The sequence below is a fragment of the Eleutherodactylus coqui genome, chromosome 6 (assembly GCF_035609145.1).
Source record: "Eleutherodactylus coqui strain aEleCoq1 chromosome 6, aEleCoq1.hap1, whole genome shotgun sequence".
Taxonomy (NCBI): Eukaryota; Metazoa; Chordata; class Amphibia; order Anura; family Eleutherodactylidae; genus Eleutherodactylus; species Eleutherodactylus coqui.
The window spans coordinates 146,674,473-146,818,651 of record NC_089842.1 but is presented as its reverse complement, the minus strand read 5'-3'; the positions used below and the strand labels follow the sequence as shown (position 1 = coordinate 146,818,651).

The window sequence follows — 144,179 nt, the reverse complement described above, 5'->3', positions numbered from 1 at the left end:
CTGGGGTCCGCCTATACTTTTGCTACAGAAATGTTACAGGGGTCCGCCTATACTATTGCTACAGAAATGTTACGGGGGTTCGCCTATACTTTTGGTACACCAATGTTTCAGGGTTTTGCCTACACTCTTGCTACAGAAATGTAACAGGGGTCTGCCTATACCTTTGCTACAGAATCGTTACTGGGATCTGCCTATACTCTTGCTACAGAAATGTTACTGGGGTTCGCCTATACTTTTGCTACAGAAATGTTACTGGGGTCCGCCTATACTTTTGGTACACCAATGTTTCAGGGGTTCGCCTATACTTCTGCTACAGGAATGTTACTGGGGTCTGCCTATACTCTTGCTACAGAAATTTTACTGGGGTTCGCCTATACTTTTGCTACAGAAATGCTACTGGGGTCCACCTATACTTTTGGTACACCAATGTTTCAGGGGTTCGCCTATACTTTTGCTACAGAAATGTAACTGGGGTCTGCCTATACTTTTGCTACAGAAATGTTACAGGGGTTCACCTATAGTTTTGCTACAGAAATGTTACTGGGGTCCGCCTTTACTGTTACTACAGAAATGTTACTGGGGTCCGCCTATACCTTTGCTGCAGAAATGTTACTGGGGTCCGCCTATACTTTTGCTACAGAAATGTTACTGGGGTCCGCCTATACTTTTGGTATACTAATGTTTCAGGGGTTCGCCTACACTCTACACCGCCTACTGGGGTCCGCCTATACTCTTGGTACACCAATGTTTCAGGGGTTCGCCTATACTTTTGCTACAGAAATGTTACTGGGGTCTGCCTATACTTCTGCTACAGGAATGTTACTGGGGTCTGCCTATACTTTTGCTACAGAAATGTTACTGGGGTCCGCCTATACTATTGCTACAGAAATGTTACAGGGGTCCGCCTATACTTTTGCTACAGAAATGTTACTGGGGTCCGCCTATACTTTTGGTACACCAATGTTTCAGGGGTTTGCCTACACTCTTGCTACAGAAATGTTAGAGGGGTCTGCCTATACCTTTGCTACTGAATCGTTACTGGGATCTGCCTATACTCTTGCTACAGAAATGTTACTGGGGTTCGCCTATACTTTTGCTACAGAAATGTTACTGGGGTCCGCCTATACTTTTGGTACACCAATGTTTCAGGGGTTTGCCTATACTTCTGCTACAGGAATGTTACTGGGGTCTGCCTATACTCTTGCTACAGAAATTTTACTGGGGTTCGCCTATACTTTTGCTACAGAAATGCTACTGGGGTCCACCTATACTTTTGGTACACCAATGTTTCAGGGGTTCGCCTATACTTTTGCTACAGAAATGTTACAAGCTTCTGCCTATACTTCTGCTACAGGAATGTTACTGGGGTCCACCTATACTTTTACTACAGAAATGTTACTGGGTCTGCCTATACTTCTGCTACAGGAATGTTACTGGGGTCCGCCTATACTTTTACTACAGAAATGTTACTGGGGTCCGCCTATACTTTTGGTACACCAATGTTTCTGGGGTTCGTCTACACTCTACACCGCCTAATGGGGTCCGCCTATACTCTTGGTACACCAATGTTTCAGGGGTTCGCCTATACTTTTACTACAGAAATGTTACAGGGGTCTGCCTATACTTCTGCTACAGGAATGATACCGGGGTCTGCCCATACTCTTGCTACAAAAATGTTACTGGGGTCTGCCTATACTCTTGGTACACCAATATTTCAGGGGTACGCCTATACTTTTGCTACAGAAATGTTACAGGGGTCTGCCTATACTTCTGCTACAGGAATGTTACTGGGGTCCGCCTATACTTTTACTACAGAAATGTTACTGGGGTCTGCCTATACTCTTGGTACACCAATGTTTCCGGGGTTCGCCTATACTTTTTCTACGGAAATGTTACAGGGGTCTGCCTATACTTCTGCTACAGGAATGTTACTGGGGTCTGTCTATACTTTTGCTACAGAAATGTAACTGGGGTCTGCCTATACTTTTGCTACAGAAATGTTACTGGGGTCCGCCTATACCTTTGCTGCAGAAATGTTACTGGGGTCCGCCTATACTTTTGCTACAGAAATGTTACTGGGGTCCGCCTATACTTTTGGTATACCAATGTTTCAGGGGTTCGCCTACACTCTACACCGCCTACTGGGGTCCGCCTATACTCTTGGTACACCAATGTTTCAGGGGTTCGCCTATACTTTTGCTACAGAAATGTTACTGGGGTCTGCCTATACTTCTGCTACAGGAATGTTACTGGGGTCTGCCTATACTCTTGCTACAGAAATGTTACTGGGGTCCGCCTATACTATTGCTACAGAAATGTTACAGGGGTCCGCCTATACTTTTGCTACAGAAATGTTACTGGGGTCCGCCTATACTTTTGGTACACCAATGTTTCAGGGGTTTGCCTACACTCTTGCTACAGAAATGTTAGAGGGGTCTGCCTATACCTTTGCTACTGAATCGTTACTGGGATCTGCCTATACTCTTGCTACAGAAATGTTACTGGGGTTCGCCTATACTTTTGCTACAGAAATGTTACTGGGGTCCGCCTATACTTTTGGTACACCAATGTTTCAGGGGTTTGCCTATACGTCTGCTACAGGAATGTTACTGGGGTCTGCCTATACTCTTGCTACAGAAATTTTACTGGGGTTCGCCTATACTTTTGCTACAGAAATGCTACTGGGGTCCACCTATACTTTTGGTACACCAATGTTTCAGGGGTTCGCCTATACTTCTGCTACAGGAATGTTACTGGGGACCACCTATACTTTTACTACAGAAATGTTACTGGGTCTGCCTATACTTCTGCTACAGGAATGTTACTGGGGTCCGCCTATACTTTTACTACAGAAATGTTACTGGGGTCCGCCTATACTTTTGGTACACCAATGTTTCTGGGGTTCGTCTACACTCTACACCGCCTAATGGGGTCCGCCTATACTCTTGGTACACCAATGTTTCAGGGGTTCGCCTATACTTTTACTACAGAAATGTTACAGGGGTCTGCCTATACTTCTGCTACAGGAATGATACCGGGGTCTGCCCATACTCTTGCTACAAAAATGTTACTGGGGTCTGCCTATACTCTTGGTACACCAATATTTCAGGGGTACGCCTATACTTTTGCTACAGAAATGTTACAGGGGTCTGCCTATACTTCTGCTACAGGAATGTTACTGGGGTCCGCCTATACTTTTACTACAGAAATGTTACTGGGGTCTGCCTATACTCTTGGTACACCAATGTTTCCGGGGTTCGCCTATACTTTTTCTACGGAAATGTTACAGGGGTCTGCCTATACTTCTGCTACAGAAATGTAACTGGGGTCTGCCTATACTTTTGCTACAGAAATGTTACAGGGGTTCACCTATAGTTTTGCTACAGAAATGTTACTGGGGTCCGCCTTTACTTTTACTACAGAAATGTTACTGGGGTCCGCCTATACCTTTGCTGCAGAAATGTTACTGGGGTCCGCCTATACTTTTGCTACAGAAATGTTACTGGGGTCCGCCTATACTTTTGGTATACCAATGTTTCAGGGGTTCGCCTACACTCTACACCGCCTACTGGGGTCCGCCTATACTCTTGGTACACCAATGTTTCAGGGGTTCGCCTATACTTTTGCTACAGAAATGTTACTGGGGTCTGCCTATACTTCTGCTACAGGAATGTTACTGGGGTCTGCCTATACTCTTGCTACAGAAATGTTACTGGGGTCCGCCTATACTATTGCTACAGAAATGTTACAGGGGTCCGCCTATACTTTTGCTACAGAAATGTTACTGGGGTCCGCCTATACTTTTGGTACACCAATGTTTCAGGGGTTCGCCTATACTTCTGCTACAGGAATGTTACTGGGGTCTGCCTATACTCTTGCTACAGAAATTTTACTGGGGTTCGCCTATACTTTTGCTACAGAAATGCTACTGGGGTCCACCTATACTTTTGGTACACCAATGTTTCAGGGGTTCGCCTATACTTTTGCTACAGAAATGTTACAAGCTTCTGCCTATACTTCTGCTACAGGAATGTTACTGGGGTCCACCTATACTTTTACTACAGAAATGTTACTGGGTCTGCCTATACTTCTGCTACAGGAATGTTACTGGGGTCCGCCTATACTTTTACTACAGAAATGTTACTGGGGTCCGCCTATACTTTTGGTACACCAATGTTTCAGGGGTTTGCCTACACTCTTGCTACAGAAATGTTAGAGGGGTCTGCCTGTACCTTTGCTACAGAATCGTTACTGGGATCTGCCTATACTCTTGCTACAGAAATGTTACTGGGGTCCGCCTATACTCTTGGTACACCAATGTTTCAGGGGTTCACTTATACTTTTGCTACAGAAATGTTACAGGGGTCTGCTTATACTTCTGCTACAGGAATGTTACTGGGGTCTTCCTATACTCTTGCTACAGAAATGGTACAGGGGTTCGCCTATACTTTTGCTACAGAAATGTTACAAGCTTCTGCCTATACTTCTGCTACACGAATGTTACTGGGATCCACCTATACTTTTACTACAGAAATGTTACTGGGATCTGCCTATACTTCTGCTACAGGAATGTTACAGGGGTCTGCCTATACTTCTGCTACAGGAATGTTACTGGGGTCCACCTATACTTTTTCTACAGAAATGTTACTGGGGTCCGCCTATACTTTTGCTACAGAAATGTTACTGGGGTGTGCCTATACTTTTGGTACACCAATGTTTCAGGGGTTCGCCTATACTTTTGCTACAGAAATGTTACTGGGGTCCGCCTATACTTTTGGTACAGAAATGTTACTGGGGTCCGCCTATACTTTTGCTACAGAAATGTTACTGGGGTGTGCCTATACTTTTGGTACACCAATGTTTCAGGGGTTCGCCTATACTTCTGCTACAGGAATGTTACTGGGGTCCGCCTATACTTTTTCTACAGAAATGTTACTGGGGTCCGCCTATACTTTTTCTACAGAAATGTTACTGGGGTCCGCCTATACTTTTGGTACACCAATGTTTCAGGGGTTTGCCTACACTCTTGCTACAGAAATGTTAGAGGGGTCTGCCTATATTTCTGCTATAGAAATGTTACTGGGGTCTGCCTATACTTTTGCTACAGAAATGTTACAGGGGTTCACCTATACTTTTGCTACAGAAATGTTATTGGGGTCCGCCTATAATTTTATTACAGAAATGTTACTGGGGTCCGCCTATACTTTTGCTACAGAAATGTTACTGGGGTTCGCCTATACTCTTGCTACAGAAATGTTACTGGGGTCTGCCTATACATTTGCTGCAGAAATGTAACAGGGGTTCGGCTATACTTTTGGTACAGAAATGTTACAAGGGTCTGCCTATACTTTTACTACAGAAATGTTACTGGGATCTGCCTATACTTTTGCTACAGAAATGTTACTGGGGTCCGCCTATACTTTTACTACAGAAATGTTACTGGGGTCCGCCTATACTCTTGCTACAGAAATGTTACGGGGGGCTGCCTATACTGTGGGTGTACAAAGACTTCCCATTGCGGTGTTTTACCTATCTGGCACAATTACACTGACTGACTAGGGCAGAAATGTGGGCCGAGTTCCTGGGCGGGGTGAAACTCTGCCATGTTTGGGCACTCTGATTTCTTCCTGTGTAATACTATCTTTGTGCACTAACAGCATACGCGAGCCCAAGGAACTCAAACACTTCCCCTTGCGGTGTTGAGGTACCTGACACCTACACAGAATGAATAGTGTGTGGACCCATGGATTTCCCATTGCTATGTAACTTGCAGCACCTTGGGTCACACAAGGTGGAGGCTGGGACTGAGCCTGACCCAGGGCCCGCTCACATACTTCCCACAGAGACTATTGCGGGTCCTACCTCAGTCATGGTTTCTTGGCCTTGTTATGCCACTTTCTGCTCCTGCTTGGGGTCAGGGGATCAGCACTGGGCAACATGTATTTTCTCTTGCGTTACCACAGTTATCTGAGGCACTGGTTTGGGCCAAACAAAAGGAGCGTTACTGCATTAATGAGACGTTTACAGCTGCACTAGAATCCGAGTCCGCTTTATGCCCACGATTACTGAGGGTGTGAGCCGAGGTGGAGGTCCTTGGCATGGTGAAACTGCCTTGTTTGGGCGCTCTGATTTCTTTATGTGTAATACTTTCCTTGGGTTCCATGGGCTCGTCTATGCTGTGGGTGCACAAAGACTTCCCCTTGCATTGTATACCTGTCTGGCACAAACATACTAACTGACTAGGGAAGAAATGTGGGCCGAGGCCGAGGCCCTTAGCAGGGTGAAACTCTGCCATGTTTGGGCACTCTGATTTCCTCATGTGTAATACTATGCTTGAGTTCCTTGGGCTCGCCTATGCTGTGAGTGCACAAAGACTTCCCATAGCGGTGTTTTACCTGTCTGACACAAATACACTGACTGACTAGGGCAGAAAAATAGGCCGAGGCCCTTAGCAGGGTGAAACTCTGCCATGTTTGGGCGCTGTGATTTCTTTAGGCGTAATACCATCTTTAAGTTCCTTGGGCTCGCCTATACTGTGGGTGCACAAAGACTTCCCATTGTGGTGTTTTACCGGTCTGGCACAAATACACTGACTGACTAGGGTAGAAATGTGGGCCGAGGTCCTTGGCGAGGTGAAACTCTGCCATAGGCGAGCCCAAGGAACTCAAAGACTTCCCATTGCGGTGTTGAGCTATCTGACACCTACACAGAATGAATTGTGTGGGGACACATGGATTTTCCATTGCTATGTAACTCGCGACACCTTGGGTCACACAAGGTGGAGGCAGGGACCGAGCCTGACCCTGGGCCCGCTCATGTGCTTCCCACACAGAATATTGGTGCATTGTGGAGATGTGTAGAAGTGCTGGCACCTGAGTCCCTTTTATGCCCACATTTGCGGCTCCTGACAATTTTGTGACGGAGGTGGCACGGGATTGGAATGATGATCGTACGTCAATTTATCGTCAATTCTCAACAGCATTCAAACAGGGTCCTTGCCTGGGCCAGCCAACCCTCTGCAGTGTGTGCCTCCAGTTCCTCCTCATCCAGTACGCACTTATAAATTGACATGCGGGTGGTGTGGCTATGAAGCGAGCGTGTGGCATGAGGGCAGCTGAACGCTGCATGGGGAAACTTTTGTGTGCGCTGTGGACGGAGGGTCGTGTGGGGGGGGGGGGGGGGGTTGGACAGCAATGCCCGCATGTAACCCAGGAGAAGAGGCAGCGGTGTCACCCGCACGCAGTGATTGTCCTCGGTTGCAGGTAGTGTGTTGCTTAGCTAAGATGTGCAAGCGCGTGTGCCTTGCTAATGAGGGTTTGTCTGAAGTAAATTGTTAGGGGGGTGACGCCAGACTCTTGCCCCCATTTTGGCTTAATAGTGGGACCTGGGAGCCTCAGATGCAGCCATGCATGCTGCCCCTGCCCTTCCCTATCCATTTCTGTGGTGCTTCCATGACTTTTTGATGTTTTCTGATGTTTCACAAGTCATGACCTATGCGAAGCATCGGTCCCATACAAAAATGCTCGAGTCGCCCATTGACTTCATTGGGGTTCGTTACTCGAAACGAGCTCTCAAGCATTACGAAAAGTTTGACTCGAGCAACGAGCATCCGAGCATTTTGGTGCTCGCTCATCTCTAATAATAACAACGCATCAAGTAAATGATAAAAGTTTATGACATTTTGCCATGGGGCTAAGTCATATGTATGTTGCACCACTGACTTTTTGCTAAAGATCCGTGGTGTCATGATCTCAGAGAATACCATTTTAGGCTCATTAGACATCGTCTCTTTGTACACCAAAGCCACAAAAAGGGTTGGAGACCACTAGTCTGACTTGACAAGTAGGAGTATGAAGTTTGTACTGTCACTTTTGGAGAATGTCTTGCAAAAAATATTTTTTCTGTACGATGTAGTGTTTTAACGCCAAAAACAGGGAACAGCAATGGGGTCCAATGTGGCCCCAACGTATGCGAACATGTTTATGAATCACGTTGAGGAAACACACATATATATCTCCCCATCCTGGACTAAGCTCCATGCATGGTGGAGGTATATAGATGATGTTTGCATCATTTGGGAGGGTACAGAATCAGAATTGCAGGCCTTCCAATGTGAGTTGAAGAGCATTTTTACGGAACTTAAATTTACCCACACGCATTCTAAACAGGTACAGTTCCTTGATGTCTGTGATGGCTCCTTGAAGACAAATCAGTATACAAAGCCCACAGACAGAAATAACTTATTGTGTTAAATAATCATCATCCACCTAACATGCTGAAATCTTTCCCATCGAGTCAGATGTTAAGAGTGAGACGGGTTGTCGATGATGAATATGTGGACAACCGTTTACAACAGATGTGCAAAAGGTTTTGCAAAAGGGGACATCCCAGGAAACCTGTTGAGGACCTTGGTTTGAGAGCCCATTTAAGTGCACATGAGACCCTTTTGACACCTAGAATAGACAAGAAAGAATCAACAAGAATCCCCTTTGTGTCTACATATGGGCCCTTAAGTTGTAGAGTTTTTTTTAACAAATTAGGAAGCACTGGCCCATATTGTCCCTGTGCTACCCTGATTCGAGTTCAAAGTACCACCCATCATGGCCTATCGCAGAGGAATTACCCTCAAGGACAAATTGGTGCATACCATCCAGAGGCTAAGTGATCAAGTTGTGAGGCATATATTTATCCCAGTTAGAAAAGGGAATTTTTCTTGCCTGGGATGTGCGTGCTGTCACATGATTAAGGGTGATAGTTTCTCTCACTCCAGTACAGGTGAGACATATTGCATTAGACAGGTTTTCTTGTACTTCATTAAATGTTATATATATGATTGTTTGTCAATGCGGGCTATTGTATATAGGTGAAACCACCATGAAGGCCAGAAGCCGCATTACAAAACATAAAAGCACTATAAGAATAAGGAAGATTGATGTATTAGTAGCTAGACCCTTTGTAGAGAAGAGCCATTCGGTAAGCGAATTAAGGTTTTGCATTATAGGTCGTATGCCACTGAATGTTAGGGGTGGTGATAGAGAGAAGAAATTGAAACTTTTAGAACTGAAATGGATTTTTGAGCTCGATACTTTATATCCCAATGGCTTGAATCTAGCCAACACCAATGGCTTGAATGTACACCAAGAGTACAACCCAACAGCTTTTTTTTGAGGGTCATTTCCTTGTAGTATAGTGTCACTTTGCAATATATTATTATTATGCTTATGTAAATTGAAATGTTTTTAATCGCGTTTTTGTATTTTATTCATAGGCTGGTCGGGAGTCGACGTTGCGGTATGGGATCTTTTGTCCATCATCTTTATGGAACTCAATTGGAAAAGTAGCAAATGAAGGATGTCTTTGCATAATAATTACAGCCATGGTTGCATGTTTTGTTGTACCATCCCCTTTGAGCAGAGGCGTAACTTTAAGCTCCCGGGCCCCGATGCAAAACTTGTAACAGGGCCCCCAACTATAATGCTTTACTCATAGTACTGGATTACCTATATAGAGAAGAGAGGCCTTATGGGCCCCCTAAGGCTCCTGGACCCGGGTGCAACCGCATCCCCTGCATCCTCTATAGTTACGCCCCTGCCTTTGAGCAATTATGCATTTCATATTCTCTTGATTAATAAAAATACCAATCAACATGCATTATGATGAATTGGTGGTATAATTGAGGTTATTGGATATACACCTGTGGGGTGTTTTAAGGGTCCAGGTCGGTGTTGTATGATGCAAACAATAGTTTTTTATCATATAGCAGCAGGGATATCAGTATACAATAAATGGGGAGATTGGGAGATTAATTATCAGTTCACTCTTAATGCCCAGACTGGGGATATGTTTAGTAATATACCCTACTGAAGTGTGTTCTAACACCATTTCTATCTATGTTTTGAGTTGAGAGAAGTGGCTAATATAATAATGACCCTATAGGCAGATGTATGGTTATATACAGTAGTATAACCTTGTTATGGATTAGGTCATTTTGTACATTATATTAGATTGTCCTCTATGTAGTCAAGTGTAAGTTCCCAGTATTAGGGCGCCCACCCACTGGCGTTTGCGATTTTCGTGCGTGAAAAACGCCGCGTTTTCCCCGCGTTTTTTGCGGCGTTTTTTGCCGCGTTTTCGCTGCGTTTTCGCGGCTTTTCCATTAATTTCCATTGACTTTCATGGGTGCATTAGGAGAAAAATAAGGACACATATGCAACTGACAGTTCCTATGTTAAAAAACGCAACGCAACGCAACGCAAAACGCCAGTGGACAGGAGTACATTCAATTCTAATTGCTCTGCAGAAAAAACGCAAAACGCAAAGAAAAAAAAATCGCCAGTGGGTGGGCGCCCTTAATGGGACACTGTCTGGTGTGTAATGGTTGGTTGTAATCGATCAGAAGCTCCACCTTACAGTATAGTACCTGACATACATGATTATTTGACAGGACATACATTGTATAATGTTGGGGAGCGCTCGTTGAAATGCCATGAATGGTGAGTATGAGGCAGACACCTGCGTGGTGATGCCGTGATAGATATTTGGCTTAGTTAAGAGCTGTGAGCTCCTTTGAGACATCCGGAGCCCCGTGCATGGGCGATGTGTTCCTGTTGAGGTCTTGGGACACTGCGCATTGCCTGAGTACCCCGGTGTTTGCGCAAAACCTTGGGTGTCTCGCGCAGGCGCACTAAGTGAGGGTGGACACCGGTATGCACGAAATGCTGAGGTGTTTGTGCGGGGCTTCGGGTGTCTCGCGCAGGCGCACTAAACGATGCTGGATGCCGGCATGCTCCGGGATACAGCTGGGCTGCAATTAAATTAAATTATCATTTGGGAAAGGTGACATATGGGTTCCCAAACCTGACGCCAATTCTTGATGGCCTATCTGCACATTGGGTAAGAGGAGGTGTGTCTAAATGTTTGTTTGTTATTTGATGTCATTTTCCATATATTGGACTTCAGTGTAAAGGTTTTATGAGCTTGATGAAGACCACAGTCAGTGGTCGAAACGTTGTTTTTGGAGCTATTAAAAACTACATCACTAGATGTGAAGAAGAATCTTTGGATTCCTGAGTGCTCCTCAATGATTTTTGTCTACTACAGTTTGGTGGATTTGCAAGTCTGAATCCATCAGGTAAGCGTGCATTTCCCCAGCTCCCCATTACCTGCTGACATTACTTCTGATATCCCATGTCCATATGACAATAACTACCTCCTGTTGCCAGGGTCTCCAAGATGCAAATTTAAGTAGTTTGTACATAAATTAGATCACATCTAGTATTCAGTCATTTTTCATGTTCCTAGACATCCCCTGCATTATGAAGCTAATCTGGGTGAGTTATTCTTTTTTAGGCTTGCTTAGTAAGCAATCATGTTCCTAAATCTGTAGGATTGGCAGCCTCAGCTTTACTATTTTAACTTGCTGCTATGTATTTTACAGCATTCAAGTTTAGTGTCACTTCAGTCAACTGATTTTCAATATGCACTGCTGTTTTTTAGGTGACTGGTGAAACCTGTTCTAATGGGCCAAATCTAACTTAGAATATTCCCTTAAGCAGTACAATAGTTCAAAAGTAGATAAATACCATGTAAAGAATCTTATTGTATTAGCAGCCCAATAAACTCCAGTGTAAAAGGCCACCACTGAAATCAAAAAAGGTTTCCTGTTGTAGTGATGCCAGTGTATGAATAGGAACTCTAAGCTTTGGTTGTCTGGAAGAGCTTCTGCAAATAGAAAGGATTTTTTTATTATTCATTACCAAAAATTTGGATGCAACAAGAATTTCCAAGAAAAATCCCCAGTTCTTGAGTTATTTCCTGCCATGTTCTCCCCTAGGCAGGTAGAATAAAAATGGTATGTTGCAAAAGTTAATGCATAGTTTTGTTTTGTAATCTCTATATACAGGAATACTACTTCTCAGTTCAACACTTTCAAATATTCTATGGAATGTAGGAAAGATAGAAAACAGCAGTGCTTCTATAGTGTGTGACAAATCTTATTAATTCAAGGTGATACCCTGTTTCCCCGAAAATAAGACGCGTCTTATATTAATTTTTGCTCCCAAATATGTGCTACGTCTTATTTTTAGGGGGTGTCTTATTTCGCCGCAGCAAATCCATCTGTGGCCGCTAATCCCTCAATTGGCCAGCTTTGTGGACAAAATTTCTCAGAAATCTCATCCACATGGGACAGCAAATCTGTCACGGCAAAGCTTGGAGAATCCGGTGTTGTGGTGCGGATTCATCGGCCACAGAGACGGAAAAGCGTGCAGCCAGGTCGCTTCAAAACAAGCGGCTGAGTGCCGTGGGTTTTGAAGCAGCGCTTTCCCGGCTGAAATCTCGCTGTTTATCGCTGTGGCCAAACTGCGAGATTTCCGCTGGAAATACGCTCTGTGAGAACCCAGCCTTAAGAATCACACATAGGTTGCCTGACTCCCACACAGAGCCATAAAAAAATAAGGGCTGTAAAGTAACGTACCTGTCTGCAGACAGAAGTTCCTGTACCACTTGTAAGCAGGGATGGTATTGCAGCTTCCGGCCACCAGGGGGAGCTCATCACAGCAGACGTGAACATCAGGAACAGAACGTACAGTATGGACTTTTCCAGCCAGCAAGGGGAGCTCACAACAGCACACTCGTACAGCACAGCAGGGACAGGATAACAGCAGACTGTCTGCAGATCTACCTATCATCTGGAGGTAGGAGACAACGGGGATGGCAGCAGGGGACAGGCCTCTTGACTTGCCTGCACACTTTACTATGCCTTACTATCGGGGGGTGCATTATATTTGGGACTTCTGCAAATTTCAGGGGGTGCCTTATTTTCGGGGAAACACAGTAGATGCTTTTGAAACCTGTTCCCAGAATAGCCCAAGGGTGACTGACTTTTTAAGTATTAGCGCACTGCCCCAGGGCACATGTCCATAACGGGCCAATAGCACTATTTTGGCCAAATTCGACACTCAGGGGTCCCGATACTTATTGACTTTGGTATACAATACGTTATGGAATAACATTGAAAGCTAAACACAGAAAAGGAACCTTTATAAAGCTGGTCATACATAACAGATTAACATTGTCGATGATCGAATTTGTGTATGAGGTCTCCCATCTGTTCCTTGATCACAGTTATCTGCAGTGAAGACTGGCAGCTGCCCAAGCCCCTCTCCCCATTGAAATAAACATGCACAGTCAGCTGGTTTATTTATGGTGGAGTTAGGCGAAATAGCTGTCGGCAGAACAAATGTTCAGCTGACAGCTATTGCATGTGTGTGGCTAAGCTTAAGTGTGGTATTTATGTTCCAGGCCATATCATTTCTTATGAAGAGGCAAGTAGTAGCCTTGTAATGTATTGGAATGTATTATTTTTTTCTTTTTGGACCTCCATAGAGCCTAACTGCTACACTTAGAAGCAATGTTCTACTTATCTCTTTTTTTTCAATTTATTTTTTATTTTTTGCTAATTCAATGGAAATTAAATAGTTGCTAAAACCAACATCACTGTTCTTACTTGTACTAGTTTATATACTCCATTATTTGACCAAACTGCCCATAACTGTTAGATTTTGAAGGGAGATCTCATCAATTTTTTCAATGGGACCCACTCTGAGGCCTATCAGACACTTGGCCAAGCTGCATATGCATGGTAATAGGAGAGTTGGGATTGCAGTAGACGTGAGATTTTTACTGGTTGACTATGATTGGTTGCAGTTTTGGCTGATACCACAATAAACATTTACAACCATCCATAATCAAATATCAGCAAATGCAGAAAATAAAAAACACCCGTTTTACAGTATAACGTCCAGTCGGCTATTGATAAGTGGACCATAAATAACTTATTTTGGTCTACTATCTGCTAAAAAATACACCAGTACAAACTAAGATTTTGATATTACTTGTTGGAAATTTATAGTTCACACAAAAGAATGTAACCAATAATTAACCTACTGAGGTAGGTTATAACCTACTGACGATTTTGACTGTTTTTCCCAGTTATACAGGGGGTGGAAAAAATATGGAAACACTATACGAAATGCATTTTAATCATTAGCACTAAGCTGCCATTTTGACCCCTGCTTGGCTGAGAGCTTTCCCGCCAAATTTGTGTTTACTTCACCTCTTGCCTTCTCTGGGTGGTTTTCGGAGCCAGCTGGTAACAGCAGCTGAGCGGATCAAACCCCTGACCAATGGAACCTTGTTGCTAGGGCAGATGTTCATTTCTGCCCGGCAGCATCTGTGTCATATTACCTCCACTTAAAATAGGTCTCTACTTGCCTTATTGAAATATGATTTTTAATGTCATGTAACTCAAAGCATGTATTTCGTACGGTGTTTCCATATTTTTGTCCACCCCCTGTATAACTGGGGAAAACAGTCAAAATCGTCAATGTTTCAAATCAATATCTGGCTCATCTGTTGGCAAATGGATTGGCCATAGTTACCCTCTGTCTATTGTCTCTTTAAAACCTGACAGACAGATTTGAAAGACAGGTTTTGAGGTGATTCAGTATTTGGAGGTGAAGCAATCTCATTCCGTGGCAGAGAGTAGATGACAATTTCCATGGATGGACCCATGGTGGTAATAGGAAGTGGGGGAAGCAGTATACATTGCACTTTGGTGGGGTGAATTCCAGTGAAAGACTTTTCTTCAGGTATAGAAAGGTTTGCTGTTTTTCAATCTCTGTATTGTTTACTTGTCATGGCAGTAGTTGGTAAGATAGATTCTGGACGATTGTTACCTTCTTCAAGTAGGTCTACCTCTGGTACAGATGTCTGTGGTATGAATTTAACATTTCTATTAGAGATGAGCGAGCATACTCGCTAAGGGTAATTACTCGATCGAGCATTGCCCTTAGCGAGTACCTGCCCGCTCAGAAGAAAAGGTTCGGCTGCCGGCGACAGGCGGGGAGCGGCGGGGGAGAGCGGGGGGGGGGGGGGGGGGGGAACGGATGGGAAGTCTCACTCTCCCTCCCTCCCCCCTGCTCCCCCCTGCTCACTGCCGCAACTCACCTCTCACCCGCGCCGGCAGCCGAACCTTTTCTTCCTAGCGGGCAGGTACTAGCTAAGGGCAATGCTCGATCGAGTAATTGTCCTTAGCGAGTATGCTCGCTCATCTCTAATTTCTATGGTTTGGCATTGGTACTGTACATTTATAAGACTAACTACTAAAGATAGTGTCAATCTCCACTTGATGGAAGTTTACAGGATTATAAGGGTGAAATGACTGCATCTGCCTCTAGTATATAATCAGAGCATAGCTGAACCAATATGGACCTCCTGATGCAGAAAAATATCATCTGACTACCTAGAAGTCTTTCCTTTTAATGTGTTCACAGCTGATGGTCCAAGCAAGCACTGTGCACCTAGCATCTTGGCATGTAGTGAGATCCAAAAAAAGATCTGGTACCGTGTTAGCCAGTAGAACAAAATGTGATTGTTCCCAGCAAGAGAAACCACGTAATCTTGTAGATATGATACCTTTTAATGGCTAACAAAAATACATGATGTCATAATAGCGAGCTTGCGAACCTCTCGGGTTCTTCTTCAGGCTTATGGATTGGATCTGAAGAGGCATGGATATTTAAACACACTTATAACATACATACTTATGACAAGGCACAGATATGGATGTGATTGGTTTGCACTTAAAAGGAATTCTGCAACAGCAAACAAACTTTTTTTTGTCTAGGCACTGATAGCGGAGTGAAAGTTTTATGGTCCCTAAATTACTGTTGGAGGGGGGGGGGGGGGGGAAGGTCAGCAGGCTAGAATTGCTACAAGAGGCACACTGACATTTTTAGCTAAACACTGATAAGGGAGTGAAAGTTTATGGTCCCTGAATTACTGTTGATGGGGGTCTTATCTGTATAATAAATGTCTCACACTTCCCATTCACGCATAAATCCTGGGGAACCATTTAACCCAGTATTCAGCATGTCAAAGGTTGTTATCAATTTATATTCCCAAATTCTTCTGTGTTGGTTTCTTTAGGCAGAGTCTTTTGGGAATTAGATGTTCCTTCTTGCATCTGGCTAGAAAGAAAATGTCGCTGGTTAGAAAGAAAATGTTGCTGTCCAGTTGTTCCAGTTGGGAATATAAATTGATAACAACCTTTGACACGCTGAATACTGGGTTAAATGGTTTCCCAGGATTTATGCGTGAATGGGAAGTGTGAGACATTTATTATACAGATAAGACCCCCATCAACAGTAATTCAGGGACCATAAACTTTCACTCCCTTATCAGTGTTTAGCTAAAAATGTCAGTGTGCCTCTTGTAGCAATTCCAGCCTGCTGACCCCCCCCACCTCCAACAGTAATTTAGGGACCATAAAACTTTCACTCCGCTATCAGTGCCTAGACAAAAAAAGTTTGTTTGCTGTTGCAGAATTCCTTTTAAGTGCGAACCAATCACATCCATATCTGTGCTGTGTCATAAGTATGCATGTTATAAGTGTGTATAAATATCCATGCCTCTTCAGATCCATAAGCCTGAAGAAGAACCCGAGAGGTTCGCAAGCTCGCTATTATAACATCATGTATTTTTGTTAGCCATTAGAAATGAGCGAACGTACTCGTCCGAGCTTGATACTCGTTCGAGTATTAGCGTGTTCGAGATGCTCGTTACTCGAGACGAGTACCACGCGATGTTCGAGTTACTTTCACTTTCATCTCTGAGACGTTAGCGTGCTTTTCTGGCCAATAGAAAGACAGGGAAGGCATTACAACTTCCCCCTGCGACGTTCAAGCCCTATACCACCCCCCTGCAGTGAGTGGCTGGCGAGATCAGGTGTCACCGGAGTATATAAATCGGCCCCTCCCGCGGCTCGCCACAGATGCATTCTGACATAGTTCAGGGACAGTGCTGCTGGTGCCGGAGCTGCTATAGGGAGAGCGTTAGGAGTTATTTTAGGCTTCAAGAACCCCAACAGTCCTTAGGGCCACATCTAACCGTGTGCAGTAGTGTGGAGGCTGCTTTTTGCAGTGTTGCACTTTTTTTTTTCTTGTATATCGGCCGTGCAGAGCATTGCGTCCTGCAGTAATTTTACATTGTCCAGGGCCAGTAGTGGTGAGGCAGGGACAGAAGACATATTTAGTGTATATAGGCAGTGGGCCTTTCCAAAAACATTTGGGAAAAAAAATGTATTTAGGCTGCCTGTGACCGTCCTCAGTGTACTGGGTCTCTGCTGGGGGTAGTTGTCCTAATTCATACGCAGCCAGCTAAGTGTTACAGCAGGCTTGCGCAAAATTCTTTCCTGCCTCTGTGTTGCCTCTTACATCACCGCTGTATTCCTGTCCACAAGTGTACTGCGTCTCTGCTGGGGGTAGTTGTCCTAATTCATACGCAGCCAGCTAAGTGTTACAGCAGGCTTGCGCAAAATTCTTTCCTGCCTCTGTGTTGCCTCTTACATCACCACTGTATTCCTGTCCACAAGTGTACTGGGTCTCTGCTGGGGGTAGTTGTCCTAATTCATACGCAGCCAGCTAAGTGTTACAGCAGGCTTGCGCAAAATTCTTTCCTGCCTCTGTGTTGCCTCTTACATCACCGCTGTATTCCTGTCCACAAGTGTACTGGGTCTCTGCTGGGGGTAGTTGTCCTAATTCATACGCAGCCAGCTAAGTGCTACAGCAGGCTTGCGCAAAATTCTTTCCTGCCTCTGTGTTGCCTCTTACATCACCGCTGTACTCCTGTCCACAAGTGTACTGGGTCTCTGCTGGGGGTAGTTGTCCTAATTCATACGCAGCCAGCTAAGTGTTACAGCAGGCTTGCGCAAAATTCTTTCCTACCTCTGCTGTGCATTCCGTAAGCGAAGTCAGCCTCCAACCACAGGCCAATAAGCGGTACATTTAATTACAGCGTTCTGTTTCTGCACTACTGGTAATACAGAATGCTGAGGGGTAGGGGTAGGCCTAGAGGACGTGGACGCGGAGGCCCAAGTCAGGGTGTGGGCACAGGCCGAGCCAGTGCGGTGGCCAGGGGTAGAGGCAGGGCCAGACCGAATAATCCACCAACTGTTTCCCAAAGCGCCCCCTCACGCCATGCCACCCTGCAGAGGCCAAGGTGCTCTAAGGTGTGGCAGTTTTTCACAGAGACGCCTGACGACTGACGAACAGTGGTTTGCAACCTTTGTCGCGCCAAGATCAGCTGGGGAGCCACCACCACCAGCATGCGCAGGCATATGATGGCCAAGCACCTCACAAGGTGGGACGAAGGCTGTTCACCGCCTTCGGTTTGCACCACTGCCTCTCCCCCTGTGCCCCAACCTCCCACGGAGATCCAACCCCCCTCTGAGGACACAGGCACGAGTGCCTACCGGCCTGCACCCACACCCTCACCTCCGCTGTCCTCAGCCCTATCCAGCAATGTCTCTCAGCGCAGCGTCCAGACGTCGCTAGCGCAACTGTTTGAGCGCAAGCGCAAGTACGCCACCACGCGCCTGGACGCTCAAGCGTTAAACGTGCACATAGCCAAATTGATCAGCCTGGAGATGCTGCCGTATAGGCTTGTGGAAACGGAGGCTTTCAAAAGCATGATGGCGGCGGCGGCCCCGCGCTACTCGGTTCCCAGTCGCCACTACTTTTCCCGATGTGCCGTCCCAGCCCTGCACAACCACGTCTCCCGCAACATTGTACGCGCCCTCACCAACGCGGTTACTGCCAAGGTCCACTTAACAACGGACACGTGGACAAGCACAGGCGGGCAGGGCCACTATATTTCCCTGACGGCACATTGGGTGAATTTAGTGGAGGCTGGGACAGAGTCAGAGCCTGGGACCGCTCACGTCCTACCCACCCTCAGAATTGCGGGCCCCAGCTCGGTGCTGGTATCTGCGGCGGTGTATGCTTCCTCCACTAAACCACCCTCCTCCTCCTCCTCCAACGCAACCTCTGTCTCGCAATCAAGATGTGTCAGCAGCAGCACGTCGCCAGCAGTCGGTGTCGCGCGGCGTGGCAGCACAGCGGTGGGCAAGCGTCAGCAGGCCGTGCTGAAACTACTCAGCTTAGGAGAGAAGAGGCCCACGGTCCACGAACTGCTGCAGGGTCTGACAGAGCAGACCAACCACTGGCTTTCGCCGCTGAGCCTCCAACCGGGCATGGTCGTGTGTGACAACGGCCGTAACCTGGTGGCGGCTCTGCAGCTCGGCAGCCTCACGCACGTGCCATGCCTGGCCCATGTCTTTAATTTGGTGGTTCAGCGCTTTCTGAAAAGCTACCCACACTTGTCATACCTGCTCGGAAAGGTGCGCCGGGTCAGCGCACATTTCCGCAAGTCCAAGACGGACGCTGCCACCCTGCGGACCCTGCAACATCGTTTAAATCTGCCAGTGCACCGACTGCTGTGCGACGTGCCCACACGGTGGAACTCTACGCTCCACATGTTGGCCAGACTCTATGAGCAGCGTAGAGCTATAGTGGAATACCAACTCCAACATGGGCGGCGTAGTGGGAGTCAGCCTCCTCAATTCTTTTCAGAAGAGTGGGCCTGGTTGGCAGCCATCTGCCAGGTCCTTGGAAACTTTGAGGAGTCTACCCAGATGGTCAGCGGGGATGCTGCAATCATTAGCGTCACCATTCCTCTGCTATGCCTCTTGAGAAGTTCCCTGCAAAGCATAAAGGCAGACGCTTTGCGCTTGGAAACGGAGGCGGGGGAAGACAGTATGTCGCTGGATAGTCAGAGCACCCTCATGTCTATATCTCAGCGCGTTGAGGAGGAGGGGGAAGAGACAGCTTGGCCCACTGCTGAGGGTACCCATGCTGCTTGCCTGTCATCCTTTCAGCGTGTATGGCCTGAGGAGGAGGAGGAGGATCCTGAAAGTGATCTTCCTAGTGAGGACAGCCATGTGTTGCGTACAGGTACCCTGGCACACATGGCTGACTTCATGTTAGGATGCCTTTCTCGAGACCCTCGCGTTACACGCATTCTGGCCACTACGGATTACTGGGTGTACACACTGCTCGACCCACGGTATAAGGAGAACCTTTCCACTCTCATACCCGAAGAGGAAAGGGGTTCGAGAGTGATGCTATACCACAGGACCCTGGCGGACAAACTGATGGTAACATTCCCATCCGACAGCGCTAGTGGCAGAAGGTGCAGTTCCGAGGGCCAGGTAGCAGGGGAGGCGCAGAGATCAGGCAGCATGTACAGCGCAGGCAGGGGAACATTTTCCAAGGCGTTTGCCAGCTTTATGGCTCCCCAGCAAGACTGTGTCACCGCTCCCCAGTCTAGGCTGAGTTGGCGGGAGCACTGTAAAAGGATGGTGAGGGAGTACGTAGCCGATCGCACGACCGTCCTCGGTGACGCCTCTGCCCCCTACAACTACTGGGTGTCGAAGCTGGACACATGGCCTGAACTCGCGCTGTATGCCCTGGAGGTGCTTGCTTGTCCTGTGGCTAGCGTCTTGTCAGAGAGTGTGTTTAGTGTGGCTGGGGGAATCATCATGGATAAGCATACCCACCTGTCAACCGACAGTGCCGTCAGGCTTGCACTCATCAAGATGAACAAAGCCTGGATTTCCCCAGACTTCTCTTCTCCACCAGCGGACAGCAGCGATACCTAAGCAATACGTAGGCTGCACCCGTGGATGGAAGCATCGTTCTCTATCACCATCAAAAACGGGGACCTTTTTGCTTCATCAATCTGTGTATTCTATTCATCCTCCTCCTCCTGCTCCTCCTCCTGAAATCTCACATAATCACGCCGAACGGGCAATTTTTCTTAGGCCCATAAGGCTCAGTCATATAATTTTTGTAAACAATTTTTATACATTTCAATGCTCATTAAAGTGTTGAAACTTTCCCTGAACCAATTTTTATTTTAACTGGGCTGCCTCCAGGCCTAGTTACCAATTAAGCCACATTAACCAAAGCGATTAATGGGTTTCACCTGCCCTCTTGGTTGGGCATGGGCAATTTTTCTCAGGTACATTAGTACTGTTGGTACACCAATGTTTTGGGGCCCTCGCCTACAGTGTAATCCAATTAATTTTTTGCCCACCTGCATTAAAGCTGACGTTACATCAGCTGTGATGGGCAATGCAATGGGATATATTTATGTACCGCCGGTGGCTTCCTGGCACCCACCCATGCTGTGGGTCCACAGGGAGTTGTAACTGCATGTGTCCACTTCTAAAGAACCCCAGTCTGACTGGGGCATGCAGTGTGGGCCGAAGCCCACCTGCATTTAATCGGACGTTACCTCAGCTGTGATGGGCACTGCAATGGGATACATTTATGTACAGCCGGTGGGTTCCAGGGAGCCACCCATGCTGTGGGTGCACACGGAATTCCCATTGCGGAGTTGTACCTGCCTGTGACTATTTATAAAAAAACGTCTGACTCGGGCATGCAGACACCTTGACAGAATGAATAGTGTGTGGCACATAGGTTCCCAATTGCTATGCCCACGTGTGCAGCTCCTGATGGTGGCACAGGATTATATTTCTCATGGCTTCTGTACAGCTTCTGTACAGCATTGTGGGCTATCGCCCCGCCCCTTTTAAAGAGGGTCGCTGCCTAGCCGTGCCAACCCTCTGCAGTGTGTGCCTGCAGTTCCTCCTCATGGCAGATGCACTTATAAATAGACATGAGGGTGGTGTGGCATGAGTGCAGCTGAAGGCTGCGCAGGGACACTTTGGTGTGCGCTGTGGACACTGGGTTGTGCGGGGGGGTTGGGCAGCATGTAACCCAGGAGAAGTGGCAGCGGAGTGTCATGCAGGCAGTGATTGTGCTTTGTTGGAGGTAGTGTGGTGCTTAGCTAAGGTATGCATTGCTAATGAGGGCTTTTCAGAAGTAAAAGTTGTTGGGAGGGGGGGGGCACTATTGCCGTTATTGTGGCTTAATAGTGGGACCTGGGAACTTGAGATGCAGCCCAACATGTAGCCCCTCGCCTACCCTATCCGTTGCTGTGTCGTTCCCATCACTTTCTTGAATTGCCCAGATTTTCACAAATGAAAACCTTAGAGAGCATTGGCGATATACAAAAATGCTCGGGTCGCCCATTGACTTCAATGGGGTTCGTTACTCGAAACGAACCCTCGAGCATCGCGATAATTTCGTCCCGAGTAACGAGCACCCGAGCATTTTGGTGCTCGCTCATCTCTATTAGCCACTAAAAGGTATCATATCTACAAGATTACGTGGTTTCTCTTGCTGGGAACAATCACAGTGAGAGCCAAAGAAATGGTTAGGATGACATGTATGTCATTTCCCATTGTGGAAAGATGTAGAAGATTTTACCATAAACAAGACCAGACACTTAAAATTATACTATATATGTACGATGAGGAGAAAGGTCGACAGACAACTCAATTATTATTTTATTTCGTGGGAACAAAGACAACAAACTAGCAAAAAGTTGTACTTAACAAATCCTAATATTATCACAAACTGCTCGATCCAATCACAGAGCTCACTTGCTGAAGCCAGGGGGAATTCAAAGCCCCGTTTACCAGAGAGAATCCTCTGACAGCGGGGACGGTTATACATCAGCCTGCCGCAGCGCCTGGGTGATCATCACGGGGGACACAGACGCCGGCTGCGAAGTGAGTATTGCATTTTGGTTTTTTTTCCTAGTGTAGCCGAGGCTTATTTTCGAGGAAGGGCTTATATTTCAAGCCCCTACTGAAAATCATGGTAGAGCTTATTATAGGGGTAGGTCTTATTTTTGGGGAAACACGGTATAAAGATGAAGACTATTTCCCCATTCTGATGATTATGAAGTTTGAGAAACTTGCATATACTTAATGTTGTTTCCCTGGAGCTCTTTTTAACAATCATCATCTATAATTACTAGTGTGGTTTTGCTAGTCTTAGAAATGATGTGAGCAACCGCAAAACCTTTTCCAAGCAAGTTAAAAATTAGACTCAAAGACTATTTCAGCATTATTCTGTAAGTTATAATTACTGTGATATATTTTTATTATATTTGTATCACAGATATTTAGACACAAAATCGTGACTTAGTAAATACCGTACATATAACCAAGTCTCCCAGAAATTGACTGCTGCCCCCATTTCCCATTATCCTAAAATCTAATCATTCTTGATTGCCATGTGAAGTTTCAAGGGAGTCAAGTAAATGAGTTTGACATAATGTAGGCAATGTAACAGTATGGCTAATGTGGCAGCCAGGTGTACTAAAACAGGAGCCCCTACATGGTTAAATTATACTATGCTTTATCCCATTTATTAATATCCCTTGTTATAGGTGCAGATGGTTCACTCTGCTTCCTCCGGCTTACATTCCTTTCTAAGCATTGGAGGGTGATACTCAATCCTGTACCTATTCTGCTCTGTGGTCTAATAGGAAAATGCAGTGACTAATGTAAAGATCATTCCATGTTAATAAATACCTCCTACAGGTTCTGGCCAGTTCCCACATCTGGTAAGACCTCGAAGGGGTTGTAAAATGTAAACTGCTAAAATAGAATGTCACTGTATGTAACTGCCGCCTGTGATCATACCCAAGAGACCCATTTAGACGCAATGATTATTTGCTCAAAAGCCATCTTTTGAGCGATAATCGTTGTGTCTAAACGTGCTGCCATTGTGCACAGTCCGTGCACTATTTGTTCATACGTGATTAGATCATCGATGACTGTTATCAGCGCCGCATGCTGATTTTCTCAGCGGGCGGCGCTGATAGTGTACTCTCAGCTGGTATCCCGCTGGCAGTTCTCAGGGGGACACCAGCGGAAAGCTCCAAGTACAATGCAGCTGTTTGCATATACAAAACAGCTGCTTTGTTCCCAGAGATATCACGGGGGTATCCTGCTCTGCCTGCATTAACTCTTAAGTAGCTAATTAGCTACTTAGAGTTATGCAAAGATATCGCTCAAAACTGTCACTCAAACTGTCGTTTGAACAATTTTTGAGCGATTATCTTTCAGTGTAAATGGGCCTTTAAAGTGTATTCCTATATTTCTATGGACTATTAAAAATCTGAATCTGAAAATAAGTAAGTAATTTAATTATCTGATTTGATATTCAAAGGTTTTTGTTGTAAAGAAATGTAGATTCAGTAACTGTACATGAAGAACAAGCGTGTAAGGGAGATACAAAAGATAACCGAACATATTTAAGAAAAATGTCATGCTTGCTAGGCTATATTTAGGAAGATTGCTATTTTTAAGCGTTTCTTGTTCAAGAATCGCCCATTATTTCCAATAGGAGCATGAAAAAATTCCATCTCACTCACAGGGTATGTAATTGGCATGCAAATGCGATGAGTTTTAAAACAATTTTAACCATTGGTAGCACATGTAATTTTTTTCATGTTTGTGAAAAACACGTACAGCAGTGCAATGTCATTTTAACATCAAAATGCATTACAATCGTAGAAAAACTGCTGAAAAAATGAGCACAATGTAGATCAGATTTTCACTGACCTACTTCGGACTCTCTCGTGCAGCATCTCTGGACTGCATTCTTTTATTCCTTCAGTAGCACAGTGAAGATCAGTTGATTATTACATTTGTCATCGATTTTGACCTCTGTTGCAAGCCTGATTGAGTGTAGCAAGGCATCTGCCAAATATATGCTTTCCTGTCTTTGTACGATGCAACCCATCTGTAGCAAGGAGTCCATCATATAGGAAAATGACTCCATGGTCTAGAAATCCAGCACCATCGACATAGCCAGTTGTTCATCTCTAGAATCCTGTTCCATTTCCTTATTCCATGACCATCCACTGGGAGGATGGATGAGATTACTTGTGCTCGCAATTCCTTCACTCTCCCCCCCTGAGGTCTTCAAAGTCTCAGCAGATAGTTGCAAGATCCTGTTTTGCAGTGTCATTTGTCCCTAAATGTATTAGTAGAAAGGAGTAGTAGTCTGTAGAACTGAAAAGTCTTCATAACCTATCAGACGCACATTTGATTTGTGCACCTAGAAGACAGCACACCTCTCATGAGGTGTCAGGTCTGCAGACAGCGGCCTCTGTTCCTCTCAGTAGTGAATCCCCCACAACCACCACTCTGCTTTTCTTCACAACACTTCTTTTTCTCCATCCAAGAGGTTTCTGAGTACTTACTAGACTGTTCTTTGGGGGGGGGGGGGGGGGGGGTAAAACCATTTCTTGATGTACCTCCTCATTGTTCCCCTGCGTGAGAGCCTGGTACCGGTTCCTGACCAGTATGGGTGCTGACTGACTTCTAATCCTCCAGATTCTTTGTGTCACATGCTTCCATTCCTCTGCTTCTGCAGGCACTTTGAAAATTTATTTTCTTTCAACTTTCTGAAGTTACTTCTGCTCTGTCAGGGAAATCATCTTCTTCCTTAATAAGTTTCAATGCAGCTATTCTCTCCTAAAGACTTTGCGCCTTTTGCTCCAAGAGACACAAGCTTGCATTTCTGGCAGATGACGTTTGGCTTTTCCTCTGCTAGGCCTGTAAACATTTAGGACTCTTTTAGACCCGGTGATGGGTGCTGGTCACCATATGGCTACTCTCCTCTTGCATGTTGCACATAGTCAGTAGATGTTCACTTCTAATATTCAAGAATTCTCGTAATAATATTTAACCTATAAGAGTTTACGAAGTGTAAAAATGCACACACCATTAGGCGCATGGTCTGGCGATGTCCTCCAAGCAGCTAGACTTGGCTAAACCTAGTGATCCTCTTCTCCGCAGCGACAATACAGTCTTACCAGAATGTACCAGAAATATGCAAAGTGTCTCCTGGGGCTCTGATCCCTGGTTGATCCCTTGTGTGTCTATGGAAGAATGATAGGACATGTTGTTGCTGAATGAAGTATAAAAGCTATCCATGTGCTATCCATAGCAGGTAGTGGTACCAGTGTGACGTTATTACGTCCAGGTGGCTATGGCTTTTTCTGTCTGCCTCTCACCTGTCACTGCAAAAGGTCCCTGTGACATAGTCTGTTGGACATACCTTACTGGCACCTTCTTCTCCCCTCTGCTGTAACATCTTCTATTGATTGATTGGTTGGTCGACAGATGGGTGTAGTCTGTTTGTTGATGTTTGAGTCTAGACTCTATGTTCTGTTGGTGTTTGCCTGGATCCAGATTGGAATTCATGTTTGGTGTTGTTTGTGCCCCTCTGTCCATAAGTGTGTGGATGCCTGAATCCCCTCAGTCCATAGGTGTGTGGACGACTTCCTACCCTCCGTCCATAGATGTGTGGATGCCTGAATCTCCTCCGTCCATAGGTGTGTGGACGTCTTCCTCCCCTCTGTCCATAGATGTGGGGATGCCTGAATCCATGCCTTTTATGGTGTGTGGTGAGCATGCGACATCTGTGTGTTGAGTACCTATGAGGTTTATCTTACATCTGTCTAATTCTGTCCTCTTTCTTACTTTCCATCTAGGGACAGACTATGCCCTTACGTACGAAATGCAGGGCGGTTCTTGTCAGGACGATTGCCCTGCTTGTAGGCAGGGTCCTCTCCCTCATCAATTGCTAGGGTTAACTTTCCCTTTTATGTTTGTCACTGTGGTCTTTTTTGGACCGTTATGTTTTGATGTGAACCCCTTTATTCATTCATTCGTTCATGCAGGCAAGGTGAATAAGCCCTCCATGAACATAACACTAGGGTGTGGAACACAAGTTGTTGTGTAACCACGGTGGTGAGGAGCGCAGTGGCCAGTGCATGATTGATGGGGTTGGATCTAGTGCCTTGTGAGAACCCTGGTAACTTGTAAAAGGTTGGGAGTAGCCCAATCATGTGAGCTATGAGACAATTCCCTGGAGTCTGCTGTCCAGAAGATTGAATGCCTGGATGGTAGAACCATAGTAGTTGTGGTAGCTTTGGTCATATACCACTGTGTTGGAGAAAGAGAGCCCTCCACCACAAGTACTGTGAATGTTAAATACTGTGCAACGTGTTGGATGTTCATGTAGCCACAAGATGCCTGCTAGTAACTAAGAGACTGTGTGTAACTAAAGTAGCCTGCAATGTTAAAAAGTGACTGAATGTATATGAGAAGCTTGATAGCTTGCAGCAGGCCTATGATTCTGCCTCATGCACATGGCAGGTCCGGAATCCGGCCCTGACCATGGCTGGTGACCCTGCATGCCTGTGTGCGCAGGTGGCCTTCTTCGCGGGCGTCCGAGCGGACCGGTCTTTTTCTGGCTCCTCTGTACTGTGGATGGTCAACGTTGGACATGCGCAGTACAGATTTTTTTCTTTAAAACTCCTGCTTTTCCCGCGGAATCCGCGGTCCGTCCGGAATGACAATTGTGGATGGGCCGCTGGTCGGACAAGACTTGTTCCTACAAAGGCTGGCAAACCGAGACAGGGTTGCCAAAGAACAAACAGCATTTCTACAGTCCTTAAAACTGAGTCACAACATTCTGAAACTGTGTATGGAGTTGAAGTGAAAGCACCACTGATTCCTATAAGGGCTCCTTCACACTAGTGATCGCGATATCGCCGTGAAACAATCGTGGCAAAATCCCAAACTTGTTCATGAGATGTCTGAGCGTCAGCGAAGCTTTTTCTTGCAAAAACATGGCTGCTACTTGCAATTTTCTTGCTGGTTTTTCTTGCAATAGAGAATAGGAGTCTCAAATATTAAAAATGCATCGCATGAAAATAGCAAGTTCGTGTTTTGTAATGCAATAAAAAGGAGGCTCCATAGCGAAACATGGGAGATAAAAAAAAGCAAAACCCAGAAAGATAGGGCAGGCTGTAATTTTTTTTAAATCTTGCAACATCGAATGAGTGAAAACATCGCAAATGTTTTCACTCACTCTTGCATCGCACAATTTTATCGCCAGTGTGAAGACAGCCTTAAAGTGAATGCCAAGCTGCCAATTATAACTTAGTGTCGTTTACCCGATTCTATGCTCCATCTCTTAATCCAGCTGTACATGGGGGTCCCCCACAAGCAGATCATAAGCAGTTTGATAATCACCTGCATGTAGCCTTATTTGATGGCATGTGATATACAGTGTTTAGAGGGGCTGGGGAAGTAACACAACCATAATAAAGGATAAAGATCATGTTATTTCTATTCCCATACTCATTTGACCACATATTCTATAATCAATGGGTCCCTCTATGTGGAGTGGAAGAGGGCATAATATGTATCCCTAAGAGCTTATTCACATGAGCGTATATCGGCCGCCGTTTTCACGGCCGGACGATATACGCTATCATCTGATGCATTGGATTCCAATGCATTAGATCACACAGACGTATTCCCGCGGCGTAAAAGCATCCGGCTGGCCAATATAGCACCGAGCACTTTTACGCCAGGCAGGAAAGATAGTCCTGTAACTATCTTTCTGCCCGGAATATGTTGACCGCTGCATAGACTCCTATGGGAGCCAATGACAGCGGCTGCTTGACGGCTAAACTCCCTCCCCTTTCTCTCCTCCTCTCATCTCCCCTCCGGCTGTTTGCAATGGGAAGGGGTGGCATGGAGGTGGAGCTAAACTATACCCCACCCCCTTCCTTTGCTGGCTGCGGACAAGGGGGGGGGAAGGGGTGGAAGCTTAGCTCCCTCCTACCCCTTCCATTGCAAACAGCCGGAGGGGAGGAGAGAGGGGGTGTCTCTCCCCACCCAACGGGCCTAGGCCGCCTGAACGGGTGCACAAACGTTAGATTTGTTCGTCCATTTACATGTTTTTACGGCACCAGCGGGCACACAAAGAAACGCTTACAGCCGTGTGAAAGAGGCCCAAGGACTATACCATATATTTGTGGCTCTTTGAGAATATGAGCAGACAATTAACAGGGACTTGTTAGCAGGTTCCATGTTTGCAAATTATTGCCCATTGCATTGAACCTGGGTAACCTGCATATTCAATCAATACAAATGCAACCCTGTCTTCATAAAGTGCCAAATTAATACGGCCACAAATAACCCATGCAACACCACCATTTACCAAATATGTAGTATTCAAGTCATGCTTCCTGTAAAAAACATATAGGACTGCTAAATAAAACTGTGTGGCTTTAGTTTGTCCCTGAGATTCTGGTCCTTGTAAACAAGGACCCTTGGCAATTGCCCATCATAGCAGTCTCTAAAATCTCTCCTGAGAACAGGGGTTCTGTTTTTATTGTAATCTCTTTAACACAATTAGCTATGCCACTTGCCATGAAGCTACATTTTATTGTGGTGATTTCTAACTTAGAAATTTATTTATTGTGGTTTTTTAACTTAGTCAATTGGAGATTAATAAAAAGTTTGACTATAAAGAGTTAAAAGCAGTCAAAACTTCAGTCTGGTTTGCAGGTAAAAATGAATACTGTACTTACCTCAGTAGTTGGTTTGCATCTCCTTTGCATGTTATTGTTTGTGTTATGGTCAGTGTACTGGCTGGAATGACACCTATTTGACTTTACTAGAATAACAAGTTTTATAAGCGTTTCTGTTTTATTATCAAACTCTTCTAAGGTTCATGTGGAGGTGGACAGCTGATCAAAGCCCGGCAACATTATTCCAAAGCCTAATCTGCAGATCCCAAAATCCGAAACAGCCAAAACTCTTGAGCTCAATGTCCACGGTTGGATTTGGTTTGCGGAACCCGCGTGAGATCTGCAAGTCAAGCCGCCCATAGGGATGCATTAGTGTCCGCAAAATAATTAAAAGCAAGCGGATGTCATTTTATCACGGCGTGCAGATCGCACATTCCATTTCGGAGTGTGAAATCCCGCACAGAATCCGCCCGTGCCCGCGGCCATGGGACATTTTCTCACCTCTCCGTGTCCAATGCGGGTCACCTCCGTCGCGGCCCAATCTTCTTTCTTCTGCACGGCGGATGCGTCTAGCGCATGCACAGTGCTTTCATTTTTTCAAATCTCCTGCTTTCCTGCAGGGTCTACGGCACATCTGCAGTGTCAGCTATGGGTGTGCCGTGGATCGGACGGCTCCCATTGACTGCAATGGAAGACGTCCGTGTGGAAATCCACAAAAAAAGGAGCATGCTGCATTTTCTCTTCCCGTGCATGCGATCCGCACACCAGGAAAAAGTGACAGCTGCAGGTATTTAATTACCTGCGGGTGCCCAATGTCTATGGACATATTGAATGTCTATGAGCATATTGAACTGTGGATCGTCTGTGCAGGTGACCAGCAATTCAATTTTGCCCATGGACATGAGGCCTAAGAATTCCAATGCACTAATAGTGCTCAGTGTGCATCAGGTACCGCGCTTCCCTGAAAATAAGACACTGTCTTATATTATTTTTTGCCACAAAAGAGGCACGGTGTCTTATTTTCAGTGTGTGTGTGTGTGGGGGGGGGGGGGGGGGGGCAAAATGCAGTGTCCTCCCATTTTGCCATTTCAGCTTCTTTCTGGTGATGGGGCTTGAATACCACATCTCCAGCAAAGCGAGCGCTGTGATTGGCTAATTGAGCACCAGCAGCCAATCACAGCTGGCGCTCGATAAGCCAATCACACCCATTCAGTGATGTCTAATTTAATTTAAATCATATTTTTTCACTGCGTTTCCTATTTTTTGCGTCTTTGCCTCTGTATTGCTATTATTTTATATCAGGCAAATATGAATGCTTGTACCAGTGCAGTACAGAATATCAATGTCTAGAGCAGTGGTGGCAAACCTATGGCACGCGTGTCAGAGGCGTCACACAGAGCCCCCCCTGCTAGCATGCTCCGCTGTCGGCTGCTCACCACGGTAGTGAATACCGGCAGGGGTATCGCAGCCCCCGCCGGCGTTTACTCACCAGTGCTGCTAGCGGCGCTGATCCCAGCGCACACTGTGACCCCCCCTCCCCCTGACGTCTCCTATTAGGTTCCGCGAGAGTAGGGGGAGGCGACATCCGACAGCACACACTGACGTCACAGTGTGCACAGTGCTAGCAGCGGCGCTTCCACCAGGAGGAGGGGGTAAGTATATGGGTCTCAGGGGGCATTATTACTACTGGGGGCCGCTGTGGGATGTCACTATTACTAACTGGGGGCCGCTGTGGGGTGTCACTATTACTACTGGGGGCCGCTGTCGTATGTCAGTATTACTACTGGGGGCCGCTGTGGGGTGCACTATAACTACTGGGGGCCGCTGTGGGGTGTCACTATAACTACTTGGGGCCCCTGTGGGGTGTCACTATTACTACTGGGGCCATTGTGTGTGTGTGGGGGGGGGGGGGGGGGGGTCACTATTACCGCCGCAAAAATTTTAACTATCCAAGATATTTTCTTCTATATGGTCCTTACTACAAAATGCTACAATCTAAATCTCCATATTACTTCATCATCACACTGATAACCTATATACTAATTGCATTAAAATAATATTATAAGATGTAACACAATTGCAGAATGTGCCTTATGTGGAATGATACTCATTTAACCTGCTTTCCTGACCCTTTGCACCTTAAGGTGTGTCCTGGTGTTTTACCTAGTTTATATAGGTCCCATCACCTCTGTGCTTAATTTGTATATCAGTAAAATGACAGTTGTAATATCATATAATGGAAAATAGAGTGTAGGCTTTGAATTTTTAGCGTGGAAGTCACAATATTTTTGCTAACTTAGCTGCTCACATATATTTAGTGCAATGGGTGTATTGTGCCATGCTCCATTCATGTGGCAGATGTGGTGCGGGGGCCCACTCCTTGCATAGGAGCCACTGGGGGATGCACCTGTTCCCCTACGGGCCAGTCAGAGCCTTTGCTCATGGAAACAGTCTTTGAAGAAATCATACACTTTAGGCCTCTTTCACACGAGTGATAGCGATATTGCCACGAGAAAATCGCAACAATATCGCAGCTGTGTTTGTAGCGCTCTTTTGCCAGGATTTTCGGAAAGGCTTGAAATATAAGCCCTACCCCAAAAATAAACCTGGCTACATTAAAAAAAAACAACAAAACAATACATTACCTAACGGACGCTGTCCGCTCTGCCGCACTTCTCCTCTGGTAGTTCCGCGGCACTTGACTGTAGTCTTCAGCCAGGGCTTCCTGGTGAGGGTGTTCAAAAATCCCGCCTCCAAGAAGCGCTGGCTCTGATTGGTTCTCGAGCACCATAACTCAGCCAATCACTGAAGCGCTCAATGAATCAAGCACAGCTATTCAATGCGATGGCTGTGATTGGTTCATCGAGCGCTGCAGTGATTGGCTGAGCCGTGGGGCGCTCGAGAACCAATCAGAGCCAGTGCTTCCTGGAGGTGGATTTTTGTTCACTTTTTAAATAAACCAAAAATTTTATTCACTTTTTAAAAATAGAAAAACCTTAAAAAACTATTTGAATTTGGTTTAATTATAATCGTGCTGACCCATATAACAAAAAGTTTGCATTTCATTTTTACTGCTCTGTGAACGCTGTAAAAACTAAACCTGCCAAAAATGGTGCAATATTATTTCCCCCACTTTTTAAATGTTTTTCGTACATCATCACACAAAAAACAAGTCCTAATATGGCTATGTCAATGGAAAAATTATTAAGTTATGGTTCTTGGAAGGCAAGGGAGAAAAAAAAGAAAGTGATAAATCTGGTATTAAGATGGTTAAAGCTAGATTTCACCATAATTCTATTTTCTAAGAATTGTGTGGCATGATATTCTCCAATATGTAATATATTCTCTGGGTGCGGGGTAGAAATATAGCTCATTGCATGTACTGACACATGTTCAATGCAAAATCCATAAGAGTCCCTAATTACCATGTGCCATTTATAATACTGGGATCTTCATATGTGGCAGAAGCCATTAGTGCAAACTCCACACCCTTATGGATACGGCACTGAGTACTGCTTATAAAGAGCTGGCATCCATCTGTATTTCATAGTTTGCAATCTTTCAGGTCTTCTGTACAGCAATTAGAATAAGACTCAAAGAGAACTAGTCAACAAAATAGCCAATTTTAGCCAGAGGCATCTACCAATATTGCACTACGTGTTAGTGCCATCTCCTCTGTTACCCAAACTCTAATCTACTGTGGATGACTTTTGTACATTGCAGTTATTGAATCTAGTGTTGACTTGGCTCAATGTGAACTGTATACTTTCCAGCTCATGCTATGACACAACCTGTGAACAAAGCTCCTGTGATAATTTTAGTCAAATACTTTGTAGATACATGTAAAGAGAGTAATATTAGTCTACTTTTGTCACAGTAAAACGTTCATCATACAGTGATGATACAGTGTGACCATGCTAGTACACAAGGGCTCACAATGCAACAGAAGAACCGGAGGCACAAAGACACAGTTTGCAGTAATTCTTATTTAGTGAGAAATACATTCGGAACAAAGAGATTTTGATAGAATATTGTTGAGAAGGAGGCCACCGGAGGGATTGCGGCCTCGAAGTTCTCCTGTGGGATCGGGAATGGGGGGGCCTGCCCTTATGGGGATGTCTACAGAGCCTCTGGTAGTCCCTGGGCCATAGAGTAGCAGGTAGGCCCAGTTGCGGGGTTGGGACTTACTAGTCACCCAGCTACATCGTCGTTGATTAATGAACACAGTCACACACAGAAACTTTATTGTTCTTTCCCTTTAGCTCTGGGGAGGGTGGATGGTCAGGGACAGGCAGGCCTACAAGTGATGGAATCAACAGCCACTACAACAGATATCTTTAGCTTGAGAGTCTCAAGGCCTTTTCTTTTACCCTGCCCAGGTACAGCGGTTACCACCATACTCTGTGTGTTCATGTCCCACTCTTGTGGTATAATCAACTACTTCACATTCTTCAGTCCTCCATACAATGCATTGAATTCAGTTGCTATAAACTTGGAAAAGCAAACATTTGCAGTAGAAGGCAGCTCCTTAATGATCATTTTATTTGTATTGCTTGCTTGTTTTCTTAATAAAGTCTGTGGATTTCCTGGGTCCCTTATGATATAGATGTTGGTTACCTTTTGCACTACAGGCCAATTCTTTATAATTACACCAGATTACAATAAGTAGAAACCTAACATGCTGCATTATGGAATGTGTTAAGGCCATATTACATCAGCCAATTAAAGCCACGATTCAATCATTTCCAAGCAACTGGCCAGTGTGAATTCAGGGAAAGATCAATGAGTAACGAATGATAAAAGTATCTTTTAAGATAAATCACAGTGACATTTATAGTAATGTATGAGAACCATGATGTTCCTCACTGGACCATGAGGAAACTCTTCCCCATCGGCTGTAAGATTCGGCCTGATAAAAAAGTCTTTTAGATCCTTAGAACCATTCTTAGATAGTTTGAAAAATTATCACTTGTAAAGCCCAATCTCCACGGGCGGGTTTGATTTGCGGAATCCGCACGGGTCACCCACCTAAGTGCCCATAGGGAAGCATTGGCATCCACAACTGAATTTAAGCATGTGGGTTTGATTTGCAGACCGTTTGGTGTAGGAAACAAATCGCAGCATGCTCCATTTCAGTGCGAATTCCGTACGGAAGGGCTCAATAGAAGTCAATGGGTGCGAACTATCCACAGTGTATCCACAAATACAATTGCAGATGCACTACGAATTTGAAGGTTAAAATCAATTTGGAAGGTAGGGAAAAGGCTGGGGGGGGGGGGGGGGATAACAGATTTTTTTCCACACAGAGAAATCATTACATCAACGATCTCCCGCAAATGATTTCCGCATGTCTCCTGCCGCGGAAATCTGCATGCGGAATCCCATCCGCTCGTGGACATGAGGCCTAAAGGAACCAACATACTGTATATAGGGATAGTTCATTCAATATTGCAGTTTATGGTGACATACCAATGGAATTTCATACTCTGTATTCAGCTTCCTACCTTAGTAAAGCAATTAACCTCATTATATAAAGCCGGCCATGAATGTAACAATGATTGGTATGTCTGTACTACATCTGCTCCATTAGTCCCAACATGTAGGCCCCATGTAGCATTTGCTATTTATCTGAAGTGGGACAGAGTTGCAGATGAAAACCATGACAATGTTTTGACCTGTAAATGAGTCAGTTATGTATGGCCCTTGACTCAATTGTAGTGCCCCACTCAATGATGGTGCAGTAAATGAGGCAATGACAGCATTCCAGGCGTCCAATATAAAAGATAGACTTTTATTCCTCCATAAAATGCGACGTTTCGACCCTCTAGGGGTCTTTGTCAAGCTTAATACAGTTACATAAAACATGTCTGACTAAATACAAAAGTGCAGTTACCCACCACCAATCACAGAAAAAGGTCCACAGATGTTATGGAGTCTAAATCACCAACTAGTATACTCCTCCATACATAGTAAATTTCCACTCTTTCCAAACACTAGCAGCATACCTCATGTTCACTCCATGTGTCATGCGATCCGGACTGGTCATCAGCGTTAGTCTCATCCTACTGCGCATGCGCGAGACTACGGAAGCCTCACGATATCTTCGGTGCCGGCGTCAGTGTATTTGGGATTCCCTTCTTTGTATTGCGCATGCGCGGGAGTATCCGAGACGTCACTTGGTAATCAACACTGCTCCACCTGACGTCAGAGCTTCCCCATCTATCCGCGCGTGCGTGGAGGTTTACACTATACTACCGTACATGAATGGGGATGCAGGCAGAGTACACGATATGGCCTCTGCTCCCCCAAGTGCCAGATCTACCCAACGCTATCATGGGTATATATATACCCCCATATAGGGTCCCATGCTCTTCATAAAGCTCGGTACCAGACTCACGCTATAGATATTATGATATCCCATAATCTGCATTGTAATCCCAATCCATCCTCAGATATTTAGATCATCATTATGTATAGTTAATAATTATCTCAAATCACCCAAACCATGTGATCTATTTATTATAATAAAGCAAAAAAAATAGGTGTCCTGCTCATATATTTTTATTATTTCAAATATTAATTATGCACAGTATTGACACTGATTAAATAGCATCATTCATATTACTGCTCAAGGTCTACTAACAATATCACTCCATTGTATCTGCTTGAAAGGTAGATGCTTATGTTTTAAAGGCACTGTAATTTATAAACTTAAAGGTCTTTCTTCTCGTGGATGGATCTTTATGCGCATGAGACATGGAGAGAGCCGGGGCATGCACACATATATCAAAATCCAAAAGAAGATAATGGAGGAAAACATGATGATTAAATATGCGGCAAAAAAATCGTACTCCAGATTCAAGCCTTTTTGGGCCATCGTGTCTAGTTCAAATATCCAACGTAATTCCTGTTTTATTAGCAGAAGAGCCCTATTACCACCCTTGTCCAGGGGTGCTACCCAGTCTATCACTCGAAATCTGAGTTGACTAACTGCATGTTTGTGTTCAAGGAAGTGTTTAGATACTGGGAGTTCTCTATTACGTGTATGAATTGTGCTCTTGTGTTCACTAATTCTGTCCCGTACCTCCCTTGTCGTGTGTCCCACATAAGCGATCCCACAGGGGCAAGTTATAAGGTATACCACAAATGATGCCGAGCAAGTGAATCTACCCTTTATCTTAAATTTCTTTCCTGTCAGTGGGTGTGCAAACTCTTCGCCTTTAACTAAATTACCACAACATGCACATGATAAACATGGGAAGTTGCCCTTCTTCAATGGTGCAAATGTAGGCTGTGTCACCTTCTCTTTTTTCGGAATAGAGGGCTTAACTAGAAAATCTTTCAAATTTCGGCACCTGCGGTAAGCCATAATTGGGAATGTTGAGAATTCATTTGTATCACATCCTTTTTCCACAATTGACCAATGTTTTCTGATGATTCTTCTAATTTTGTCACTTTCGGTCCCAAATGTCGTAATAAGGGGTATCCTACCTGTGTTTTGAGGTTTTCTAGTCTTACGGGTCTCAGATCTTGAGAGTGTTTTGACCTCCTCAACCGTCTTATTGACCAGAGGTTTTGGATAGCCTCTGTTAAGAAATTTATTTGCCCTCTGCTGTTGACGTTCGGCGACGAATTCCTCGTCCGCAATTTTTCCAACCCTCAAGCATTGACTCCAGGGTAAGGATTCAATGGTTCTTCGAGGGTGATTACTCTCGAATCTCAGAATATTGTTTCTGTCTGTTTCTTTTACAAATAAATCGGTACAGAGTCTCCCCCCTCTCTTGATAACCATCACATCTAGAAATTGAATGTCTGTGAATGAGTAATTGGTAGTAAACTTTAGATCTGTATCAAATCTATTAATTGCCTCACAAAATGTCTGCAATAGATCTTCCCTGCCCCTCCAAATCATGAAAACGTCATCTATATATCGATACCACCTCATGACCGATGGCCAAAATTCAGATGCGTGGAGAGATTCTTCCTCGAAAGCTCTCATGTATGCATTAGCATATGTTGGCGCAACATTAGCGCCCATTGCTGTACCCTGTCGCTGCCAGTAGTACACCCCCTCAAACATAAAATAGTTATTGGTGAGGATGTACTCCAGCAGCTACAGGGCCAGTCTAACACATGCCTGGGTCAGGAGTGGAGGCAAGTAGGCAGGGACAGGGGTTGTGGGCCACGTTGCAGGGACCCCCGACTCCTGCTTTCCCTGGTTCCCTGACACATATATCTTACTCGGATGTTTTTCTTGGTCTTGATCCTGACCTAAACCGGGCTGTGCATTTCTCTCCTTGCCTTAGGAACAAGACGTGTATAACACCAGGGGACTTTTGTGGTCTCTAGCTGCTGCTGTATGTATTTTTGTATTTATTTGGAAAATGGAATACATGACAAAAGTACCCCTCATGCACCCATGCTGATGAGGAGTCATACAGTTGTTTTCCTTAAGATATTCTGAGATGGCATCTCTCAGAAACTCCTTGAATATTTTTCCAATTATTGAAGTGAGACTTACCGGCCTGTAGTTACCAGGAGTTCTTCTTGACCCCATTTTGTATATTGGAACCACATTGGCAATGCACCAAGCCAGCGGTACAACCCTGGGCTCAATAGAGTCCCTAAAGAGAAGAAACAGCAGTCTGTCTATCACGTCACTTAGGTCCCTTAGAACCCTTGAGTGAGTTCCATCCGGACCCGGTGATTTGTCGATTTTAATCTTTTTTTAGCTGACTCTGCATTTCCTCCTGCGTTAGGCAGGTGATATTTAGTGGGGGGTTCATTTTAGCCCTTTGCATCTCATGTGATTTTTTTTTTTCTTTTGGGAATATACTTGAGAAAAAATATTTTCTCCTGCATTACACTATGTAACAAATTGTAACCTTTTTTCTGTCCTTGGGCATTAATCCTGTTTCCCTATGTCTAAAAAATACAGAAAATGGCAATTATGCTGTAAAACGTTTGCTTTTGTGGACAGGACATGTGGAATTTGCATATTTTCACATTACAGGTATATGATTATGTTATACATTTGCATGCTGTGATTTATATATACTTTACCTAGGTAAATAGAATGGCGTCAAGAAGCTGCAAACATCCAGCAGACTTATTTTGCTATGTCTGTGGTGAATTTCTCAAGACAAGAGCGAAAAAGTACTCTGTACAAGCATCACAGAGAATGTGTGAGGCCTACAAGGTATATTTTGGAATGCCAGTTGGCGATCAGGATAAAACATGGGCACCTCATTTCACCTGCGAGAACTGCAAAAGAACTCTAATAGGTAAAGTAAAATTAAGGTAGTTGTTGCTCACTAGATGTGTTAGTTTTACATTGATTTCATTTTGTTCTTCTGCAGGATGGTACAGAGGAAAGAAAAGGGCCATGAGGTTTGCAATTCCACGAATTTGGAAGGAACCTACTGACCACACAATCAACTGTGACTTCTGCATGGTGGACCTTCAAAACGCCGATCTGGTAAAAATGCACAACCAGTGGTGTATGTTTGATAAAGGAATGTTTGGATACACCGCTGGTTGTGCATTTTTACCAGATCGGCGTATCGAAGGGTCCACCCTGCAGAAGTAACAGTTGCTTGTGTGGTTAGTAGGTTCCCTCCAAATTTGTAGAACTGCAAACCTCAAACCTCATGGCCCTTTTCTCTCCTCTGTGCCATCCTGCAGGAGAACAAATTTTGAGTGATCATCATTGCGTTTAAATGGGCCTTTAGACTCCCACTGATTAGCTGTAATCTATGAACCCATCAAGAAATGCTCAATCCCTCTGTAGCGCTGCCACAGGGGAATGAAGAAATTGCACAGTTCTAATTCAAATCATTGGACTGCTCATGTAAGGCTCTCTTTATATCTGCATTTTATAACAGAAGCCACAATGTTTTTCTGGATTCATTGTAAAAAGGATACCAATGGAGCCCAACAGATCTCCCTGACTTAGGCCTTCTTCGGACTGCCAAGAAAATCGGGTGTTTTTCTTGCGTTGCAAGAGGGAGTGAAAATGCAAAATTATGTAACCAATGAATTTCAATGGTTTCATTCTCATTTGCAATGTTTTCCCTCCAGCGATGCTGTGTGAAAAAAAATTTGCAGCATGTTCTTTCTTTTTGCGATATCGACCATTTTGTCCGTGTGACAGCGGCAGCAGGGGATTCCTTCATCTCCGTGGGGAGTCCCTTCATCACTGAACACCGTGACAGCAGCGGCAGGGGATTACTTTATCCCCACAGGAAGTCTTCTCATTACTGAATGCTGTGACAGGAGCGGAAGGGTATTCATTCATCCCTGTGAGGAGTCCCTTCATCACTGAACATTGTGACAGCAGCGGCAGGGAATTCCTTCATCCCCGTGGGATTTCCCTAATCACTGAACACCCTGCCGCTACTGTCACAGTGTTCAGTGATGAGGGGACTCCCCGTGGGGATGAAAGAATCCCCTGCCGCTGCTGTCACAGCAGAGACAGGAGATCGCAATGGGACGGCGCTGCTGACGTCCCATTTTTAGTCATGTCATTTAAAATCAAGCTGTGACTACTAAAACCTTAAAATACTGTAAAATGCTTTGTGTATTTATAAGAGGTTAAAGGGTGAGGGTCCATCCCTTATCAAAAAGTCAAGATTTTTCATAACCTAATGGGTGAAACATGGATTAGAAACTATGATCTGTCTGCTCACTGATGCAACATGATGTAAAGTTATTAATATGTTGAAATTTCCCTAATTACTAGGAATTATCTGTTCCTTGCTATTATACACGTTGTCTAAAGCAAACATTGTGATTTATAAGTGGCATGATATTGCATGTTGGGACAACAGGAGGTGTGGTACGTTCACTAGCATTGGTGGATTCCGATTATGATTGGCCCAAAAACATTCCTCCCTGATTCTTACTTAATAATTCAAGATGCACACATGAATACAAAAGGACTGCAGCATTACTCCCCACCTGTACAAGATATTTAGATCATCGTCTTCCGTGACACATAATAACCGGAGATGTATAAACTCTTCGCTGATCATAGTTTATTTTGGCGCAACATTTCTGTGCAGGTAGGAGAACTGATTTAAATTGATTTACAATTTTGAACATTAGATTATATGCAGCAAAGCTTTGTTTTCAGATGGAGCTGAACTTATCTTAGGGCTCTCTCACACCAGCAGTTTTTACCATGTATTACGCACAGGTTTTGCGTAATATGCAGTAACAAATTTTACATTACTTTCAATTGTACCTATCACACACAGTGCGTGAAATGCTTGTGCAAAAAAGGTCGCAGTATGCACTATCTTGGAACATATCATGCTTACATACATGCCAAGATAGTATATGTGGACTGTCTGCATGCAGCATATATGCAATGCATTGCATACTGCTGTGTGCTCCCGTGCGGTGCGTTGTATTAAAACGCTGATGTGGGAGAGCCCTCAGATGCAGTCGATTTTAGTTTCTCAAATGTAGCAAAACTGATCTTGTTGGACTGGATAAAACGTAGGGCTCATGCCCACAAGCGTCGCGGGATATGCCCGCAGATTTATGTCTGGGGATTACCGCGATTAAAAACAAAAAGTGCCTGCTGGTGATCGCGGAATTCCGTGGTCTCCATTAATGCTATATGAATGGAGACCTCCCGCAGCGTAAATCCACGGCATGTTCTATCCCGCTGTGGAAATCCACGGTAGAATTCCGCACGTGAGCACTGGCAGGCAGAACGCTATTAGGTTCAATAACTAAGTTTGTTAGATGTAGCAGTGGATGTGTCACTGGTGAGTTTGCAGGTGCAGCAGAGCCAAGTTTTGTGCGAACCTACTCGGACACGCAAGTAATGCATTATCTTCAGTTGTTATACGACCATGCTATATTAACCTCCTATAAGCCCATGCTAAATGTCAAGTAGTTGGTGCAAAGGTTTTTTTAACACCAATTTTCTAATAACTAGAGATGAGCGAATATACTCGTTTCGAGTAATTACTCGATCGAGCACCGCGATTTTCGAGTACTTCCGTACTCGGGTGAAAAGATTCGGGGGGCAGGGGGAGGCGTGGCGGAGCGGGGGGTAGGAGCGGGGAACAGGGGGGAGCTCTCTCTCCCTCTCCCCCCCACTCCCCGCTGCAACCCCCCACTCACCCACGGCGCCCCCCGAATCTTTTCACCCAAGTACGGAAGTACTCGAAAATCGCGGTGCTCGGGCGAAAAAGGGGCGTGTCCGAGTAGGTTCGCTCATCTCTACTAATAACCCATGAGAAAAAATGTAATCTCTAGTAGAATATAGTTCCGCATGAGACACTACATGGTAGCACACAGAATGCCTATGAGTCTGTAGCACCGAACCCCTGGTACTTCATGTCCTGTCATACAGGGTCCATGCTCAGCTCAAAGTGTCATCAGTCTTCACAGTGTTCAGGAATTATAATTTTGTCCACAGACAGGGTTGCCAATCTGATGTTTTACATTTTCTGGACAACTTATGCAAAAATCATGGGCAGACAACTTTTTTTTACAGACCATTGGAAAATCATCATTAATCATAGAGTATAAGTGATGCAGGTCTACAACCCAGAATACAGATATGAACACATTTGTAGCATTCACTGTGACCAGCTTAAAAAAAACCAAAAAACACGGATGCATCAATTTTTTTATGGACTATGGAAAAAAGTGGCCTATTCTTACAGACTATCTAGGAATATATGGACAGTTGGTAACCATGGCCAAAGCAAGAGTTTGATGCCGTCATCCTTTGAAGGTTCCTGTGATGTAAATTATGCATCAGCTTTTCATTGGGGCATTGTATGAATTGTTTTTTCGTGTGTTAAAGAAATTGATTGAGTTGTACAATCTCAGTACAACCCTTTCCCCTATTGAGTAACATAACCATTTGTAATATACTCACCTCCGACCGCTACTGCTGTGTCCCGCAATAATACTTGGTCCCCCACTTCTGTCTTGGTTTAGAGCTAAAGTCCGATCACTGATCTCTGTTATTGGCTGCAGCTACTGTGAGAGGTGAGTATATGACAGTTTATGTTACTCAATGGGGAAGGGATTGTACTGAGATTGTACAAGTTGGACAATCCCTTGAAGTTGACCTTCTCTTCCTGTGTAGAAAAACATTTTCTTCCGGGGTCAAACACTGTGATTGATTGTTTATTGTTAGGAAGGGTATCATTTCTCCTTAAGGAGAGCATTTATAAGGTGAATGAAGAGACTTATAAGGCCATCCATGCTCCTCTGGGAAATATGCATATAAGAAAGATGGAACTATACCTCTGCAGTGCCACCTATTGGAAGGTGGCAGTCCTGCAAGTCAATGTCAGACTCTTTAGAGAAGCCTTGTAACAATGTATAAGAATTGTAAGACAAGCCAGAATAACCATACACAGACAGCTGTTTCGGGGTTCATGCTCCTCTTTAGTGTGCAGCAGGTAAATAGTTGTGGGTCAGGAAGGCTATCGTTTCTCCTTAAGGAAAGCACCTAGAAGGTGTGAAGAGACACCTAGAAGGTGACTGAGGCCTCTCACTAGGTAAGCCAGAAACCTACTGCACACTGATGAGGGGCGAAACCCCTAAAACACCTGTCTGTATATGATATTCTACCTTGGCTTACAATTCCCAGTCATTGTTATAAGGCTTGTCTAGTCTGACATTGACTTGTAGGAATGCTGCTTTCCAATAGGTGGCGTTGCAGAGGTGTTGTTCCATCTTGCCTATTTGTTTTTTTGTCAAGAATGTAAAACAACCATGCACTGAACAGGCAAGAAAGAAACATACTGAAGGGATAGAAATGAAACTCTTCATGGAAACTCCATAACAGGGGAGTAAACAAGCTCCACTGGTGCGCAATTCAGGAGTTTCAAAATATGCGACTACTTGATTTCTGGTGTTCAGCAGGATAGCTGTAGGATGGATAATGATCGTCGCTTGTTGCTCCTCTTCCCATAATAGCAGATTCAATTTAACAATAGCATTTTATCATTTTAATGGAGATTATCTCCAGATTAAGCAAGCCCCCATGGGGTCCAAATTGTCTGCCTTCTTCACCAATTTATTTATATCATGATGGGAGTCGAATTATATTTCCTCTTCTATGGTGAATCTGTTTGTAGTATAGGCCCTACAGTGATGACCTCCTCTAGGTTTCGGGCCGCAATATGGCACTCGTCGGCAATGGATATTTGGATATGGGGGGGGGGGGTGTCTATTGAATTTTTAAAAATATATCTATCCCTGTAACATGTTTGTAAATCCATTAACCATACTGTTTTTGCTCATTAAATTGGTAGTGGGCCCCTGATTGTGTGAGGTACTGTAGCAATATCTGTATGGAAATTGATTGAGTTGTACAATCTTAGGGGGTCTCGGCGAGGACGCTCACTGAGTCCGTATAAAAGTGCAATTAGTTTTATTTTTGGTTTCAGCAGCAGAAAACAGAAACCCAGTGGGAAAACAACAGCCACTGGCAGCACATATACTTGGTGCAAATAAACAAAGTAAACACCTACCTGGCAGGGCGCTAACTGGACAGTCATTTAAAAGTTGCTGTTTTTTTAAAATATTTCCCCATGCTTACCCAGGACTATATATATGGTGTCATATATTAAGAAGCAGTCTCAAATTTGTCACTGGACGTGGCAGGACCTAGTGAACATAGATCTACTACATGTGTAGTGTATAGAAGTTCATGTATGGAAGTTTCTGGAAGGTTCTCATTATTCTATGTAGTCTTGTGTTTACGTGTATTGTCAGTTTGTTTTATGTTGCATAAATATGAAGTGTATTGCCTAGCCGCAGCACTGCATGGGTTACTGTCTGGGTCATGTCTGGAAATGTATCTTTTGTAAGTCATGTGACTATTTTTAATATATGCGTTTGCAAGATGGTTAATTGAGCTTTTTTCATTGAGTTGGAGTCTGTTGAAAAGCTTGGAAAAGTGTGTTCCGTTGTGTTGGTGTGCTGCCCACATGCCGGTACCTTCAACCGACACGTGGTGAAGATGGAGGAGAAGGAGAGGTGGCTTGAAAGTCTTCCCTAGGACTACTTCTCACAAGAGTTAAGCCATATGACTGAAGTATTGGAATCCACCGTGCAGAGGTAGAGTCTTCAGGAGTGAGTGAGTGACCGGTAGAGGGTTAGCATTTTCCTAAAGAGTATTTTCCAGGAGCAGTGCTGCACAGATAACTTGGACTGTGGACCCGGTGTCATCCTGTGTCTGCCTCCCTGTCCTCACTGCTAATTCTGTCTGCAATGGTGTGTTTTGCTGAGCCTACTTCAATCTACTGTGACCAGTATTTCTGTAAGTTTATCCAAGTAAAGTTACAGCTGTTCCCGGCAACTCTTTGTTTAACTACTCTCTGTCTACGTGGACTTAATTTCATCTTCTTCTCCACTGCGGAGGAAGGAATGGTGGGGTCCCCCATGACAAAACCAATAAGCTGAATTTCCCCATTTTAATAGCCTGCCCTAGGACTCTGAGATGTGTTCTCCGGTTACTCTCCAGGTGGGAGATGGTAGTACCCCCGTGACAAGGTCTTACTGTAAACCTCGCCGTCTCCTACGCCGAGACCCGCTCCTCGGACGCCTCACAAGCCGGACTAGAACCTAGTTGTCTGTTCAGGTTTTTTTTTTCCATGCGGTGGTTCCACACGTAATGTTTGTGTTCATGCAGACAAAACAGGGCTTTCTGTTGATCATCTGTAAATTTAAAACCAGAATTACAGAACAACTTTTAGGTATTGAAAAAAAACCACACATTTCTGGTGTTACAAAGGACTTTGAAAAACACTATGAGGCCGGTCTCACATGACCGGATTTGAATTGCGAATTCCGCGATCGTATAATTAATAGTAATAGGCAGTTCAATCAAATACATTGGATTACACAATTCCCCTTACATTAGCGGGTCGGAATTGCGTAAAGTAGGACGTAGCATGTTCTATTTTACTGTGGAATCCCCAGCCATAGAGTCCATTATGCCCGCAGCCCATACGCACTTACCTGTGTTATAACTAAGTGACGGGGAAATACAAAGAGAATAAAGCTGTACTATGCATGACCGCCTGTGTGCGTACATGGTCATATGCAATACAATTAGGCGCCGTATGCAGGGTCACTAGCCGGACTCACAGCCAGAATTCGCTGTGGGCCTCCCGCATGCGGTAACTAACCCGGTCGTGTGAGCCTGGCATTATTGTATAGATTTTTGTTTCAAAGGCATTGAAAACATAATAAAACATCTAGAAGGGGAGACCGGAGAATCAGGTTTTTAACAGAGAGGCATTTTGGATTCTCAATCAATCCACAAGATTCTCGAGGTGGTTAAACTACAAAAGTGACCTCCTATTTGTATATTATATTTTGTATGCTGACTTGTAGAACAGAGTTGCAATTAAATTAAGTTATGCATTTATGCAAATTGCAAGCTGAGATCAGTCCTTCTTTAAATAGGTTGTTTTGTTATATGTACAGTACATGCTGTGAACAGGCAGGGCTTAATAGGCATCAATACATAGTAGCCCTGAGAGCCTTCATTAGGCCCTAGGCTGCCATTGCCATGCTAATTCATTGGCATCTTACAATTGCGTCATGGAAGGGGCATTCTCTCTGTTTGAATGCTTAGATGGGCTGTCAGCTCTGACATTTAAATGATTAACAGCCACTATTGGCCCTAAAGCCCCATTTGCACGCAAAGATGATCACTCAAGATTGGTTCAAAAGATAGGATGACTGACAGTTTGAGTGATCATTTTGCATAAGCTGCTAATGGGCACTAATACCCATTAGCAGCTTATTAACTTCATTTGCATGTAAATGAGCCTCCATGCACTGTATGCGGAGAACAGTGGGTGGTCTGTTATCTGCATACAGCTCCATTGTTTTCTCACAGGACTGCAGCCAAATACAATGTTATAAGTGCTCCTGTGGAGAATCATAGCGTGCGGTCCCTGCTATGAGCTCTCTGGCTTAACAATGGATTTTAAACTCAACTAAAAATCATTGTTCGGATGAAAAACAAACAATGGTAGAATTTAAATGAAACGATTATCCTTTGAGCGATAATCGTTGTGTGTAAATGGGACTTAACCCTGATTGCACCCACTGCCGGCGACTGTCAGCTGTTGAAAACAACTGACATCCATTGGTTATGGAGTGGATTGATCTCCCAAGTGTGGTCGCTGTACTCCCTCTGCGACCGCATGACATAAATTTATGCTATGCAGTTGTGATAGGGTTAAATAGACCTTCCTCTTTCCTATTGCACACTCCTAGCTAATCCTAAAATTTTAAAGGGAACCACATCCTATAACCTAAATGTTGTCATAAAACCTGTATCTGTTTTCTGAATAACATAACTAATCCTGTCTTTCTTACTCCCCCAAACCCTTTTCTGCAGTCTCAGGGCCAGCGGCTTATACACCTGAGGACCTACAGAAAGAAAAATATAATCATTATATGTAAAATAATGGTAGGTTTCAACTTAGTGTAAAGGTACCTTTATACAGGCCGATAGTCAATCACATAATCGCTCAAATGAGAGATTTCAGATGACTGTTGGCCTGTATACATACGGCCAGTAACAAGACACTGACGTTGCTCAGCTGTTGCTAGTCGTTCTGTTTCAGCTCACTGCATGACTGCTCAATATATGAGTGACTGCCTGTTTACAGTGAATGGAGGCAGCTGGTTCTAATGATCTCGCGCTACTCGAGATCTCGGGTTTTACTTATGCACCTGACAGTCATACCATATAAAGGTACCTCAACCCCTTAAGGACCAAGCACCGTAAATTTACGGCACTTGTTCCTGGGCTTTAATCCCGGCCAATAGCAAAAATATGGTGCAGGGTTAAAGCCTCTGATCCTGCAATCAAGCAAAAGCATTCTGACACAGCTGAGGACCCAGAGGAGAAGGGAGAAACAGTTTTTAACCCCGTTTGCCTTCTTCTTTCCAAGCTAAATAGTGCTCAATGAGCGCTATGTACTAAAAGTGAAGTGGAAGGTCACACTTCCGCTATGTGACCCAACGATCATGTGACCGCCAGGTGCCCCATGTTATTAGCAGACCCTGCTCAGTTCTGTTAGTGACTATTGTCACTACAGGGGGATGTATTCCCCCGTAACTGGGGCTCCTATGGATACCCCAGCTACAGTGGAAAAAACTGTGAAATTAAAAAAAAAAAGACAATGTGAATGACCCCCAGAGATCTTATATGACAAAATGAGGAACCCATTCCCATACTTATTTTAGACTGTATTCACATGGGTGTCGGTGTTTAGCCCGCCAGCGACGTAAAAACTCGTGAACGGGCGCACGAATCTAATGTCTGTACGCCCGTTCAGACGACCCAAGCCCGGCGCATATACATGAAAACAGCGGCCGATATACACTCGTGAATAATGCCTTAGTGTGAATATACTAATTTAAAAAATAAAATAAAAAATCTTTTTTTTTAGCTTTTTCCCCTCAAAGAACTAAAAAACAGGGGGGAAAAAGTTAGTGAAAAAAATATAAAAAAATAACGCAGCAAAAATAATTTTGGTAGCTGAAGAAAAAAAAATAGGGCAGTAAAACCACCACATGGGTAAAATCCCTAAAAAGTGTGTGGTCCTTCGGGGCGAAAACAGCCGGATCCTTAAGGGGTTAAGGAATTCCCTGTTTGTCATAGTGCATAGATTATACTGTAATTTTGGATGACAGCGATAAGTAAACTAAGCGTCCTCTTCACTGTTTTCTCTGCACAGTGATGCTCTGCTCACCCACTGTGCATGGAACTTCAGCACAGCTCTATTCCTAATAAACAGGGGTGTGCCGTAGCCCCCTGCACAGGCGGTGGCGGAGAGCATAGTTGAGCAGGATAAAGTAGCAGAACACACAAAGGGACCTAGTCCATTCATTATAAGGATTATTAGAATCCTAGAAGTGGGACCCCACTGATAACATAGAAATGTACCATTACTCTATCAGGTGGGAATAACTTTAAATAGTTCCATACTGGGGTGCGGGGTTGCTGGATAAGGGTGGATAAAATGTCACCCTGGAGAACTGGTATTGGCTGTCATGCTCACATAACATGTTGAAGTATATATTTTTGCAAATGTCATGCCGTGGGGGACGGTGGAGACGGTTTCAGGACATTTTGTCCAATGCAAATCTTGTCCACTCCATAGATTTTGCCCATTGCTTTCCTCATCTTCTAGGACATTTCGTCCAATCCACATTTCGTCTATTTGGTTTCCTCGTCCAGTAAGACACTTGACATTTCGCCATTGATACTTTATACCATACTTAAGAAAAGAGACGTGTGTTCTCCTCTCGAACGTATAAGTCTATATGAAATCACTGTCCGAAGGACAACTTTGGACGTCACCACGTCGGGTAAGGGGCAAGGGAGGAGATTCTGTAGCAGAGCCATCATACAAATTATGCCACCTAAATAAACTACAGCATGTGGCGAAAAAACAATGTCAGAATTTACGGAGTTATTTTATGTTAAATTGACACGTCAGATTTCTAAAATTTGCCCCGGTCATTAAGGCGCAAACAGCCCTGGTCACTAAGGGGTTACAACAAGTGGCTAAGTGGATAAAATCTAGGTTGGACATAGTGATATATAGCACAAATTGAGATTGGACAAATTGTCCGCCCAGACGAGTTTTTCCTAAAAGGACAAGAAACCTTGGACTAACTGCCCTCAGGGGAGGAGGATCCCGGCTGCACACTGACATCACAGTGCGTGCCAGGGATCAGGCACTACCATGGTGAGCAGCTGCCGGCACACATGCCTGCAGGGAGGGTTCTGCTTGCCACCTCTGGCACCCGTGCCATAGGTTCGCCACCGCTGCTTTAGGCCTATAAATCGCTTCATGCAACACTATTCTAATCTTTTTGTTGAGGATGAAATTCATAATCAATACAAAAAATGAATCAATTATTCTATTATGGTTTAAAATTATAGTGCTACTGCGTGAATTCCCATGCGTGTTACTGCATTTCAGTAGCGCAAATACACCACATTTGCGTGACTGAAAATTGCTTACGTCTGCAGTCTTCACTCCAGCGTGTTTTTGCGTGCGTAAATGCTGTGCACATTTGCACACAAAAAAATCATTGATTTTGTGCGTATATGCTGAGCGAATACGCAGATTTTCTGCGTACGTTGTGCTCATTTACGCATGTTCATTGATTTCATTGGGATCTTGCAGAGTACAAATGCACACCAAGATAAGTCATGCTGTGTATTGTTTCATCGGATTGCACATCGCGTGAAAAAATACACTCATGTGAAATCAATGGGCTCTATTCACTGCGCATTATGCGTGGAAAATGTGCATGCGCAATACGCAGAGAATATAACTTATTGATTTCAATAGGTTCAGTCACATTTACGTATTTTGTGCCCAATACGCAAGGCGATGCGTGAAACACTGCGTAATTGCGCTAGAAAAAGAACACATCTGGAACTAATTAGCCATTTCAATCGCTCGCAAATGAACATGCCATGTGGGCAGAAAAAAATACAGTAAATATGCCAATACACGTGCAGAAAAGCTTAATGCAGCAGTGAGGTGCGCAGAATTGCACTTATGCTCATGTGATGCCGGTCTTAGGCTAATTTTACATGGGCGAGCATATCATCAGGCCGTGAAACTAGGCCCAATGTCACGCTCGTGCGATATCCCGGCGGATTTAAAGTGTTTTGGTGTTAAAAATGCCTCCCATCACTTCAGGGTAGTAGCGATCCTCCAATGTGGATCCGCCGGATCGGCAAGAGTTTGCAATGAGTGTGGATACAGCGTAGTGGGTACAGGGTACTGGGTGCAGTGAGTGTGGGTACAGTGTAGTGGGTACAGGGTACTGGGTGCAGGGAGTGTGGGTACAGGGTACTGGGTACAGTGAATGTGGGTATGGGGAATGTGGGTACAGTGAGTGTGGGTACAGCATAGTGGGTGCAGAAAGTGTGGGTGCAGGGAATGTGGGTACAGGGTAGTGGGTACTGTGAGTGTGGGTACAGCCTAGTGGGTGCAGTGAGTGTGGGTACAGGGTAGTGGGTACAGGTTAGTGGGTGCAGTGAGAGTGGGTGCAGTGACTGTGGGTACAGGCTAGTGGGTGCAGTGACTGTGAGTACAGGCTAGTGGGGGCAGTGACTGTGGGTACATGGTAGTGGGGGCAGTCACTGTGGGTACAGGCTAGTGGGGGCAGTGAGTGTGGGTACAGGGTAGTGGGTACAGGTTAGTGGGTGCAGTGAGAGTGGGTGCAGTGACTGTGGGTACAGTGACTGTGAGTACAGGCTAGTGGGGGCAGTGACTGTGAGTACAGGCTAGTGGGGGCAGTGACTGTGAGTACAGGCTAGTGGGGGCAGTCACTGTGGGTACAGGCTAGTGGGGGCAGTCACTGTGGGTACAAGGTAGTAGGGGCAATGACTGTGGGTACAGGTTATTGGGGGCAGTGAGTGTGGGTACAGGCTAGTGGAGGCAGTGACTGTGGGTACAAGGTAGTAGGGGCAATGACTGTGGGTACAGGGTAGTGGGGGCAGTGACTCTGGGTACAGGGTAGTGGGTGCAGTGAGTGTGGGTACAGGCTAGTGGGGGTAGTGAGTGTGGGTACAGGCTAGTGGGTGCAGTCACTGTGGGTACAGGCTAGTGGGGGCAGTGACTGTGGGTACAGGCTAGTGGGGGCAGTGAGTGTGAGTACAGGTTATTGGGGGCGGTGAGTTTGGGTACAGGCTAGTGGAGGCAGTGACTGTGGGTACAAGGTAGTAGGGGCAATGACTGTGGGTACAGGGTAGTGGGGGCAGTGACTCTGGGTACAGGGTAGTGGGTACAGGCTAGTGGGGGTAGTGAGTGTGGGTACAGGCTAGTGGGGGTAGTGAGTGTGGGTACAGGCTAGTGGGGGTAGTGAGTGTGGGTACAGGCTAGTGGGGGTAGTGAGTGTGGGTACAGGCTAGTGGGGGTAGTGAGTGTGGGTACAGGCTAGTGGGACAGAGTTACGTAATGGAGAAGTTGTAGAATCCTGCCAGACAGGTTCTCCCCAGGTGTGCAGCGTACAGGAGGAGCCGGGTGGAGAAGGAGGCCGGTGCCTGTAGGTGTGGCGTACAGCAAGGGAACACCATCCTCACAGTGCAGAAGTTAAACTTCCGTAGCTCCCAGCACTGACAGCAGCAGGGAGGTCTCGGAGAAGCAGGCTGGGCACCGGGCAGCCACACTGGCATGTGGGACGATGGCTGATAACATAGCTAAAGACCAGGTAGGTCTCTCCTCAGTGGTGGAGCGTGCTGTGTCTGCTCGTCAAGCAGGTAGGTCAGGTGGGAACTTGCTGAGGATGTACGATGTGTTATAGATACACGTCATTCCATCTATTGCAATATTGTAGGAGTCAAAATTACAGTCTGACACTTCAGCAGAGTTTAGAGAAGCCTTAAGCAACTTTGTCTCATTTTTTTTTCTTTTCTGAACTCTTGGTGTATTGTGCCAAGAGTTACATACTTGCACATGTAGATCATCAAAGGAAGGGATGTCAGCAAGAAGCTGTTTTATCCTATTCTTAAACTAAACCTCATCAGTTAAAAATATTTTGTCATGTTAAAAAAAAAATTCTGTTCAGTTTTATCTGCACCTGGGAAAGCTGGGTGACAGCCACTGTGGCTGCTACTATACAGGGGTTGTCACAGGTGTACCAGGCTCCAGGTGACACGTTTGTTGAGCCAGGACTTGTGCATACAGCCTTGTGACATGTACAGTCAGGTCCTGGACGAAGGTCTTACAGGTCCGTGCACTCACCTGTAGACGTCACTGCATGGTACCTGATGCAGCAATACTGAGGTGCAGATGTATCATAGGCTAACTTGTCAGATTTAGATGGTTGAGTGCGATCTGCACCCAAGATTCTCGAGCACAACTCATATTAGACCGCACAAGGGTACACATCCGTATGCCAACAGACACCAACAGGTAGTGGACATTGCATGTCTAATTTCGGTTTGTGAATTGGACCAGAATAGGAAATCTGCGGTAATTTTTCATTCTTTTACATGAATCATTGGTCCATGTGAGAAAAAAAAAATCTGCCTGTGTGTATCGCCTGATTGGCTATAATTGGTCCGAGTGCTGTCTGTGAAATACCTGAATAGCCGCATTGGGATGGGAATATCAGCCGACTGGGTCCTCGCATTTCATGATTAGATGGCAATCCTTGTGGAGCTGTAATGGTGGCCACAGTTTTCCTAGAAACTGATATATATTTTCGAATTTCGACAGACGAGCGTATGCGCAAATTTGTGCATATGCAACAGAGAATATTTGCACATGAACATGGTTTGGAGAAGGCAATGATCAGGCTGATACATAGTAATGTAATTTATGCGCTTGCAATGCCAGTTCACACACTCCTGTGATCCTCCCTTTCTGTGGAATAGAGTGGCTATTTAAAGCCAAATAAGGGCTATCTGTCGTCTTTTCCCTGCATTGTCCACAGGGTCACACCCTTCCCCTAATTTTGTTTTCTTCTCACCTGGAGTAGACTTCTATGGCAGCTTTCTGCATAACACGTAAAAAGATTAGGCAGATCCTATCTTTTTTTTTTTTTTTCGCATGCAATTCCCGTGAGGAGGAACCCATTGAAATCAATGGGTTTTATTTGTCACATCTTACGGACATGAGTTCACGTGCGTAAAAACATGCGCAAATGTGTTGATCTGTTTATGCCCTTAGAAATAACTGAATACAAGTTTTAAGACCTGACGTAATTTAATTGCGTATTACATGCGCATAATACGCTGTGAATGGAGTCAATGAAAGTACACTGATTTTCATGGATCCATTCACGCTTGCGTATATTTATTGCATAAAATACGCGCGTAAAAAAAGAATGCAACATGTTCTATTTTAGGGCTGCTTCACACGGGTTTGGGGGGCGCAAAATCACTCGAGCAAACTGCATCTATTAAAACCCATAGATTTCAATGGGTTTACTCACATGGAACATTTTTGTGCGTGCATTTCTGTTGGGCGAAAAAATAAGCAACATGCACTATTTTTGCGCACACTTATGCATCCGATGCCCCTTTAAAAGTCTGTGGGTTGTGCAAATGCGCACTTGTCCCGAACAAAATAGCGTACTGAACTGTGCGACTTAGCGGTGTTAACACTGGGTACTAAGGCCACTCTTACACACAGTGTTGGTAAAACGCCACGTTTCACCATGATTTAGATTGGCGCAAGTTACTGCATTTGACAGTGCTTTTTAACGCACCCCATTATTGTGCAAAAATAAAGCAGACGGCACTCGAAAATTGCGGCAAAAATTTGAGTGCAGGTCTGCCAGGCCCCATTAAAATTAAGTGTTGTACCGCGATTAATCACATTAAACATCGGCCGGTGTGAAAGCGGCCTAAGTTGGTTGTCCCACCTGTTCAACTATGGCGCGGTTGTGTCCTTGCAGTGAAAAAAGTACAGTAAAGTAGTGTGGTTACATTCGGACGTAATAGCGCTCCATTCAGATCACAATGATGTCACACTCTCAAGAGTGTGAATACGTCACTCTTGTGAAGGAGTCCTTACTGTGTATTACATGCGATAGAGCCCTTTTGTTCTCAAAGGGCACGTAATAAACGCTGTACATATGCAATTACGTTTTGGACGTGCAAAGTTAATACGCAACGTAGCTAAGCGACAAAGAGGGCAATTTTAAAAAAAAGGAAGACTGCGCATGACAGCGTGTGTGAGATATACTGTCATGCACAGTGAAAAATCGCTGCCATACGCAGTGACAGACCGGCTCACACAGCAATAAAATGCTATGTTGTACACACAGTGTTATACTACATGCTTGTGTGAGCCGGCCTAAGGCCAAACACGCTTTGCTCCCATGTTATACATGTAACGGCAAGATGTTCCATGCATTTATTACTATTTACCTTATTTTGTTTTCATAAGGGCTCACACCCACGATATCACTGCGTTTTTTTTCACGCGATTGTCAATGGGACTTTCTAATGTTAAAAACGCACCGCAATTTTGTGCTCTGCAATTTTTGTGCGATGCGTTTTTAACATTAGAAAGCCATTATGAATATACTCCAAGTGGACAGACAGACCGACATAGTCAAGGGGCACAGTTATCGAAGACCAGCAGTTCATACACTGGTATTGGGGCATGTTCACATGGGTCAGAAATACTATGGATATTCCGCAGCAGAATGACCTGCAGAACATCCCCGGCATTTACAGTACAAGCATTCCGCATGGGATTTTCAAAATCTGTTTATTTCTGTTTTCAATTGCATTTCTTCTCCAAAAACAGAGCAACGAATCCGGATTATGACTGAAGCCCTAAGGCCGCCTGCACACAACCGGGTCGGATTCTGCATGTGGTATCCCGCAGAGGAATTCAACCGGTGTCCCCTAAGTACATGTCCACATTCTTCTTCTCTGTGTTGCGGATGTGCCGGCCGGCGCACATGCGCAGTACAGATAATACGGCACCGTCGCTATAATGATTGCAGAAGGGCAACTGGTCGGATGGCTTTCATTGACTTCAATGGAAGCCATCTGCGCAGAATCCGCCTTAAAGCAGAGCATGCTGCGATTATTTAATTTTCTTCCCCCGCCCGGAAAATCGCTATTGACTTCTGCTTGTGGGCAGGAAAAAGCAATTTCCCATAGCATACTATGGTGGGGATTTGCTGTGGAATCCGGAGGCAGACGCCCGATTCGGATTCTGCAATGCAAATCCGGCTGTGTACAGGCGGCCTTACACACATGCGAACTAAGCCTAAATGCATATGCCACATCATGGGCCATCCTTGTGCCACCATATGAAATCTACACCAGCTACGAGCTGGCATAGATTACTGCTATAAATTACCAATTCCTTGCATAAATTATACTGCTATACTGCATGCAATGGTCTACTTGCAGAGCTATTTTTTTTTACAAAGGAAGGGGGGGGGGGGCAGTAGAAAAAGATCAAAAAGTTGCAATGTTTTTAAAAATGTGAGTTTTTTTTGGGGGGGGGGGGTACTCAGAAATTTCAAATTTTGGTGCAACGTGTTTTACCATCCATCATGGCCTAATTAGACAATATGCAGATGGTGCAGTTGAAAATTGCAAAAAAAATGCACTTACCCCAATCTGCTGTAGTTTTAACCCAATCTGCTGTAGTTTTGTTGCAGTAAAAATGAATCCACTGTAAAACCAAATGCGTTTTTATTCCTCAGTGCTTTTCTCATGTGTTTCTAACCGCTTGTCTGCTTCTGCAGTGTATAAACAATTTGTTTTAAAAGTGCAGTGCCAAGTATTCAGATATTTGATTTCTAAATGTACATCCAGTGTTCTCTGTCCCGGCAGGGGAAGGTCAGTCCTCTGACAGTCAGGGGTTGTTGTGTCTGCACCAAAGGATGCAATTAGACTAAAAGGGCCCTTTTCTATATGGGATGCCTGACAGGTCGTTCCAGCAATAAGTGTTCCTGTGCTTTAATTATCTTGTAGCTTTGTAGTTCTTGCTTCTTGTTTAACTTCTTTTCACTCTATATGAAGTGGCCAGTGGCAGTTGTGGTGTTCTTGGCATTTATGTATCCAGCTCGGATAGAACTTTGTGCAGTTGGTTCTTATTATATGGCATTTAGATTCTGTGTTTACTTTGACACTTTCTTCCATCACTTGTTATTTTGACATATTTAGAAACATGCAGGATATTTCTATTACGATTGGGTAGAGTCTCGCAGAGTCCACAGCGTGTACGAGATGTGCCCGTGAGCCCTGTAGGCATGCAGGTCTGTGCAGCGTGCAAGTGACTTGTTAACTGACTGTTGATTGATTATGCTCTTTAGTACCAAGGTAAAGAAGTGATCCAAGACTAAGATACTTCCATGGTCCCTCATCAGTCTATGTGTAATGCCAGCAGCAATGATGTGATGTACTGATATTTGATCTCTATGGCTTGCCTGTATTTACTAGCTTCATCACTAAGGCCAGTGATTGGCTTCAGTGGTCACGTACAGCGTCATTGCTGCTGGCATGTATGCAAACAAAGGCCGCAAAGGTTGAGGGAGAACCACAGATGGAACGGCACTAGAGTGTCTGGGGATTTAAAGGGATTTTGAGGGTTTTTTAAATCCTGCTGGTCAAAAGTAATAAAAAAAATCCTATACTCTTCTCTCCCAGTTCCCAGCATGCTTAGCGTTTGAGCTCCATTCTCTGTGCCGAATCTGTTTTTACAGCCTATGTTCAGTCTATTGATGGGATATCACAGGCTGCTACAGTCAATCAGACTCCAGTGGCCAAATGCTGGGAAGGATTGGGCACATTGAATTTCAACTTGGGGCTCAGTCACACGGGCGCATCCGGGCGCCAATGCGCCGGTCTTCCTGCAGGATAAGACGGACGCACTGCAGGTGCGGACGACTCTCCGCACCGCCGGCAGAAAGAACCCATGATCGGCTCCATTACCTGCAGTGCGGCCGTCTTCTTCGTGCAGAAAGATGGGCACATTGGCGCCCAGATGCGCCCGTGTGACTGAGCTTTCAAGAGCCTTTTATCCATGCTGGAAATAAGCTGTCACCAGAGCAGTCTTGCTGGGGCTTTCTCCACTATCCCCATACCTTACCCGTAAACGCTCATCTGAACCGAGCATCCATGGGAGATAAACGATTGTTTTAATAATCATTCATCCACCATATATCCTGCATTGAACCTGCGAAGGCCCTTTAAAAGATCGCCAATATCAGTACTTGTCGTCAGGTTCAAATTGAGCCATGTAAAAGGACCCTTATGGTCCTTTCTACATATTCTAACTTCTTAGCCTGATGTAATGATCACCGATGGACACTCATGTCTTTTAGTGCTCATTTCATTTTCTTTTACCTGGGTTGAGAATTGGATTATGGGGACGAATGATGGCTTATATGATCATTTGTCCCCATAGGCCGGCTGTAGATCTCCCTGCTCACTCTGACCTCCTTCACATGGCCATAGGCGCTTTTACGTGTGCCGGCCGGTGCCGTTAAAAACGTGTGAACGGGTGCACAAACCTTAGATAAATCTAAGGTTTGTACACCCCGTTTAGATGGCACAGGCTCCGGTGCATATCCCCCAAGGCTGCAATGCCATTGCCTCCCTTTCCCTCCCCCTCACCGGCTCACCTCTTCTTTTCTTCCCTCCGGCTGTTTGCAATGGGAGTGGGCGGGATGGGAGAGGAGCTAAGCACCCGCTGCTTGTCCGCAGCCAGCAATTGGAGGGGGCGGATGTTAGCTCCGCCCCCTCCCAATGCAAACAGCCAGAGGGAAGAAGAGAGGAGGAGAAAAAAGGGTGTTTAGCAGTCACACTGCTAAACTCCCTCCCACCTCCCTTCTCCGGCCACTGTCATTGGCTCCCATAGGAGCCCATGCAGCGGCCGACGTATTCCGTCCGGAAAGATCGTTCCAGGACTATCTTTTCGGCCCGGTGTGAAGGCACCCGGCTCTATATTGACCCAGCCAGGTGCTTTTACGCCGTGGGAATACAGGCATGTGATCTGATGCATTGTAATCCAATATACGCTTGTGTGAAAGAGCCCTCAGGAAGATATACGTACCACCGACTGGCAAGCATTTCTATGCATGTATAAATTGGCTAATTTGTCAATGAAAGAGTGTTTGCTCGTTCTTCAGCTGATTGTAGGTCCCTTACATGACCTGATTGTGGGTTGAATGAGCGTTCGGAGGAACAGTTGGGCCCAGCCAGCTTTTAAAATCTACTACTATCCATTCTTTGGTAATTGTCATGTAAAACCAGTCATACTACTGTTTGCATTACTACATCTCCTCAGTTTATCATCAAGAAGATGGGATTGGGCTTGTTCTAGTCCTATGGAATAGTTATATTGCTGAAATCAGGAAGGAGGGGGTTGGGTGTTACAAATACCATGACTTACCATCAAAAAGTGTTCCAAAAATTAGTGTCTGTCAAAGGCCGTCTGCAGACGGCCAGGTCAGATCCGGCTGCAAGAATTCTCACAGCCGGATCTGACCCGAGCGTCTGCAGAGAGCAGCGAGACACTCACCTGCTCCCACGGCCCCTGACTCTTTCATGTGTCGGCATGCGCAGAGCGAAGCCGGCGGCCGGTGAGTGACACAGAAATAGAGCATGCAGCAACTTGTTTGCCACGCGAGATTTCGCGCGGCCAAATCGCGCCCGTCTGCATAGGATTGCATTTGTTAATGCAATCCTATGGCAACTTCCAGGGGCGGAAATTCCCCTGAAAAATCCCGCCGTGGAATTTCCGCCCATCTGCAGGCGGCCAAAAGTAGGAAAAAATCTTGTTTAAAAAAAATAAATAAGAACTGAAAAGTCAGGGGGGGCTTTGCCTGCAACGTCAACCTGGATCACTGTAGTGGGATTAGAGCTGAGTTTTTTTTTTTTTTTTTTTTTTTGGTTCAGTGTTATCTGGGACTTCAGAAGAGAAGGATTAGGGATAGAGATGAGCGAACCTACTCGGCCACGCCCCTTTTTCGCCTGAGCGCCGCGATTTTTGAGTACTTCCGTACTCGGGCGAAAAGATTCGGGGGGCGCCGTGGGTGAGTGGGGGGTTGCAGCGGGGAGTGGGGGGGGGGGGAGAGGGAGAGAGAGAGGCCTCCCCCCTGTTCCCCGCTGCTACCCCCCGGCGCCCCCCGAATCTTTTCACCCGAGTACGGAAGTACTCGAAAATCGCGGTGCTCGATCGAGTAATTACTCGAAATGAGTAGGTTCGCTCATCTCTAATTAGGGCTCCTTTACACCAGTGATTGTGATTTTTTTTTTTTTTTTTTTTTTTCCCAGCAGAAAATCGCAGTAAAATTGCAGTTGCGCTCATTAGATGTCTAAGCATCAGCGATTCTTTTTCTTTCAAAAATATCGCTGCTGCTTGCGATTTATTTTTTTATTTTTTTCCCGCAATAGATAATGGGAGTTTCTAATGTTAAAAAATTTATCACATCGCAAATGGGAATGAAACCATTGACAATGATTGGTTCCCTAATTCTGTGTTTTCACTCACTCTCGCATCACGCGATTGTATCGCAAGTGTGAAGGCAGCCTTAGGGGTTCTGATTTCCGAGAGCTTCAGAATGACCAGCTGCATAGCTAGAGGTGTAACCAGTAGAAAGAGAGTGATTGTGATCCCACTGCATGGAGCTCTGGTAAAACCACTTCCGAAATACTGTGTTCAGTTCTGGAGACCTCATCTACAGTAAGACATTGATAAAATAGAACAAGTCCGAAGATGGGCTACAAACATGGTAGAAGGTCTTAAGAACAAAACATATCAAGAAAGACTAAAATAATTTAATCTGTATATCCTGGAGGAAATGAGAGGGGGGGCTTATATTGGGGCCCTAATGCCTGGTGGGCCCAGAATACTCTATATGACATAAGATACTAGTATTAATAAGGGCATGTGGGGGCCCTGTTTTTGTTTTTTTTTCATTGGTGAACAGGAACGTCAAAAATTACACATCTGGATTCTAATAACTGATACCATTAGTAGCATATATGTTGTAAACATCCAATTAGGGTGTCTAAGAATCAACAAGATCTTTCCTTTGCATGACTGACACTGTAATCTATCATCAGGTCATAGTTTAATTGTCTTCCAAGTCCAACCAACACCCATGGGTGTAATGCCTTAGCTACTGATATGACAGCCCAATATAAATTGTAAGTTTATATGCCCTTACTCCCTTAGCAAACACAGAGCCCTGTGGTGCTGCAGGGATATTGAACGCTTATTGAGCGATTCCCTCACAAGTTACGATTAATTTGGGTCTCAATAGCAGTACATTCTACGATTCTTATTAGGGCCGATTTCACATGGCTGAGGTTATCGTTCGAGATGCACAAATATAAACCCCATTCTTTTGAGTGGAGCCATAAACATGCACAATGTATTCCTGCACTGCCTTGTTGCATGTCCCACCTTTTCGCATTGCTCGGAACGCATCACCTATTGTTTTCAATGGAACGGTAAATCGCATTGCACGGCGTGCGATGTAAGGTATCCCATTGAAAGAAATAGGAAACACTTGCTGATTCTCTAACACGGCCAAAAGCCACGCCGGAGAACTGCTACTTTACAGAAGTGATGAGAGGCATTTTTGCCTAAAGCAGACCTTTCCTTTTTGCACAGCAAATTTGCACCAAAATCCACACAGATTTTGCAAATCCGCCATGTGTGAACATACTCTAATACTTTATGCATGGTATGACACCAGATCATTATATATATCCATACATATTCTTCGGCTGACAGTGTTTTTTTTTTCTCCTGGGTGACCAATGTGTTGCTTTCGAGGATGCAGTTAATTGTGTGGGAATTGGAATCGGTAGGTTTTATCAAAAGATTAGACATCTATTCTACAAACGGGTGACTAAGCTGAACCAAAAGTTGATCAACCAGTCCTGCAAGCCTGTCCTCAGAAGCACAGAAAAGAATCCTGGATGCCTTTATACCTTCAGCCCTTCATTATAAGTGGCTAAGACAGTGAAATTGCCACTTCCAGGTGTTTGGATGCGTGTACATATTAACTCGCAGGCATTACCAAGAAAGTCCTTATGGTGACTCACATGCATTTATTACTTTGTACCGTAGCCACACCAAATGGTTATAATTTGTATATTATGTCCTGTTTACTGTCTATTTACAAACGTATTGTAATAAATGGAGGATGTCTATGGGATGTTCTTAAAATGCTTTTTTAAAATAAAAAGTAGCCTTATCTATCTATAGGGAATGTGTCATCATCACACATGACCTATTGTTACATTTTATATTTAATTCTTGGTGAGGTTTCTTTTAATTTCGATGGTACTTTTGTACATTATATACTGGTATTTGTTTGGGGTTTTTTCTATTCATTTTTTTTAAATGAACAAAAAACTTTAAAGAATTTACAAACACTTGAAATATTGTAGTTTTTACTCTGGCTACTGAACCTCATAATAACGTAACACTATCTGTTATGTTTAGAGAACTTTACAGCAGCTAGTTTATCCTGCTAGGTAGGATTACAATAAAATGTATATAGTTAACATAGGATCCACCATTCATAATAGGTGATGGTCACAGCTCACCTCCTCTTCCTCCCTGCACAGGTCACAGAGCCTGACTATAACACTATTCCAGGGAAATCAATGACTCCTCTCCAACTAGACTACATCTTTCTATGAGGCTGCTGCAAAGCATATCTGCTGTTAACAGCAGTGCAGGCAAGATGACCTTCCCCATACTTCTGTACAGAAAGTAGTCAAAGTCTACAATCAGTGAATGAAAACAGATTTTCAACGGAAACGGAATATTCATCAGTATTTGTTTTAACTTGTAAAAAAACAATATAGATGATACATTGCCTTTAAATAGTACTACCCAACAATCTTTAAAGACATGTGTTTCGCCTTCAACACTGAACTATGGTATTACCTGAACAGTATCATACTTGGGGTATGTACATCTTTCAACATTAGTCTACAGTTTACATATAGATTCATTCACGCCGGCAGAGCGAATGGGCTGCGATGCTACAACGCTGTGAGATACTTGCAGCGCTGTATGCGTACAGCCATGTGATTGAGCCCTCATTTATATAAAAAGTGGAGTCATTTTGTACATGCATTACATTACTTACGTTGTACTGATTTTACAGCCTGTACTATATTTCAGAGCTGCACTCACAATCATCAATATTCATAACATTATCCACTGTTGTGGCCTGAGACCCATTACTTTTCTAATAATGTTTACTTGAAAATGTAACCTGCGTATATAAAGGGTGAGGCTGCAGAACAGCAGTGCTTTGACCTGTCGCACCTCTTCATCAAACTGATGACTGATGAATCATAATGGGGAATACAGGTGGCTGTAACCTTTTGACTTCAGTTCAAATTCTCCTCTTCTGCTTACCTTGCAATTTAACAATTTTATTATTTTGTCAAGCGGCCTTTTTTTTTTTTCTTTTAGTGTGTGATCACTATAGCAAATGAAGAGTCAAGTAAAAAATTAACTTCTTTGAACAATTTATATATGTGGTGAAAGTGTGAATGGTTGGAGGTCCTTCTATTATAAAAGTCAGGTTGCATCTTCGCCTTGTGATTTGACCCTTTAACCTAGATGATCATTGATCTGTATGATACATTTTCCGTCATGTAGTCACCATATAGTAAAACAGGGCTCTTAGAGAGAATGATGTCTAAAATATCAATTATATTATAGGGCTGAATTAGCAAAAGCTAATTAATCTAATCTTCTGCTTTTTTTTCTATCTACAGAGCTGGATCCCCAAATTATTTAAAAAGAAAACATGTACCACATACATAGAAGATAACAGACTCGGCCAGTACGTTGTTTGTATAAGTTCGCTCTTCACTTGTTTGTGTATTATGTATCTGCTGTTGTAATATTTTGTAGATAGTCTCCCACAGAGTAGCTAAATCAAGATTCACTGTCTTAGTACTGACATCAATACTGGACGAACCTGGGCACATTTTGGACCCCAAAATGGTCTAGCGAGGGTGGACAGTCGCTTGGTCTTTAGTTTTGTTCAAAGCCAAGCAACTCCAACAAGTGAGCAATTTGTCACCTGGTGCCCTGTCGGCGGCTGCTTACAAAAGGGATGATAATTATCAACAAAATTTGCTGTTTCCAGCTGCTATTCTAGCAATAATGTAAAGATACCTTAACTTGAAGCTTCCGCGCCTCAAAGAAAACTGGGTAATAAATCCCCACCCACCCCCACCTTCCCCCCATATACAGTACTATGTGCCAATTATAATACTTGTATGTTATGTAATAGAGGGGCTTTTGGGCCCCCTAAAACACCACAGACCAAATGTGATTGCTACCTCCATACCCCCTATAGCTACATCTCTGGCCCACTTTGATTGTGTTTCTTAGGCCATATATACTCCTGTATAAGCCATACCTCAATTTAAGTCTGCAGAGCTATGGGGAGTTTTTAGTATCCCACTGTCTCCTTAAAAGGACCATTAGCACAATAGAGGTACACTATGTATTCTGTCAATAGACCAGGGAAGAAATTTGTCAAATGGCCTCAGCACATCATGGTAGTCTGTAATCTGTATGTAGAGTGCTTGATGACTAGCTGGGTTATTACCCAACCACTGTTTGGGAAAAGACAATTATAATAACATACTGAGCATTTGGTGATGATGTATTCATTTAATATGATCCTAAAAGTAACTTCCTCTTTTGTATTTATGTGGTCATAACTGTTTCATTTTTTAGTAAGTGGAAACCCCCCTTTTTTTTTTTTTCTCTAAAAACATTTAGATGCCATGTCAGCAATCACTGCAGCATCTGTAGGGTTTAACGGTCCTCATCTTTTCACTCCTCTTCTGGGAAAAAACCCATATGTGACAATCAGAGAGCAAATATGCTTTTTGATTGATGTGGTGTTAACATGAACAAAAATTCATACCTCCCCTCCTCTGTGACAGGGAGACATACAGGCACATCACAGGTCTTCGCTGTTGCCGCTGGTCTATCCTCTTCCTCCCTCTCTCCTCTGCGCACACTGACTAAAAAATGACAGCTGTTAATTTTTTTAGTATTCCCAACTACAATTAAAACTGATGTAGCTCCAGTTCTATCAGGGCCACAAAGGGGCTTTTTGTGTCATTTTAAAGCCAGGAATCTCAGATTGACAGTAAATATGTTGGTAGCGCTAACAGAACCAGAGCTACAGGCGTGCTCAAACGGGATGGATTTGCTGCAAAGTGTCCACAGCAGACATTTTGCAATTCAAAGTCTGCATCAAATCCTGCACCATTTGGTGTGCAGTTCACACCTTATGTAGAAGAGGTGGATTCCACAGTACATCCGATGCTAACATTGATTATCTGTGGTTTAAAATTCCACACTGCATGGGAATCTTTATACAGGTTTCGTGAAGATTGTTTTCCGCAGCATGTGGGTGAGATTTTGAAAATCTAATCCACTCTACTGCTACTGCAAATGCCATGGATTTTCCGCTGCAAATCTTCCCCATGTGAAAATGCCCTAAGATAGTGGGAGCTATTCACCCAAAACTATGCCTTTTTCTTGCAGAACGAACAGAGCCTCTCCTGAACTGCTGGGAGGGGGGGCACATTTCTGTACTTGTGTACCAGTTATATCACATCTACGACAGTCTGAATCAGTCCTAAACGCAATCTTAAAGATTAGCAAAGGGGTCTTCTACTGTATACTCTATGTACCAAGTAGAGTTAGGACAGCTTCAGGGCCTCACAAAAGAATAATATAGAATTACAGTAGAACCTCAACTAATGTCATTAATCCGTCCGGAAGGAATAGACTTTAGTAGAAATCAATGTTAGTTGAGGACATTATTTCCATAAGAATTAATGTAAATCCAATTAATTGTTTCTAGACGTTCCAAAAAACACACCAAACCCCATTTAGAAGAGAATACCTCTGGTCTTTAATACCAAAAACAATAACAATACTGAATGAATATAAAACACAAGTGTAAGGAATAAATTAACATTGCAGGGACATCATTATAGCAGTACATATCACTGTGTTATCTGTGCTTTGACATAGGACTGCAGTATTTATTTGCAAACATTTCTTTACTGTACTGTATTCATCTGTACAGTACTTACATTTTGCAGTACAGTGGGGATTCAGGAGGCAGGCAGCGTTCAGCCGGCACTTTGGGGATTCAGCTGCTGTACTGTCAGGAGGCAACGTTCAGCCGGCACTGTGCACTGTGGAGAGGGGATGGAGTAGGCGCGCGCTGATGCAGGAGAAGCAGGAAGTGACCGGCATCGGCTGCGCACCAGCTCACTGAGCCGAACTGACGAAGGGGCTTGCCTCCGAAACGCGCTTTCAATTGTTGGTTTTTATTTTGTGAAATAATAAAAAAGAAGTGCTTTCACTATCACATACTGGGCCTCAATCTTCCGATAGCTTAGAGTTTGCGCCTCCACACCAGTATTTCTCCACATTCTTTTTGCTATACTCACACCTACCTTGGTGGAGCGTCATCTGGTTGGCATCGCCTCCATCATCTGAAACGCCTCGTACTCTAGAACTATTTCACCACTCTCACTGGGTCTTGCTCCTCCCTCCTTTTTCATCTCTTTTACTCATATTCTCAAGGTGGACAGCCCTTGATTCTAAGACATCAGAAGTGCTGTACAGCACCTACAGGCAAGGAAATCCACAAGGTTTGTCCAGTGGAAATCCTTACATATTTTTGTTTGGAAGGGAGTTACTCTATGAAGCGTCTGTCGTCTCCTGTTTTCAATAGATGTATGATATTTTCTGAATGTGACCACTACTCTATTTTGTAATACAGAGAGGGACAATTTTGTCAGTGTGGACTGGCCAAACAAGATCATGTGTCTGTGGCCGTGGAAGACAATTTTGGAGCTGCCATTGTGAGCACATGGAACTCTGGAGAGCACACAACTGAAGATCCCACAGATGCCTATGGAGATATCGAGTTTGTTGGAGCCGGGAAGAAGCATAGCAAGGTGAGAACGTTGATGCCAACCTCAGATGTTTCACTAAGCTATACAAGTAATTTGTAAGTAATTGATGGGTTGTATCAGATCCTATTCACTTGCAATATCATTCAGCCCATGGCTGAATGATGCCGTTTCTGGGGGGAAAAAAGCTGACATTTTTCTTGCCTGAATCCTGAATAACCAGTTTATGTAAAAAACTTTAAAAAGCAGAGAACAAAGATACTTTACTAACTATTGTGGTAATATGCCTTAGGGCTCGGTCATACGGGCGTTTTTTCCCGCGATTTGCAGATCGCATAACGGATGCGCATCTGCAAATCGCGTGATTGGGGCCAACGATCGCTGAAAAATCTGCACCTAACAGTGTTTTCAGCGAAAGGGCCCGATCAAATGAGCGCTGTCCGCTATCCTCTGCCACAGCTGTGGCAGAGGAGAACGATGTTCGCCCATTGAGTTCAATGGAGCCGGTAATACAGCCGGCTCCATTGAAAGCAATGGGCTGCCAGCAAGCGCTGTATGAATTTTCGGGAAAGGGCTTAAAATATAAGCCCTTCCCTGAAAAGCATCCTGCAAATGTGTAAAAAAAAAAAAAAGTATACTCACCTTTTTTCTGCAGCCGGAGTTCAGCCGCGTCCGACCGGCAGTTCTCCTGAACTGCTCTCTGTAGTATTCAGCAGGCGGGGATTTAAAATCCCCGCCTGCTGAATGGGCTGCCTCTGGTTGGTCACAGCCTCACCAATCAGAGGCAGCTCTCACTTACCCATTCTTGAATGGGTGAGTCAGTGCTGCCTCTGATTGGTCCCTGTACTCAGCCAATCAGAGGCAGCTCTCAGCTGTCATTCAATAGCTGAGAGCTACCTCTGATTGGTCCCTGCGCTCAGCCAATCAGAGGCAGCACTCACTCTCATTCATGAATTCATGAATGGGTGCGTGAGAGCTGCCTCTGATTGGTGAGGGCTGTGACCAATCAGAGGCAGCCCATTCAACAGGCGTGTGACCGAGCCCTTAAGGATATGTGAGTGAACACATCCTTCTTCCCCTTAAAGGCTATGCGACCAATTTTTGATCAAGGGGGTCCAACTACTCTGCCTCCTACAGACCAATACATTGAAGTGGCAGCTCTACTAGCAATATTTCATGCCACTTTTGTCTCCTGATAGCTCTGTTCAGCTATACTCAGCAGTGGCATGAATGGCCATTGACCCTGGCTTTACTGTAGTATTCTGCTTTGTTGGAATCCCTTGCTGTAGGGTGCCACTTTCAAATTGTCTTGGCTGAAAATAGGATGGACATGCATATGGTGAAAGGTGGATATGTATGCCACTCCTCCAATCCTTATGTGATCCATGTTGTAGTTAAAGGAATAACTGGTCTTTGTAGCTACTTTCTGTTTTAGATTATAGAATGGCAGATGATCCTCCCTATTACACTTACATGATGTATTAGTACATATGGATAGGGTTTGTCTACAGCAAAAACTCCCTATAAAATCCCAAAAATGGACCCCTAGGTGGAGACAGGACGTAACCTATCTTGTGCATTATAGAAACCATCTGAAAGCATTCTACCAAGCTTTTCTTTCCAACACTGAATGGCACAAATTGATGGAAACCTGCTGAAACGGAGATCTGTTGGTCTCTGTTTCAGCAGGTTTTTCTATAATGCAAGTGGTACATTCTATTCAGTTTTCATCCAGGGGTTTCATTACTGGGATTTTAAGTGTACAGCTTGACAGGACCCCTGGGTGGAGCCAAAACCGGGATGTGAACAGAGCCGAAGTGAAGCATGGGCATTTCATGTCCCCCAGGTGCTAGGGAGCAGAGGCGTTACTCTGTCTTGGCCAGGGTATTTACATACAGCTAAGGTTTAAAATAGTAACATCTCTGTGGCCCCAGATTTTATACGGTGGTTTGATTTTAGTTGATGATTTGCTACAGTAAGTTTTCGGGTTTGTTTGTTGTTTGTGAAATATTAGTTTTTTTATATTCTTGGCAGTGGATTAACTTCCTTGTTAGCTATTTTTTTAATGTTAACAAGTTGTTTTTTATGTGTTCACCTGAACATCTCACCTGTCAGCCATTCAAAGCAGATGGCTGTTTCAGCCTCACATCCCAGCGACAAGTAGATGCTTCTTTGTACAACTGTGGGGTTTGTGAAAGGACACTATGCAAATGCCTCTGCAGCGTATACCGTAACACAAACACTATTTCAGCCTTCGTTCCAAAAGTTAGTCTGTTTTGTGCTGCACACGTTCTATGGTTTTACTCCAAATGTCACCTACATATCGTTTTGAATATTGAACATCTTAACCCTAAATCAACTATGATTGAAATGAAGTGTTGGGCCATTTGTACACAAGCATATTACAGGCACATTTTTACACCTTCTATTATGGATGAGTGCCCCAAGTTGACCATGGTTCCACTGATCCAAACTCACAGCTTCATAAGGATGCTGTGAGTTTGGGTCAATAGACCTGTGTAAAATGGGTGCAAAAATGCTGGTGTGATATGCTCTTAGTAAATGCAAAGTCTAACATCTTTTCTATATGTCTTAGTTAATGGTTTTGCTCTTTTCAGTTATTTAGGGTGCATTCAGACGCGCGTGTTTATGTCCGTACATATGTGCGCACATAACCACGCATCTATTAGAACCATCGATTTCCCCATGGTGTGTTCACATGTCCGTGTTTTACAGGCATGCAAACGCGTGCGTGTGTAAAAGATAGGACATGCGTGCACCGCATAGGTTCGTGGTACGTGTCAATATTCCCGCCGGGGAGTCCCCTCCTCACTGAATACTCCCCGTGGGGAGTAAAGAATTCCCTGCCACAGTTGTAGTAAAAAATAAGAAAAAACATACTTATCTCTCCATCGCTGCCGGGGCTGAAGCGCGTCTAGCCGCTTGGGTCCCGTCACTGTAAAGAAGTTCTTTCAGCAGCCAGGGATTTAAAATCCCCACTTGCTGAAAGGGCTGCGTCTGATTGGCTGAGCGTTCAGCCAATCACAGACAGCGCTCAGCCATTCATTGAATGACAGCTGAGCGCTGCCTGTGATTGGTCACAGCGCTCAGCCAATCACAGGCAGCTCTGGGCCTGAAGAAACAAAGATTGTCCAACCGGTTCTTTGACTTCCTGATGCACACTATGCATTATTACTCTAATTCACTATACACCACCTGCGTTGATTAACCAATGATGTCCACGTGAGCAGCACTGGCCAATCATAGCGGTGTGTAGTTTCTTAGACTACCAATGTATGCTATGCACAGTGTGCATCAGGTAGTCAGAGAAGCAGTGTGGCCATTTTTGTTTGCCCAGGATCGGAGGGTCGCTTTGACAATTTGCTACTGTGAATCATTTGAGCCTATATTTAATAGTCTGAATGCAATCTAATAAACTGACGCGAATTTTACTTGTTTATTTACACCATACTGTGGTTGTCCAAAAACGGCGCCAAACCTATCCACAGGTTGTGTGTGATATTGCAGCCAGGAGCGTAACTATAGGGGATGCAGATGTAGCACTCGCTACTGGGCCCACAAGCCTTAGGAGGCCCAAAGGCTCCCCTGTTACATACTAGAACACCAGTATTATAAATGGCACATGGTAGATAGGGGGCCCTGTTACAGATTGGCATTGGGGCCCAAAGGCTCTTAGTTACGCCTGTTTGCAGCTGAGCTATTCACTTCAATGGAGCTGAGTTGTAATACCAGACACAAACCATGGACAGGTCTGGTGTTACTTCTGGAAGGAAACGGCTATGTTTTTCTAGTCCTAGACAACCTATTCAAATCATACAGCTAAGCTAATTTATAGAGCATAAGCTATGCATGCATACATTAAACTGGGTAATTATGTGTTAATCCACCATTGAGCCATTCTTGGTAGCTGCATAAGCAATGGTTTAAATAAAAGCAGAGCCATAATAAAATGTAAAAGTCCAAATATGACCCTGCTTCTTCATGTTTTCCAGATAGCAGTATTTTTAATTGCATAGAGTAATTATAAAATATGTAAAAGGGGAAATAACGGAAACTTGGAAAATAATAAAACAAGGATGTCCAGACCATATGGTTTACATCACCCATTCTGTATATAATTCCTATATGAGATTGAATTAAGAGGCTTTGTTATAGAGACTTCACATCTTCATATGTTTATTGCTGACATAATTATGGCATTTTATTAAATTTACTTTTTTTTCTATAGTTTATTCGCTTATCGAATGAGACTGACCCCTCCACTGTATACAACCTTATTACCCATACCTGGAGGATCCCACCACCAAACTTGGTGGTGTCTGTAGTGGGAGGAGATGGAGACTTTAAAATGAAAACATCGCTGAAGGACATCCTGAGGAAGGGATTGGTCAAGGCAGCGCAAAGTACAGGTCAGAGGTTAATGAGTCTTGTATAGAGAAGAATTTTATGCCACTAAACCAGCCATGTGGTGTTCACATAGAGAAAGAGCAGTGTCGGTCGACACCACCACTCTCCTGATGAAGAACTTCATGTTTGTCTCCCCTCACTCTTTCCCATTGCGCTTCTATGATTCATGCTATAAGGGCACATCAGGGCTGAGCCATTTCAATCTGGAGGATCCATAGAAGCTACATGAGCTACCTGTAGAACAACCTTTGGTACCTTGTGAGTCATATTCAATTTTAAAATGGAGGCATATTAAAATGGAAAAACAAGAAATTTAGAATTTGCAAATATTTGCTATTCAAAATTTGGCATTAGTTTTATGTCAAGTAACATTGTTTTGGTGGTGTAGGATGTTCATTTGGGGACTACTGCTCTAGAACAACCTCAAGGGCTTACAAACTATATATTATGGCCACCTATAATAAAAATGCTCAAGTACAGCCATCTGTACTTTGTTGAGGGAACAAAGAAAAACAAGACCATTCCGCTTTTGGAACCATTTATGTTGAGAATGTGGTAACCAAATGGAAGGAGCATGGATATCTCCAACACGTGTAAAAAAAACATTACTGATGGATACATCTATTCTAAAGAAATCTAGACTATTTTTGTCCCTGTAACTACTACTTAAAATGGCCAAATTATGGTGTGGGATAGTTTTAAAAACATAGCAAAATTCTCAAATTTGTGATAGTTAGGATTGCTGTTTAATCTGCGGCAGTAGTTTAAATGTAAGGAAGATGTTATCATACAGAAGATATATGATATGATATAAAGTATATTCAGGGCTTGCACAGTTACATAAAGCATTAACCCAGATGTTGGCCACATTCCTAACTTATTGTTTTGTACTAGTCTAACCATCTAATAAGGAAGATAATACAACTATAGAATGACCTGAATGCTTAAAAATCTAAGAAAAATAAAATATTTAGGGGATTTTCTTGATCTAATAGACGTGTCGTACAATGCAGTTAAAGAGGTTGTTGGTTTTGTAAACCCACTTAAAATACCCTATATGGGCACTCTGAGATATAAGAGAGGGGTCCCTCAAACAGAACCTCAATCTATATTGCCTGGTTACAACTGATCATTAACTTATTTTCTGAGGAGATATAACAAGGAGGGATTGTAAAAAGAGGACAGCCCCTTAAAGGAAACACCCTTTTCTGCCACTCTACTTGTCCATGTTTATCCCTCAATTACCAACTCTTAAAATCTCAACCCACACACTCCATTTCTATCCAAATATCTCTTACATCCTCTTCATTTTTACTGTTACCCTCCCTGTGTTCTTATCCTTTTTGCTCTTACTACTTTTTATTCCCCCACACGTAGACCCAAACCTATACAATGTTTATTACTGGCCCAGTCTACTAGCAAGGCCATGTTGACCTTGCTCAGTGTACTGTATTACATTTGTTTGCACTTGGCCTGATTTTGCTCCAACCTTTGTCTTATTTTCATACTATATTATACTACCTTCCTAAAATAAATACAACCTCATAAAATTAGATAAAACAATTTCATTTCACAATGGCAGGTGCCTGGATAATGACTGGTGGAATGCAAGTTGGCATTGGAAAATATGTTGGTGAAGCTGTCAGAGACCATGCCACTGCAAGCTCTAATTCTAGGACTAAAGTGGTGGCAATGGGAATTGCACCCTGGGGAATAGTAAATAACCGCCAGAGCCTGGTGAACCCTAAGGTGAGATTTTCCTTGTTGGGAGCTATATACTTCAATACAAAGTATAGAAACCGCTTAGACAAAGATGTCATTTCTATCTTATAAGACTCACATTTAGGCAGCAAACTAATGTATCCCTTGAACATCATTCATTGATTTATGGTTGCCCTCTTTACACAGGGATCTTCTCCTGCAAAATACTATATGGAAAATGTGGATGGACCAACATATTCTTTGGACAACAATTACTCAGTCTTCCTTTTAGCAGATGATGGAACAAATGAACAAATGGGAGGAGAAACCAGCTTTAGATTTAGGCTTGAGGAGCACATATCCAGACAGAAAACTGGAGTGGGTGGTGAGAAGATTTTATTGAATATGTATAACTTAGTGGAACTTTGTCAAAGAGTGATCTCTACTTTACAGTCTTAAAGTGCTTTTCCCCTTAAAATACCCCCATCCCCTTCCAACCTAACCTTAAATTAGGTGCTTTATTTTTTCACTGTTCCATTCAACAATTCTTCTAGACTTTGGGGTCAATCATTTTTGACACTATTACAAATTTATATAGTGATTTTTATCAACCATTTAGGGTATGAGAAAGTTGCTGGACCTTCTAGTGGAAGTTGTAGTAGTGGCCATAGCCACCCAACTTTTCTATGTCTTTTAAGAAATATAGAAGAAAATTTTATAACAAATTGACAGAAGAGAAATTAAAAACTTTAGCGGTCAATGCTTTCTAATGTTTCTTCAAAAAAACCCGCAAAGCTATGATATATTGATTTGCAATTATTTAAATGGTAAAATTTTTGCAATAATTCCTACTTGCATGTATTTAAATGCTTGTTATTATTTAGGCAAAGGAAGCATTGAAATCCCTGTTCTGTGCATGCTGATTGCAGGAGAGTCCAAAATGTTGGAGGTAAGAAGTTTTAGTAAATTATCTAACAATTTCTATAATATATTTGTTTGACGGATCCCATAAGAAGCGATAGTTTTCAAAGCCTTCTCATGATTAGATCCATATGAAAGGAGGGTTGCCCCTCAGTCATGTTCTTGAACATTTTCTTCACTTTTTTTCCTACTTTTCCTCTTTCTCCTCTTCTTCTTTATCGTCTTCGTCTTAAGGTTAGGACATCGAAAACCGATATATCCATATATCGCTATTGCTTTGGCGATACTTCTCATCGATATTGTTATGTCCCATATATCGGTAACATTGATAGTTTAAGGCTATATAATATCGATTTTTGTAAAGCAGAAACGTGTCTTGTGGTCCAGTGACCAGATTTCTTTCCTTTGTGTTGTACAGGATGTAGTTTTGCTGTCAGCACTAATGAACTTATAAACAAGTTCTAGAAACTTTTGGAAAGTGTGAGGTGACTCTTTGTCACCAATAAGGTTTGCTCCAGGCAAAACGGCTCTCAGAAAAAGTGGGGTCTTCGGCCCCTTTTCCACAGGCTCTGAACGCTTGCGTCTAACACGATGGCTGTGGGCAATGCTTTCTAAATGAAAGCATTTCCACATGCAGATGGAGGGCTGCGCTTAAAGCATGAAGGTCGCGTCCAGAAAAGGAGAAGCAAAATGTTGTGCGTTCAGCAGCGAACGCAGTGCCCAAAGAAAAGATAGGAGACCCATCTAACGCAATTACAATTGCGTTCAGGGCACTGTGTCTGCGTTACCAGGCCCTGCATTGTTTACAAGTTGCCATGGAGACCGTTGGTCCCTCAGCGACAACTTGAAAAAATGCATGGCACGCAGACCCACAAACACACATAGTTAACTTTCTTTGTACCTAAAAATGCCACCGCCAGGTTGTTTAGAAGATAATCCATTTAAAATATGGAAGGAAATATGTGAACTCTACTCCAATTTGTACCAGATTGGTAGAAAATATCTTTCTGCAGTTGCTACTTCCGTTCCTGCAGAAAGAATGTTTTCAAAAGCTGGTGAAATTATGTCTGCTTTAAAGGAGCATTGTGAAGGGAGAGCATGCGAGCAAATTAATATTTCTTGGCTCATTGGTTAACGATTATTGGGGACAATGATAAAAAATGATGTTATTAATAGTTATAAGTTAATAATAAATTCAGCAGTTTAAAGTTTTTTAATTTGTTTTGTTGATTGTTGCTTTATTAAAGGGGTTGTCCCACGCCGAAACTGGTTTGTTTTTTTTTCAAACCCCCCCCCCCCCCGTTCGGCGCGAGACAACCCCGATGCAGGGGTTAAAAAAGATCACCGGACAGCGCTTACCTGAATCCCTGCGCTCCGGTGACTTCTTACTTACCCGGTGAAGATGGCCGCCGGCATCTTCTCCCTCCGTGGACCGCAGGGCTTCTGTGCGGTCCATTGCCGATTCCAGCCTCCTGATTGGCTGGAATCGGCACGTGACGGGGCGGAGCTACACGGAGCCCCATTGAGAAGATAAGAAGACCCGGACTGCGTAAGCGCGTCTAATTTGGCCATTAGACGGCCCCTCGACCTGTTTTTTTTTATACAGCATTTTAAAAAGTCGATATATCGAAATATCGAAGTTTTCCACCGATATTTTACAATGATCGATAGTTTGTTTAGCGATAGTCGATACTATCGATATTTTTGCGTCGATGTCCCAACCTTACTTCGTCTACTCTACCTTTTTCTTCATTCTTCTTCTACTTCTTATTATTCATCTCCTCTTCTTCCGTTTTCTGCTACACCTTCTATGGCTTCTTCTTCTTTCTCTTTTTCTTCTTCTGCCCCTTCATCTTTCCCTACTATCTCCTTCTTCCTTCGCTCATTTCTCTTTCTTTTTTTCCCCCCATTGTTGTTTTGAGTTTTTATTCTTCTAAAGGTCATGTTAAAAATTCTAAGCTTGAACTCATTCTTTTTTTTTCTAGAGAGTTTACAAAGCCACAATGAGCTCTATCCCATGCCTTCTGGTGGCCGGTTCTGGTGGAGTTGCTGACTGTCTGGATGAAATCTTAAAGCAATCCTCTACCATGGAATCTATCCGGAATCTGATAGAAGAGAAATTACAGCAACACTTTCCAGCAGAAAATTTAACAAAAATGATAGGGAAGGTTAGTATTTTTATTTTTTTATTGTAAGGATCAACAATGGGGGGTAATGGGCTGAACTGGACATATGTCTTTTTTTTCAGCCTTACATACTATGTTCCTATGAATTTTGTTTTTCTTCTCAGAATCTGCTTTCCCCTAGTCATGCAATTCATAAGCTGGACCATCCACCCCTTGATAGCTCCAAAAAACGATACAACTTCTCTTTGGTTGAAAGACCACAGCAACGATTTAAAAAAAACAAAAAAAACCTTATATTACAACTCCTATAAATATTTGAACACAACCTGATGGCAAATAACAATGATTTACCAAAAATCTGTAAAGTGCTATAACTAAGGCCTCATGTCCATGGGCAGGTCGGACGCCGCATGCAGGTTTCCGTATTGGAGTTGAACCAGCCGTTAAGCCCTGTGTGGCCGTCTACACAAGGGCGGGTCGGACCCCGCATGTATTTCGACCTTGTGCCAGGCCTGCTTACCTGTCTGTTGTCTTCTCCATCTTGTCCTGTGCTGCCAATGTGCTGTCGACACCACGTCGTCGCTAAGGCGATGACTCTGCCTCCTCTGCTGCGAATGTGCCAGACGGGCCATAGCGATGACATTCCACAATGTTGAGTACGGAATGGCCCCAGCATGGACTGCTTCCATTGACTTCAATGGAAGCTGGCCGTGCGCAGCCCACGGCAAATCGCACCCAGGCCCAGACAATACCTTTTTGCAGTACAAAAACCCTTTCTCCATTCAATTTTTTTTTTTCTTCTTCATCTTGCCTTCAAGAACCCCCTCATCCCACTAAAACTGACATATTATTATGAGGGTGGGTGGTCAGAAATCTTCTTGCCCTCCTTTTCATTACCATTCGGCTCCTCCCTGCTTAAAGGACCACCCCTGGAACGTTAACCTTTTGTAAACCTGCTAAGTATACCTTGACTGTTTCCCCTGCCATGTGTGCCTTCCCATTAAGCCTGCAGCACATTCTGCGCTTATTCTTTCACAATATTGATAATGTCTGTCATTTTGTGCTGTCTGAATCTTATGAAGTTTTGCATTAAAGGGCTGGTCCATATATTTTTCTGATTCTTCTTTGATATTCAGATTGAGAAAATAGTGGAAAATCAAGAACTAGTGACAGTATATAACAACACTGATGGGACAGAGGATTTTGAGACTGTGATCTTGAAAGCCTTAGTACAAGGTAAGTGTACTTTAAGGCTACATCTAAAACCTAGTATAGGCCCTCTCCAGCCTTTCCGTCTGGGGGTTCCATCTGGCATGCCAAAAAGGACATTTAGAGGAAAGCCTGGATGGTTCCATATGCTGTCATTACTGAAATGCAGACTAAAGGTGCAAGCTTTGGTCTCCATTTCAGTAGCTTTCTCTTTGTTCCAGTGTGTTGGTCTAACACAATAGCATAGTTTTGAGACTCTTAACATATATATCATCCAGGTTTATTAGTAAGTAATATCTGAAGAATGTATATTGCATCACTCAAAAAATGTCAATAAAAATGTTGTGTTCATGTGTATTTCAGCTCAACTATGAAGCCTTTTTTTCCCCTAACAGTACACATACATTAAAGTCATTAAAAACTTTCTTTCCACTTCTAACACAGCTTGCAAGAAACAATCCAGTGATGCCACAGAATACTTGGATGAGTTGAAATTGGCAGTAGCCTGGAACAGGGAGGACATTGCCAAGACAGAATTGTTTCATGGAGAAATTCAGTGGAGAGTATGTTGCCAATACCATTCTATTCCATTTGTGCTTCTATGTTTGTATATTGTGCTTGCTATTTCAATGTCTAAAACAGCAGTAAACATGACTGGCATCACTGAACTGATAGTACCAACAGTAAGATAAATTAATAAGACATTTGCTCTTATGTCGCAGTCTTCAACCTTTGGCTCTCCGGCTATCCTGAAACTACAGCTCACAGTACGCTAGGAGATGTGGTTTTACAATAGCTAGAGAGCCACAAGTTGGAGATCACTGCTCTAAAGAATAATGACGCTAAGTACGTAAAAGGAATCTGTCACCATCTTTTTGCAATCCTCATTGAGAGCATCATAAGGTAGTGACAGGCACACTGGTTAGTGATCTGTTTGCTTTGTAGATCTGTGCAGTAGTTTGGGAGAAATATACTTTTTATTAGTAGCAGCCAGACACAGACCTAGACCTGAATATTCATGAGCTGCAGGCTGGTCACACCCATCTCACCCTCCAGCAAATGATTGGCAGATCTCTGTCTCTATGCACAGTAATAGGCAGATAGCAGTCAATCAGCGGCTGGTGGGCAGAGTGCTTGTAGTTAGCCTGCAACTCATGAATATCAATGACCGCTTCCTGTAGTCCTCTGTGCATGTGCTGCCACTGTTACAATGTAAGTTTCTCCCAAACGACTGCACACCTACATACAGCATATGTAATCAGCATGTCTGTTACTATGTTATGCTGCCCTCAGAGAGAGGTGCAAAATGGTGTTTACAGTCTGTTTAAAAGAACACACCATACAAAACCCACACACTGTATTTATACTTTTGAAGGCTTGAAGGGACAGGGCATGGCTGATGGATTCAAAGTGTGATTGTTCTTAGTAAGAGAAACCAAGTAATCTTGTAGATATATTAATGGCTAACAAAAACACATGATGATATAGCGAGCTTTCGAACCTACGCAGGGTTTTTCTTCAGACATAATGGAACAAATCTAAAGATGTATTTATATAAAAACATATACACATGATCGCATGGGAGGGCACAGACATGGTGTGCTTAATTTACACCTAGATAAATACCAGAGACAGGATAAGATGACATAGATATGTTGGGATTAATAGCACTTGGATAAATACCAGAGAGGAATGAGCATAACTGTAAATAATTAGTCCAGTGACAAGGAATGTGAAAGTTTATAGTCTCTAAATTGATGTTAAGGGGTCACTAGGCCAGTGTGTTACCTCTGCCTTGGTTTCTCATATCTCATAATCTCTATATAGTAATGTAATTTTTGTGCAGGAAATGCCACTTCACACGCATGCATGATACTTCCTTTCTCTGGAATAGAATGACTATTTCAAGCCAAATAAGGGCCAGCTGTCTTCCTTTCCCTGCATTGTCCGCAGTGTCGCACTCCTCCCATTGATTTTATTTCAAACCGCCATAGACTTCTATAGCAGCTTTCTGCGTAGCATTCAGAAAGATAGGGCAGGTCCAAGAAACACGCTCATTAAATCGAACCCATTGAAATTAATCGATTCGCCTCATCACTATTTGCGGGTGTGAGTTTCACGCACACAAATACGTGCGTAAGCACGTTTGTCTGTTTAAACCCTTGCTGACATTATCGCTGATACAGCATTATGGCTGGGTTTTATATAAAGGAAGAATGTTTCTATTCACTCAAAGTAGCAATTACGAGAAACTGAAACGAAGTCAGAAAACTGCAGAACCTTTTATTTTACAATTAAGTTTTATTTACGTAATAGTGGACCAGCCCTTTAAACTTTATATCATCCCAGGGAGCCCCTTTAACGTGCAGACAGCGTATGAGATCGTGGTCTGAGATGTTGCTCGGATCTTTCTGCTGCTGGGACTTTCCGCTTCTCTTCCTGTTTAGGTAACCATGGATCATATGTTTTACCCATTTACAATAGAGCTTAGTAGAAGTTTAATGTGTTATTCCAGGGCTACTCCCTTTCCTTTCTTTTCGGTTGCATTCCTTTGTGGAATTTCAGACCAAACTATTTTTGGATCACTGTTTGAAATGATTAAACTAAACCCAAGACGCAAAAATAGATGATACGGAGCAAGGATGCCTAATTGTACTTATGACTGTGCAAGAACATAGAAAACATAAAGGCGGAAACATATGAGTTAATTTAATTCTTCTGCTGTTCACGGTTTACTTCTGACCTAGATATTCCGCATGGAGAGGATGCTGAGCATTGTAATATCCTGTCGGACTCACAGATTAGAGATATGTTTGCCTGCTGTATGAAAGCAGCGAAAACTCAGAAGTTAGATCAGACTTATTAAATACACAAGTTCATGCAGACATGGATTTCCTGTTGGAAGAATGCACAATTGGCAGTCTTCGGAAGACGTCCTTCCCTATTACTTTCTCATGTTCCTTTTCCTTTGGTTAAAGGGAAATGTTTCGGATTAAAGCAAAGTGCAACTAGACATATATCGCCCTAGCTGGCCGCAGATACAAGGCAGCAATAATAACAGCCTGTTATTACGCCTATTATTTTAAGTTGTTGCAAAAAAAAGTACATCAGCTCGTCAATCTGCATTTCCTGCAAATTATAATTATATTATTCAATTCATATGTTCAAAATAAGTAAATGGATTCTGACAGGATACATTGAATCTGTGATAAAATGGTCACTGGGCAACTTAAATTCATTGTAAGTAGACAGTGGTGCAGTTCTTCTAAATAAGTGAGGCCAATGATGTAAGGCTATAAGAAGTGCCATGCTCAACAAGGTCAATGAGCATGGGAGAAAGCGCCCAATTGTAATCGCAGTTGGATGGTGGGGTGTGGTGTACAATGTCCTTTACGGTAAGAATGGTCCTCTAGTACATTTATAAAAGTCCAAAATACAGTTTTAATTTTCATCATATAATTTTATTTTTCGGAACAGAGTAGTGAAAGATAAAACTCTTGGGGCCTAGAGGCACTACTAGGGGGACTTTGGGTTTACAGCAGACAGTTCTACAAAAAAAGACTTTCTTCCGAAATCACAGTGGAGGTTTTACAGGGACTAGTGAGTCCTACTATCATAGAGATTGAAGGGAAACCTATAAAAGTATGCTCTGTGTGTTTACCGAAAGTCTGCTCCATCAACTGATTTTGCACCCTACACCTAAATACTAAAAATGAATGCCCACCATTTCATTTACGTCTGGCGTAAGAGTTCTTTTACATGGGATTAGACATTTAAGGTGAGAGAAAAAATGTACAAAGACATAACTCACAGAAAAAGAAGCCAGATATGCAATACTTGATCAACTTTGGGGCAGGCTAAAACACAATGTCCCTTGGTAGCATGGAGAAAACCAGATTACACCCTGATTGGATGAGGCGTAACTGCTAATAGACATAGTCTGCACATATGAACTGATACCAAGGATGCCAGCCATAGATAAGTTCGCTACACCATGCAGGAATGCAACCCCTACTGGCAAAGTAGTGGATTGCCCTGTGTCAACACAGTATGCCACACTGGCATGACAACCTGGGTTCCCCTAGCATTTATAACAAACTGCATGAAAAACGCACACTTGCTGCAACCCATCAGTTTGTGTTTTGGCCAAAATGCTAACTAACACCCACATTTATCAGTGTGATATATATATTTTTTTCTTTTCATGCAGTTTGAATAAGTGAATTATCGTTCTGTTTTTGGGCATGTTTACGTCAAACAATTATTGTTCAGTTTCACATGATCCAGCAATAACTGAGGTGTTCCAATCGTTCCATGTAAAATGGCCCTAAACTCCTAAACCTCTCCTGGTGGTAGCTAAAGGCAAGCAAAACACAATTGTTTATCTCTATGGTCTACATTTATGAGTCTTTTTTGGGGGCATTTTACCAAAAATAGTGTCTAATGTGCTAACGAATTGAAGGTTGCAGGTTCAGGTAGCCGGCTCAAGGTTGACTTCCATCCTTCCGAGATCGGTAAAATGAGTACCCAGCTTGCTGAGGGGTAAAAGATGACTGGGGAAGACAATGGCAAACCACCCCACAAAAACAGTCTGCCAAGAAAATATCACAGTGGGAAATAACCGTAGGAGTCAGTCAGAGGACTTATCTTTACCATCAGAAAAGCAAATGTTAAACCTGAATTTACCTTCCACTATGTAGGGAGATGCGAAAATGTGGAACAAACTCTGTGACCACACAGAGCACAATTTCATAGGTTTCGCTTCAATTTCTATGGTAGTTGGAAGCACTAGTCTTTGTAAAGTCTGTGTAAAGTTCTTCTTTGCAGATCTTTTTGGAATATAAAACGAGAACTATAATACAATTTTTAAAGCTGGTCATTCACACGAGAGAAGAGCAACAATCTTCTACATCGAAAGGATCAGCATTCAGCAAACAATGTCATATGTATGGGAACCTCCTGACTGTTGTCTGACAACAGATGTTTGACCAAGGAGGGAATGTTGAATTTAAAGAAGTCTGATGCTTTGTTCCTGCAGGAGATAAGTTGCTGCTAGTGGTCTGGAGGAGGCTTATTCCCCAATATCTATTAAAATAAACATTCATGTTCGGCCAGGCCTTTTTTATGGAGTCTGCAGGAATGACCTTCCCTAAATGAGCATTCAACCATTAGCTATGTTGTGTTTTTGTATAGTCAGATTTCACTTTGATAAGCAGAAAATCTTACAAGTTCTACGCTACCTTTCCTGTGGAGACTGCTTCACAATTGCTCATCATATATTGCTAATTTTTGCAGATTGAGACTATAACAGCCCTCAAGCTACTGAGCTGTTTCCCTACTGAGATAAAACAAAAAAAAATCATTATCTACTTTTTCATTGTTAAGTTGGACTATGTTAGTGATGGTGGAGGTGGTTGGACGACGATGACGATGATGATGATTCTTGACCAAAGTGAAGTTACAGCACCAAGACCTAAGACCTTTTAAGTTGCTTCATGTATTTGGTCCATCAATGTATTGTAATCCATACAAGTAATGAGATGATTATATAATGAACTTTTCTCTCTTCTTTATAGGCTTGTGATCTTGAAGACACAATGACAGATGCACTAGTGAATGACAAACCCAGCTTTGTAAAGCTCTTTGTTGATAATGGGATGAACATTGTAGATTACCTGACATATGGACGGCTGGAAGAGCTATATAGCTCTGTACTGGATAATACAGCTCTCTGCAGCTTACTTGAGAATAAACATAAAGAGCGCAGAGAGTCTAACAAAGAGCGCAGAGAGTCTAACAAAGGGCAGCAACAGCAGCAGCAGCAGCAGCAGCAGCAGCAGCAGCAGTACGACTACCTGCCAATGGACACTGCAGAGAAAGGACATGACTTCAAGCTCTACGAAGTGGCCAAAGTTTTACGAGAGCTCATGGGTGATGTCTGTGCCCCATTCTATACAAATGTACTAGGAAATGCCAAGGGATCTGTCAGGAAAAGCTCCAGCGTAAGTACTATATGTCAGTCATTGATCATGCTAGATAATGGCAATATGTTACCCTGAATATTTTTGTATTAGGGTTGCCTGGCACAACAAGACATTGCCGATTTAGATAATCAGATGTTACATCAAGTCTGTCTGCCTCCATAGAAGTTGCAATAAAGTGGAGGACAAGGTTTGAAACCCACTGACCTCAGTGGAGCAGTAGCGGGTATTAACAGTTAAGGTGTCATTGGAATCAATATGGGCATCAGAGGTCTATGGAGTCAGAGGACAATTGATCAGAGCTGATGGAATTCGACCAAGTGATAAGACTACTTTATTTTTTTCTTTGGATATGCAATTTTCTACCATCTTGTGGGTACAGTTCCTATACAGAACTATATGTCTTCATGATTATAGACTCCAAAGAGGCTTGTGTAGTATAGACTTGCTGTTACTTTCCATTCCAAGTTGAGAGCAGATGGAAGTCAGACTACAGACAAACCTCATGTAGTCTGATCCTGCAGTCAATCACCATGGAGACACATAGGTCTACATAGCAGCTGTAGTTATCAATCAGAAGAACATTTATAATCAGGACTGACTGCATGACTGCCGGACAGGGCTCTTAGAAGGCGGGGATGCAAAATACAAGAAATCTCTGGTCTTGAAATGGTTAAGGAAGGACATCCACATTACTAGATAGTATAAGAAATAGGTATTTGCACAATTAAAAAAAAAAAATTTAACGTGTCGCGAACTTAAAGCTTGATTCACAAAAAGTAAATACGAGGGTGACCTAACTCAAATGTCTTGAAAATAAGCAAAAATTCCCTATGTTGAAATATAATTTTTTCATAGGGTATTATAGTGTTAACTAACTGTATCCAAAGAGACTTTAATGCATGGCAATGGTTTTACGGGCTAGAAATCGTTTTACCGACATATATGAGTGGTGTCACAACTTGTTTCTGTATCCTTGCCTACAGATTAAAACTAATTCAAGCTGCATTGATCAAAGCTATGAAAGTAACAAGTCAACATCCCCCTGGTTCGATCTCTTTATTTGGGCAATTCTACAGAATCGTGATGAAATGGCTACTTACTTCTGGGAAATGGTGAGATCTCAAAAGGCATATTTCTAAACTTGCATACCAGCCTCTTTTATAATATATTTGTCATGCTCAAACTACTTCTGTTATGTCTCATGAAGGGGTGAAGCACACACCAAAGATCGAGTCTCTGAGTCATGCATTGCCTGCTTAGGCCATGTGCTAAGTGTAATGCAGTGAATTAGCTTGGCATAGAATGTTTCTTTTAGTGGCTCTGAATTTTGCCACCTCTATAACTAATGGAGGTTATTGTTATTCGGCAGGAGATATGAGACTTAAGCAAAGGATAAATAAAAGTCATTGCTTTCTTTAAAGGGGTTCTGTCACTAAAAAAGAAAAATGCTCTACTTATGTATTCCTCCCCCATCAGTCTACTTACCAGATCTTCACCATCCTTATCTTCTCCTGTCTCCTGCAGTCCATGTTGTCACTTTACCTCCAGCTGCCTAATTCTTCTCCTTCCTGTGAGGTTATGTACATTTGGTTGGCAGTCTGCCAATGTACCTTACATCACAGCTCACAGGCCAGCAGGGGGACTGCCTATCTTTTTCAGAGATTGCTCATGCCAGCTGTCTCTGAAATAGATTACAATTCCTTCCTAGGCAGTGAAGCTACAGCACAGGGATGTGACCTTCCCTGACCCAGCAGGAAGGAGTTTGTGATAAAGCAGCCTTCATAACAAGCTGGGCCCAGCCTGCAGTGAGCTGACCTGGGGCACTGGAGAAGCTCAACCAGGAGAGGATGTGACAAGGAGACAGACAGGGAAGGAATAGGTAAGTTTAGATAATTTTTCTTTTAATGACAAAACCCCTTTAAGTCTAATAATTATCATATTGGCAATGGTGTTCTGTACATACCATAGAGGCAGACCATGTAGCTATCTGACACACATACAGAGAAGGGCCCCAGTGATGTTTGAGCCCACCCTATATTCTACTGGATGATCTGAACCAATGCAGGGAAAACTAAAACAGATCCTTCCATCTTGGGTGCCAAAATGTAGCACCTTAAAGGGGTTGTCTCACGAAAGCAAGTGGGTCTATACACTTCTGTATGGCCATATTAATGCACTTTGTAATGTACATCGTGCATTAAATATGAGCCATACAGAAGTTATTCACTTACCTGCTCCGTTGCTAGCGTCCCCGTTGCCATGGTTCCGTCTAACTTCGGTGTCTTCTTGCTGTTTTAGACGCGCTTGCGCAGATGGATCTTCTCCCTTCGGCTGGTCTTGGAAGCATCGGCGTTTTGGCTCCGCCCCCTTGTACGCGTCATCGCGTAGCTCCGCCCCATGACGTGTGCCGGTTCCAGCCTCCTGATTGGCTGGAATCGGCACGTGACGGGGGCGGAGCTACGCGATGACGCCTTTTTAAATCTATTTTGGAAATCTCTGACATTTCTTTTAGCTAGACTGAAACCTGTGTGTGACTTCCACGCCACATGTTCATGGGATGCCTTGGAATTTGCATTGGAAGCAGTCTTTCCTCTGGATTGGACAAAGTATTGCTACCACACACTAAGTGGCTCATAACCATTCTATAGGCTGGTTGCCATTGTGGAACAGTGGATTCAAGGAAAGTTAAAGCTACTTACACGCAGGGTTTTGCAGTTTTCAGCAGAAGTACAGCATGTCAGTAAGATTTCCTGATGCCGCTATACAAGTGTATATAGTGGCATCCACTGGTTATAGGCTCCCATTGTAAAAAAAAATTTATATGCTCTGGCTGCTTTTCAAATGTAGAATACAATTTAAACTCATCACTCTCATCAATAAAGCCCTCCACAATGCTGCACCACCCTATATCTCCTCCCTCATCTCTGTCTACTACCCGCTTTGCTACTGACCTCAGTCTAAATTCCTCTCTAATTTAAACCTTCGACCTCCATCTCCAAGGTTTTTTCAGAGCGACACCAATTTTCTGGAATGCGCTACCCTAGACAATCGGGTTAATACTAGAGATGAGCGAACGTGTTCTTCCGAGCTTGATATTTGTGCGAATATTAGGGTGTTCGGGATGTTCGTTATTCGTAACGAACACCATGCGGTGTTCTGGTTATTTTCACTTCCTTCCCTGAGACGTTAGCGCGCTTTTCTGGCCAATTGAAAGACAGGGAAGGCATTACAACTTCCCCCTGTGACGTTCAAGCCCTATACCACCCCCCTGCTGTGAGTGGCTGGGAAGATCAGGTGTCACCCGAACATAAAAGTCGGCCCCTCCCGCGGTTCGGCTCAGATGCCGTGTGAGTTAGATGAGGGACAGTGCTGTTTGTACCGGAGCTGCTGTAGGGAAAGAATTGGTAGTTAGTGTAGGCTTCAAGACCCCCCAAAGGTCCTTATTAGGGCCACTGATAGCTGTGTGTTGGCTGCTGTTAGCAGTGGCAATTTTTTTTTTCTCAAAATCGCCTCTGCAGACCGTTGCACCTGGCATTAGGGACAGAAGTGCTGCATAGGCAGGGAGAGTGTTAGGAGTGAGTGTAGCCTTCAAGAACCTCAACGGTCCTTTCTAGGGCCATATTTATCCGTGTGCAGTACTGTCCAGGCTGCTGTTAGCTGTGCTGCATTTTTTTTTGCTTCTCAAAATCGCTTCTGCAGAGCATTGCACCCTCCATTGATACTGCAGGGAAAGAATTGTATAGGCAGGGCCACAACACAGTTATTATTCATAGAATATACGCAGTGCTGCCTTTTGCTTGTAAAACAAGTGAAAATAATTCTATTTGTCCTGCCTCTGTCCGTCCTAAGGGCGGTGGACACGTGTCGGCTGCGTGTGACACCTTTAAAAATCATACGCACCCAGCTACGTTTTACTCCTGGCTTCGCCATTTGCTTTCCTTAATTGGGAAAAAAAATACCTGCTCTGCCACAGTTAATAACTCTGCTACCCTCACGTTCTGTGACACATTAGCAGGAAAACAGCACAGTTATTAAACTTAGATTATTCATTCACTAGAGGCAGTGGGGCCTTTCGTTTTCAAAAAAGGTAAAAAATTATATTTGGCCTGCAGTCTTGCGCCAATTTATTTCCTGCCTGTGAAATCAAATCACTGGTAATACAGCATGCTGAGGGGTAGGGGTAGGCCTAGAGGACGTGGACGCGGCCGAGGACGCGGAGGGCCAAGTCAGGGTGTGGGCACAGGCCAAGCTCCTGATCCAGGTGTGTCGCAGCCGACTGCTGCGCGATTAGGAGAGAGGCACGTTTCTGGCGTCCCCACATTCATCGCCCAATTAATGGGTCCACGCGGGAGACGGTTATTAGAAAATGAGCAGTGTGAGCAGGTCCTGTCCTGGATGGCAGAAAGTGCTTGGAGCAACCTATTGTCTACCCGCAGTTCTGCGCCGTCCACTGCTGCCAATCCGAATCCTCTGTCTGCTGCTCCTCCTTCCTCCCAGCCTCCTCACTCCACTACAATAACACCTGCTCAGGAGCGGGAGCACTCCCTGGAACTGTTCTCGGGCCCCTGCTTAGATTGGGCAGCAGCGGTTCCTCTCCCACCAGAGGAGTTTATCGTCACTGATGCCCAACCATTCGAAAGTTACCGGGGTCCGGGGGAAGAGGCTGGGGACTTCCGCCAACTGTCTCAACAACTTTCTGTGGGTGAGGAGGACGATGACGATCAGACACAGTTGTCTTGCAGTGAGGTAGTAGTAAGGGCAGTAAGTCCGAGGGAGCAGCGCACAGAGGATTCGGAGGAAGAGCAGCAGGACGATGAGGTGACTGACCCCACCTGGTGTGCAACGCTTACTCAGGAGGACAGGTCTTCAGAGGGGGAGTCAAGGGCATCAGCAGGGCAGGTTGCAAGAGGCAGTGCGGTGGCCAGGGGTAGAGGCAGGGCCAGACCGAATAATCCACCAACTGTTTCCCAAAGGGCCCCCTCGCGCCATGCCACCCTGCAGAGGCCGAGGTGCTCTTAGGTCTGGCAGTTTTTCACAGAGACGCCTGACGACCGACGAACAGTGGTGTGCAACCTTTGTCGCGCAAAGCTCAGCCGGGGAGCCAACACCAACAGCCTCACCACCACCACCATGCGCAGACATATGATGGCCAAGCACCCCGCAAGGTGGGACGAAGGCCGTTCAGCGCCTCCGGTTTGCACCCCTGCCTCTCCCCCTGTGCCCCAACCTGCCACTGAGATGCAACCCCCCTCTCAGGACACAGGCACTACCGTCTCCTGGCCTGCACCCACACCCTCACCTCCGCTGTCCTCGGGCCCATCCAGCAGTGTAGTTCAGCGCACCGTCCAGCCGTCGCTTGCGCAACTGTTGGAGCGCAAGCGCAAGTACGCCGCCACGCACCCGCACGCTCAAACGTTAACCGTCCGCATAGCAAAATTCATCAGCCTTGAGATGCTGCCGTATAGGGTTGTGGAAACGGAGTCCTTCAAAAGTATCATGGAGGCGGCGGCCCCGCGCTACTCAGTTCCCAGTCGCCACTACTTTTCCCGATGTGCCGTCCCAGCCCTGCACGACCACGTCTCCCGCAACATTGTACGCGCCCTCACCAACGCGGTTACTGCCACGGTCCACTTAACTACGGACACGTGGACAAGCACAGGCGGGCAGGGCCACTACATCTCCCTGACGGCACATTGGGTGAATTTAGTGGAGGCTGGGACAGAGTCAGAGCCCGGGACCGGTCACGTCCTACCCACCCCCAGAATTGCGGGCCCCAGCTCGGTGGTGGTATCTGCGGAGGTGTATGCTTCCTCCACTAAAGCACCCTCCTCCTCCTCCTCCTCCTCCTCCTCCTCCTCCTCCTCCTCTGTCTCGCAATCAAGATGTGTTAGCAGCAGCATGTCGCCAGCAGTCGGTGTCGCGCGGTGTGGCAGCACAGCGGTGGGCAAGCGTCAGCAGGCCGTGCTGAAACTACTCAGCTTAGGCGATAAGAGGCACACGGCCCACGAACTGCTGCAGGGTCTGACACAGCAGACCGACCGCTGGCTTGCGCCGCTGAGCCTCCAACCGGGCATGGTCGTGTGTGACAACGGCCGTAACCTGGTGGCGGCTCTGCAGCTCGGCAGCCTCACGCACGTGCCATGCCTGGCCCACGTCTTTAATTTGGTGGTTCAGCGCTTTCTGAAAAGCTACCCACGCTTGTCAGACCTGCTCGTAAAGGCGCGCCGGCTCTGTGCACATTTCCGCAAGTCCCACACGGACGCTGCCACCCTGCGCACCCTGCAACATCACTTTAAGCTGCCAGTGCACCGACTGCTGTGCGACGTGCCCACACGGTGGAACTCTACGCTCCACATGTTGGCCAGGCTCTATGAACAGCGTAGAGCTATAGTCGAATACCAACTCCAACATGGGCGGCGCAGTGGGAGTCAGCCTCCTCAATTCCTTTCAGAAGAGTGGGCCTGGTTGGCAGACATCTGCCATGTCCTTGGTAATTTTGAGGAGTCTACCCAGGTGGTGAGCGGCGATGCTACAATCATTAGCGTCACCATTCCTCTGCTATGCATCTTGAGAAATTCCCTGCAAACCATAAAGGCAGCTGCTTTGCGCTCGGAAACGGGGGCGGGGGAAGACAGTATGCCGCTGGATAGTCAGGGCACCCTCCTGTCTATTTCTCAGCGCGTACAGGAGGAGGAGGAGGAGCATGAGGAGGATGAGGAGGAGGGGGAAGAGACAGCTTGGGCCGCTGCTGACGGTACACCGGCTGATTGCCTGTCATCCTTTCAGCGTGTATGGCCTGAGGAGGAGGAGGAGGAGGAGGAGGATCCTGAAAGTGATCTTCCTAGTGACGACAGCCATGTGTTGCGTACAGGTACCCTGGCACACATGGCTGACTTCATGTTAGGATGCCTTTCTCGTGACCCTCGCGTTGCACGCATTCTGGCCACGACGGATTACTGGGTGTACACACTGCTCGATCCACGGTATAAGGAGAACCTGCCCACTCTGATTCCCGAAGAGGAAAGGGGTTCGAGAGTGTTGCTATACCACAGGACCCTTGCGGACAAGCTGATGGTAAAATTCCCAGCCGACAGCGCTAGTGGCAGAAGGCGCAGTACCGAGGGCAAGGTAGCAGGGGATGTGCGTAGATCGAGCAGCATGTACATCCCAGGCAGTGCAACAGTCTTTAAGGGCCTGGCCAGCTTTATGGCTCCCCACCAAGACTGTGTCACCGCTCCCCAGTCACGGCTGAGTCGGCGGGAGCACTGTAAAAGGATGGTGAGGGAGTACGTAGCGGATCGCACGACCATCCTTGGTGACGCCTCTGCCCCCTACAACTACTGGGTGTCGAAGCTGGACACGTGGCCTGAACTAGCGCTGTATGCCCTGGAGGTGCTTGCTTGTCCTGCGGCTAGCGTCTTGTTGGAGAGGGTGTTTAGTGCGGCTGGGGGAATCATCACAGATAAGCGTAGCCGCTTGTCAACCGACAGTGCCGCCAGGCTAACACTCATCAAGATGAACAAAGGCTGGATTTCCCCAGACTTCTGTTCTCCACCAGCGGACAGCAGCGATACGTAAGCAATACGTAGGCTGCACCCGCGGATGGAAGCTACGTTCTCTCTCACCATCCAAAACGGGGACATTTCTGCTTCATCAATCTGTGTCTAATATTCCTCCTCCTCCTCCTGCTCCTCCTCCTGAAACCTCACGTAATCACGCTGAACGGGCAATTTTTCTTAGGGCCACAAGGCTCACTCAAATAATTTTTCTGAACAATTTTTATAAGTTTCAATGCGCTTAAAAGCGTTGGAACTTTAACTTGAACCAATTTTTCGTTACACTGGGCTGCCTCCAGGCCTAGTTACCACTTAAGCCACATTAACCAAAGCGATTCACCTGCCATCTTGGTTGGGCATGGCCAATTTTTACTGAGGTACATTAGTACTGTTGGTACACCAAATTTTTGGGGCCCTCACCTACAGTGTAATCATAGCAATTTGTATGTTCTTCGCCTGCACTCATGGTACAGAAAGGTGTGTGGGGTTGGCCTACACTTTAGCTACATAAATGTAACTTGGGCCTTGGCTATACTAAGGCTACTGACATGGAACGAAGACTGCGCTCTCGCTATACTGCTTCGGAATTGTTACTGGGGCCTGTCTTGAGTGCTACTATTGCTGACATGGAACGAAGACTGCGCTCCCGCTATACTGCTTCGGAATTGTTACTGGGGCCTGTCTTGAGTGCTACTATTGCTGACATGGAACGAAGACTGCGCTCCCGCTATACTGCTTCGGAATTGTTACTGGGGCCTGTCTTGAGTGCTACTATTGCTGACATGGAACGAAGACTGCGCTCCTCCTATAATGCTGCTAGTGATATGTTAGTGGGGCCTGTCCTAATGCTACGGCTGAAATGTTACGAATTCTGGCCTCTGCCTATACCGCTGCTAATGGTATGTCTCTGGGGTGTGGAAACAGAGGCTTCCCAAAGACATGATAGCGGCGAGGCCATTTCCCACCAACGCGGTTACTGTAAAGGTGCATATAACCACGGACACGTGGAGAGGACACGTAGTGCCTCAAAAACATCCCCCTCCTCCTCCAACAGGGAAAACATTCTTGGCAAATGCCTTTACATTGGTTCGTCTGGTGGCAGTCCAAGAATTTCACCTTTACCGACACAACGAGAGCCCCCCCACCATCCCCCCGCCACGGCCCACTTAATCCTGGCCGCATTCCGAAAACCAACAAAATACAACCGTGCTACTAGGTCCTCAGTCACCACCACATTACCACCAACGCGGTTACTGTTAAGGTACATATTACCAGTCTGACTGGGGCATGCAGACACCTTGACAGAATGAATAGTGTGTGGCACATAGGTTCCCCATTGCTATGCCCACGTGTGCAGCTCCTGATGGCGGTGGCACAGGATTCTATTTCTCATTGCTTCTGTACAGCATTGTGGGCTATCGCCCCGCCCCTTTTAAAGAGGGCCGCTGCCTAGCCATGCCAACCCTCTGCAGTGTGTGCCTGCGGTTCCTCCTCATGGCAGACGCACTTCTAAATAGACATGAGTGTGGCATGGCATGAGGGCAGCTGAAGGCTGCGCAGGGACACTTTGGTGTGCGCTGTGGGGGGGAGGGGGGGCGGTTGGTCAGCATGTAACCCAGGAGAAGTGGCAGCGGAGTGTCATCCAGGCAGTGATTGTGCTTTGTTGTAGCTAGTGTGGTGCTTAGCAAAGGTATGCCATGCTAATGAGGGCTTTTCAGAAGTAAAAGTTGTTGGGAGGGGAGGAGGGGGGGGCCCACTCTTGCCGGTATTGTGGCTTAATAGTGGGACCTGTGAACTTGAGATGCAGCCCAACATGTAGCCCCTCGCCTGCCCTATCCGTTTCTGTGTCATTCCCATCACTTTCTTGAATTGCCCAGATTTTCACACATGAAAACTTTAGCGAGCATCGGCGAAATACAAAAATGCTCTGGTCGCCCATTGACTTCAATGGGGTTCGTTGTTCGAAACGAACCCTCGAGCATCGCGGGAAGTTCGTTCCGAATAACGAACACCCGAACATTTTGGTGTTCGCTCATCTCTAGTTAATACCCAACACGCACTGCTTTAAGATTGTTCTAAAAACACATCTTTTTAGGTAGGCCTATCATATTTCCCAACTGAGCTCTTCCCCATCTACCCTGCTTCTACACTCTCCCTTTGGAAACCTGACCTCCTTTTCCCCACTGTATTCCCCATACACCCTATTGCACCTGTTACCTGCTTATTCACAAATACGGCTGGTGTTCGACTCGTACAACTTTTGTATATATGTATAGCACCCTATATATGTGTATGTATATTATATTATTTCTTTTCCCCCTGGATTATATAGAACAAGCTTTTATTCCTCTTATGTCACCCCTATTTCCTAATAGTCTGCAAGTTCTAGTGACCAGGGTCCTCACCCCTGTTGAAACTGTTTATTAGTTAAATATTGTATGTTATGTCTTGTATTGTATATGTTCCCTCTGACTTGTAAAGTGCTGCAGAATATGCTGGTCCTATATAAATATTTATGATTATATTGACTAGCACAGTCTGCGGCACTATCCCATACAGGAAAAAAGGTATACTGATGTATACCAGCCTGACAGAAGCCAAAAGGACATTCTTTTGGCCTCCATCAGGTGAATGGGGGCCTATGGATTAATTTGAGGCATGCTCCAAGAGCCGTTGTATGCTTTAGGTGCAAGCGGCACATGTACACTGTAAATGCAGTGTGAAAGTAGTCTAAGGCCCAATGTCCACATGCGGATTTGATTTATTAAATTCACGTGGATCTCCTGTGTGGGAGATCTACAGCTCTAGCCGCCCATAGAAAACAATGGGGCGCCCGCAACTGAATTAAACCCTGCGACTTTGATTTTTGGGTTCTTTGCGGATGCCCTGCGCGGGTCTAAAATCACAGCATGCTCCATTTTATCGCAGATGTGGCTCCATTCATCTCTATGGGAGATGAAAACACACAGTCCGCGATCACCTGCAAGCCATGAAAAAATAATTTTTAAGACGATCTGCATTGAAAATCCATGCATGCCGTGGACATTGGGCCTAAGAGTTTGGCGAGCAGGACAGAAGCCTAACTCTGGGCAGGCACACAATCCAGTTGTCTTCCAGGGTTGCACTTTAGTACTGTTTTAGTTTTTGTACATTAAGTTCTATATAAATGACAGCTCTACCTCCTGTTGGTGCACTTTGCAGGGAACAGAAGCTGTGACCTCTGCACTTGCTGCTTCCAAATTGCTGAAAGAGCTTTCTCACAATGAACTTGAAGCCGAAGAAGCATCAGCTATGAAAGAACTATCTGCAAAGTTTGAACATCTAGCAATAGGTAATGCATAGCATCCCGTTACTCCTGTTTTAAAGAGGACCTGTCAACTCTCCAGACATGTCAGTTTTAATGAATACTTGTAATCTCTATGAAATGACAATTCTGGGGGCATCTGTTTCTGCATTGTGCCATTCCTCCTGGAAATCCATGATTAAAGTGATCTATTGGGTGTTACCATTCGCCTTGTCAATAGGGCCTTTTCTTACAGTTTGATGCAGTCAGCACTGATTGTGTGAGAACATACCTTATTGTGAATATGGTATTTATTTGGGTAAACTGGTAGATGAGAACAACATGGGTGCAAAAATTGGAACAAATTGGAAAATCCCTTTAAGTTCTTTCTTAGCCAAGAGTTCTACTGTTTCTTACATAGTCTTTTGAAGGATTTCACTAGCCCATACTGAAAAAGTAGACAACCCTTCCCCCTCTCAATAAGCTCTTAGCTATGAGAATAATGGTGAGCTCAGTTCCATCTCTCTTATTTGACAGACAAATGAGATCTTTTTATATTCTGGTTTCAGTAGCACATGTAGAACCTAATGACAGTGTGTGGAAGGAACATATTTGATTTCATTCATAGCTGGCATTAGTGGTGATTTACATTCTACGTGCTCTTGCTGCTGTTTATTTAATGTTACTTGAGTACTAGGACACAATGCCATCCCATTACCTGGCATGGAATAAAGTAAATGGTACAACACAGTGTTCACCATTCTTCTAGGTCCAACCATGCATTTTTCCAAATATTAGTGGGCACAAGTTGACTTTGTAGAAAGTTTAGCTCAGCTCACAGAATGGTGGCCATCACTAAATTATTTTAGGGTAAATATGCTAAAGTATGGGAATGGGTTTCTCATTTTGTTTTGGACATCCTGATATATAATTTGTATAGCCTTGGATTACAAGGCGCATATGGTGACTGTTTTAGTTGGTGTCGGCAGTGGATTTTTTTTATATATAGATTTTTATTTTATTCTTTATTTTTTTACTTATTTTTGGAACTATTTTTTTTTTTTTTACCACCTATGACATCCTATAAGATCTCTGGGGGTCAACCACATGTGTTTTTTTTTTTTTGTTTTTTTTTTTTTTTATTACACACTTTTTCTTTGTAGCTGAGGCATCCATAGGAGCCCCAGTTACAGGGCAAAACATCCCCTGTAGTGACAACAGTCACTGGCAGAGCTGATCAGGGTCTGCTAGGATGCTGCAACTCAATTATGACGGGCACCTGGCAATCATGTGATTGCCGGGTTGCATACTGGAACTAACACTTTCACTCTCATTTTTTGAGTATATGGCATTCATTGAGCGCTATGTAGCCAGGAAAGAAAAAAGACAGAAGTGGCTAAAAAAAAACGCTTCTCCGGCTGTGTCTGACAGCTGAGGCCCGACCTGCTGCTGCTTGATTACAGGAGCAAAGACTTTAATCCAATGCTGTATTTTTACTAAATTTACCACTCTATATCCTTAAGGAAGTTAAAGTGACCATTTTATATGACTGTATTTACACTTGTTATCCTCCTGTTCTCAGACCCCTTGGTGTTTATGAGGTTTGATCCTTCTCTTATTTTGAGGGGTGTATAGTTTATATTGAAGTGATATTTCTAAGGAACTCTTAACCACTGTGATTGCATCCTTTGGAGTTATTCTTTGATATTTCAAATCATTCCTTGTTATTATCCCACTAACTGTAGTTTCTCACATTTTATGATTTCCTTTGACAGATTTTTATTTTAAGTAATCTAGTCCTATGTGCTTTTTATTACATGTCAAGTCAAAACCACATCACATACTAATCGGGAAGATCACTACTATGCTTTAACCAACAAACAAAGAAAATGTATACCTCATTTCCCACACCCGCCCATACACCATCAAACAGCCTAACTCTACCAACTTCTTTCAAGCAAGATCTGCAAACTGTGGAACGTTTTAAGCTTTCATGTGCTGTTCCTTTTTTAAAAATAAAGTAGCACAAAGTGAGCACAGTGGTCCTATCAACATACAATAGTGGTTGGGTCTGGGACATTTACTGTATGTTGAAAATATTGTATTTTTAAACCATAACGCTATGGAAAACTGGAATTTGGGTGTTAAACCCCCAAAATGTCATCCAAAAGTAATACAAAATGAAGATTAAAGAAAATGAAGTGATTAAATAATATAGATAAAGCAAGTCTTTACATACAACAGAGAGAAATGTCTGAAATGAAGCCCACAGTTACCTCTGAGTACCGTAGTGGAAATATGGCTATTAATGGCCTCTAACATTTAATCAGAACCCACCAGAAGTGTGGCATCTGATGATGCCACACTAGGATCCACATGGAGCCTTATAACAAAAACTTCCAAAAATGAAAAAGCCCATCGGCAATTATTCCTTTAACCCCTGGATGGCGGTAAGCAGCTTTGCTGTATATGAGACTCTCAGGTGGCAGGTTACAGTAAAGGAAATAAACATGGCTATGGGATAGAACTGTCGTAAAATGGGAGTATGCACAACGTTTCATTATAGTTATACCCCATAGCCACTCAGTTATATTTTCCTGATTAGTCAAACAACTGCTGGATTACGGTTTCTAAATGCTCATTCAATATCCTCTGTCTAGAATCTGCATACAAGGTGCTCATGAGATGCTATCTGGTGCCAGCATGCAGAGCACATTACATACCAAATTACCCCTCTTCACGTTTTAGGGGTTGCTCCAACATGGGCACTATGTTTCACATGTGGTGGACTTGCCCTCAGGTGGTCCACTTCTGGTCAAGAATCTATCATCTAGTCTATAATCTGTTTTCATGTGAATTTGTCATGATCCGTTGGTGGCTCCATAATTTCATGACACGTGTGCCTTATCCCATACCCAAGTGCATCATATTACTTTCCTCCTTTTGGATGCAAAGCAAATCGCTCACTTGTGAGAAAACAAGAAGGAATTTACCCATCCAGGAGGTTAAATCTAGGATAGACAGGTTTTTAGAAATGAGACGTTATTTAGTATACTTCTACAATAGAGCTCTTTTACTACGTAGAGTAGGCTCCCCCAGTTTTTCCCATACTCTCACTCCCTTTTTCTTGTCTGTACCCTCTTCCATTTCTCCTCTTTCAATTAGAGATGAGCGAACCTACTCGTTTAGGACGTTTTTGCACTCGAGCACCGCTTTTTCCGAGTAACTGACTACTCGGACGAAAAGATTTGGGGGGCGGCGTGGTGGAGTGGAGGGTAGCAGTGGGGAACAGGGGGGAGCTCTCTTTCGCCCCCCCCCCCCACTCCCCTTAATTCTAGCCTTTATATGGTATTCATACAGAGACATTGCAGTGTTTTTGCTAACCTCTTTACTGAAACTAATAAATCTTTAAATGCCTGCTGGATGCTGTAAATCCCTTTCTTTGCAGAGGACAAGAACCTATTCACCGCCCTGTACAGAATACACAGTGTGCCAGAAAAATACCATGGAGCTGCATGTCTATAGGAGCCGCTCATCTTAGTACTGGTGAAGAGCAGTAAAGGACATGTAGTGCCATACTGCACTGCAGAGAGGCACTAATAGGCAGCCAATCAACGCATGTTCTTGCCAGTGAAATACCAGATAACCTGGATTACCAGATATACAGATTAGCTAGATTTTCCAGCAGGATGTATGTGCTGCGGGTCCAGACTGTCTGTGGTATTGCTTGCCGAATCTGGTTGCAAGTTACAATGAGCCAAGAAAGACCACTGTATACTGAAAATATTGTATCTTGTGGCCAATGTAACTTGAAGGATCACTGTTAGAGATGAGCGAGCGTACTCTGTTCGGGTTTTTTGCACTCGAGCACCGCTTTTTCCGAGTAACTGACTACTCGGACGAAAAGATTCGGGGGGTGCTGGGGGTGAGTGGGGGGTTGCAGAGGGAGGTGGGGGGGAGAGAGAGGGCTCCCCCCTGTTCCCCACTGCTACCCCCCGCTCCACCACGCCACCCCCTGGCGCCCCCCGAATCTTTTCGTCCGAGTAGTCAGTTACTCGGAAAAAGCGGTGCTCGAGTGCAAAAACACCTGAACCGAGTACATTCGCTCATCTCTAATCACTGTGTATTCAGGGCTAGACTAAAGGCTTTGACCTCATGTTTAAAGGGCAAACTTGGAACAGTCTGCTTGACTTATTTTAAATGCTCAAGGTTGACAGTTCTGACTACAGGACTGTATTTTATAAATGTAACCCTCATTGTTGCAGGTGTGTTTAATGAGTGTTACAAGAGTAGCGAGAACAGAGCATTTAAGTTGCTGGTACGACGCTCTTCTCTCTGGGGTGATGCCACTTGTCTGCAGCTGGCTTATGAAGCTGATGCACGGAATTTCTTTGCACAGGATGGTGTCCAGGTAAGACAACATATCTTGCATGCTTTCTAGGGATTTCTAGAAGACCTTTCATATAGGACACAATATTCCGCAACAGCATTGCAGAATATGCCGCCCTGGGGAAGATTCAGCCCACACTGCTAACTTGCAGAATTCTACTAGAAATTCTACATCAAAATCCGCAGTTAGCAGTACTGATTTTGGTGTGCAATTCAGGGATGGCAATTCCACAATGTATTTGCGAAACAATCCGTCTGAGGGTGACTACCCACTACAGTTTTTTTTCACAGCGAAATTCGCAGCGTTTTTTTTTTTTTCTGCAGGGGTCTATGGGACTTGTAATGTTAAAATCGCGATCGCGCAAAATCGCAATTCATCGCGATTTTGCATGATCGCGATTTTAACATTACAAGTACCATAGACCCCCTGCAGAAAAAAAAACGCTGCGAATTTCACAGTGAAAAAAATGTAGTGGATAGTCACCCTTATGCAGAAGGTCCCCATGGGGTCAGTTCACTACCCTGGAATTGTACTCTGTAACAACCTACTATGGCTTATGAAAAATAATTGAGGACTTATCAATATATTGTAACACTGAGCCCTCTATCCTGGAATATGAGAGTGGGGCGAACCGCCTCTTAGAAACAACTCCATTTGGTTTTGCTACCCCAATCCTTTATATATGTAATATGGTGCTTCAGTGGTTCCCCTTTAAAGAAAAAGTTGCAGACTAAATTAGGTTAGAGCATAAAATGTAACTTTTTTTTTTTTTTGCTTTCTCAAAATACAGAGTTACAATATGCCTGTTGGTTACAACTCTCATAAGGCACTGAAGCTTGGTGATTGCAGTTCACTCAAAGTGCTGCTATTGCTTGAATGTTCCAGAACACACTTGAATAGTTTCTAGAATCTAAGGCTGCAATCACACGGGCAAGTGTAATATCAGGCCGAGAAACCCAGGCTAGTATTGCGCTTGTCAACGTATTTTACCCACGTATGTGAGGTGGTTTCATGCAAAAACACCTTGCAGCACTTCTGTGAAATTGCGATTCTCCTGCGCTTGTTTCACGCGTGTCAGAGGATCGAAAAGTGTTGACTTTCAATGAAAAACCTCACATCGCACGGTGTGGAATGTGCTTTGACTGTCCCATTGAAAACTATGGCGTTGCATTTCGTGGGAACACAAAAAAATAGGACATGCAACGATTTTGTTGAAAATCAAATATCCCATAATGCCTGCTGCAGAGGTCAGCATGCAGCCAATCAGCAGCCAGAGCACTTGACTGAGGTCACCAAATGTGTCCATCTTGCATATGGAATTTCATTGGACACCTACATCACATATTACATAGGCATGGCGGTGCTGCTGAAGATCAGTCCGCCAACCCAGCAACCAATACCCAAGGTGGTATAGTAATACAACATCACAGATATATAGTGTAACAGCTACATTGCATTGACATGACATAGAATTAACACTTGAACCAAATGCCTTTTAATGATTCTTTTAGTCACGCGGATACGTTATTAAACCATGATCACGAGTTGAGGTTTGAAGGTTAGAGATGTTTTTTGTTATTGAAGCCCATGTAATGATGGTGCCTTTCTATTCCACAGTCCATGTTAACAGAAAACTGGTGGGGACAAATGGCGCAAAACACACCCGTATGGGCATTGGTGCTGACATTCTTCTGCCCTCCTCTCATTTATACTAGTCTTATCAAATTCAAGTAAGTAGCCAAGTCCACATTTTCTCCGACCTGAACATATTGATTTGCAATGGCGAGTCATTGGCGGGCAGCAGATCCGCAGCAGCAGGTGGCGTGCAATAGGGAAGGGGCCATGACTCCACTATTGTAAATGTTCATGAGTTATTCCCAATTTCAGGGCTTAGATTCTATTGGTCCATCATTTTTTAAAAATCAAATTTTAATTTGTATATTTTTTTAATAGAAGTTTTGAGCCCGAAAATGGAATTGAAGGCAACAATAGAGTTGAGATGGACAGCTTGGATATTGATATAAAGACTACCGTGGCGGAAATAATGGAATGGTATGTGAAATTAGAATTTTTAATGATGAGCAGTATTCTTTATCCTCTTGTATTAATGCATATTGTGTCGTGTTAATAATCAGCGAGGAAATGAAGGAAAAGAATGAACTTGCACTGCTCAAGCCTGGCAAGACATCTGATACAAAAGCTGGACTCCATGAAGTCACTAAACAGAAGCCACGGCCACGATGGATGCGTCGTTGGAAACAGTTTTGGAGCGCCCCTGTGACTGCGTTCTTTGGCAATGTTGTCATGTACTTTACTTTCCTTTTCCTGTTCTCTTATGTACTTCTCCTGGACTTTAAAAGGCCACCAGACGGTCCTGCCACTTCAGAGATTATCCTATATTTTTGGGTTTTCACTATGGTTTGTGAAGAAATCCGGCAAAGTTTCTTTGTTGGATCCATGCCAGTAACACAGAAGGTCAAGCAATACTTACAGGACTCCTGGAACCATGTTGACATCACGGCCTTGCTGCTCTTCATCATTGGAGTTATCTGCAGGTATTTAACTTACCAAACTGAACAGGATTTGGAATTGATTTATTTATATATATACGGGTTATTCTTTAGCTTGACTCTTAACTCAATGTGATATCATGGCATGCTGTGTCATCAGGGTGGTTTATTTACACTTTGAATTACTTTACAATTTCTTTTTGTGTGAAGATAAGAGAACTATGGCTTTTTAATGGGTTAAGATAACTTTCTATGCAATGCTATCACAATCAAGGCATAATTTGTTCTGTCTCTAGCTTACACTTCAATGGTTTTTCGGCAGAGCCCATCAAAATTGAATAGATCAACCCACACTCTAAAGCCCCATTTACACGCAAAGAGGATCACTCAAAATTCATCAAAAAGATAGGGAGAATGATAGTTTGAGCGATCATTTTACATAAGCTGCTAATGGGCACTAATGCCCATTAGCAGCTTATTACATTCATTTGCATGTAAATGAGCCTCCCTAAGCTGTAAGTAGAGAACAGCAGGTGGTCTGTTATCTGCACACAACCCCTTTGTTCTGTCACGGGACTGCAGCTGTATAAAATGTTATCAGCGCTCCTGTGGAGAACACAGCATGCTGTCCCTGCTATCAGCTCTCTGGCCAAATGATGGATTTTAAACTCAACTAAAAATCATCATTCGGACAAAAAGCAAACGATTGTAGTATTTACACGCACCGATTTATCGCTCAAAAGACATTGTTTGAGCAATAATTATTGCGTGTAAATGGGGCTTAATGTGCATGGACACCACCTGACTGTCTCTTTATGGTACAATTTGGTGGATTTCAGTATGTCTAATACTTTGTGGTGCCAGAAGATAACTAACAGAAATCTCTGCTCTTTTTTAAATTGATTAGAGTGAAGTGCAAGTTGCAGGAGGTACATTGTCTTATAGCTAGCTTTAGGTTAGTTGGTTATTACCACTGTATGCTTAAATAAGAAATTGAGTCAAAATAATCTTGTGATAAGTTATAGATGTATGTGAGAGGATAATCTTGGTGATGTCTGTGATCCCACTATAATTTTATTGAACAAATTTCTTATACACTTAATTGTGGCTAGCTATGAAGCAAACCAGTTCATACGGAGCAGTAATGACCATTTTTTACTCTGCTGCCTGAAATCGAAAGCTTAATAGCATTCTCACCCTAAACTGGATATGGGAAATGGGAGAAAAGGCCCACTCTCTCCTTCATACCTACCAAACCTTTCCTGGTCAAGCAAAAATTAAATTCAGCCCACAAACTTGGTGCTGGTTTATATCCATATATCCCCATTCACTGGACAGAAGGGTCCTGCATGCCTTAGCCCAGCCCTTTAACTTTTGACCAATTTGTATTCTACCACTTCAAATGTTCTTTAGTGAACAAACACAGCTACTTTAGCATAGCATAGACAGGTTTTACTCAACCATGTGGTTTCCTAGGTGTTGACAGATACATATATTGTGCACTAGTGGCATTATGGATGACATGGCAGAACTAGAATTTTTGGTCCCTGAGTCAAAACCTTATTTAAGACTTGTATAAGAGTAAGATAACTTTAGTTATACATTTCAATAACTTTTTCATTTTTAGTGCAGCCCAATAACTTTATTTGAAAGTGGCTTTTGACCTTCAAGAGGTTGGGGACCAGATCAAAATAGTGCATGTTGCTCCTACTGTTATTTAGGTGGATCATACTATTAGCATATAGCAATGAAAAAGAAATCTTCCCACTACTCAACCAAAAACATCAAAGTTAATATCTGTATTTCTTTGTACAGAATGATGGACACCCTCTATGAGTCTGGACGGACCATCCTTTGCTTTGACTTCATGGTTTTTACTCTTCGACTTATTCACATTTTTGCAGTCAACAAACAGCTGGGACCCAAAATAATTATTGTCAGAAAGATGGTAAGTGAAGGTGTAAATGTATCGAACAAGGGAACAGGACATCTTTTCCCTCCATCTTTCTTCCATAACCTCCTAATATTCTCTATCTTTTTTTTTTGTTGTTGACCACATCTAGTTGCAGGCATGTCCATAAGAGGCCAAAGCAAGGTTGTGGATGCCAAATTGATGTGTTTTTCTTTCTTTTGTCTATATATAATTATTTATTTCCAGAATTGTATTTCCTTACCAAGAATGTGAATAACACTTTGTTTCTACCATTCTTCACAGATGAAAGATGTCTTCTTCTTCTTGTTTTTTCTTGGCGTCTGGCTAATTGCATATGGAGTTGCCACAGAAGGCCTCCTACACCCCAACGATACACGGCTGGGCTGGATTTTCCGCCGAGTGTTCTACAGACCTTACCTGCAAATCTTTGGTCAGATTGAGCTAGATAAGATGGATGGTAAGAGACAATTATATGCCCCTATAGACATGCCTATAAACGAATACCGCCACCACAACCTGTGATGTTGTGTCTTTCAGTATGTTGTTGACTAGTGATGAGCAATTAGTGGTATAATTGGTTTGTGTCGGTATCAAGCCAATTTCGCAAAAATATTGTGAATCGGGACAGTCAATTCCGACTCTTATTAAAGTCAATGGAAGTAAAAATCAGATTCACTAATTTGCTCTCCAGAAGGTCCCCAACCCAGCCAAGGCCTCCCAAATTGTATGGGAATACAACAAAACATCTGGGGGACACTGTGCCCCTCCCCGGAAATTGGTAAAAATGGTGTACAGTGGTGTAGGGGTCAATCGTAGCACACAGGTGTGACTGAAAACAAAAGAAGGCCCACATAGGGTCTCCTAGATCAAAGATTGCACCAAGGTAGACAGCTGCTTGTTGTAAAAGAAAGGTCATACATTTTACAAGGAGACATTATGCCAGGTGAACACAACATTCAAGCACAGGCCTGCTCCAAGGAGCAGCTGTAGAGCTAGAAAATCTTCATTTTGGGAGAAGGAAACATGGCAGAAGCAGAAGAAAGAGAGCAGCAGAAACAGCACCTTGAGGCCGCCTGCACACGAGCGGAAATCCCGCCGCGGGATTTCCTGCGGGATTTCTGCCGCTGAAAGTTTGCATAGGAGTGCATTAAAATACGCACTCCTATGCAGACGGCCGCGGTTTGGCCGCGCGAAATCTCGCGCGGCAAACAAACTGCGGCATGTCCTAATTTTCTGCGGGGCAAGCACTCACCTGGCCGCCGGCTCCGGTCTGCGCATGCGCCGGCTACGCGGCAGCCGGCACATGAAAGAGCCGGGGCCACCAGGCGCGGGTGAGTACGTGCTCGTCCTTGCAGGCGTTGGGGTCGGATCGCGCGGCTAGAATTCTCGCTGCCGGATCCGACCTGCTCGTCTGCAGGCGGCCTGAGGGCTGAGTGTGCTCCTGGTGGAAACATGAGAGATGTAGCTCTGTATTTCAATATTGACATATTTTTAAGTTGGGGGAAAAGTAGGAAGAAGAAACCTGGCAGAAGCGGGAGACTGAGAGCAGCAGCAGCACCTTGCGGGCTCAATGTGGTCTTTGATACAAATCTATGCTCAGTCATATGTGAGTACAAATTGCCAGTAGGATCTACCATGGGTGTGCAGAAGTGGGGGAAGTCCATGACTGGTTCAGTTTTACAAATGTCAGATGACGCATATTGTCTGTTGACAGGCAGATACATCTGTCAGTTATCACTCCCTCAGCTATGCTGAACACCCTTTCTGATAGCATACTTGCAGTGGAGCAGGCAAGAACCTCTAAACTAAGTTGTTCAAGCTCTGGCCACTAGTCCAACTTAGACACCCAGAAGTCAAAGGGGCCAACGCCATGTTGGAGTACATCCATGTGAGGATTCGGCCCACGGGCCTTGTGTTTGACACATGTGCTTTAGTGGGAGCCGCTTGAAATGCCAGCTTGGCCCGTCCTCTACCACCTCCGCCGACATGTCTCTTACCCTTTGCTTGCTTTTGTTTCCTTATTTATTTTTTGTCATTTTTTTTATTTTTTGGTTCATATTTTAGTGTAGTTTTATGTAACTTATCAGCTAACTGTGTAATTTGCAGAGAACCAGTGCTAGCTGCATAAGCCTGCAAATAATTCGTAGTGGCCGGACTGGCGATGTCTGTCTGAGGCCGCTGACGTGTGTATTTATAGTTTCCCTGTTTTGGTTTCCTTTTTGTTTTATATTAACAAAGCATCGCCAAGTAAATAAGCTGCAATCCTTGGGTGGCATGATGTGTGAGGAGAAGGCCAGAGTGTAGCTTGTATCTTTGTGAGCTGTCTTTATTTGGCGCAGCATAATTGAATTTTCAAAACCCCACTGCTAGCTGCGTAATGTCTGCAAATAACTCATAATAGCCAGACTGGTGACTTTGAATGGTGTCTGAGGCCACAAATGGAGACTTGCAATGTTCCCCATGCTAAAGCATATGTTGTCTGTCTGCTGCTATATACAAGGTGCGTTGGCTGCACACTGACCTCTGCAGCAGGTGTTATGGAAAATTCGTTTTTGTTTTTTTTAAATAATTGGTTCGGACTGTGATTTGATTTTGCGAAAATCGGGGTGATCTTATTGCCCGTCCGATCAACATAAGCAACACTATTGTTGATTATCTAGAATCAATTGATTCTATGTGGAATTTGGTAGAGGGAACCACATATGGGAAAATGATGCAGATAACTTGAAAAAATGTGGCCAAAAAAAGCAGTTGGGGGGGAAGTATTCTTACATGGGTTTATTGATCCAACATGAAAGTACAATGCTGTGAAGTTTGTGTCATTTCATTGTGACATAGACACTCTTACGCTCGTAGATACTGATTCCAGATACAAACTTGTTGCTGTTGACCTAGGATGTCACTGACTATGTCCTTTCACAGCTGCTTATGAATGTCCTGTGCAAGAGAGAAGTTCTTGGCACCTTTTGTTCCAGTGTGAGGAATAAGCAACTGCTCCTTCAACCCTAGAAGGTCCTCAAACCTCAGCATCTAGCAGGCACACCTAGCACGTGTTAGTAGGGAAATGACCTTACAAATTGTATTTTCTCTACAAACAGGTGCTACTACAGGATGCATTTTGCCTCAAAACACATTATCTGCTGTATATTTTCTTTTTTATAATTTTATTTTTATTAGAGAATTTTTCCACACAAAGAAATCATACTTAAACAAGAAAGAGGCACAATTCCATAACTAGGTATACAATTCAATATTGGCATACACATTACAAGACAGCTGTCAAAGCATGCCTGTCTAGGGAGAAGAGGCCCATACGTGTAAAACGTGCGGGATCTGTTAGGTTCATACAAGGTTCCCTGTAACGGAGTCCGACATCCCCAGCGTGGGCAGCCCCTGGCTGTCAACACATCTAGCACCACGGACCTTATCTACTGTATTTATTAAAGAGAAATGTAAGCTTTATTCCTTTGCCTCCTGTTTTGCCGCCTTCCACCAAAATCACTCCTTTGGACCCTGTGCATGCCTCCGAGCTAATAAGTAAGATGGAACAATACCTCTGCAGTGTCGCCTATTGGATGGCAGCATTCCTGCAAATCAATGTCCGACCCTTTATACAGGTCTTTAGAACAATGATTGGGAGTTGAAAACCAAGCCAGAATCCATAAACAGACAGCTGTTCCGGGGTTGTTGCCCCTCATTAATGTGCAGTAGGATCCTGGCTTGGCTAGTGAGAGACCTATGACCTGGGTCGTGAGGGGTATCCTCTCTCCTTAAGGAAAGCACATAGGAGGTGAGTAAGAAGACTTACAAGGCCATGCATGCTCCTCTGGGAGATGTATGCAAAAGAGGAAGATGGAACAATACCCCTGCAGCGCCACCTATTGGAGCAGCATTCCTGCGAATCAATGTCCGACTCTATATACAGGTCTTAGGCAGTGGCAGATCATGTTAAACTGAATTTCTTCTTTTAAAGAGCCAAATGATTTGGTTGTACTCCAGTAGTACTTTATATACCCACCATGGATGGTCCTAATACAATATTTCTACTACTGTTTTTCCTTCTGTTATCCTCCACATCACATAATTTTGTCTCCATTACTCCATAGCTGGAAAGCTGGTTAATGAAACCTGCTCAGATGATCCTGATGTCATCCTGAGTGGACTGGCTCCCCCATGTGTCAACACATTTGCCAACTGGCTGGTAATCTTCCTGCTTGTCGTCTTCTTACTTGTTGCAAATATCCTGCTGCTGAATCTTCTCATTGCCATGTTCAGGTAACTAATGAAATGTATAGACCTATATCTCCCAAAAAAATACACTGTGTGAAGAAGCTAGATTCCCAAATGCTTTATCTCAATGAAATACAGGTAATTCCAAAGATAGTCCTCCAAGTGCTCGTGATTACTCCTTAATTGAGAGAGGTTGTGCTCCAGCTGGTTTCGGCAACAAGCGTGGTAACATAGCAGGACACTTCCGGGGACATCCTGCTTCCGCTTTAAGAAGGCACGCCTGTGTTACCACACTTTTTACTGAAACCAGCCAGAGCGCAACCTCTCACAAGAAAAGAGGGAATAGAATTATAAAGCATTTAGAAATCAAACTTCTTCTCACGGTGTATTTCTTTGATTGCTATACAAGATGAATGGGACCTTGTCTCCATGTGTGTCCTGTGAGAGGAAATCCTCTGGACATTTTGAATTGAATTTATACCTATATCTACATCCACACAAAAAAAACCTGTTAATTCTACTTTTGATTCAGCGGGGTCTCATTTTTCCCCTACTCAAATGTTACTTACTATTGTTCCATCTACTGGAGCTGGAAGGGTCCTAGTTACATTGTTGCTGTACTGGAGTTGCAAAGAAAGGACCGGTTGGTGTATAATCCAAATTGAAAGAGGGCATGGTGCACTTTGTGCATATTCTATATAGAGTATAATGTATGCAGATATACTATGTACATATACATGCAGGGGCGTAACTATAGGGGGTGCAGGGGATGCGGTTGCACCCGGGCCCAGGAGCCTTAGAGGGCCCATAAGGCCTCTCTTCTCCATATTGGGAGCCCAGTACTATGAATAAAGCATTATAGTTGGGGGCCCTGTTACAGGTTTTGCAGCGGGGCCCAGAAGCTTCAATTTACGCCTCTGTATACATGCAATGTGTTTGCTGCCTTGCTGAGTCTGATTTATGTGATGTTCTGCTGATCTCTTTGCCTTCTTTCTCACCTCATCAGCTACACCTTCTCCAAAGTCCAGGGTAACAGTGATATCTACTGGAAATTCCAGCGATACAATCTGATAGTCGAATATCACAATCGCCCAGCACTTGCCCCGCCCTTCATCATTATCAGCCACATTCACACGTTTATTAAGCGCAGGATCCGCAAGGTGCAGTCTCAGAAGATAAGACATTTCAGTAAGTGTTCGTTAAGAAATACAATAGAAACATCCAGCATTTTATCTTCTTTTTTTAATTTTTTTTTTTATATAAAATGATCCAAAAGTGGCAATGCAAGTGTTAAAACTCTGGCGCTCATCAAACGAATCTTATACATATTTTTTTTAACTTGTTTTATTGCGAAATAAAACGCCATAACAAATCGTTTACTCAGTAACAAAACTGGATGTAACAGAATTCAAAGATGAGAATAGCTTATGATTACATATCCGACAGAGCCCGAATGCACACGGGTGTACTTGCACTGCAGGATACAGAGCTGCCGATCCTGCATCAAATACTGCCCATAGACCTGTTATGTGAAATCGCTTTTTCCAACCCACGAGCGGAAATCTTCTGTTTTGGTATGAGCCTCGCACGGAGGGCTTCTATTGATGTCAATGGAAGCCGTCCGTCCCACGGCCTGTCCGCAGTGAGCAATACACACAGGCCACAGGATCGGCGTTAACTGCCTAGAAACGGCGCGTCACACACTGTACTGCGGTGGTGCGATGGCCGGCACATCCGCAGTACAGAGGACGAATGCACACGAAGCCAGCAGACAGTTACGTGAGGACCACCGCTGGGGCACAGGGATGGATTCCAGCTGCGAGATCTCGCAGCCGGAATCCGACCCATTCGTGTGCATTCGGCCATAGCCTTTAACAAGAAAGAATATGTTAAGTGGTACCTGGAAGGGTCAAAAAGGGTCATGCTGAAATGTGTTTTGTGTGAGAGCTGGGGTTGATCAGCCATACCATGTTCCCCAGATTTTGGGAAATTTATCTGGGCGCTTTCTATTTTTATACACAATTTTTTTTTTCATATGGAAGAATGGAATTGACAAGATTATGGCATTGGGGAGTTCACACTACAAGGTCTGAACCAATGATATCGGTCAGGGAGGAGAGCTAAATTCATAACAGCTCTTCAACACAAAAAAGGTTTAGGTTAGTTTTACACGGGACAGCTGTGAGCCGAAAAATCGCTCAAATTAGTAATTTTGGGCAATAGCTGTCCCATGGAAATGTGGGACCCAACAAGGTACTGAGCATGTATTGCTCAGTAGTCTCTTTTTGAGACTGTTGCGACTGTTTGAGTGAGTTCTTGCTCAGTATAAACAGGCAGTCGATCATCTTTGAATGACTGCCTGTTCACAGTGAATGTAGGCGTGGAACTGGAAGAGATCTTCGCCTCCATTGGTCTCATCAGAAGTTGAAATTGAGATTTCAGTGATTTTTTTTTTTTTTTTGAGGGTGGGTTCCATTATCATGTCATAACATTGGCCGATAGCTAGATCCTCTAGTGAGCCTGTCCAACCCTACTCGCTAATAGCTGACAATGATACATTTGGTTTCTAGTGTTGAAGCTGGAGGAGGGTGCAGACGGCAGGATGCTTACATGGGAAGCTGTTCAAAAGGAGAATTACTTGGTGGATATAGCCAAGCAGAAAAGAGACAGCGACACAGAGCGTCTGAGGCGCACATCCCAAAAGTAAGTTATCAATACCTGCTTAAATCTAGAATTAATTGTAAGGAGACTGTCCACTGTACAAACTGTATGCCAGATTTACCAAAAGGCCATACTCTGCTGGTGGGTTTGCCATTGTATTAGGACCATGCTAGGCCATATCTGCCATTGTTTGCTGACATCCTCTTAGGAAAAAGTAGTGCATGGGCTTTAAAATGTGGCATTTGGTCCAATGTAAATCTGCCCAACTGTTTTATGTTTAATACAGAAGCCACTGAGGTGGTGCAGAACACAGGAACTTAAGGACAAAGAACATAAAGAATCCTTGTGCCTTGCTCCATGCCCTCAGGCCCTGCACTAGTCATAACACATTTGCCTGGAGTGTTCCTTTAAGATCTACTCATTTTCTGTTTTACTGGTTGTTGTATTTTCTTTTATTTTGTGATTGTGTGCCTTTTAATTTATTTTGTCCACCCCCCTTTGCAACCCTAATGAAACAAAAAAGTCCAGTATATAATCCCATATAAAATAAGTATTAATGTACATATATATGTATGCTTGTCCCTTAAATTGGTCCAATTAGTTGTCTTCTAAATGTCTTGGTATAGTAGCTCAGCTGATGATGAATCCTTCTCTCATTGACTAACGTTTGAATAACTTTTCATCTGTAAGTCACAGCTTTCTTAATTACTGTAGGGTTGATACAGCATTGAAGCAACTCTGTGAGATCAAGGAACACAGCCGAAGATTTAAAGCACTGGAAGTGGAGGTACATGTGATTGCATATCTATAGCCAAAAAGATCAAAGGGCTTTTTGACACTAGGAAAATATGGCTGCTTTATTCTAAAAACAGCGCCACTACTATTCATGGGTTGTGTGCGGTATTACAGCTCAGCTCTATTCACTTCAAAGCAGGTGAGCGCCATACAAGAGTAGACCCATGGAATAGATGTAATGATATTCTTGGTAGAAAGCAGCCATGTTTTTCTACTCCTGGACAATTCCTTTAGGCCACTAAGGGTGTGTTCCTCTATTTTCCAGAATTTAGCAGATAAGTGTGTAAAAGAGAGAAAAAAAACCCTTAATGCCAAAAGGGTACCCATAAAAAACTACAGCTCGCCACATAAAAAGCAAGCTCTCACATAACGTTTTTATTCTTCAATGGACAGAGCTCTAAGTAGAGATGAGCAAGCACGCTCGGATAAGTCAGTTACTCGAGTGAGCCTTGCTCTTCTCGAGTAACTGCATTCTTGTCAGAGCGTGCTCGGAGGGTGCGGGGGGGGAAAGAGTGAGAGTGTGATTTATCCGAGCGTGCTCGCTCATCTCTAGTTATAAGGCTTTGAATGTAGCGATTTTAGAAAAACAATTTCCAAAAAAGAGGGTTTTATTGCAGAAAAGTGGAAAAACCTAAAAAATAAAATTAATAATTTTGGTATTGTTGCAATTGTACCGACTCGCAGAAAAAATGTATTGTGAATGTGATCTATGCTGCATGAATAACGCTGTAAAGTTTTTTTTGTATGTTTGTTTGTTTTTTAAATGGCAGAATTGATGTGTTTTCTCTCCCTACTATCATAAAAAAAAAATAATAAAAGTTTGGAACCAATAAAAACAACAGTTCGCCACACAAAAAACAAGCCCTCATACGGCCGTGTCGACAGAAAAATAAAAAAGTTATGGCTTTTGAAAAGTGGAGATGAAAATCCCCCAAAAATCATTGCCAAGGGGCTAAATGTCCTGGAAACTCCTGACGCAGTCACACACAATTCATCATTTACGTAACTGCTGCAGCTAATCTTCGCCTTAACAATCCCTTGCCATTCGTACATACATGGACAGCGATTGGCCGCAGCAGTCACATGAATGATTAACAGTACGTGAATGCTGCATAAGCTTTTGGTACTTAACTAGTGTGGTGGGACAATTAAAAGGTGAGTCGTGGTTTTCACTTCTACACACTTATCTGTTGTCCCCTTTCTAGCTGTTTTTCTGCAGGAAGCAGATAGCTCCATGCATTGTGCAGTGGCCCAAGTTGGTACTGCAGGCGGAGGCCCATTCAGTTCAATAGGACTCAGCCTGCAGTACAGTGTCAGTCTGCTTCCTGCTGCAAGGCAGCTAGAAGGGGGACAACCCCTTTAATCATAATAGGTCTGGTCTATGGCATTGAATAGATACACAGCAGTCACCCTTCTCTATCAATGGGTTGTCTACATCTAGCAGACTTGCTATATGTAAGAAATTTCTATATGTATACAATACACACAACTTTAGGATGGAACCTTTTACAACTATATCTACAGACTATTTTAGTTGTCGGCTCTCTTTAATTAAACTCCATGTAAGCCCCCTGCCATTATCCAGTGTGAATCATAGTATCTGAAAGGTGACCTGAGGCTCGGGGTAGAATGAAGCTTGGCGCGGAGTACTAAATGTTAATGTATGCCAGGCTTCTCCAGTTACTCCACACAAATGTGTTGTAACTTTCCAGCCAGGATCTCAAGTTCATTCAAGGAAACCACTGAGATAAGGATAAATGAAGGCATCATTTGTGTATTTAACATTAACTCTCTCAGCGCAGAATTCCATTAAGTCACCATTAAAAAAGCCCTAGGGCCAGTGCAAGATTACAAATCTGTTTCGCATAACAATACATGAATGGAGGGTTCATGAGAATTACGTATTTCAGGTGGAATACTGTGCAAAAGCACTTTCCTGGATTGTGGAGGCCCTTCAACATAGTGGCATGGCAAAAACTGACAAACCGCCTCCTGTGTGTGTGCATAAGTAAGGTAAGTGGTACAAGGGGGCTTACAGCCCAATCAGGATTTACATTTTCTAGAGATGTTAATAGAACATATCAAGGCAAATGAGTAACTACCGTATGTTCCGGCGTATTAGAAGACCCCCAACTGTCGACTTACACGCCGGGAATACGCTGTAGAAAAAAAAAATCACACTGAGAGCATTGCTTTCTGGATCCAGGGCTTGAATGCCCCGCCTCCAGAAAGCTAATGCTCTGATTGGCTAACTCAGCGCAGCGTCAGCCAATGAAAGCCTGCGCTGCATTAACCAATCACAGCCATTCAATGGGTCGTCTTATACGCCGGAAAATACGGTACCTAGTGCCTTCACATCAGGCCGAGTCAACTTTCCACAGTGGAAAAAGGGAAGAAAATCCACAGGAGCCAGTTCTGCACATAAATCATGCGGGTTTTGCCGTGGATCGACTCCAGGTTTCAACCTTTTGCATTTTAAAGGCTGAAATCCCCTATCAAGGTCTGCAGCATAAATTGACATGCTGTGAATTTAGAATTCGGAGCATATTTCAAATACACTGTGGATTCTACACAGAGTTTTCCCGTTTTTAAAAAAAAAATCTTGTCCTCATGGCTTGTACTGTAAATGCTGCAGATTTTCCACAGCAAATTCTGCTGTGAAAATTGCGCAGTATTTGAAAAAACACATGCATGTTCTGAAAACAGGATTCTCAGTGATGCAAATCACAGAATACAGGCGTGTTTAAAGAAATGCATGCATTTTTACACACGGTTTTCAATTGCAGTTTTTGTGCATTTTTTCAATGCATGAGAAAGCTAATCTAACAGCTCCCTAATAGGGGGAGAGAGAATGTATATTAAGAATGGCTTAGACATTGCTGGTCATTGTATCCCAGTCTTGATGAGGAACCTTCCCCCTTTGCTCTGGGCGTGAGCATTAGACTCCATGACGTGATTTAGCCCAAAGCCAAATCCCTTAGTGATCCACTGGGTCCACATCTCCTGTTGGCCTTATTACACAATAGATATATGAATCCAGTGAAGAGCTTAAAGGGTTATTTCTATCTCAGCAAGTTATCCCCAATCCACAGGACAGAGGAAAGTTGCTGGGAACCCCAATGACCAAGATTTCAGCCCCCGAGACATCCAAAGTTTTGTCAGTGTAGGTCACACATACATGACTCCAGTCCATACAGTTCAGTTATTGCTCTAAACATATCTGAGAGCTTGAACTTGGCTATCTTCAGTGGTCCCATTCAAGAGAATGAAGCAGAGGTGTGCATGCATGGCCTCCGCTACCAGAAATTCAGGACATTCAGGAAATTTCGGGATTGGTAAATTGGACCCCCCACTGATGAGCAAGTTATCCCCTATTCTGTGGATAAGGGATAGCTTGCTGAAATGGGAATAACCATCTTTATATACATTCCCCAGCATTAGGGTTTCCGCTTGCGGAGGAAAAAAATCGCAGCATGCTCAATTTTGCACTGATTCCACGCGGACAGCTTCTATTGAAGTCAATGGAAGCCGTCCAACCCGCGCCCCTTCTGCAATTGGCATTGCGGAAAGGTTGGGGATTCCATGTTGCCCCTTAGGGAAAAGCAGTACTTAAAAAGAAAAGAAAAATCTGTACTGCGCATATTAGATGGCAAGCCGTGTGGACCATCCGCAATACAGATGAAGAGAAAGGAAAGCAGGTATGCGCGGACGCCGCTGCTGCAAGGGCCAGATTCCGTTACAGGATTCCACATGTGGAATCTGAGCAGCCCGTATGCAGGTGGCCTTAATCATCTTGATCCAGACCCTCTAGGTAAAGATGCCATCTGTAAATTGTGCTGCATTGCATGTGATATAATATTTAACGAGTTGTCCTAGTTTAGGAAGTAGGACAGACCATATAGCTATATACTGTATACAATTGTTTTTAGGTTTTTTTTTTTCACAATTCAGCAATTAATGAAAATACAGTTGTGTTTTATCAGGTTTCAGGCATGAAATAGTCACAATTTTTTCATGCAATTATGACTATCCGCAAAGTTAGGTGACAATTTACATTTTTTAGCCGATCTCGCTGCTTTAAAGAAAAACAAAAAAGGGTATTGGACTTAGAGAAGGTGACCAGGCCTCTTGTGGCCAAACAGATTTACTATAATTTTCTCTAGAAACTGTCCTAAATTATAGCGCAAATCTATACCAGCACATAGCTTCCAGCGGCTGGCAAAAGCCTCCTCCGTCAACGAAAATCTACCTTTAAAGTAAAAAATAAATAGGAGATGGGAAGAAGGGGAAGAGGGAGATGCAGCTGCAGTCTTTGTCCTCAAGTCCACGGGGAAATTCGGGCCTGCACGGATTCTCCATGTAGAATCCCGCAGCAGGTCCCTCCTGCCCCGCGGACATGAGGCCATAAAATCCAATACCTGTCTGGACGCTGCAGATCTCCCCTCAATCGCAGCCAGATCTTCGGCCCGGCGGATGTGCTTGGCCCGCTGGCAGCATGCTGCGCGCATGCGGCGTGCACATTATTTCTTTTTTTTTTTTTGAAGCCTGCTTTCCCGCAGCACAGCAGAAATACAGTTGCAGGTGTGCTGCGGATACGGATGGCTTTCAATGGAAGCCGCGGAAGACGTCCGTATGAAAGACCCGCAGCAAAATGGGGCATGCTGCGATTTCTTCCTGTGCATGTGACCCGCACGCGAGGAAGAAATCCCATCTGTATGCTTTTAGCTGCCCTACGGATGTAAATGCATCCCTATGAGCAGCAAGATACACGGATCTCCCGTGTGGGGGCCACGTGCGAATTTTATAAATAAAATCCGCACGTGGACATTCAGCCTTTTCTCTTAGTGTTTGACATGATTAATGCCTGTATAAAAGACAACTTTATTAACACATTCTATAAAATATCTAATTTCTAAATTTTAAACTTTTTTCACATTCTAGGTGGAAGGACTCCACATTCTGTGAAACACTTATATGATTTACTGCCAATATGATGGACAACACCACTACCTGCCTTGTGGCCTACACTTTACTCCTTCACGGCTGAGCAGAAGGGGCCTCATTGTAAACACTTTTAAGCACCCGTTATTTATCTGTTGTCATATTCATTCTACTGGAGCTCATTCCTTTCATTCCGAGTGAGTTAATGCTTCAAGTACAATGTGTAAATATGATGAAATAATTTTGTGATGAGCACAGGCTGATTTGCCTTTAATTACTTCATCCATTGCCTAACACGGTAGCTGCAGCTTTTTATAGGCTGAACCATTATTTAACCAGGAGCAAAATTTTTTTTTTTTTTTTTTTTTTAGAAAAATCTGGTTCATACCGCTAGCAAGTACTGAAAATGGTCTAGGCCCTTGGTGAGAATGGCCATGTGCTCCTTACCAGTCGCCAAAGCTGTAATACATTTGAGCCAGGTTAACACGATGCCTTAGACCACACTTACAGTATCTCGTCTTGTTTTGTAGACCCTGCATTTAATCTTTAAAAGGGTTGTGTGAGCATACTTTTCTGCTCCATTCTGGTTTTGGGGCATGGGAAGACAGAATTGCTCACTGGGTAGCACAATTGCTCGGGCAACCATTAGATGCCCATCAAGGATCAAGCACAGGTTCCATTAATTAGCATAGGACTTGCATACAATGTTTTGTACACTTACCCAAGAGTTTGTACTGCCCTAAGTTCTGTTGCATCTCACCATGCCCAATGTTAGACCAGAAAAAAGGAACATTACTGAACATTGCCTTTACTGCCTCTGACTTGAGGGCAGTAGCCCTCTTTTTACCCTGATCCCTCCATGCTCAGTACAACCTTTCTATCAGCTGAGATGGTAAAAGCCTGGTTGTAAAGTTGTTCTTCCTCATTTCTGCTGACAGCATTTCATTTTAAAATGACTTTCTGGTTTCAGGACAAAATTCTATATCAAGACCAGAGGGAAGGGGTATATACTTGCAGTGGTTCTTCTCTGCTATTTCTCCGATACCCTGGTTTCAGGCCCCGTTTTTGGCCATCTCCGATGACTGATGCTCCAGTCTTCAGACTACCTAATCCCCACAGTGTATTGGTAATGTTAGACTACCGTTGCACTGTACCTGCTCTCTGATTGGTCATAGCTCCTCACATTATCAGCTCTAGCCAATCAGAGAGCTGTGCACAGCATGCATTAGGTAGTTAGAAAATTGCTGCAGCTATCTTGGATAGCCTGGAGCTAGCAGATCAGAGGGCTTTCAGAGAACAACTCCTGCTGCTAATACACCCCATTTCAATCTTGTCCCAAAACTTTATGGTTGCTTTAAGCAATGTAATATAGCCTAGTTGCTATATAAAAGTTCTTTAACAGTGCGTTCACACGTAGCGGAATTGGTACGGATTTTCTGCAACAGAAGATCCAGACTAAAATTTGTCAAATTCCGCATTAAATCTGCACCACTGGTGTGTATCTTGATGCAAATTTTGACATGGATCTGCAGCAGACTTCACCCTTTCAGTTGAAAAAGTGAAATCTGTTGTGAATCTATGGCAACATTTGCACCAAATGGTGCAATCCGCACCAAAATCCACTATATGTGAACTTCCCAAGCAACCAATCTGTCAGATGACCAAACATACAGCTCTGGGCAAACTATACTGTCAAGCTCCTTCTCTGCTCTCAACTCAAACACCTCATTTATCTTTATTACCTCCTGCAAATATAATCAGATTTTCGTAAAAGTACATATTATGTCGGCTTCAGAAGGTCATAACATGACTATTTATAATCCCTGTATTACGGCCGCAACACATGAACAATATCCCCACTGTGACTAAAGCTTAGTTAGTAGAACCGCCGGAGTTTTCAAGTTGCGGCAGTAATAGAGAGAAGGTAAATTGCTACCATATTTTGGCCGAGTGAGACCAGCCTTTGTTGGTGTACAAGAGTTGTGTTTCCTGATATCATGGATGTCGGCTGATGATAAAATGTAGAGACCGAGCAGTGAGCCATGTAATTTTATTAGTATGACTGCTTTCAGTGGTACTGAGTACTACTACTTTATATTTATGATGATATAGAATTATTGTGTTTTTTATATTCTTTTTCTTAAAGAAAATGTGTGCATTTACAACGGCCTGAACATCCTGGACGGTTTGTAAAGGGTCAGGATGTTTTCTCTTTATCAATAAAAATAAAGAATTTTAAAATGTGTTTTGTGTCTTTAGAACAAATACAATAATTGTACTGCCTCGGGTAATTGAAACTAATTCACTTGTCCTGCGATGGAATAGTGTCAGGCAGCTGCTGCCAAGGTAGATAGGATCATGGGGTGCATCAAAAGAGGTTTGGGGGCACGTGACAGGAACATTGTTCTTCCTCTTCACAAGTCACTGGTCAGACCACACATGGAATATTGTGTATAGTTTTGGGCACCGGTACTCAAGAAGGACATATCAGAGCTTGAGCAGATACAAAAAGCAGGCAACTAAAGTAATGCATGGAATGGGTGGACTACACTATCCCAATTTTGATAAACTCTCTGGGTAATTTCGTTTTGAAAAAAGATGGCTGAGGGGCCCCAACTCTCTAAATTATTTTAACCATCAACTCCGCAGTGAATCCGCAAATGTATTTGCGGATGGACTGCGGATCCTAAGTTCCCATAGAGATGAATGGAGCCACATCCATGGAGCATGCTGCGATTTATTATCCACACGTGGCGTCCGCACTTCATTTCACTCTTGCCGATTTGATTTTAAATGAAGTGCGGACGCCCCATGCTTCTCCATGGGCGGCTTGAACTGCGGATCACCCGCGTGGATTTTGCAAATCAAATCCATCCGTGGACACTGAGCTTTAAGTGTTCCAAATGGTAGTTCTGCAGAATGTATAAGGAGCAGTTAGATGTATGAGCCAATGACACGATGCTTGCTGACCAGATCATTACAGCAATATATGCATTTCCCCTTCGCTTCCTCTGGCAGGCTGAGCGCTGGTGACTATGGCGCTGGGACAAAGTGTTCATTCTTCTGGTAAATTTGAATCTGGCCCAAGTAGCCGTGTAGGGAAATTTGCATTAATGAATAATTTAGTAAGGAGACTGTTCCACTGTCATCAGCTAAAGAACATATGCAAAAAAGGAAATGCTGTCTATGTGAAGCAGTGACAACTGCAACCTGAAGTCACCGCTCCATTTATATTCCATTGTGTGCTTTCTATGTCATTACGGCCCCATTTACACGGGGGATGCTATTTTACTCTGTGAAAAATGCATCGTTTTCACGGTGTGCGTGCATTTTTGGTGCACATACACTTTTTTTACGTTTGTGTTGCATTGATATCTATTACGTTTTTCATGCACGCAAAAAAAAAAAAACGTGTGACAGCCCAATTGATGTCATTATTCTTTTTTCCGCTCTCTTCTGGTGTAAACACAGTAAACAAACATATAACATCTGTTTGTTTTTTACTTCCATAGACTTTACTGGGCAATTTTGGTTTGTGCTGCAGGCCAAAATGCTGTGGTTTATTGTTGGAATTAAATTGGTGTATTCATATGTACGTTTATTATACATAATTAGTCAATATTCAGTCAGTAATGGCCCATTTAGACACAACGAGAATCTCCATCTTTTGAGCGATTTTTCTCGTTGCGTCTAAATGCACTGAAATTGTGCAGTTTTCGTGCACGAGTCGTTGATCACTGCCTTCAAGTTTTCTTGAATTGAGGGATCAGCTGTTAGCAGTGCAGCCGGCTGTTATCACAGTGCTGATAAGATTCTCTATGCCTGTGTCCTGCTGTGAATTCACAGCAGAGAATGGGCTGAAAACTTGCAGAACAATACAGCTGTTTGCTTATGCAAAACAGCTGTATTGTTCTATTAGTGGCCACAGCTGTGTCCTGCTCCGGCTGCATATTCTATAGTAGTTACTTAGCTAGTACAAAGTATACAAAGGTGATCGCTCAAAACTGTCACTCAAACTATCGTTTAATCGACTTTTGAGCGATCATCTGTCAGTGTAAATGGGGTCTAAGAATAGGGACAAAATACACCCTTGTGAATGGGCCCTTAGGCTACATTCACCCAGGCAAGCTCTGAGATCCTCCGGTTCCTGTTTTGTGTGCATCAGAGGATCAGCAAGTGTTTGTTTACCATTGATTTTTTGGGAGACGGCACATCGCACTTGTGCGCACACTGCAAATAAGATATATTTAACTGCCCCATTGAAAACAATGGACGATGCATTCGGAAGGAATGTAAAAAAAATAGGACATGCAGCAATTTTTTCCTTCGCAGCATCACTCTGGTGTATGATTCCAATTAGAATGGAGTTCAGATTCCCGTGGGTTTTGTGCTCATGTGAATGTAGCCTCAGCCGCAGCAGCGTGGTGAAGATAAGTGAACGTTTCAAATGAAAGGGAATACATGGTGTGAGAAATCTAAAAAAGGAAAAAAGTCACACGGCGTAAGTGCATTTGTGCGATGAGCATTGTATTTTTGCGCGTGCTTGTGCATATTTTACTGCATTGTTTTGTGCATGCGTGTCGTGCGTATTTGTGCACAAGCATGGTTTCATTGATTTCAATGGGCAATTAATTTAAATAAGTTTACTATTTGCTATGTTTATACACAATATGGACCAAAATAGAACATGCTGCAGATTTTTTGCCAATGAGATGCATGCACAAAGCACACTTATGTGAACAAACCCATTAAAATCAGTGGGTTCTATTGACTGCGAATTGCACCGTTATACACTGCGCAAATACATTCGTGAATCCAGCCTAAGAGAAAAAACCGCTGCTATTGGCCATTGAATATCAGTCTTTAGGGACGCCATCTGAGCCCTAGTAACACCTGGCCAGTCTTCAGGCATTTTATGGCAGCAAATGCTAATTTTTCTGCCATTTAATGACATCACTTTATTAAACGGATTATATCAATTTTATATAAGAGTCTACTATATGATCCAGCCTCGCCGTACTAACTAAAAGGCCTATTGCGGTGATCCCTGCTGCTCGCACAGTCAGCTAGCACTAGTAGTTGTTTCGCGGATTCCAATAGGAGGCTAGATCCGGGTGGTTTTAGGATCCCATTGAGTCTCCTCCGTTTAGAAACTCATATAGTGAAAAAAAGGAATTGACATGTCCATTCTTGAGGTAGATTCTCTACTGGGAATCCACACTTGGATTAGCCCCCATTGAATACGGCTAATCCACATGTGGAGACACAGCATTTTCAAAAGAAATTTGCAGCAGGAGTGTGAGGCTTCTTCAGACGACCGTATTTGCGTACTTAAGATATACACACGCACAATACGTAGAGAATAGAACCATTCTTAGGCTGGATTGAGACGGACGTATATCGGCTGGGTTTTCACGTCGTCTTTCTCTGCGAGCCAGGAGCAGGGACTGAGCTCCCGCCCCCTCTCTGCCTCCTCTCCTCCCCCTCTGCACTATTTGCAATGAAAGGAGGCAGGACAGGAGTGGGGCTAAGGGCTAAGTTCCGAGAATTAGCCTCGCCCGTCCCGCCTCTCCCTGTTGCAAATAGTGCAGAGGGGCGGAGAGGAGGCAGAGAGGGGGCGGGAGCTCAGAGCACTGCTTCTGGCTCTTCCATCCCCCCCCCCCCCCCCTGCAGAGAGGGACAACGTATATCGGCTGGGCGTGAAAACCGAGCCGATATACGGTCGTCTGAATCCAGCCTTAAGAAAGAATTGTGCAAATGCACGCACAATTCTATGAAAAACAGAACACATATAGACCTCATTAGGGTAAATAGCCTTTTAAATCAGGGCGGGGGGTCTGCACACCTGTGAACATGCCTTGCGTGCGCAAAATGTATTTGAGCGCCAATACGCGCTCAAATCTACCTGAAGCATGCGCTATTGCGCATATGGTCATCTGCAAAAGCCCTCAGTCTTGGGTTTCTACTTGGATTATAAGGTGGATCTGTACTGGATTTTACATTGTGTGAACGAGACCTGCAGCACAGTAGACGGCGGTGTGCTAATATAGGGATTTCCCAATTCGAAAGACCTTCAATATGTCAAAATGCCCTAATATAGCACTTCTAAAGAGGCTTCTTTTAAGTAACCCATTCAACAATATTGTAGCATTTATACAACACCACCTGGTGGTCACAACTGTATCAAGCGAGCAGATAAATACCTTTTCTGATGCACTGCTTCTGAATTTGTCCAAATGTGCTTAATTCTGCTGCATTCCTTAAATGGATGGAAAAAAATAGTAATTATTGAAGATATAAAGTTAAATACCACTTTAGACTTTTCAAACATAATATTATTTTAGATAAATAAAGGGATTTGCACTTTTGTTAGCTAATGTGCTAACTATCATAATGACGTTGTCTCAAAGGGCAGTGACCATTTAACCAGTTCATAACTGCCCATATAAACATGCAGGTGGCCCATGTCTGGTAAGTAAGAGGGGTAAAGCTTCCCGCCAGGAAGTGGTTAAACGTTATTTTCAAGATTTTCTTTTACATTTTGCATGTCATGATCTATGTCTTTAAAAAACTTCTAAAATCCTGCAGTATTCATACTGACTAAGGGCTTATTTAGACATGCGTATATCAGCCGGGTCTTCACTCCCGGCTGATATACGCTGTCCCTCCCACTCACCAACTCCCTGCTTCTCTCCTCTCCTCTGACCGATTTGCAATGGGAGTGGGCGGGACAGGGTGGAGCTAAGCTCCCTCCCTGTCCCTTGTCCATAGGCAGCAATTGGAGTGGGTGGGACAGAGCGGAGCTTGGCTCCGCCACCGTTCTGCCCATTTCCCTTGCAAACGAAGGACTGGAGGAGAGAGACAGAAAGTCGGTGAGGGAGAGGGAAAGGGGGAACTGCATAGATGTGAGCTGTGAGGGATTAGCGTTTAGGATCGGTAGCAACCTGGGCATAAGCAGTCAGAGACAGTGACACATAGGATAAAGTCTTTAGTCCAGGCTTTGCCTGGGTTTATTTCCAAGCAAACAAAGCAAAATACGGGCCTTTACATCAGGCAAACATAAAGTAAATCCTGCTCGTCTGAGCACTTACTATACAAGGAGCGTCCCTGTCTACACACTGGTAACCAAAATGGCTCCTGCACACAGCCAGCCAGGACTCTCAGACCTGCAGAGGTCTCAGCTCTCCTCCTGGCCCTGTAGGCCCAGGCTTTATAAGGCCTGGTACCAGCCCCACCTGGTACGTGGGAGTGACCATCCCACCCTTCACTTTGGTCACTCCAGGAAAAGCCGGCCCGGATTATGCGGCTTGGAGCCACTTACACACTACAACGTGTTAGTGGCTTAATGCTGCTAACACTATACTGCCAGCTTCCTCCACCGAGCCCAGGCTGCTCGGTGGCACGTATCTGCCCAAGCGCTCCCCAAGGCAGCATAGGAGAGCATCCTAGGCGACACATACCTCCAGCACCTTGCCGGTCACCGTCTCACAGAGCGTATATCTGCCGGGCGTGAAAACCCGACCGATCTACGCTCGGAATAAGCCCTAAGTCTGACACTTCAGCCTAATGTCCACAGGCGGATTTGATTTGCGGAACCCGCATAGGAGATCCGCAAATCAAGCTGCCCATAGGGATGCATTAGCATCCACAAAACAATTAAAAGCATGCTGATGTAATTGTTTTCCCATTGTGCGGATCGCACGCGCGGGAAACAATCTCAGCATGCTCCATTTCTGTGGATTCCCGCACGTACGTCTTTCATTGATTCGTGGCATACCTGCAGCTGACACTGTAGACGTGCCGTGGATCTGTGAGAAAGCTGGATATTTTGAAAAAAAGGCACTGAGCATACGCGGGGCACCCACACATCAGCCGTGCAGAAGAAAGAAGATCTGGCCTAGATGCAAAGTGACCCGCTTTGCATGCGGGCAGGTAAGAAAACGGTCCGTGTCCGTGGGCACGGGCGGATTCCGTGCGGGATTCCACACTCGGAATCCGTGCACACCGTGGACATGAGGCCTTCTCTGTACAGAAAACTTTTCAGCACTCTCGCCACAGGCAGGATTATAATGTTTAGATAACACAGGATCCACCATTCACCACCGCCTCCCCCTCCCTGCTCAATGAGGGCTCTTTTACATGGAACGATCAGATTATCTGTGAATTATCGGAATCTGAATGATTGTTCGGTGGAGATCCTGCCAGTAACTGAATGACGAACGATAATGAGTTCGTTTGTCGGTCAGTTTCTGCAGGCATAAGAGCCAAACAAGGATGGGCTATGTCTGCTGAACGGAGGAAGGCAGCCGGGACAAATCTCCAGCCCGCTCTGCCTCTATTCACTGAGCGATTAGCACTCCCGTGTGAAAGCAATCACTGGGACAACTGCACCCTAACCTCTGCGCAGGCTGCAGTGCATGCCTAGTACACTCTAAAACACATCAGAAAAATGGAGTATGTTTCATTATCTGGTTTTCAATTAGTAATAAAAAAATATGGGTGCTACATTTCCTTTAAGGAGATGTTGGTCTGTGCCCACTATACTGGGTTACAACATCCTCAAAGCCATCAGGCAGGTACCTACTCTCCACATAATTATGTAGCTAACTTGCCTACCAGCCCACATGGCACGAAGCTGTCAAATGGCTAAAAAGAGATAAAGAGCAAAACTTCAATACCTTTCCTCTTCACACTCAGCTTGCTGTGCTCTGGTATGTTATGGGATAGGACCACAGTGTCTAATGGTTGTCATAGCCTCACTATGGATAAAACATCATCATTAACCAAGTTTGAAAAATATCTGAAGGAGACCCAGAGAAATAAAGAAGAGTCAAAAGTTAGTGCACCAAACTTTTCAGATGACTTTTCAGAATAAGCTGCCATGTGCACATGAGGAATAGTACTAGTTATGGCCATTATATGACTTGTATCCTGTATTTTCTCTATTTTCCGCTCTGCAGCGTGTAAATATGATTTTCATTCCTCTGAGGACTGGTATGCTATGTTCTTTAGACTGTACAGAGAGAACTACAGATCCTGCTCTCTAAATATCTGTAACACACACAGACCTAACATCACATAGTAGGGCAGTGTACAGAAAGAGTGAGCAGTGGATGTGTGATTTCTGTATCCAAAACACAGTAAACAGTGACTTAGTGACTTACTACTGACTTGCAGGCAGTGTCTCTTTGCGTCTCTCCTTCCCTCCTCCCCCTTGACCTTGGCACTCTATACAGGTCTATACATTTCAATTAGCACAATGACTCATCCCCTTCCACACCCCTGTTGTAACATATGGATGTCCTGTGTCAATCAATTGAGAGCAGACAGTGGACTGAAAGCGAGGAAAAAGAGAGACCCCTGAAAATGCTGCCGAAAGCCAATAATCCCTTTTTGCAACTTTGATGAATCGCTCCTTTTACCCATGGCAACAACAAGAGATATGTGAGCACACAGCATATCGCACACCCTATATACCTAACAAGCCAGCCCATGACACACTACTTCCTTCATGGGCTACGTGCTGCCGACATCAAAAGTAGGAGGTGGTCATAATAATGCGACTTGACTGTGTATGTACCCCTAAGTGGTGCTACTGAATAATATAATTCTATGACTGCACTATTAGGGTGGGCTCATATGTAGTGGATTTGCTGAAGATTTTCGGGAGCTGAAATATGCAAAATTTGGCATGGATTATGATTAGAGATGAGCGAGTATACCCACTAAAGGCAATTGCTCGAGCGAGCATTGCCTTTAGTGAGTATCTCCCCCGCTCGAGACAGAAGGTTCGGGTGCCGGCGCGGGGGAGTGGTAAGTAGCGGCTGTCAGCAGGAGGGAGCGGGGGGGGGGGGGAGAGAGGGAGAAAGAGATCTCCCCTCCGTTCCGCCCTGCTCTCCCCCGCAGCTCCCTGCCCGCTGCCGGCACCCGAACCTTCCGTCTCGAGTGGGGGAGATACTCGCTAAAGGCAATGCTCCTCCGAGCAATTGCCTTTAGCGAGTATACTCGCTCATCTATAAATATGATGCAAATTTCAGTGTGATTCCGAGCAGAATTTACTCTTTCACTTGGATTCAAATTGAAGGGGTAAAATGTGCTGTGGACTGGCACTAAATGGTGCAGACTTTGATTTTGGTGTGGATTTGCTATGGGTTTTTTCAGCTGGAGAAATTCTGCAGCAAATCAGCACTTGAATGGCTGAGCGCTGCCTGTGATTGGCTGAGCACTCAGCCAATCAGACACAGCTCTTTCAGCAGGTGGGGATTTTAAAGCCCTGCTGCTGAAAGAGCTTCAGAGCAGTGCAGGGGGTCCAAGCGGCTAGACAGTGACGACAGCCCCGACAGTCCTAGCCCCGACAGCGGCGGAGAGGTGAGTATATATATTTTTTATTTTTTTTACAGCAGCTAGGGATGATTTTCAGAGAAGGGCCTATATTTCAGGGGTTGCCGACAGCCCATTGCTTTCAATGGGGTTGGCGGCAGCCTCATTAAAAGCAATGGGAGAACATCACGATCCTCTGCCACAGCTGTGGCAGGGCATTATTTACTCCCCGCGGGGAGTGCCATCATTACTGTAGACTGTAACAGTGATGAGGGAAGTCACCGCAGAAAATATTTACATGCAACACGGACCTACGCAGTTCGCGCATGTCCTATCTTTTGCAGATGCGCGCGTTTGCAAGCTTGTAAAACACTGACGTGAACACATCATAGGAAACCAATGGTTCTAATAGATGCATGGTTTTGTGTGCGCATATGTACGCAGATAAACGCGCTAGGCTGAATAAGCCCTTAAAGTGTATCCGCACTTTCAGATGACATTTTAGAACAACCTGCTGTGTCTATACATGAGCAATAACATTATTTCTTGGCCCCATATGGCTGCCTGTCCACAGGCGTTGCGGTATCCCGCGGAGCCGCCGTCCGGGAGCAGGAGCCTGCAGACGGATCTCCGCAGTCAGCCTATCTGACAGATAGGCTGACCGCGGAGAATTGCAGCAATTCGCATCATGCTGCGATTTGCCGCCCGCGAGCGGAGAATCGCAATGATTCTCCTCTCTTTGACGGGGGTGGCTGCACTTTCCATAGGAAGGCTATGGAAAGCGTTCATTGCGGTCCCCATAGTCGGATTATCGCCGCGAGAAACGCAATTACAATTTGCCCGTGGACAGGAGGCCTATGACATCTCCATTGTTCCCCTCTGCATTTCTAATTTCTTTCTGAGCTAGTGTGTGGAGACTGCTATTATGACTTCTATACACTATACATGGAGAAAACAGCAGACTATGCTCCTTAACTATCGCTAGCACACAGAGAGGAATAATATCAGCATGGAAATCACTCAACAAGTGCTGAGCAGTGTGAATGAGATTCCAGTAGCTGTAAATCACTCACCAGTTAGCTGCAGCACCACTTCTGTGTGAGCCTCTGCTTCTATCTCTCTCCCCTCTTCTTCATAGACTTCTACAGATAGCATACATTATCACGCTCTCCCATTTCCTGTTCTGTCTTGTTATCTCTGTTACTAGAGATGAACTTCACCAGACAACAGTCAGTAGACAGCAAAATTAGAAGACCGACCCCTAGAGGCCAGCACTTTTGGAGAGATTTTTTTTAGCAGCAAAACAGAATCTTAGGTAAATAAGGAAATTTGTGTTTTTACTAGTTATCACATCTTTTGTTATGGAGGCACTGTAGCTGTTATAGGGGCATCATAGCAGGCCTGGTTATGGGGAGCTGGTGATGGCAATTTTATAAGAGCATTATGACAGGCCCTGCTGAGGGTCACTCTGGTTGGCACTTTATCTGTTCTTCTGTAGGGACACTGGGCATCTGAACAACAGATTTTCCACAGAGTTGAACTGACTTGTCACAATACCTGAGCATCACTATGCTGATATATAGTCAAAATAGATAAATATATGTGTGAAATCCATATAAAAAATCTAATGATTTGTCAGAAAACAAGGCTCCTCCGTGTAGCAGTGTATTTAAAAGTAATATATCAACACATATAAAAATTTTTAATCTCCAAAAGTTTCCGATTGTGGAACATAAAGTACTTCAAAATCATAACAATGCACAAGCAATGCAAATATGGAACACTAGGTGTCTCCATTAATCTGTACTATAGGACTAAAGTGCCGGAAGGTTGGTTGCGACTGAACGGATAATCATCATCATAGAACTGACAACCAAGCAAGACTAGTTTGAAGCAGTTTTGTACTTCTGCATATGTGACTCATTGATCATAATATAATAAAACCCTCTACTTTTTACAATAGGGATTTAATAATAGTGCCTGCATTTAGGAGTCGACAAAAAAAAGGAGAAATTGGTAACAGTTTGTGCCGGAATGCTGCAGCCATGTTTCTATTCACAGACAGCAAACTAAAACCTGTTCTTGTAGCCACTTTTGTCTGTTTTCCAGAAACAGACAAAATTGAGAATAGTGTGCATGATAACCTGACATATCAGACAACTCAATTTATTGGTGATTTTTTTATTTTAAGGTAAATGCTCTTTAAATAGCATTATACTACACGGCCAGCAGATGGCAACCTTGAATCAGATATGAGACATTAAGCTTTGTTGGCTAGGACTAGCTCCGCGCATACACCTGCCCTGCAGCATGCCATTTAGGAGTCCGCTGCTTGCCAAGTCTTACTCGTCCAGGAAAGAAATAGCTGCCAATTGACCCAGTTTTCTTAGCTCTTAGTGCTCCAACTCCAGCCCCAGTGCATTCTGGTAGCAGTTTTGTTTCCAGCTAACTTTCCTATAATCCAGAAGTCTACAGAAAATGTAACTATTAAAAAATGTTTGGTAATATTACGAAGAAAACTAACAGACTGTCGGGGTAAGAGTGTAAAGTCCAGGCCCCAAGGAAAATCTATGCTATTCTAATGCGAGTTTAGATGTAATTCTAGGGATTCTCTCCACAAAATCTACGGACAAAAAAGTTTAATAAAGACAACTAATTCCACTGCACTGTATCGCTACTTCCACGCTCTGCTATGGAATTGTTTTAGCACAACTATAAGAAGCAGGAGAGGATCAGGAAAGGTCATTAATAGTTGACCCAACTGATCAGTTGTGTCAGCGCCACTATAACATAGAGGTCAGAGCAGAAGCCTCCGTGTCTGCAGTTACAAGCACCGGCCACTGTGTATTTGGAGCGGAAGTCTCCGCGCCATCCTCCCATGTAATGGACGCTTGTAATTGCAGGCACGGCTTTCATTGAGATCAATGAGAGCCGTGCCTGTAGTTACGAGCGCTAGCCACTACACTGGAGGTCAGCGCAGAAGCTTCCGCTCTGACCTTTGTTTTATTGCGGCGCTGATAACATGCACCCGTTCAGTTGATCGGTCGGGGTCCCGAGCGGCGGATCCTGGTCGATCAACCATCGACTTAGCTCCGCCCCGGCCCTCCCATTGCAAACCGTGGTGAGGGCCAGAGAGGGGGCGGGAGCTCAGTGCGCTGCTCCCGGCCTGGCCTGCCTTCTCCCCCTGCAGAGAGAGAGACAGCGTATATCAGTTGGGCGTTAAAACCCGGACGATATACGCACGTCGGAATAAGCCCAAAGACTGTTATTGCTTTTTCAGTTGCACAAATATATGCTAGCACTATATAAGTACCAATTTAACCAACATTACCACCATGGCGATTTTTTACAAGCGGGCACGTGCTGTGATCAACCAGCTGGGAGAGAGGGGTGCATAGTGTTAAAATCTTCCCCCATTGGCGCCAATTGCCATTAGTGCTGCTCTCAAGCATCCATTTCTGCGCCCAGCACTGTGTGCATCTTTCAATCTGCTTTGCTATCTCTGGTGCCTCAGAATGAGAGGAAATTGTGGAGCAGGTCAGAAGATGGATGTGTAAAAGCAGTCCATTAAAAAGATACTAAGTGTGAGGCAGAGGATAGTGGCAACGGGCGTAGCAGCACAAAGAGGGGGCACTATTACGGTAGGTGAACAAAATAGGCACTATTATGGCAATGTGACACATAGGGGAACTATTACTGTAAGGGGTCCATAAAAAGAGCACTAATTTTTGGTGGACACCGTGGAGAAATTATTAATGTGTGGGCAGCATTGAGGGGAGTATTAGAATTCAGGGTTTGTGTGCAGAGACGAAATGTGGCTGGAAGAAGTCATCATGGCGGTCTGGACTAAGAGAAGAAAAGGAAAGGCAGAAGGAGGAATGTTGAGTATTGTTCAGCATTTTATATACTTCCAATACCATTTAGCCATCAGGGGTTTGCTTGTGATGATGTACCTGGCCTGTAAGATTTGCAATAAGCTATTTGTATCATTTTAATGCACTGGAATTAGCTGCAGAAAATTCACAGCATTTGCAGTACACAAGCATTGTGGATACTATGGAGAAAACTGCAACATAAATTGACCAGTGGTGCAATTTTTAAATCTGCAGTATATCAATTTGTGGTGCGGATTTTGACAATTGATGTCTCTCCTTTAAAGTGCAGGGGGAAGAAATCTGCAGCAAATCTGAATCAAAGTGGATTCTGGTGTGGATTACCAGCTGGCAGTTTGCTGCAGATTTTATGCTGCATAGATGACTGACTGCCTGTTTACATAGGCCGATGTCATTGAGTTTTCTGCATGCAGAAACTGAATGAAAAATGAATGAATTCTAATTAATCTTTCAGCTGCGACATGCATTTACCCTGAACGATAATTGATCAGATTCCCACTGGATGCGAAAATCTGAACAATTTATCGGCCCGTGTAAAAGGGCCCTCAGTGGTTTATTGAACTACAGGTATTCTAAGGCTTTCTTTAGTAATACTGATTAATTGTAACTATTTTATTAAGTGACAGCTTAGTGCACTGCTTTGTACTGCAATTGTAACTCTATAGTGAAATTAGTTGTGCTACAAAAGATCTCAATGTCCGCCAGGTCTTATTCATACATTTCCAGGAAGAATAACAGAAGAACATTACAACACAGACCTCTAAGAAAAAAAACTTTTGAATTGTTATCTCATGGCTAATACACAGATTTACTATAACAGACGTGAGGAAAGCAGACAAGCTCTTTTTAATTGCAGTGACTTACAGGAGAGGTCTTCTCTGATTGTAGATGCTCTCATTCATTTTCTTCTCCATTCCACCCAGAGCAACATGATGATTTCTCCTGATAGCTGCAGAGTTTTAGACCAGTAATCTAAAAAAAATACAAGCCCCATAAACAGACAAATTTTGGTTTCTGGTTCAAGGATAAAGGACCTGTGATTACATCACTGTTATGTGATCAGGGGGCAGAGCTAAGCTGGTAATAACTGACATCACAGGTGCTGTCAGGCTCTGCATGTAACTAAAACATCACACGCACAAATTGGACGGACAAGTGGTCGTTAGTAGTTTGACTATTAGGATATTATAGTACCAGTGTTTCTGGTGGCGCACTGCGCCATACAGCTGTGCTACATAGTACATCCATTATGATCCCCACACACAGCTCTACTACATCCTGATTCCTACACATTACACACACAGCTTTACTACATCCATCTTGGCAAGACAAACACAGCTTGGCTCCTCCCACAGCTGCGATGTCACCACAGGTCACCAGATCTCTTTGGTGGAAGTAGGTCGGTGTCTTCTGTCAGGACAGCTGAGTTTTGTCTGAGATATTAACAGCTTAGTTGTATTCTCATTTTGTTATTTTTGTCCTCCCCTTTTCAAGAGCCCTAACTGTGTTGTTATCTTGTCGGTCAGGCTCTATGTTTTATATATGTTGTAAGACCTTTGATGATGTCACCAGGGGGTGGAGCATGAGAAGCACTCACATACATACTCGTTAGTAGTTTGATGGTAGATCTCATTGACAAAATAGAGCCAGAAATAGTAAGAAATGTTTGTCTTCTCTAGAGGCATTCTAGAATGAAGGCCTTTTATAACAGAGGTAAAAGCATATATTGGTAATCATTAAGGTATTAAATGGACATTTCATCTTTGTAACCACACTGACTGGTATATTAAGAAACTGCCTTAACTATTCCCTAAAAAATGCTGATTATCAGAACTGAACACATTTCTTTCTTGATCTCTAAGCAATGAGATCTTTCATTTTGTGAACCCTAAAATTAGATTTGCCATTGCAGCTGCTGCTTGGCATTGAGTGCTGATATTTAGGTCACTGGTAACTAGCACACCCAAATTCTTTTCTTGTTCCAAGTTGTATTCTATTTAACATATCTTGTGTCATACTGCTAAGACAGTGTAAGTGCATTGCTCTGTATTTCGCAATTACATTTCCTCTACCCAGGTTATCGTTACCTATCTGGCCTGTCGAGGTTTTGCTGTAATATTTCACAATTGAAATAAGTTTTTAATATCCTAAGGGACCATTTAGACGGCTGTATAATATGGCAGCGTGCTGCCTGTTTATTCCACAGACGTACACAGACCTATTTTAGCTAATTAGACTATTCACATGACTGTTCTTTTACACGGACTGATAGTCTGTATGTAAGAAATGCTGCATGGCCTATTCTTACAGATGAGAATAGCATATGCCATGTGCAGGGTTGATGGCTATTAGACAGCACATAGGCGAGTGAGCTGACTGATGCGAGTTGTACCACAGTTTTTTGGACACAAACTGTATACAACCGTAGGCCTCATTCACACGAGCAATGCATTCTCCTGCTGGCCGCCTTGTGGGCAAAAACGGCGTGAATGAGGAATGGACATGATTAAGTCGCAGCCAAAATTTGTATTTTCTCGTCCATTCACACGGGCGACTATGTCGTATATATGCCGCAGCACGAAAACCCCTCGGTCAGCATAAATCATCAGAATGACTTCTAATAGATAAATAGTGGCAGCTGTAATCTTTTTGCAGCATTGGATACAGCTAAACTCCCTCTACCTCCCTTTTTTTTGCAGCTCCCATAGGAATCTATGGGAACCACCGGCGTATAGTGGCCAAAAGATAGGGCAAGACCTATCTTCTCCGGCTGAGTATAAAATCAGTCACTGTTTTTGGTCACCGATGTGCTATTAATCCTGGCGCAACGTTTTTACGTGGATAAAAATCGCTCATCTGAATGAGTACATAGGAAACCAATGCTTTGGATGGTCGCAATTTTTTTTTTGCTGCTAAATCAGTTGCATGAAAATGCTTCTGTGAATAAGGCCTTAATAGTACCACTATTTGCCAGGACTTCGTTGACTTTGCCAGGTTTTTTAATGACACAGTACTATTAAGGTTGTATGCAAAATCCACAAATTCAATACCCTGGTTCCCCCAAAATAAGACCTACCCTGAAAATAAGAGCATGCCTGATTTTTCTGGATTTTTTGAGAGGCTTTAAATATAAGCCCTACCCTGAAAATAAGCCCTAGTTACATTACATTTAAAAAAGGAAAGAACAAAAAGAATATATTACCTAGCAGGCTTGGTCCAGGTCCCTCCCGCTGCTCTCTGGAGGTCCAGCGGTTTCCGCAGTCCTCGCCCGCTCGTACAACATCACTTCCTGGTTACGGGATTCTTAAATCCCACCTCCAGGAAGTGACGGCTGTGATTTGGTTCTTTGCCAATGCTCAGCCAATCAATGGAGCGCTGTATGAGCCAATGCGATGGCTGTGATTGGTTCAACCAGAGTTGCATTGATTGGCTGAGCAGCAGTTAAAGAACCAATCACAGTCATCACTTCCTAGAGATAGGATTTATGAATCCCGTAACCAGGAAGTGATGTACAAGTGGCCCTGGACTGCAAGGTAAGTATAATAAGACCTCCCCCCAAAAATAAGACCTAGCTTATCTTTTGGGGTAAAAATTAATATGACAGGGTCTTATTTTGGGGGTGAACATGGTAATCTCAGTAAACAGGCAGTCATTCATAGATAAACGACTGCCTGTTTACATGGGTCGATTGTTGTTTGATTTTTATGCCTGCACAAACTGACCGACGAATAATAAGTGAACATATTTTTGTTAGCAGTTCAGTGGCTGGCAGCGTTCACACTGAGCAATCCAGCGAGAATCTGAACAATAATCATTCTGTGTAAGAGGGCCCATACTTGCCTACAAGTGTTTACATAGAGATCTGACAAGGCAAATATGCCTATATAGATAGACTAGCTGATATACCCGGCTTCACCCAAGTTAATTTGGTACTGGTGTTTATCTGGTGTTCACAGGGAAAATCTTCTGAAGTCGTGGTTACTTTAGAGATACTGAGAAAAAACATATGTTCACCATTTTGCATAGTTCTCTGCGTTACCCAGGAAACACCACGTGGAGGTAACCATGCGACGTTTCCTTTATATAAAATGACATCAGGAAGTGACAGAATTAGATTACGTACATAAAATTTGGACACTAATTCTTTTGCGCTTAGAATTGAATAATCGAGTTGGGACCCATTAGCTTTTCCTATTTATGACATAATTAATGCTCGTGCCAAATTTCATGTTTCTATGACATTGGGAAGTGAGAAATTCAGATTATGTACGTAAAATTTGGACGCTAATTCTTTTGCGCATAGAATTGAATAATGGAGTTGGGACCCATTAGTGTTTCCTATTTATGACATAATCAATGCTCGTGCCAAATTTCATGTTTCTATGACATTGGGAAGTGAGAAATTCAGATTATGTACGTAAAATTTGGACGCTAATTCTTTTGCGCATAGAATTGAATAATGGAGTTGGGACCCATTAGTGTTTCCTATTTATGACATAATCAATGCTCGTGCCAAATTTCACGTTTCTATGACACCGGAAAGTGAGAAAATTACATTCCGCACGTGAAATTTGGACGCTAATTCTTTTGCGCATAGAATTGAATAATGGAGTTGGGACCCATTAGCTTTTCCTATTTATGACATAATCAATGCCTGTGCCAAATTTCCCATTTCTATGATACCGGAAAGTGAGAAAATTACATTCCGCACGTAAAATTTCGATGCCAATTCTTTTGCGCTAGAATTGAATAATCAAGTTGGGACCCATTAGCTTTGCCTACTTATGACATAATCAATGCTCGTGCCAAATTTCATGTTTCTATGACACCGGAAAGTGAGAGAATTAGATTCCGTACGTAAAATTTGGACGCTAATTCTTTTGCGCATACAATTGAATTATGGAGTTGGGACCCATTCGCTTTTCCTATTTATGACATAATCAATGCTCGTGCAAAATTTCACCTTTCTATGACACCGGAAAGTGGGAAAAATAAATTCTGCACGTAAAATTTGGACGCTAATTCTTTTGCGCATAGGATTGAATAATTGAGTTGGGACCCATTAGCTTTTCCTATTTATGACATAATCAATGCTCGTGCCAAATTTCACGTTTCTATGACATTGAGAAGTGAGAGATTTAGATTATTTGGGTTAAATTTCGACGCTAATTCTTTTGCGCTAGAATTGAATAATCGAGTTGGGACTAGAGATGAGCGAACGTACTCGGTAAGGCCGATTTCGCAATCGAGCACCGCAATTTTCAAGTACTTCAGTACTCGGGTGAAAAGATTCGGGGGTCGCCGGGGGGCGGGGCGTGGCGTGGTGGAGCGGGGGGTAGCAGCACGGAACAGGGGGGAGCTCTCTCTCCCTCTCCCCCCCACTCCCCTCTGCAACCCCCCGCTCACCCACGGCGACCCCCGAATCTTTTCACCCGAGTAGTGAAGTACTCGAAAATCGCGGTGCTCGATTGCGAAATCGGCCTTACCGAGTACGTTCGCTCATCTCTAGTTGGGACCCAATTACTTTTCCTATTTGGAGATAATCTATGCTTCTGCCAAATTTCATGTTTCTACGACATCGGGAAGTTGGAGAACTTTTGGCGAGACAGTCAGTGAGTGAGTCAGTGAGGGCTTTCAGCTTTATATATATAGATGGACTCAGAGGCGTAACTTGAAGCTCCCGGGCCCCGATGCAAAACTTGTAACAGGGCCCCCCAACTACAATGCTTTACTCATAGTACTGGGTTCCCTATATGGAGAAGAGAGGCCTTATGGGCCCCCTATGGCTCCTGGGCCTGGGTGCAACCACATCTCCTGCATCCTCTATAGTTACGCCCCTGGATGGACTATTAGCAGTATGGTGGCACATTGGTTAACTCAGCAGCTCTGGGGTTGTGCAACCAATTTGGCCGAGGCAACATCTGCAAAGAATCTGCATGTTTTCTCATGGTCACATGCACTTCTTGAAGCTATTATACTTGAGTTAAAGAAGTTTCAGTGACATTGGCCATTGGGTAAATGTGTTTGAGATACAGAGCTTGTGGGTCCTACTGTGGATGAATGTGGGAATTCTACTGGCAGGATATGTTGATGCTATGTAAATGATGGGTAATTATTATTGAACTTCCTTTTTTGTCCCCTCCGCTCTCCCTTTACAAATAGGCAAAGGTCTGTGCATCTAAAATATGTGTTATCTACGTTCCAAGGATGCTTTCAACTGTGGGTGGGGCTGTTTATGGAGTTACTTTTTGGACAAGTTGTTCCCATCAGGGGTGGCTTGAAATAATACATTCATATAAAAGCTCTGAGCTTTATTCCAAAACACTTCAGAGCTCGCTCGCATGTCACGCTGTCCCCTCTCGCACCCAGTTATGTGTTACACGGATGGAAAAATCTTTAGAAGTTTTCCAGTAACAATGTCAGAATTTTATATGTTAAAAATGTTTGACCCGAACTTTCTGCCAAAATTCATTTGAGCCTCTGCTGTGTTTATTCCATTGCCCCTTCCAGGAGTTTTAGTAATGACTTCAAAGCAGAAAATGTGGAACAGTTGCAGAGTGCCTGCTCGAAACGGTCTGGTACAATGGGGTCTACGGATATTTAACCTTTGATTTGCTTGAAGAGTCTCTCTTTTTTAGCTCTTAAAGAAACAGTACACAGAAAAAGATTTTACCTTCAAGATAAAAAGTTAACAAAAAAAAACCCAATTGTTATGTTGATTGAGGAGTCATTTACAGACTTTTGACAAGAAGCAAAGCATAACGAATAAAGGGGCAGACATTGATTAGATTAGTTGTCCTATATTAGACAAACATGACTGCCTCTTTTTCAAAATCATGCTACATGTGTCCAAGAGTTTAGTCTAGTATTGTAGCTCAGCTCCAAGTAAGTGAATGAGGCTGAGCTGCAATACCAAACACAACCTGTGTGCACATGTGGTGCTGTTTTTGAAAGAAAGCAACCATGTTTGTCTAATCCTAGATAATCCCTTTGTTGCCTCATAGTTTACAAAATTCTAATGAAAGAACAAATTCCTGTAATTCATTTAAGTGCCTCAGTTATAAGACTTACCAACATTTACTATATATGGCTTCTCAGCTGGTGGCAACTCTTAAGGTTATATTGCTGTTGTAAGCCAATGCCAGGCTCACCTTAAGGACATGACTGTCTTGAGCTTCTGGATCAGGATCACTCACCACTCCGGCTGAGTCAGGCTTATTGCAGGTGATGTAGCGGTATGTAAGGCCGCTTGGCGGAAAAAGGATACTAATAGGTCCACATCATGATGCTTCCAACAAACTTAACTTAGAACTTGAACAGTCTCACAGTAGCAAATACAACAGTGTTGGGGTCCTGGCTGTTGGCATTGGAGTGTGGCAATTGGCGCTTGATCTGCTTGGCTAAGGGCACTTCGTCTGCTGGCTGAATAGCATCTTTGTCCATATTCTGCTTGAGCCCTGGTAGTTGGCTGGCACTCTGAAGGATTTACACCACACTACCAGTTACATCCCGACCGTCTCACTTGGGAGCGCAGTTATCTGCTCCTTACATCCACAAGAACCTGGATCATGCAGGAAGGACACCATTTAAAGGCCTCCCATCTGCATATCTATAACATGCACAAATAAGCCTCTGGAATACACCACTACCTGCACCATTACAATGCTGAACCACAGCTAAAGCAACAGCATGAACTACAGCACGGTACCTCCTAAAACAATAATAGTACCCAAAACAGCTAAGTATATCCAAAATACAAGCCTGCATAAGAACTAGATAACACAATGCCAACATGAAGACAGAGTCTATTGACCCCCACAGACCCTTACACCTCCCCTTCCTATTTTAGTTGCTGTCCCCAGTGGGTTAATAAGGCATACAAGATAGCTGTTTAGCACAATAACCTAAAAATTTCCACATTACTGGAACAGAAACCTGCAAACAAATGGTTAATATAGTCTTATCATTATTCTTGAAGGTCATCTTTCTTGATAGCGGTTGCGCTGGCTCACTACTACTAGCTCTGTCCTTAGCCAAGGCCTCCCACATTGCGCTAGCCGGCTGTAAAGGAATACCAGATTGACCAACTCATAGCACAATGACCAAATTAAATTGTACTTTGACACATTATGGAGCCGGGAAGGAACTATGTTACTGCACCCCTCTTGCTGCATTCTAGCAGGGCTATCTTTATCTCCTTCCGCTTTCTGACCAGGGTTTTTTGTTGTAATAGTCTCATGTTCCGAAGTGTCCCAAGACTGAGTTGTCTAGGGACTTGGGTAGACCTCTGTCAAGCAGGCAGAGTCTCTAACAGTCTTTGCTAGGCAGTGAGTGTGGAAGTCGCCCAAGTAGCACATAGCCAGTATGGCTTGAAGCGCCATCTCTCCCTTCATCAGTGTCTCATTATCACACATGCGGAATTCACTGCTTGGCTAATCTGGTTTGTTGATGGCCTCAGCTCACGGTCCACACAACTCAAGTAAATGCACCATCCCGCCGATCTGCAAGTCATCTAGGTTGATGACAGCTCCATCCAATGTCTCTTACTTTTACCCACCAGATAGCCTGGGTCTCCTCCAATATTTCAGACTTATTACCAAACTACCAGGGCAACTCTCAGATGAGTCTTGGATCCTGGCCCATGCCAAGTTCATGTAAGCCAATGCAAGGCTCACCTTATGGGCAGGGGAAGACAGGACTGACTGCAGCTGTTGGATCAGAATCACTCACCGGTCCGGCTGAGCGGCCAGGCTTACTGAAGGCAAACTGGTCCCTGGTGACATACCAGTGTTTGGTAATGATGTATACTTATAGGCCAACATCATGATGCTTCCAAGAAACTTTGCTTAGAATTTTAAATGACAATAAAATAACAGTCTCATCGTGGCAAACACAGCAATGTGGAGGTTCTGGTTGGTGGCAGAGGCATATGGCAATTTGCGCTTGATCTGATTGGCTAAGGGCATTTAGTCTGCTGGCTCAATAGTGTCTCCATCTATTTTTGGCTTGAGCTCTGAGAGACAGACTAAAAATCTGGAATGAGAGGAAAGGCACTTTTTAAAGGCATCCCATCTGCACACCTTTTTACTCCTAGAACTTGTGGACATAAGCTACTGCCATGCACCATTACATGTGCCATTACAATGCTGAGTCATAGTTAAAGTGGCAGCACACACAACAAAAACAATAATAGTCCCCAAAACAGCTAAATATGCAGGTCCAAAATACAAGCTGCATAAGAACTAGATAACACAATGGCAATACAAAAGGACAGTCAATTGGTCGGTACAGATACTTACAGCTTAGTGACATCAGGGATGTCATTGTCTTACGCCACTTAATACTAGGATAAGAACCATAGTGCTTCATCCATTTGGAGCCTCCAGTGCAGGCTCAGCACAAAAAAAATAGAACAAAATAGGGCAGCATGGTGTGCTATTTTATTCAGAAAAATGCTGGGTGGTATGACGAAAACCCAGCAGACCCCATTATGGTTAATGGGATCCGTTGAATGCCATTCGTGATCGTCTTTTGCCAGATCTGGCACTTCTTGTCATTTTTGTTTACCAAGGCATAAAGTAGTCAGGAGAGGACGGTGAGTGGTCTAGTTCCTGAGCAAAACATGTCATAGAACTCCTAAAATGCAGCAAAGGCACTGGGGAGAAGAGTCAGGTGTTTTATGAATACAGCAACGCAGTGTCTGGACGGAGGCACCAGTGAGTTAAAAGATTTGCCTCTAGGGTTGCTACCCAGCTTGAGGTAAGGAAGTACTGGAGGCATTACTACTAGTTGGAGGCACTAAGATGAGTCACTGTTTTTATTGAGGCCATTGAGGGGAAGCACTATTACTAGTTGTGGCAACTAAAGGGACACATACTATTAGTGAGTGGGGCCACAGAGGGGAACTATTACTAATTGGACACAGAGGGGGCACTATAAGTTTGTGGGGCCACAGATCGGTATCTGGTATCTATTATAAAGTGACTTCCCTATTTAGAGGTATACTAGAGCTGAGCTGCTGTATTGCATCAGTCATGTTATAAAAGTTGTTTTACGGTGCGTTCACACATGGCAGATTTGCTATGGATTTTCCATAGTGGAAAAACCTTTAGCAAAATCTACAGCATTTGGCGCACATTTTTAACACACAGCAGACTAAACCCTTTCAATTGAAACGATTTGCTTCAAAATCTGCACCAATTTGCACCCTTATAGAAATAAATATATATACTGTATATGTGTGTGTTTGGTTTCTTCCTGGATTCTTGGGGGGAGCCCCTGACTATAGTAGGTGACAGGTGCTGAGTAGCCCTTGAACAACCCATGTATTTTCAGGCATCAGTGGCTAGTGCTCCAATATGGAGTAGTGTCTGTGGCTGGAGCCTCATTATGGGGCCATCACCAGGTGGTGACACAATACAAGAGGCATTTGTTGCTGGCACCTTAGTACAATAGGCCCTTGAGGATAGCTCCAAAATATAAGAATGGCCAATTGTCAGTCTTTTTTATACATTTCCACGTGGATTAGCTGAGGTAAAATGACATGTTGTGTTAAGCCACGCCCCAAACCACGCTTCTTTTTACATTGGCTGGTATTTTTTGGTGGCCAAGGTAGCAACCCTAGTATAGGAACAAGATACTTAACAGGGTACAAATCCCTACATATTCAGTCACATGTGACTGTCAGGAGTCTAGGAGAGCTGGGTGACAACTCCTGCGTAAACAGTAATGGCGGTCATTTTTACAGCATGGGGAAATGCATGAATTTTTGTCCTGAGACCACATCCGCTCACTAGGTGTTTAGAATATTCTCTTGTAAAGCAAATATTGTACTATACAGTATGTACAGCAGCGGCTCTGCCTGTGGTTTCCAGCAGATGACATGGTGTTATGATTCCTCGCATGTGGTGCACTTCTTCGGTTTACATTTCACCCAGTGTGCACGCTTTCCTTTCTAGTGGATTATTTTAGTAGTGCAGGTGCTGCCGAGCGTCTGCCAGAGAGCAGGTAACACAAGCCCCTCAGTGTCTTCGGCAGGCAGAGCCGACCACAAACGCCCGTGCTAATCTCCCCGTGCTCATTCCTCACCGAATCCCTGGAGCCATAACAGACGATCTGGCAGGCCATTCATAACACAGAACAAGTTGTAGCGCAAGATGGAAAAAGTAACCCACTTACACTCACCGGCGGCTTTATTTATTTACCTTAGGCAGGCCATGTTTGATGAGGCTGAAGGACAGCATCCTGGGCGTGTGCGTGACAGAACCCGCATTATGACAACTGCGGAATATTTTTAGTTTTAGCATTTGATGTGTGGCGATAAGCCAGATGGGTTTGGAAGGCGCAGTTGGAGACACATTCAGTGCCCTGGAAGGTTTCGGATGTCGCTTTTGAAGTGGACGGGGGTCAAGTTTAAAATACTTTGGGTGGGTGTGAGTGTGACAGTGAGAGCATTGTGCTACCGAGCCAGACTTTACATCTGATAGTGGGGAAGGACAGCTGTGCACTGCGCACCCTCTCAGCTGCCGCTCCGTTTATAGCGTCGTAAACTGGCCTCACTCTTCTCATTTGTGGAAAATGATTTGTCCTTTTACATATAGTAAATATGAAGGACAGATAGAAGGCCGCGGGTGCAGTGCTGGGCTGAGTCTGATGGAACCGCTCCACGTTTGGATGGTGTCCCAGATGTACACGTGTACTGTTTATTTAGTCTGACTGTGTTCGTGTGTTTGTGAAGTTTATGGGCTGGTCCAGAGACGTTCTCTACAGCTTCTTCTGCCTCTGGGCCAGTTTATTTGTAGCAATCATAATAAGTTAAGGAAAAAAAACAAGGAAATGTGAAGTTGAAACGTGTTGTTCAACAAAGGCATCTTTGTGTTTTTTCTGGAAGCATCTGGGCAGCCTGGCAATTAACATTAAACCTAAAATACAAGATGCCTCCTTACGGCTAGGGCTAGAGGGCATTCTTGCTTCTTGAGACTGCTCCAGCAAAATTGCAGAAAGTCAGGTTGGAAAGTTCTGCCATAATCGCAGGGTGTCGTTAGTGACAGAACTACATAGTAACAAATTTTTTAGTTGCTGTCTCATCGTAAAAAAATTCTCAGGTCTTTAAAAGGGTATACTCAACTCCACAGAAATTGTCATGCGTGTATGATAGATGCAGGTCCCATTTTCATTGGGCATGGGGGGGCCTTGAATCACGGGAGGAGAATGACCGGAAAATGCCTGGTTGACTGGAGTTATGGAAGCACGCACGGCAGCCACTGGCTTGCACTGACTGGCAGCCTGGGGACCCCTATTCTGCACAAAAGTGCAGGTTGAAAGTGAAATACTAACTAGCGATCAGACATTAAAGGCTGTGCTGGAAATCCGCATGTCACATATATAGATTTTGTTGCAAATCTCCACACTGGAGATTCTCTGCCATACCTGGACTTGTTAATGAGCAAGGGGCAGCATTAATGACACCTGCTGGTAGAATAGAATATGCCCCTTGACCAAAGGTGTAACTTGAAACTTCTGGGCCCTGATGCAAAATTTGTAACAGGGCCACCAAACATAATGTTTTCTTCCCAGTACTGGGCTCCCTATATGGAAAAGCGAGGCATTAGGGGTCCCCTAAGGCTCCTGGGCCTGGGTACATCACCTATAGTTATGTCCCTACCCTTGACATTATGTCTTGATTACGTCATTGTATTGGCAGCTTGTTCCTAACTATCCAGCCACACCTGCTGTACAAATACATAGCCTCTCTTAAGGCCCTCTTACATGCAAAGATAATCTTTCAAACAACTGAAAGATTTAGCAATCTATTTGCATAAAGTGTTAGTGGTCATTAACACTTTATCATCTTCATTAGCATGTAAAGGGACCTCTATGAGTTGTTTGCAGACCCCATAGTGTGTTTAAACACACTCCCAGCTGTGTAAACAGCTGCAGACATATTCCATTGTTCTCCTCACAGTTAGTGTAAACATGCCGCAGGAGAACATCCTGCAGTCTATTAAAAGATGAGTGAAATACATTCAAATGAAAAGTCCTTGATGCCCGCGCTTACATGTAACAATTATCGCTTATTTTCGTCTGTTTGGACGAATTTTGTGCGATTAATCGTTGTGTGCCCTTAGTTATAGTGCTCCTTTTTTGAACCCTCTGAGTTATGGGTCAGAGGATCAGCTAATCAGCTGTGATCCTGATTGGCGGACCCCCCTTCTTTTTCCCCGATCAACTACTGATGAGCTATCTTGAGGATAAGTCATCATCAATAGTTATTGCTTGGAATACCCCTTTAATTCCTGTTCGAAGATGCATTGCATAATTACTTTGACAGACCTGAAAGAAAGCAAAGACTTAAAATGCCAAAACAGATTTGCCACTGCCATGAAACTGCATAAATCAGAGCTCTGGGCTATTTTATGTAATGCATAAAATCTAATAATTATACTTGTTAAGCTAGAAATGTTAAATGACAATAAAAAACCTGTTCCTGGGGAGACTTGTTTGCATATTCTACAGAATTTTGGGGTGCAGAAGGGGTGACTATGCAGCGTCAGATACAATAACCATACATGGTTTATGGGAGATGCCATGTGGCTGCAACATGATGGGGAATCATAGGCAGGGCAAGCAAAAACAATGAGTGGGCTGCACCACTGCTATGGCATCATTGTGTAGTGCTTATGCCACAGCAGCGGAGATTTCACCATATAGGCATAGCCCAAATGCCTGCACATCTCCCAGGTGTCCTGCAGGACAGTCCTGAATTACCAGCATCATCCATTTTCTCTTCTAGTAGAAGAAATCACCTAATCATTTCTCGTGGACTGAGTACTTTTAAGTGCTGCCTAAAGGGGAAAAAACACTAAAGGTGGTGAAGTTTATGATATTGAATGGTGCCGTATAAAACTTTTCTGGCTATTATAGAAGTACGGTTTGACAATGTTGGACACAATGTTATGGGGGCACTAACTTGTACTGGCAATGTAATGGAAGTAATGAATGTAACTGGCAATGTTGTGAGGGTATTGTGACTGGCTGGCTCTTTGATGAGAGCACTGTAATTGGCTATTATGGGGCAATTTTCTTCACTGGCCTGGTTATAAAAGTACTATGGTTTGTTCTTTTATAGGACCACTATGAGTGGTTATCTATGGGCATGTTCACCCAATAGATTTTCATGTGGATTCTAACAGAAATGCATGTGAAAACTACATATAAACTGTCTGCAATTATTTTCAATTTGAAATCCGCACTGCCAGTAAAAAAAAAATATAGGTTACTGTAAGTGGGTGAACAGTGCCCCATTCCCTCTTACTAGTGGTCCTGGCAGCCAATCAGACAGCAGCCCTGGATGCCGTGCTTAGCATTCCCCCTCTCCGTCCGTAATGTGGCCAGGAGAGGGATCGGGTAAAAGAGGCACACTGAAATGCTGGTAGGGAGGCCAGTGCCACTCCAGTTCAGACGCATGGAGCACTGGGTGAAACTCCCCGCTCTCCTGCCAGTGTAGTGGTAAAGAACAAGCGCTAACAGAACTGAGGCGCCATATTACAACACTAGAAAGAGCTGTATGAGGGGTTCAGCCCCCTTGTGAAACGGACAGTGATGTGGCTAACACATGACCACCCAGAAGAAAAGACTCACTAAGAAAGTGTATGAGGGACTAAGCCTTGCCCCTAGCTTTCGGGAACAAGCCCAAATGCTCTAGAAACTGCTGGGAGCATGGAGTCACCCTATAAAAGAGGGAGAAGCTGTGTCACAGCTGAGACACAGAAATAGACCATAGCAGCAGCCCAGCAGCTGCAGAGGGAGACCATCGATGAGGTCCAGCAGAAAGGGGTCTATTGTGTTGTGGTGGCTGCTGATCTTGAGGAATAGAGCATTGCCCCCAAGCAAAGCAATGCAAGAGAAGTGATGCAGGCAGTAGTGAAAGGGCCTGATGATCATGGGCTGAAGATGTGATCTGCAAGCAAAAGGGTCTTGATGATCTGGGGGCCGGAAATGACACCATGCCATGCGGAAGAAGAAGGAGTCTCCCTTCCCATAGGGGATTTGATCCCTGAAGAAGCAGACGGTGCCATGGACCCAAGATGGCAACAAAGCTGCAGGAAGTGTAAGACCAGTCCAATGACTATTTAGTGTGTGCTTACTGACGGACTATGATGGACGAGTACAGACTATAAGGCCACTTTCACACACGCACCGCATTTAACAGCGTTTAGCGATGTTTTAAATGCGGCCGTAAATGCTGAGCAATGCCTCCATTGATTTCAATGGGGCTTCACACACTAGCACTCGAACACGGCATTTCTAATGCCGTGAATTTCCGAGCGCGGCCTGTTCTCTTTTTGAGCATTGAAGCGCTTTTTAACGCACCTCATCACCTTTGAGAATATAGTACTGAATACAATGTTAAGTATGGAATACTGCGATGACAGTGGTTAGTCATGATTGAAGTTTGAAGTGCCTTGTCTCGCCAAGGTGAACCCCTGACATGGACATGTGTATACATGTTTATACGTGTGACTTCAGGTTAAAAAATCTGTAATGTTCAAGTATGAAACACCCTCCTATGGAGTGACAAGTCAACCGAATTTCAGTAAAGTCTCGTTAGAAAGAAAGCTGCCCCTGTCTGTCACCACCATGCCATACAACACCATTCATCCTGCTTCA

General features: G+C 43.9%; 1 protein-coding gene across 2 annotated transcripts; it reads left to right on the top strand.

The window, feature by feature from the left end:
* The first annotated feature begins 40,093 nt into the window (after window positions 1-40,093).
* Window positions 40,094-116,542, top strand: TRPM4 (transient receptor potential cation channel subfamily M member 4). 2 transcript variants are annotated; one of them, XM_066607900.1, is made up of 25 exons: window positions 40,094-40,229; window positions 62,444-62,511; window positions 65,497-65,674; window positions 69,879-70,059; window positions 71,640-71,806; window positions 71,966-72,143; window positions 72,643-72,707; window positions 74,665-74,847; window positions 75,942-76,041; window positions 76,459-76,577; window positions 81,591-82,016; window positions 82,982-83,110; window positions 92,756-92,885; window positions 97,103-97,248; window positions 98,845-98,957; window positions 99,181-99,279; window positions 99,363-99,782; window positions 101,553-101,685; window positions 101,953-102,127; window positions 105,777-105,945; window positions 106,907-107,088; window positions 108,471-108,603; window positions 109,276-109,348; window positions 111,267-111,369; window positions 114,298-116,542. In XM_066607900.1, the coding sequence occupies exons 1-24, from the start codon at window positions 40,176-40,178 to the stop codon at window positions 111,366-111,368; spliced, it is 3,723 nt and encodes a 1,240-aa protein (XP_066463997.1). In that variant the 5' UTR covers window positions 40,094-40,175; the 3' UTR covers window position 111,369; window positions 114,298-116,542. The 2 variants fall into 2 exon arrangements, with proteins under 2 accessions (XP_066463997.1, XP_066463998.1); XM_066607901.1 differs by lacking the exon at window positions 40,094-40,229 and adding an exon at window positions 51,260-51,417.
* The last annotated feature ends 27,637 nt before the right edge of the window (window positions 116,543-144,179 follow it).

Excerpts from the sequence above, each read along its gene's own strand:
- TRPM4 (XM_066607900.1), top strand. The coding sequence starts at position 40,176 with ATGTATAAACTCTTCGCTGATCATAGTTTATTTTGGCGCAACATTTCT. Across the intron at positions 76,042-76,458 it reads CTTGAAAGCCTTAGTACAAG|CTTGCAAGAAACAATCCAGT; the intron begins GTAAGTGTACTT and ends CTTCTAACACAG. Across the intron at positions 82,017-82,981 it reads CTGTCAGGAAAAGCTCCAGC|ATTAAAACTAATTCAAGCTG; the intron begins GTAAGTACTATA and ends CCTTGCCTACAG.